A 139464-nucleotide genomic window follows, 5' to 3' on the forward strand; every position below is an offset into this window, starting at 1 on the left:
TTGCCTGCCCTCCCTTTGGGTAGGTTCAGCTTATCCATGGATAAGTATGCAAGCTTGCCTTTCTCAAAGGCGGGTCCAGGTGTCTTTTCTTATTTGCCTGGATTGTTTGAGCAGCGTGATTGTGTATTATCACATCATGTGCTGCCATGAGGTTTTCCTTTGCCTTTTGGGCGAAGTCCTTTACTCCCAGGTAGTCCAAGGGTGGTGCTGTTAGGCACATCTTTGGCATGTGGCCACAGATTAATTCAAACAGGGAAAATCCTGTCGATGTGTTCGAGCTCGCATTGATCGTGAATTCTGCCATTGATAGCTTCACTGCCCAGTCACGTTGATCTGGTCTGACCATTGCGCATAGTATCTGTACTACTTTTTGTATCATTCTTTCCACTTGGCTGTCGCCTTGCAGGTGGAATGCAGTTGTGAATTTCAACTGCACACTGAGTATTCAGTGTAGTTCACACCAAAATTTTGACGTGAATTTCGAGTCTTGATCTGATATGATTGAATGTGGTAGACCATGAAGTCTTACAACTTCACGAAGGAATACGAACACTAGTTCTAATGCATTCATTTTTGTTTTTATTGGAATTAGGTGGATGTTGGACGTCAACCTGCAGATGATTACCCAGAGGTAATCATATCCCAAGCTTGTTGGGAATGGACTTGCAAAGTCCATGGCTATTGACGACCATGGTGTTTCCAGGGTCAGGAGTGGTTGAAGCAGTCCGGGATTTCTCCTGGTGCTTTTCTTTGTTGTTTGACAAGTTCTGCAAGACCTGCAGAACTTGTGGGTGTCCTTCCTCATCAAGTTCCACCAGAAGTATCGATGGAGGGTTTCCATTGTTTTCTTGGATCCTAAGTGTCCAAGTGTTTCATGGATGTTTTCGAGGATTATTCCTCGAATGGACTTCCTTTTGTAATTCCCTTTCGGGACTACTATTTGTGTCGTTCCTCCTTCTCCAAGTCGGGTTATCAGCCCATCTTTTATGGAGAAGTTTTTGAAATTCCCCAGGTTCTCTAGGATTTCCTGGTGGATCTGGCTTTGCGAGTATCCAGATTTCATTGCCTCAATGAGGTCTTTTCCTTTGAATTGTTTTTGAAGGTTCTCTTCTGGAATTATGATTTCTTCCAGGTTTTGGGTGCTCCCCCCTAGAGTTTCCTCTAGGTTATCGCTCCCCCCTAGAGCTTCCTCTAGGGTATTTCTCATGCATATTGCTGCGAGTCTCTTTTTCTCTGAGTTTTTACTCAGGGCACTGCTTAGCAGCAGTTCCTCGTATTCCTCGATTCTGTCGGGGATAGTATCTTCTGCATTTTTGTCCAGATGGATGTCTGCCGACACATAGTCATCGAAATGCAGATCCTTGTCAGTTGACAAGTCATGGTACCATGAAAGTGCATCTGCCACTTTGTTCTTGTGGCCTTCCACGTATTTTATTTCGCAATTGAAGCTTGTGAAGAAGGCTTGCCATCTCAGGTGTCTTCCTGAGTTGTGGTTTTTCGCTTTGAAATATTCCAAAGCTTTGTGGTCCGTGATTACTGTGAATTCACGGCCTCCCATGAGGTTGTCTTGCCTTCTTTGCAGTGGTCCTGTGTAGCCACTGACATTTGGCATGAATATTGATAGATATTCCACCACTCCCAGGAATCTTAGGACTCCTGTGTGTTGGCTCTTGCCAGTTGCGGATTTTTTCCATTTTATCTGCTTGAGCGTGGATGCCTTGTTCGTCCATGCAGCTTCCTAGAACGTCTAGGATTGGAGCAAATGGCCAGAATTTTTTCCACCTTATGTAAAAACTTCACCCCCTTGAGGCGAGTGAACAACCACAATAATGTTTTATTGTGGTTCTCCACTGAGCTTGTGCTGGTGAATATGTTGTTGAACCAGATGTGTAGGCATCTGCCTACTTCTCCTTGTAGTTCCCAGGTCAGCACGTGCTGGAAAGTACAGGGAGTGTTGCAGTCTCCTTGCTGCATCATGTTCGAGTTGTACGTCCTGTAGGGCATAGAGAATGTCATCCTATGGATGTCATCTGGATCCATGCATATTTGTTTGTACGCATCCAACATATCGATCTTGGATCGGTATGTTGCTCTGGTGACTGATTCTTGGATCAGTTGCATGTCTGGTGTCATATCCATACAATTCCGACCTCCGCTCCGGGCTCCCGGAACTCCGAACCTGACTTCCGGAGTCTTACTTCCCTTCCGTCACCTCCTCCTTGCCGACTCCCAAGAGGTTATCCCACCTCCGGCTCTGACACCACCTTCGGTCCGACTCGGGAACATTCCGGGTCCGACCCCAACCTCGACACCTTCCAGACAAGTACGCAAAACCTATGCTCCTGACTCCGGACCTCCACTCCGGAATCCCATTCACGTCTCCATCTCCGGAACCTCCGGTCTTAGCTCCGACCTCGGACTTTGACCCCACCTCCACTTATACCCATTGTATTGGTTAGCTCATTCCATTTAATTATGTTTGCCAATATTCCGGAGTTTAACTTCCGAGTTCGGACTTTCCGGACTTACCTCGGACCTTGCAACTATTGCATTGTCCTATTCAATTCCGCTATTCTCCCTCATTCCTATTTGGGCTGCTGCTTCCTTTCTATTCAGTCAGCTAGCCATTCCCCACTCCCAACCTCCTTCCTTCCTCCTTGGGCCTTGGCCCTTCATTCCTCCTTTGAGAAACACCATTGAGTCAAACCCTTGACCCTCGGTGTTGTTCCTCTTCCCATCTCCCTTTGTCTCCTTTCGTCCTACCCTTGTTCCTTTTGATTCCGGACCCCTCCTTATATACAATGTACCTAGTAACTTGTAACCTCAGTCCGAAATCGACCTGAATTCCCCCCAAGAGACTTTCCCTCTGCTAGATCCAAAATTAGGGACCCCCAGGACAACCAGCAATGGCACAGCGCTCCGCCTGAGTCGCTGAGGCTGAGGTCCTTCCACGCTAAGTCTCCGATTCCACTCCGGAGTCGTCCGAATCCCCTGATTCTAACATCTGGCATTTGTGTGACGTCGATGATCATGTTTGAGTTATGATTCCTTGCATCTATTACTGTGCGCAAAGATCCATCTGCTTTGCGGATACACAGTAGCAGGCATGCTTGCTCACTGTTTGCAGGATACCACCATCCTGCTTTTACATAGCAATCTATTTTGGTCGCTAGTGCTTCCTGCAGTGCTGCAGGACATCTCAGGGTGTTTTCCCCAAATTTCTTGTTCGGATCCTTCAACAGGATTCGATGGGGAGGCATTTCTAATGGCACTGGCACCATTATGGTTTCAAATTTCTCTCTCCACCACTCCCTGAGTATTTCGAACTCGGGGTTGTTCATGGAGAGACCTTCCAGATGTGGTACATTGTAACGGGTCTATCACCTAGACTCGAGACAGAGAGAAGGGGGAGGGTGGTAGTGTGTGCAGGTGTGGTTCGTGGAGCCAGGTTTTGGTCCTGGGGCGCTACTGAGTCTGCAAAAACCTCAAACAAACACTCACCTACGTCTCTCTTGGATGTCAAGGCTGAGTGTCAGAGACCAGGTTGAGATGAGGGAATGTCTCCATGGCAGAGGGCTTCAGCCTCAGCGACTTATGCCAGGAGCGCTGTGCCAAGTAACATGTCCGTGCCCTAACTTACTAAACTGGCAACCAGAACTGAAGGGGGTAAACTCTAGTCGATTTTATTACTGAGGTGTAAACTATGTACAAGTTGAGTATATATATAGTTACAACAAGGGCAGGTCCGCAAATGGTGGAGCCAAGCAGAGCAGAGCTAACGGGTTTAGACATTAGCCAATTGAATATTACCGACGAGTCGGGTTACAGGGTTAATGGAAAGGTAGGCGATAACCCAGAAATGGAAAGGAGGGATAGGCCCAAAGGTGGGCTTTGCAGGGCAAGCGAGTGTATTGCCCAGCGGAGGCAGGGGTGCACTAGCGGATGTTGGAGCTGTCCAGAAGTCTTTGGGGCTCTGTACTTAGGGAGGTGTAGGTAATAAATTGAAAGGAGGGGGTGGTGACCATCAAGGGGTACCGAGGGGATTGCAGAATATGGGAGCTCCAAGGTTAGTGGAGAAGGAGCGGAGGTAGACTGGAGGGATCAGAGGGATCGGGAGTCGATGGCCGGGGATGGATATGACACTGAGTATTATGATGTGAGGGGTCTTAGACGTGAGCAACTAGCTCAGAGGGGGCGTTAGAGTTGTGGATGGCGTCTTTGCCCCTTGGATGCAACTTCTGCTTGTCCCTTCATGGGTCTATTCAATACTAACTTGTTATGTACAAGCTGTTATTTAGTTTATATATGTTTGAAATGGAATGAATGGCATGGGGGAATGTAAACGGGCCGTTAGGCAACCGTAAATGATGAATATCCAATTGGGAACAAAGAAACAATAAAAGAAATATGAATGAATGGGGAAAATGTGACAACGGGTCCGAAATGGGAATTGTGAAAATTCACTCCGCAACAGTTCGCCACAGCGCCCGCCTATCCTCCCGTCAGCAACCTCCTCGTCTCCAGCTTCCCAACGAGCCCCTATTCGTTCCATTTGGTGCAGTACTTCTTGAGATGTGGCCATTGACAGGTGCTGTCAAGACCACATGAGAGTATACTCCGTGCTGAACCATCCGGGTATGGGATTGCCATTCTGGAAAATGCTCTGGGGGTGAAGAAGGGTGGTAGAGCATCACTATCGGGTGGAAAAACGGCTGGGTTGTGAGTGTGGGTATGGAGGTCTGGAGAGGGGGTGAAATTGGCGGCATGGTTGGGCATGGGAATTTTGCTTGGGGTTGTCGGGAATGATGGGGAAAATATGGAAAAATATGGAGTGAGTGTATGGAGTGTTGGATAGTGATAGAATGAGTATCGGGAGCGTCAGCGGATATGTACTGCGTGTTGGTGACCAAATTCCGCAGAATCCGACTTTTTGCGGTACACGGAGTTGTCCCCACAACATATAGGCCTTGCTCTTGATCGTGGTCCCTCACGATATCCTCAACATCCTTAATGTATAAATAAAACGAGTCATGCTGGATAGGGCAAAGGAATGTGCATGTCGCATCGGCAACGGATAAATAGATGAGGGTACGCGGACGCCCCTTCTTTGGAATGGACTCCTTCTTACGGCTAACCTTCGCCTCTAGTGTCGTGTTTGAGATTGGCAGGGAGCGCTGGGGACAATTCTGAATTTATGGTATCATTGACAAACCATTCAACAGCGTTGGAGAAAGCTCTGATGCATTTACTTCCATTCACAACGGGTTCAAGGTCCGAGGATTCAGCTTGTGATGCAAGTTTAAGGTCCAATGAATCTATCGATACTGCGTTGGCCGCTAACCCCATGAACCGCTTCACTGCTTCTTCAGCGCCGTGCATCCACTTGAATTCGTTGCGAAACATCATTCCGAGAAATCCTTGCACTTTGGACGGGTTTCTAAGCTTGACGGGTTTGGCAGTAACACCGTGGAATACATGCATGCCATTAATGGAGATTATAGCGCCCAGCATGGCCAGTTGTGGTCTGGCGAGTACCATTCTAGTACCAGAGACTTCCATTACAATGCCTAGTTCTCGGTATGCTAACGGTTCATGTGGATTTTTCGCATATTCCCACTCAAATCGACGAATCGGGGGGATTTCTTGCGAGAACTGATTGATATAATGGGATCCATTGAGTACACAGTCATCGATGGAGACATCGGCCATGTGTCTGGCGTCAAAGGTGGCCAAATCTCTTGAGGGAACGACTAAAGCGTAGTTATCTTGATCAAATACACTGTAAATTGAGGGTTCGGCTAAGGAATTGAGCACTCGGGGCATGGACATAATCTCCTTGTCCTGAACTTGTGGAATTTGTGGCGGCTCTACTTGCCAAGGGGTATGGAGTGCGAGCTGGTAGGCGACGGGCGACTTCTGTGGTTCCACATCGACTTCCTTTCTGTCAGCGGTGATGTCTGCGAAGGGTTCCCAGATGGCCATTTGATTGGAAGGGGAAGTGGGCGTTGCAGTCCGCTTATCGGGTGGTTTCTTCCTGTGAGGGAGCTCTGGCTTGTGCGATTTCGATGTCTCAGGCATGTTACTGTGGTCGATGAACATGTTGGCAGGTAGGGATCTGATCGGAGCAAGCTCTTCCCTTGAGATCGACTTGAGGGCGCATGGCCGATGCAGTGTACTGGGACTAGCGCTGCAAGGAACAGCTTGATTATTGATCTCTGGCTCTGGTTGCAGGATGGAAGATCGACGATGAGCACATTGGTCAGAAACACTATTGTCATAACTGTTGCAGCTAAGCCCTCGGGATCGGCATGGATAATGTCCGTGGCTCCTACTAGGGCGTTCGCAGTTTTCTGGCGGGCGTATGACTTCAGTGACTTCGGCGTGGACAACGGGCTTCTCTTGTGCAGTCAAGAAGTTGGCAAGAAAACAGATTTCAAGTCCAGTGAAAGACTTTGGCGCTATGCGAGCTATCATCGCGGCTTCCGTTGATTCAGGCTTGACAGCGGCGCATCCAGTCTCTGAGTTCTGAACAATCACAGGCGACGACTCCACAGCAACGGGCTCATAATGCATGTGCGGGAAATCTTGAGCTGTAGCCATTCCCTTAGCGGTACCGGCGTGCTCGACAAATCCCGTGGAATTCGGACCAGATAAAGCCAAAGAACCTCCAGCAGCTCCTGAATCCTCAGTATGGGCTGCTTTCTGATCTTCTAGCACATAGTCAAGGCCGTCAGGCCTTGGCTCTTTAAGCTTTTGCTCCGGCAGTCCAGAATCGCACATGGAGAATGGAGGGAATTCCATTGCAGTGGGCGTATAACAAGCGGCTGTGGTGTTGCGTATGAAGGTCTCCGACGTTTCCTTAGCTGGGACTGAAACATAGCTGAGGCTGTCAGGCCTTAGCTCTTTAAGCTTAGTGTCTGGTGCGGTGAATGTTGACATAACATGACTTAGAAATTCTGACGGCAAGGAAGCCTGAAGGTCCGTTCCAGGCTCAACGACGTTTATGTCGCATCTAATAGCAGGGGTGTTGTAATGTAGGGATTCCTGATAAGGCAATCCGCTTGCTTCAGCGGTTATACTCGCGAGACCAGAGGTAAGCTAGAAAACTTTCTGATGATTCTGCTCAACGCACGTCTGTGCGTATTTATAGATACACGAAATGTATTACAATGATATTATAGGTAAAATAAGTAACTGCGCAAGCGCGCGTATGCAAGCACAGACTAAGCGGGAATATTCTAGCGATTTCCCACAATAATCCAGAATGCCCCGGAAGGTTCCGGTGACTCGTGGCTTCAACACTCCCCCTCGAGTCATGTATCCTGTACAATAACGGATGCAAACTTAGTGAATAGGGCTTCGGGAAGTGGCTTTGTAAAAATGTCAGCCAAGTTGTTGGATGAGCGGACATGATGAATTCTGAGATCGCCGTGTTCGATTAATTCCCGAATAAAGTGATGCCGTATGTCAATATGTTTGCTCTGGCCGTGAAATTGGGGGTCACGAGTTAATGCAATAGCCCCACGGTTATCGTTGTTGAGATTGAATGGGCGCTCCGCATCGAATCCGAGTTCCCGGATGAGCATTTGGTGCCATAGTATATGGCATGATGCGTGACTTAAGGAAGCATACTTGGCTTCCATGGTTGATAGGGCAATAGTCCCTTGCTTCTTAGCGCTCCAGGTGACAGCTCCCCCTGACATGATGAATAGGTTACCAGAAATAGATTTCCGGTCCTTTTGTTCTGCCCAATCCGCGTCTGCATCCCCAATTGCCGTTAATCCGGAATCCGATTTTGAATAGGTAATTCCGTGATTGATTGCCCCCTTTAGATATCAATTTGACTCCAGAAATATGTTCCGGACCACAAGAATTATTGAATTGTGCAAAGTGATGAACGGCAAAGGCAATATCTGGGCGCGTGCATAATGCAGCCCACATAAGCGATCCGATCATTGTTGAATAGGGGTAATCTGGGCGCGGGCCTGAGAACTTTTCATAGGCCTGTTTCGGGTGCATTGGGGTAGGCGCTGGATTGGAATCAATCATTCTGGGACGTTCAATTATGTCACGAATGTATTGTTCTTGCGAGATCGTGATTGAATTGTTGCTCCGGTCTCGGGAAATTTTAATCCAAACAAAGTGATTTAATTCTCCAAGATCATGGGTGTCGAATTTTGACTTGAGTTCATTTTTAACGAATTCAATATGATCTGCAGGGGCAAATATGGCGGAGTCATCGACGTGGAAGGTGATAATTGATATTTTCCCGTTTTGGTGATGCACGTAAATGCAGGTGTCAGTGAATAAGTGCATGTAACTTAATTCGGTTAATGCCTTATGTAGTCGTCGGTTCCACACCCGCCCTGCCTGTTTAAGGCCATACAGAGTCTTGTTTAGGTGAAGGACCCTGTTCGTGCCATCCTCGTACTTCGGGATTTGCTTCATGTATATTTCCTCCTCCAATTCTCCATTCAGATACGCCCCAACAACATCCATTTGATGTATTTCGAGGTCCAATTGAATTGTGATAGCCAATAAAACCCTGAATGACTCTAGTTGCATCACTGGCGAGAAGGTTTCATCAAAATCCATTCCTGGAATTTGAGAAAATCCCTGCATGACAAGCCGGGCCTTGTATTTGATTATTTCCCCTTCTGTATTTCTTTTTGTGGTTAAGACCCATTGGCAACCGATAATTCTACGATCTGCTGGCAGAGGGACCAATTCAAAGGTGTTCAACTTTTGAAGTTGGGCCACTTCGGCATCCATTGCTGAGCACCAATCCTCAGCATCATAGCGCTGTAATGCTTCACGGATATCCGGGCTATTGGATTCTGTTGCAGCCATTGCATGCGCAAGGGAATCTTGATTTTCGGTTCTGACTGGTCCATGATCTGTCCTAATTTGGACTAATGGGGATTGAATTCGTTTCAATTGGCTTCTCGTTCGGATTCCCATGTATTCATTTCGGCTAAGCGATGAATTGGCTTCCGTTGCTTCCACAGATCCCGCTTCTTTTGAATTGCCAGGCACCTGTTCTGCTTCTTTCTCCTGGTTTTCCACGTCCGTCTGCGGATCATTTGACTGAGGCTCCCCCTCAGGTGGACTGGAAATGGGAATGGGAATTTCGACATTGGGGTGGGGGTTATGGGGATGGGGAAAAATAACATTCCTTGATTTTGCAATTACTCCACTTTCTGGCTTGTAGTAGTAAATTGCGCATGTATTATCGGTTAATCCAATAAACCTATACTTGTTGGAACACGGGTCCAGTTTCCCCTTTTGGTCTTGGTCCAGCACCCAAACATCCGACCCAAATATGTGAATTGAATTAATGTTTGGCCTCGCATTGAAAAACATCTCATAGGGAGTTTTTCCATCGAGTGCGCGCATGGGAGAGCAATTTTTTAAATAGCATGCATAAGCAATTGAATATGTCCACAATGTTTTTGGTAATTTAGAATCAAACAACATTGCACGAGCATGATCCAATAATGTGCAGTTTAACCGCTCTGCAATGCCATTTTGGGAAGAGGAATGTGGAGCAGTGGTTTGATGGAGTGTTCCCTGGTTGCGTAAATGGGTAATGAATCTGTTGTTCAGGAATTCCGTGCTGCTGTCGAATCGAATGCATTTGATTTTGCGACTGTATTGAGTCCATAATCGGGATTCGAATTGTTTGTATGCCTCGAATGCATCGGATTTCTCCTTAAGGAAATCAACTACTGAGAAACGTGTTGCGGCATCTGTGAATGAAATAAAATAATTGACTCCCCCTTTTCCCATGACTTGCACTGGTCCCCAGAGGTCGGTAACTGTTACGGATACGGAGTCTCCAACGACCATATCCGTCACATGGTCAAAGACTTCTCCTCTCTATCGTTCCTCCCCTCTTTCTCCCTTCTGTCCTCTATCCCAATACCCTATCCTCCTTACCTGTTCTACCCCTTTCCCCCCCCTCGTGCAAAGCTTTCCCCAATTGGGGTTTTGGTGCTGGCCGAGGTTATTTGTGTTTCGCAGGATTTCCCGCGACCTTACCATTTGTAGATAGTCACGCGTCTTGTACGGAAACCGCCGAAGGCGGTTCCCGCTAACTAACAACTGCTCTACAACTGTCTCGTGTACCGTCTTCTGTAACAACTCTCTCTGTGACTCAACTGAACCCATGTGATTGTACAACTCTCAATATGTCTTATATGTCTGGTTATATCGAGTCCTCTAATGGCCCTCGCCGTGAGAACTCGAGGTCGCGAGTCGAAGACTCTCGACCTGAATTTCGTCCTTTGGAATATGTACCCTATGGGTCCTCTTCACTACGCTCTCCCCCCAGTACTCGACACACGATGTCCCATCATGATCATGGAGATCGTGAACACTCTGAGGCCCACTTACCCGTGATGCCGGCATGTTCGCTACGCGAACGCCAAGTAGCTGCCCATCCACCATCTGTTTCTTCCTTCGCCAGTCATCATGTTTCCCCGCCAACAGTACGTTCCCTTTGGGAACGCCAAGTCACTGAAGGCCCTAATAGTCAGTCCTCATTGCACGCCTATGATATCAACCTGCTACCAGTACGTTCGCACTGCGAACGCCAAGTACCCGATGGCAACTACACGAAGTTCTCACCCATCTCACAAGTCGCGACCTCGCACACGGTACGCTCCATTGAGGAGCGCCAAGTACCCGTGGCTGACCCGTCTGTCCTGGTATCTCCGACTACCTATCATCAATCCCTTAATAGCTCACTACATCACCAATCGCGATCGATGGGAATTCGATCGTCCGCTCCCAGGCAAGACTGGGATCACTCATCGATTACATATCCCGTTATGGTACAGACTAGACATGACCCTCATCATCCCACTATAAGAACGGATCGAGGAATGGGGAATTTCCCCCATCCCCGTAACAGTAACGATAAGTTCCCTGATTTCCTGGTACTTTGTATTGGATTCCCGGGGCACCGGTTGCGCTGTGGATTTGCCTTGAATGCATGCTTCACATTCAAAGTTTAATGGGGATGGGATTATTTTCATTCCATCAACATTTCCCTGTTCCATCATTGTTTTGAGGGACTGGGGCGTGATGTGCCCCATTGCCCTGTGCCACTCCTCCCATGTTCTTCCTTCCTTATCCCCTCCTGTAGTTCCTGCCATCGCAATCGGCTTCTTTAGAATAGACATATTCATTTTATACAATGAATTGCCATTTGCTTGTCCTGTGCATAATTCTGAACCGTCTGGTGTGAACAATTTGATTTGGTCAGACTTAATTTGGATTGTTCCGCCTGTGTGGTCAAAACATCGCAAGGATAATAGGTTACCATCATTTGATGGGATATGGTAACAGTCCCTAAGCGTGGCTGTATGGGATCCTGAGTCCGATTGCAAGGTAACGAGAACGGTTCCGTGGCCTTGGATTGGAGTTCTAATTCCTCCAACTCCATTTAAGAATTGGCCTGAAATGGGATGGTATTCATTGAATGAATCGCGATCCCGAACTATATGGTGATTCGCACCGGAATCACCAATCCAAGAATTCCCGAAGTGCGTATTCGCTCCAGCAAAGGCAAATGATTGCGTATCATTTCCATTGTTGGACACGATATTTGCATTTTTCTCTCCACCCTTCCTCTTTTCATCTGCAATCCTTTTTCGGCACTCCTGTATCCAATGTCCCTTCTTGTGACAGTACCAGCACTCCGAGTTAGATTTATCCAGCTTTGTTTTAGGATTTCTTGTGTTGGAATTGGTTGAATTGAAGGCTGTAGGCATGGTAGAATTGTTTTGTGATTTGCGCCAATTGGATTCCCCCCTGATTCTGGAGATAATCGAATTAACTGCTGCCATTCTCTTTTTATCATCCATTTCCGCCAGATCTGTGAAATCAATTGAGGTGATAAAGTTGTCCCAAGATGATGGAAGTGATGTAATAAGAGCCATAGCAAATTCCGATTCTGGGAGCGTGTCCCCGGCAACTTGGGGATCCTGATATATTTGGCACAGTTTTAAATGGTGGGTATTTAGATCATCTTCTGACATCTGCATGCTATAGAATTGCCGCCAAAGATAAATGCGTGCAATACTCCCGGAATCTTCATATTCGTTCCGGAGTATTTCCCAGGCTTCTTTTGCATTGCAGACTGACTCAATATATGTTTGAACATATTGATCGCATTGGATTCGCATATTCATGATAGCCTGCTTATTGGATTTCTTGATTTTCTCCTCGTCAGTTTGATTGGCAGCAACAAGGTCATCAAGCGATTTTTCTATGTGAGGTAATAAGTCCATATCCTCCAGAATATCCTCGATGTTGCTCTTCCAAGAACGGTAATTATCCTTGCCGGTTAGGGCCAGGATTTTATATCCGCCGAGAGAAATTCCTTCTTCTTTAGTTGAGGCCATAATGAATATTTGAGAAGTTAGATATCTTTATTGAGAAGTCAAGCAAAGATCCGAGTATATAGAGTTAACTAGGTATGACCCTTAGGCTGGGCTCATAACCATAAAGGAGAATGGGGAGGACTTAGTCAAAGTCCGAAATGACAAATGGGGAAACACCGAAAGGTACCGAGAGGTACCGAAAGGTCCCGAACGATATCTTTAACGGGGAACCGAGGTGTCGGGCCAAGGAGGGTGGAGTTGGAGGCCGGAAAAGGAATGGGGAAGACAAATGGACAAAGGGGGTTAGCCGACTGAATGAAAGGAAAAAGGTAGTCATGCTAAGAATAGAAGGTGACTAATAAGTGATAACGTGAGGGAGATCACCGAGGGATGCAGGTAGCCCCGAAAGCGGAGTTGCGTATCTGAAGGATGTTAGGTGACTCAAATAAATGAAATGGGTGGGGGAGAGGTTGAAGGGCATGTCATGGGATGTCGGAGGTCCATCGGGATATCGGAGCAAATCCGGGGTCTCCGAATGTTCCGACTCGGGACCGAGCTTCCGGGATGGAAGTGGCCAAGGTTCGGTGGGCCGCAACCAGACCGGAGCTGAGACAGTCAGGAGGGAAGGTGACTTGGGGAGTGGGGAGACATGGTGTAGGGGATGGTGAAGTTGTTAGGAAGGTGTGGTGTGGTGGGAGTGCACAGGGTTGGGATTCCGGGATATGACAGTTACCCTTCTTCTCAACTCATTCCATGTGAAGCCCAGGGCAAGTCCCCTCAGCAACCTTGAGGAACTAGTGGCTGGAGAAGACTCTCCAGTGCCACTCCCAGACCTCCTGTCAGAGATGGGCTGGGTTCTGTCAGAGTCGGGGTTGGAGGTGATGCAGAGGTCTGTTGGAGCGTGCACATGCGGATATGCAGGCAGAAATATGCAGTGCATTGAAAGAGGGCTCATGGCTCTTGATGCTGACTAAGCTTGTGGGGCCAAACTCTCCAAAATCCTACTTTCTTGACTAAACTTCACTATGCTCGATCCTTAACTCCGCGGTGGGTTCTCCAGGATTTCCGCAAGGTCCAGGCTCACCGTCCACTACTCACTCGTTGTGAGCTAGACAGCTGCCCTTATTCCTACTGTTGGAATTCCACTCACTCACACCCACTCTAGCACGTCCTAGCACCTTAGAGAAAATTGGGGGAGGGGAGAACTTCTATTCCAGAATCTGGTATGTACAGGATACAAGGAACAATTATTTTTAAAATAATTGATGGGAAACATTAGTACCATATGGCACCTGCATACCTTATTAGGCGAAATAATTGAAAAGGGTAACGGCAGCAATAAAAGAATATCAATCAATAACTGAAATGATGGTGAAATATAAAAATAAAAGAAAATAAGCGATTTCTCAGCGGATTTATGGAATTAAGGGCCGAAATTGGGGATGAAGCCGGAGATAACTCTCACGCAGTCAATAAGCATTTTTACCAATTTATTAGACGCCGTGGGAATGAGTGAGGCTGGAATTCTGGGTTGCTGCTTGAGATTCCCACGCCTGCACATGCCCGTGCCTAACTTGCCAACATAGAACTCCGTCAATTCTCCACCGATTGGGACGTTTTTGATACCGTCAGAATCGTACGAATTAGCACTATTTTTAGGTATCAAATCCGTACCAAGTCATCGCGTGAATAGAAGTGGTTTTCTAATCATGGAAGCAGGTATCCAAGCTGGCTCTGCACGTGGGCGATTATCCCACCTACAGCGTCCGGAAGCACTGTTCAGGGTTAGCAGAGTGGGATCACGGCCTCAGCAACTCAAGTGGAGCGCTGTGCCCTGAACTTGACGTCTGGGGGAGATCCCTTATTTATGACTCACAATTACAGTGGACTTCAAACAAGACTTGCAGGCGGAGCGGGCCCATAGGAGGAGCACGGACTCCGTGAGCATGGACTCAGAAGGGGGGAACAGAAGGAGGGACTCAGACCAGACAGGGGGGGGTACTCTAGTTGATTTCAGACTGAGGTCCCCGAAAGTATTTACAAGGTATAAGTAGGTAAAAGAAATCATAAGATGGACCGGTTGGTCCGGTGCAGAAATGAGCAGGGACTTGTCAAACTAAACCAAGGACAAGAACCCAGGAAATGGGAGGCAAGGAATGAATAAAGTCAAAGTGGATCAAGTACCAATATTGACAGATTAAATGAATGAATTGGAAGGTGCAATAACACACGGATCAAATGCCAATATTGGCAATGAAATGGGTGAACAAAATAGGCACTCGGCAAGGAATGAATGATATGATGCCAAGTGGCAAAAGGCCAAAGGGAAAGCAGGGCCGGCACACGGCACTGACACAAGTCCGCGAAATGGGGCATGGGAATCAGCGCGGTGCTGATCAGTCCGCAGACAGAGGGTGGTCCGTCAGTGCTGTCACAAACAAGGACAGCATGATGGCCAGCAAAGGTATGGAGTGTTGACCTGACCACAGGGTGTGGAGGGCAACCAGGAGCGGCAGAGGTGCAGGGGTGCAGAGGTGGGCAGAGGTCCGGATGTGGGGAAGGTCTGGATGCAGTGCATGGCTGTGACCACATAGCAGAGGATGGGTGTGGTTCAGATGGAGACGAGGCAAGGGGAACTAGAGGGACTGGTGTCAGGGCACATACCCTGACTTAGCCTGGACCTGGACCCGCGTCCGGACCCGCTCCACTTCCCGCGCACTTCCTGCGCCGCATGCTCCGTGCGCCACATGATCCGACCCCGGATCCCACCTCATGTGACTTCCGGGTATCCCCGGAAGTTTTCACCATATTGGGCCACTGTGGGAAAGTGAGAAGTTAACCTTCGTCTCACTTTCTTACCCACAGTAGGCAAGTGTATCTTACTTGCCCTTTATCTTATACACTTTCTTACCCACAGTAGCTATGCCCTGAGATGGGCTGTGTTTACAGGCCAGACTGTGGACTGTAGAGAGGGGTCATGGGGACCCGGGGTCCATCCCCTGACAACTGGATGCCAGGAGCACCAAGGGCTTGGGAACTGGAGGTAAGGTCGGAATGCCAGCAGGGTCCAGGGTCTGATTGTTGGCCAAGTCTCACACAATAGGGCAGTGGGGCCAGACATCGGATTGAGGGCTGGTTAGATTGGGTTTCAGGTCAGCAGATTCGCCTATCGGCATTGATTCGCCACTGACGGAGCCCTGGGATTTGTCAGTTGTGACACCTCCTCACTATGTCCCCTTGGACAAGGGATGGACCCTGACACTTATCAGCTTCACAACCAGCCAAAGGCAGTTCAACTAGTTGGTATAAAAATGCAGGTATTTTACAAGAGTGATGGACTCATCAGGTGCTGCGCCCAGCAGCTGCCAAACTAGCAAGAAAGTGAGCTTCTGTGTTGCAGCAACCAAAATCTAACATCAAAGTATCACGAAATGCATCCTCATCAAAACTAGTGGTCTGCGATAGGCAAATGATGACCGCAATTTTGAATGGTTCTGGGTATGCAGTCAAACCCACACATGAGGGCATCCCCAATGAGTCGGTTACCTGCACCGACTTTGCTGGTGATTTATCACTCATCTCCCTTTGATCTATTGCAACAGTGTTCAGGTCAGTACAGGCAATCTCCAGAGCAGCAACAGGCACTAGTGCCTACAGCTCACCAGTCATCAGCAAAAAATTGTTATGCTCCTGAGTGCTCTGGAGTATCGAGAGCACTGGGAGAATCAGGAGGAGATTGGCCGGTCCAGGAACAGCCCATTTCCTCCGGAGTTGGCTAGGTACTCCAGGGCACTCCCAGGAGGGCCTGGAGCATTGCTTTGTGCACAAACATATCCAGTAAATACAATTTAAATGCTTCAAAGTGTATAGGGGTGAGAAGCTTCTGGGAGCTCCTGGAGCATTTGAAAATGAAAAGGAAAAAAAAAGAGGGAAGATCCCCCATGAATACCTCCTACCACAAGACTAACACAACAAGACACTGCTTAACATTTAGATCAAACACTATACTATATATCAAGGACACTGAGACTCACCAATACACAATCAAAATTTATGGCCTGATATATGATTAATCTGGCAACTTAATCACTTTCAGGCTGGCAGAATATGGGGGAGGGGGAAATGGGGGAAAATGAGGGGGGGAAATGAGGGGGAAATGAGGGGGAAATGAGGGGGAGAATGAGGGGAGAATGAGGGGGAGAATGAGGGGGGGAATGAGGGGGGAATGAGGGGGGGATATAGAGGGAAATGAGGAAAATTTGAAAAATAGGGACTTCTAAAAAGTTGAAAAAAATAATTAGGGAAAAAATCAAAAAAATTCAGGAACTGTAGTGCCTTTGAAGTGCTTTCAGGATATATAATTATTTGCAAAATCGAGGAAGAAATGATGGAGAAAAATGGAAAATACTTTCGGAGACCCAAGAAATAATGAGAAATTGATGGGAAAGTCTGAAAATTGAATAGGGAAGCCTTGTAGCATTGTTATTTTCTGCTGTTCTAATTTTTCCTGATTGTTCTTGGTCTCACTCCCAGCTGCTACTGGATATGGATACTCCTGGAAGCTCCTGGGAGGGTCCAGGAGCAGCTAATGGAAAATACTTTTGGAGACCCAAGAACTGAATTGATGGGAAAGTCTGAAAATTGAATAGGAAAGTGAGGGGAAGCCTTGTAGCATTGTTATTTTCTGCTGTTCTGATTTTTCCCGATTCTTTTTGGTCTCATTCCCAGCTGCTCCTCAATACTCCAGGAAGCTCCTGAAAGCTCCTGGGAGGGTCCAGGAGCAGCTGGGAGTGAGACCAAGAACAGCAGAAAATAACAATGCTTACAAGGCTTCCCCTCACTTTCCTATTCAATTTTCAGACTTTCCCATCAATTCAGTTCTCATTATTTCTCGGGTCTCCGAAAGTATTTTCCATTTTTCTCCATCATTTCTTCCTCAATTTTGCAAATAATTATATGTCCTGAAAGCACTTTAAAGGCACTATAGTTCCTGAATTTTTTTTTGATTTTTCCCTAAATTTTTTTTTTCAACTTTTTAGAGACCAAAATTTTCCTCCCACTGCTCCTGGCACATTACATACTCCTCACCACTCCCAGCTGCTCCTGAACCCCCTCCCAGGAGAACACTATTGGCTCCAGGAGTGCCCAATCTGCTGTTTTGTCTCCCACATGCTCCAGCCACTCTTGATGCTCTGGAGCATAATGGACTTTTGCTGATGGTGTTCTCAGCAATCCATGCTTTGATCATCCGACACATCTCAATCACAAAGATATGTCCAGGAACATGAAAATTGTTTTTAATTCTGGCTGTCCAAGGATTGGTTCCCAATCTAGCGTGACATCAACTTTGTGAATATCGGCTTATGAAATACTTAACTTGCCTTGGTGGGTGTAGGGTTCAATAAAGGCAGAGACAAATGATTTACTGACCTCCCGATTCCACGGTGAGACTCCTATATTGCTATAGCTACCCAGGATAAAAGCATCGAAGATTCTTTGGGTGTTCGGGCACCATTCTTCCAAGGCTTGGTCTGGACCACCGAAAAAATAAGTTGCCTGGAACTATAAGATCACCATTCACTAACCATTGAATATCATGTATGATAACTGGAAGGCGTTGGGAGTCAACTTAAAATTTAGAGCATGGGTCGCCTCAAACTCAACGGCGGAACGAGCCGAGGTTGATCTGAGCTCTTGAGCGCAACAATGACAATGCAGAGCAATCATGAAACCGAAATTCGGCAATATCTGTACAGTGCCCTGGAGAAGTACATGAATGAACACATTCTAATTGGCCATGTCACTGAGGTGGGAGTGCTCCGAGGCGTGGCAACGCGTCTAATGAGTTCCCACTTCCTCTAGCTTCTCTCTCAATGCCTTCCACTTGCGTCTTCGGGCTTCCGGAGATACCCATGACTAGACTATTTCATGTTTGCAACGTGGTGGAGATCCAGCCACCTGCTGTCGAGCAATGGACTATGGATTCTGATGATCAACGGTATCTGCGCGACCATCTAAAGTGGAGGGCCTCTTTTCAGAGTTCAAAACGGAGTCCATGTGTATAATAATAAAGTGTGATCCAGGTGCGGTGTTATCAATGGCATCTTATCCAGAATGTGAAACTGATGATAGAAGGCCCCTATCTCCTCCTTTGGTATCGAGGCAGATGGTGCGGAACATGAGGAAGGCTTGCTCCTTGAAGCCTCTCGGAGTGGCTGCCATACTGGACAATGACACTTTGATGAAGAGTTGCTAGTTACCATTTTTTCTGGATCCAAGGATTCGTCGTTCAACTCGAACACTTCATGGTCAGGAGTCGGGAAGTTGATCACGACCCAGAAGAAACTCGGTACACAGAGCCGTTTCAGACCCCATTGCCAAACATCACCCGAACTGGGATACCTGGAGGCTCGATTCCGCTTGCTGTCCGAGATTCCCTTTTCCACCCAGACTCACCTCCCACCATGGCACCTCGCCCAATCACCCCTCCTCTGTTTCTGCGGGACAGTGATCCTCTTCGAAAGCGATGTCGAGTACCTCATTCATCTCCACCGTCAGCCTCAGTCCGGGCGCTGGGTTTATCAGAAAGACCCCGAAACTTGGAATCACCTGCGCGCCAATCGCACGCCGTTTCTGCATTTTCGGAACCGAGTGGGAAGCCCGTTCCCCGCACCAAGTTAAAAGACCCTGAGACCAATCTCACAAGAGAGAACATGGCAGCTGTGGATGGGTGGAGTAACTCTTATTTTGTTTGGTGGGTATCTCATCCTGTTTCATTAGTTGCGTATGTTCCCGCCGCTGCTGACTTCGTCACCTCAGATCAACCTGTACCTTCTCTAATTGCTGACCAGAGCGCAGATGACCCCGGGAGTGATAATATCGATGGAATATTATGGGAACAATCGCCCGAGCCAGAAAGGCACTCTTTTTAACAATCATTGTTGAGTCCCGCATGGTCCGTCAAATTGCACACGGAACGATGTCTCCTTTAGTTCAATCAGATGAACTTTGCAAGAGATTGCGGCTTGAAGATACTATTGTTCCGTTTGGGAAAAATCTCAAGATATACACCAGAAGCGCAAGTAACTTCGTTGATCAGTGAGGCACTAACTCAGAAGAACGAGATATCGGTGGAACAACCTGTGAGCGATAATGACGAGGGCTTCTTCAACATATGCTATCATCCCCTCCCTCAGCTTACGAGTTTCAAGGATTTACTTGCTCTGCCTTCCATCAAAGGGCTACCTAAATCGCACGGGGTTGACAATTCAAAATCAAAAAATGTCTTCCGACTTGCCAAGGTTCAAGCACTACATATTGACCACACTCATCCCCGTTGGAACAATACAATCGTAGGTTATGCATGTCCCTCCCCAAACGGCGGTCCGGCCAAACCGAGGCACCTGCTACATCACACCCGTTAGCACCGTTGTAGGTGATGTGCGCGTCGATTAATGTCCTTAACGCCAGTATGATCGACTTCAACCCTGATCGCGGCTCTATGTCCACACATCCCGGTAAGCGCCCAAAATCTATCGATCCCACCCAGCTTTAACATCGAGTGTAAACGTCGTACTCCATTCCACAGCTCAGGGTTGCAACACACAATCCTTTCCAGCCCTGTTGGCCATCTCTGCGCTCCCCGAAAACTCCATTTCCGGTAAGTGTTCTCCCTGTTTGCTCTCAGCGTTGCAGCTAACAAAAACTTTCTAGATACCATTGAGGGCTCTTCTCTTCATCTTTAACGATGACTAGAGGTGCTTCGCACATCGCTAGTAAATCACAGTTACCGTGAAGATATCCGACTGATGAGGGCCAGCAACACTGCTGGCACTCATGGTCATTTTGGGCTACTGGCCTACCCCCTGCAGCGCCAACCTCCCGTTCTGATCCCGTGTAGTACACTCAACATTCCTACCCCCCCCCCCAATCAGCTCTTCTACCCAAACGGTGTATTACATCACGCGCGGATACCCAAACCCCTAGTACAGCATTACTCGTGCATGGGCCTGTAAGTTCCACTGCTTGTGGTTGGGTATAGCAGCAAACATTTTGCGCATCGTCTTTTAACATCAAACGGCACTAACAATCCCACTTGGTGGACATTGTCACGACCCCTACCCCAGACTCGTACCCAGTCGGAGGAGCTCCGTGGATGCGCAAAATAATAGCTTTTTTACACAATGTAAATAAACGTTCTCACACTGGTACTCGACTGCTTCCGATGCTAATCACGTTCTGTACTCAATACAAAAGATCACATGGTACGGAGTTAAACAAATATCCGATCACCTACTCCGAAACTTAGCCCGCGACACTTTGCTCCTCTGACTGGGGCAAAATGTAGGTGGCGATGCATCGGAAACACCCGACTCTCATGCTAAGCCTGAATGAGTTGTACATAGAGGTTGCGCAATGTAATTGTTAGTGTTGACACATGCAGTCATTATACCCAACCCAACCCATAGAGACTTGGAAGCACCTTGAGGGTTGTGAAATCGACAACCTGGGCATGTGCGGAAATTAACACTTCATATAATACTTCTATAGCACCCTGTGGTTGGTGCTTTGTAGTGAAGTGGTACGAGCGTGAGCTGAGGCTATGCAGCCTTTTTTGGCTGCAGGTGTTCGATTCTCACTCAGTGAACCTTTTTTTCTCCTTCTTTACTCCTTAGTGTAAATGGGAGGTTGTTACAATTATTCCTGAGACCATAAAAAAAGGTTCATTGAGTGGGAATCGAACACCCGCAGCCAAAAAAGGCTGCATAGCCTCAGCTCACGCTCGTACCGCTTCACTACAAAGCACCAACCACAGGGTGCTATAGAAGTATTATATGAAGTGTTAATTTCCGCACATGCCCAGGTTGTCGATTTCACAACCCTCAAGGTGCTTCCAAGTCTCTATGGGTTGGGTTGGGTATAATGACCGCATGTGTCAACACTAACAATTACATTGTGCAACCTCTATGTACAACTCATTCAGGCTTAGCATGAGAGTTGGGTGTTTCCGATGCATCGCCACCTACATTTTGCCCCAGTCGGAGGAGCGAAGTGTTGCAGGCTAAGTCTCGGAGTAGGTGATCGGATATTTGTTTAACTCTGTACCATGTGATCTTTTGTATTGAGTACAGAACATGACTAGCATTGGAAGCAGTCGAGTACCAGTGTGAGAACGTTTATTTACATTGTGTAAAAAAGCTATTATTTTGCGTGTCCATGGAGCTCCTCCGACTGGGTACGAGTCTGCCCCTACCCCGGATTGTGTACTGTCAATTCGATCCTTATTAGTCTCGTACTCAGGTTCGGCTTTCTGGACATCACTCATGCACCAAGCGGTGCTTACATGACGTGCAAAACGGTGTGATCAGACATGAACCTCAACCTTGTCCTTCTGTGTGAGGGCTGCTGCTGAACGTGAATGAGAGGAGGCTGAGGAGGCCAAAAGGGCCACCAAAGTGTTGAAAAGGAGGAAGAAGGAAGAGGCAGCGGTGAGGAAGGTGAGTAGTAATGGCAGTCTGTCATCCATTTGGCGGGAAAACGCTGGCTGATTTTATTATTATTTTTGATTAGTATAATCTGCTGCAATGTTGACACCGTCGACAAGTGATTGGCCCCCTGCATGCAGGCGGTGCCTTACTTGCAAACTCGAGTGCCGACCAGGTGGGGAAGGATCAGGCAAGTCGTCGTGTGTGGCATGTCATGCCACCAAGGTACACTGCGACTGAGTACTACAACATGCCGAGGTCGCATTGACCTATCGTCCTGAGAAGCGTGTGAGGGTGGAGGAAGAGGTGGAGGAGGATACGCTGCAGAAGGTGAGTGTCTGCGGTTTTGATGAGGGATGCCATGGGGTGGCTTGCTGAGATCAGCGAGCAGCTCCGAGTGCATAACACCCTGCTGAGCAGCACTTTGGCCGGCAGGTTGATGAAGGGGTCCAGTGATTCGGCCATTGTCGAGGCAGTTATAGGGGGGGTTTGGGGAAGGATCTGGAGGATGAGTTGGAGAATTGGATTGTGGGTTGGGGGTCTCAGTGTAGCTCATGCTTCACCCAGCACTACCAACCCCTCATCCATTCAATCTTAACTACCCTCTTGTGTGTGAGCAAATGCGACAAGAATAGCGTGGCCTTGATTTGAAGCGAGCCGGTAAATACAGAGATAAGCAAACAGGAGGCAATGGGCCAGGTGGAGGGTAACAATGAAGACGAGTGAGAATAACAACGGGGATTCAGACAGGAGGGAAGAAGTCAAGTTATAAAACAAAGGAATCAGCCAAAAGGAAGGGCCACCGTAAACACCCGGGATCCAACTTGCAAAGGAAAACCGAGGCTATACTGCCTTAACCAATGCAAAACCGGACATTCAACGGCAACCTAACCAGAACTGAAAAGAGAATTAGTTAAATAATAAACGACGAAGTCATAGAAAAAATCTAGCATGCGCGGATGCAAGAAAGTGTGTTTTATAGCATGCAGCGGATGCAAGAATGTAGTGGCTGAGAAGCCTAAGCGTACTGCGGATGCAAAAGAGAAGGCACGGAGGCTGAAGCGTACCGCGGACGCGCATCAAGAAGAAAAAGATAAATTGACGTACCGATCATGCAGCAGAAATAAGAACCAGACGTGCAAAATCAAGAAAAAGTAAACTGAACATCACGGATGATCAGCCTAGAGGCATCAGGCATTGAGCAATGTGTACAGAAGATGAGGTGTAGCCAAGGGCACGGTGGATACCCAAGAAAACGACTGAGGCACTGAGGCCGGTGCACACAAGTCCTATTTAATCTCGTTCCTCCATTAAATTTAAAGTTGTACATTGTTCTTCTCTTTCTTTTTTTTTGATTACCAAATGACATCCCCCCCCATCTGTACCGTGCATCCTGAGTGAATTTGAGAATAAGGTGCAAAGGTGGAAGGTGTCCCTAACTGGCTCTAAGGGAGCAATATGGTGGAAAGTAAACAAGGGTTGTATCCAATGGAGCCTCAAGCATATGACCTTGGAAGTGATCATGAATGCTGAGATGAACAAACAGTGTCCAGAAGATCCACAAGAGGTGGGGAAATGAGCCTTGAGAGTCGTAATAGGAAGAGTGGAATCATGGGGAATTCAGGGGTGTCAAGTGAGGTTGGTGGATAACCAGTGGTTCCAGGAATTCCGGAGTGATGATACTAGGAGGGGTCCAAATGTTCCCATTCATCAAAATACTCTGAGTGTGTGAACTTTTGCTGGGGATCTGCAAGAGTCCCAGTCACATACTGATTCAAAGCAAATTTAATCTAAAATTGCACACATAGAGTCAGAAACCCGTGAAGTATCACCAACCAAAACTTACCATTGTCAGTGCATATGCGAATGTTGCAAGGCTAAGACATTGCGATTCTTCAACTCGGTATGGGCCACTGGAAAACTGTGAGGTCTCAGTGGGGTTGCTCAGCACATGAGGCTGTAAGTGATACAATGATGTGTATTTTACAGTGTGTGTAAGTGGTTAACAGATGTTCCCGCTTACCCATGTGACTTTATGTACATCATGATTACATATGGCTTGGGGTTCGGGGCTATTGCCCTGACATTCTCCCCCTTTGTGTTGCATGTGTGACGCATACATGGTTAAAGAGGAAGAAAAAAAAGGAAAGAAAAGAGGAAATTACATTGAATTTGAAATTATCCCTGAGTGTTTTGTTATCACCACTTTAAAGTGGGTGATTTGTACATGTCAGCGAGAGAAATTGAAGGAGTGAATGAGTGTGAGGCTGTCACTTTGAAGTGAATGGCAATACATGGGTATCGTGAAAGGGAAAAGTAATAAAAGAAGAAGAAAGTTTCGAAAATAGATTTCAACCCAAAGATTATACATCTTTGGTATTCCTCACTTGTTCTGTGAGGATTCATGTGTAAATGGTGTTTACACATGAGCGGTGGTGGATGTGGGTTAGATGGAGTAGAAGTTTCTGCAATTGTTACTTGCAGTTCCTTGCATACAATATTGTGTGCAGGGCCTCAAGTTGGGGGAAGGTGTTTTCATGGGCACCTCAGTGGCATATTACCATGTGTCAGGGCCCAGCCTCGGACTCGGAGGCTCCCTGACCTCAACCCCCATCTAACCTGTCCTCACACTATGTAGGGCATGAGATGTATAGTAAAAAGGAAAGATAATATATACACTTGCCTATGCAGGGTGTGAGATGAGAAGAAGGGTAAAGGTCTCATCTCCCCGCATGGTTGCTATATAAAGGAATGGGTCACATGCCCACAACTATACAGCTCCTAGAGTTGTGCAGTGTGACCCGGAGGGAACATCCAGGTGGCAGTGCCCAGTAAGCGTGGGAACATTCTGGGCGAGTTGCTCACCCAGAACTGTGGCTGTGACCCGTGGGAACATTCTGGGCGAGCTGCTCGCTCAGAAAGTTCCCACGCTATCCCGTGCGCGCGCATGTACACAATGCACAAAGGCAACAACAAGGCAACAGTCAAAGAATAAAAGGGGGTAAAGTAGGTGGGGAGTCCGGGGCACCCTAAGGCAGGGTGCTGAACCCTGACACCATGTCACTTTCCCTTTTTTCGAGGGTAGAGTTATTGCCCTGGAGGAGGGTTTTCCACTGGTTTGTTCATCTGGACATCTGATTGCTGCATCAGATGCGATGATGTAGCCTGGGCTATGGTGTCGAGCTGTGGACTCAATGAGGTGGGTGCTTCCTGGGTGGGAGCAGGTTGTTGTGTTCCTGAGTCACTTGGCTCAGGTGTAGAATACAGTAAGTTTACCGTTCTTCCCATGGGGAAGGATGGTCGCTGGCTTGTTTGTCCAGCACGGAGACTTGCGTCTCTCTCTCAGTACTTGGAAGCTTTCACTTCCTGCCCTGCAGCTTTTGTGGCACGTTCCTCAGGAGTCCTGAGTGGTTTGAACTGGGACTTCACATAAGCAGCTTTGCCTAGACTTTCCCAGGAGATTTGTCCCCTGTTCTCTGGGGAATTGTAATCCTCCACAAGTTTTGCAATACTCGGGAGTTCCAAGAAATATTTCTTGGTTTCCTTCACTTTTTTGCAAAGGATTTTGTGTACCTTGCCGCTTTTAAAGGTGGCTTCAGCCTGTTCCTACCATTGTACAAATGCTTTTCCACTCATGCTTGTCCACCAAGCATATGTGGCATCATGCGCCACTTCTGACCCCACTGTTCTCCTCATGGGGAAGTTGGGGTCGATTGTTATGTCAATGGGAGCTTTGACTTTGCCAAACTTGTTGAGTTCGGTGGTCTCTGTCAGAGACCAGGTTGAGACGAGGGAAAGTCTCCATGGCGGAGGGCTTCGGCCTCAGCGACTTATGCCAGGAGCGCTGTGCCAAGTAACACGTCCGTGCCCTAACTTACTAACTGGCAACCAGAACTGAAGGGGGGTAAACTCTAGTCGATTTTATTACTGAAGTGTAACCTATGTACAAGTTGGATATATATATAGTTACAGCAAAGACGGGTCCGCAAATGGCAGAGCCAAGCAGAGCAGAACTAACGGGGTTAAACATTAGCCGACTGAATATTACCGACGAGTCAGGTTACAGGGTTAACGGAAAGGCAGGCGATAACCCAGAAATGGAAAGGAGGGATAGGCCCGAAGGTGGGCTCTGCAGGGCAGGCGAGTGTATTGCCCAGTGGAGGCGGGAGTGCGCTAGTGGATGTCAGAGCTGTCCGGAAGTCTTCGGGGCTCCATACTTAGGGAGGCATAGGTAATAAATTGAAAGGAGGGGGTGGTGACCATTGAGGGGTACCGAGGGGATTGTGGAATACGGGAGCTCTGAGGTTAGTGAAGAAGGAGCGGAGGTAGACCGGAGGGATCGGAGGGACCGGGAGTCGTTGGCTGGAATACAGTGTCTGTGAGAATAAAAGCAAGTGGATATCCTCACTTGCTTAAATCCTCCTATGCACCTGCCTTTTCTATTCAATCCTACTATGACAATAGTGCAAGTGGACATCTTCACTTGCTAGCCATGAGAAAAAAAGCAAGTGGACATTGTCACTTGCTAGCCATGAGAAAAAAAGCAAGTGAACATCTTCACTTGCTGCCATGAGAAAAAAAGCAAGTGGACATTGTCACTTGCTGCCATGAGAAAAAAGCAAGTGGACATCTCCACTTGCCTGCCATTGTAACTGGGCAAAAGAGCTGCCCAGGCAAGAGAGTAGGGACCTGGGGGTAGTGTCTGAGTCGGGTTGGAAGATGGGAAAGGATGGGTGGCAACAGTGCCGATACTGTGCCGTGGTCTGGGTGCTAGAAAATAATCAATAAAATCTCACTAATCATGTACTCACTCCTGGTCCTTCTTGGACAGTCGTCAGGAGGCTCTTTAACGTATGGAGGGATCGCTCAACACCACATTCTTTGTAGCACAGAAGAGGGGTCCAACCATGTAAATACAAGATAAACTGGGCATATTTATAGAAAAAAAGGGAAATCAGAACAAAAAATAAGAGAAATAGGCGATAGATGGTGGCAATGGGAACAGGAAGAATGTTAGCAGCTTGGATAAAGAACAATAAGGCAAAAGAAGTGGACACAAGGTGACAATGAAATTAATAAATGAACCCATGACATCAATATCAACCATTAATCTCGCTTCTCCACCGCGTATCTGTCGTCCTAACTCCCGTCCTGTTATTCCATCCTCTTCTCCTGATCCGTCGCTGTCCATCGAGCTCAAAATCATGTGAATTGGTAGAGATTTGGGGGAGATATGGGGAAAATGGTTGATAACCATGGATTTTGGGGAAGTGGCAATATGAGTCTTGAGAAAAAAGCATGGAAAAAATTGGAAAAAAAAAGTTAAAATGTGTTGTGGGTGTTGGGATTGTGTTGTATGCTTGAGGGTGCTCGTTGGAGCCTCGAAAAATGTGTTTCTGGCCTTGTTTGTGTGGTACTTGCTGTGCCCTCCTACACTGTGAGAAAAAAAGCAAGTGGACATCCTCACTTGCTAGCGGTGAGAAAAAAATCCTACTATGCCATTCAATCCTACTATGATGGTAGTCGAGCCACTTGACTTTCAGAACCAATTCAGTCCTTTCCATTCAATCCTACTATGCCGTGGGAATTTTAAAATCAATTCAGATCATAGTAGACCTACTATGATGGTAGTAGATCCCTTGCACTCTTGACATTGCAATGCTAAATACATGTACCCATTTGCACCAATTCAGCGGCACTGTTGCCTTGGATGATATTCAACCATAAGACTATCATATAAGTTGTTACAGTGCAATGTACACCTAAACTAACTAATATATTGTCATTGTGGCCTTGATGATTGCTTAAGTAATCTCACAGTGCCAAGGGAATAATTTGCATTCCTAATTGCTTCACCCTGGAACTATGCTTCCAGAGTCGGGTTTGGAATCAAGAAGACCATTTGACTCATTTCAGGTGCCATCAGACATTCAGATATTGCATGAAGTGAGTTGTTTTTTTTTCTCTGCTGTGCAGCTGTGTTGACAGAAAATTGTGAAAGGAGCTCACTGAAAAGGATTCAACAGTTGAAGGCCCAAGTAGTTAACATTTCAAGGACAAAAGGCATTCCCAGCAAAACACCAAAGCGCCAGTCATGAAGTCCAAAAACAAAAGGGGAACTGGATGCCTGTGCTTTGACACACCTCTATTCCCTTACTGTTAACCCATTCCTCACAGCACACCTATTGTTGATGACCATGAGTGCTGACTCTTGTTGGGATGTTGAAAGATGGTGGGACAATGCTTTCATGCAAGAAGGCCATTTACACCAGTTTCTTGGATGGTGGAGAATGCCAGAAACTATCAAGACCAACATTGATGAGCTGGCAATCCACCAATCAGTGTGTAGTTTTCCTTGGATGGAGGAACTAACAGACTTGATGAAGATCCACCAAGCAGCTGGAGGAATGCAATGGGCCATCAGATTCCAGATGAGTAGCCCCAAAAAAATTGCATTGGTTTTCCTGTTCTGGCGCCCCGATGCCAACTGTAAACTGCACTCCTGCAAGGGGGCAGTGGAGTGCCTGATGGACATAGAAGATATCCCATCAACCCTCTCCTCCATATGTGAGAGGATGAACCAAGGCACTGGATGTTCCCGTCTCTTTACATCCTTTGTGTAAGTCAGTTTATGTGACTTCATCTCACCAAGGGCTAACAATTACTCAATTACAGAGTCTTGCTGTGATCCTCTTTGCTGGAAAAGTTGCAGAGGTGGATGATGAAAAAAATGTTATCAGGTCATGTTGGGATGTCAGTGCAGCAAACTGTACTGAAAAACTCTACAACATCAGGGAAGTTACTCCTGGACTTATTGCTCTTGCTGCCATTTTGGTGAGTATTTTATCTGATAATTTCCTATTGTTGCTAATGCACAACACTGTCAAAGGCCTGGAGACTTTTGCTACCTCCTGAAGATCGGCATCAAGATGAAGACTGATTTCACTTCTGGAGGAAATGTATTTTCACAGCCACAGATGCAGAGAAAAATACCCAGAGGGGATACCAAGGCCCTTCCATGGGACAATGTCTCAACTGAATGAATGGCTATTTGGGCAGGCTGCCAGACCACGCAGGAATGCGTTGGAACATACACCAGTGTCGCAAGTGGACCTAGGCACTGAATCTGACCTTTCAGCAGAACAGGAGTTCTTCAAGGAATTCAAGGTGGTTGTAACGACTAAGTTAAATGTTGATGTGAGTCTATTATACTGTGCCCCTTAGTCACTATGACAAGACAGACTGAATCATCAACAGGGTGGAACTCTAAGTCCAGAAATGGTTCCCCATGTGCAACATCAAGTCAAGGAGCAATTTTCCAATGACAGCCATGCCACAGTGGCCACCAAGATCACAGCTACATTCCCAGCTGCAGAACCACCTATAGGCCCTGCTGCAACCGCTGCAGTGCTAACCCAGTGACAAACATGGAAAGTGTGCTGCCAAGTGGTGTGTTGTTGGTTCCACAGGCCCCACAGAAGAGACAGTGCAGAGCACAGAAGAGCCAGGCCAAGGGGCCTGTTCTCAAGAGCTGATGTGTCAGTGGCCTCATGGAAGAAGCTGATATTCCCACTCCTGAGATTCCCTCAGCTTCACCTGCTCAGGGAAACGAGTCCAAAAATGGCAGAGTGGAAGGACATGCCAATTGAAGCCATAGTATTTATTAATTGTAGCTAAGCACTTCAGTAGTCAAAAGATATCAAGCTGACAGAGCACCCTTGCAATTATCCCAACATACCACTGCAGCGAGCCCATTGACGCCGAGGTTGCTGATCTGGAACCAATTCATTTCTGCACTTATATAATTGACAGAACAGGCATTGCCATTGCCATTCTTAGGATCAAGTGAGGCAGTGCATGAGGGAAGAGGATCAATGTCATATCCGTGCATACCCGACCCCGACCCCGACCCGACTTCCGGACCTCCACCCTCTTCACCTCCAGAGTCATAACCTACCGCTGCCGTTCCGATACTCACCTTCGGTCTTGGCAACACACCTCCCCTTACCTCTCCGACCCTATCTCCGTCCGCTCCGATACTCATCTCGGACCGAACACCGCCCCACTCGCCACCCTCCTACTACTCTGCTCCCCCTTCACAACACCTCCACCCTCCCGTCATCCCCCGTCCGCTCCGATACTCACCTTTGGACCTGACTACTCTCCTTTCCGCCACTCCTTCTTCCCTTACCTGTCCCCTCTCTCCTCCCTCCGTTACTCCTCCGCCACCCTTCCGCCAAGTTATGACCGTCCACCGCTGTTCCGTACTTCGCGACCGTCCACCGCTGTTCCGTACTTCGCACTCGGACACCGCTCGTACCTTACTCCGAGCTTCCGTCATAGTCCCTACCTCGGACTTTGACTCCACCTCGGTCTTAGTCCATTGCATTGGTGACCTCATACTACGTGAACACCATTGCCAATATCCCTCGGACTTTCAACCCCGCCTCCGTAACCTCCGAACCTCCGCAACCCCCGAGCTTCGCGGATCGCCTTCGGCACTCTCGCCGCTTGTAATGTATTCCTCGCGTTTTCCCCTCATCCCTATTTGGACTACTGCTTCTTCCTATTCTAGCCAGTTAGTCATCATCCCCACTTCCCCTCATCCTCCTGCCCCTCTGGGCCTCGCCCTCCCTACCTTTTGGACGTATCACAGGTCCTGCCTTATGACCTTCGGTACCGCTCCGCTCCCTCTACCCTTTGTTCCCGTTCGGACGTCTTCGTTCCGATTTGGTCACCCTTTGTTCTCCTTGTGCTTTTGCCCCTTCCATTATATATATCGGCGCTTGTACATACTCGTCTTGGTTTCAGTCCGAAATCGACCTGAAATGCCCCCTAGAGACTTCCTGCTCACCTACTGTAAAATTAAGGACCAAATGGACAAACAGCAATGGCACAGCGCTCCGCTTGAGTCGCTGAGGCCAAGGTCCCTCCACGCTAAGTCTCCGATTCCACTCCGGAGTCGTCCGTTTCCGCCCATTCTAACAATCAACAGCATCTCTGGAATGCTATAAAGAGATCAAGAGAGCCAATTTCCCATCAGGAACCCACAGAACTAGTTCAAGTAAGATATTGCTGAAAGGATTTAACAACTTTGGGTGTCCCCAGGATCATTCAGAATCTACAGTCACTGTGGAGAACATGGATGCCGGCACATCTGAACCATCCATGCCTGCACTTGGGCCACATCACAGTATGTGCCCTGTCTCTTTGATGTCCTTATTCATTTTTTTCCCCTTCAGATACTTCTCCTGCTGATCCTGACCTCAAGATTTTTGTTCGACCCCATCCTAAAACTCAAATGCCTGTTTTATTCTCATCTGCTCCAACACCCGTTACATCTGACATTGAACCATACCGTCCATTCTCCACCAAAGAAGACTTTGAGTTTGCAGACATCTGTGTTAGGAACAATGTAAAGAATGAGGTAATCGACTCCCTCCTTCAGCAACATGCAAGGATCCCAACATCACCAATAACGCTGAAAAACCATCAAGAATTATTCCAAATTCTAGACCGAGCACCAAATGCCCCAATGTGTCAGAGATCTGGATTATTGTCGGAGTGAGGAATATTGTCAGAGTCGGGCAGACTGTCAGAAGACAGACTGAAGACGGAATGGGTTTCTGTCTGAGTCGGGGTCGGAGATTGTGGCAGAGGTCTGTTGGAGCACGTGTGCGGATATGCGGGCGGAAATATGCGGCGCGTCCAGAAGTGCTGTTCAAGGTTAGCAGAGTGGGATCGTGGCCTCAGCGACTCAGGTGGAGCGCTGTGCCCTGAGCTTGACGTTTGGGGGAGATCCCATATTTACAGACTGACACTTACAGCGGACTTCAAACAAGACTTGCGGGCGGAGCGGACCTATAGGAGGAGCGTGGACTCCACGAGCACGGACTCAGAGGGGGGAAGCCCCCTGTGCAGAAGGAGAGACTCAGACCAGACAGGGGGGTACTCTAGTTGATTTCAGACTGAGGTCCCCAAAAGTATTTACAAGGTAAATAAATAGGCAAGAGGGAATATAGAAAAGCCGGTCAGTCCGGCGCGGTCCGGCGTGGAGATAAGCGGGGATTGTCAAACTAAATAAGGACAAGAGCCCGGGAACTGAAAACGAGGAACAGATCAATAAACAATAAGTGGCAAGGGTTATTGATGAATAACTGAATGAGATCAATAACCTAGTGCCAATAAGGAGGGGATCAAATGCCGATATTGGCAGGGAAGCAAACAATAAATGGCACTCGGCAAGGAATGAATGATAAGCTGCCAAGTGACAAATGGCCAGAGGAAAAGCGGAGGTCAGCGCGCGGCGCCGATACAAGTCCGCAAATAAGCGGGGTCGGTGCGGTGCCGACACAAGTCCGCAAACAGAGGTTGATCTGCCAGCACTGTCACACAAGGACAGCATGAAGGCCAACAGAGGTACAGAGGGGAGTGGGAGTGTTGACCTGACCAGAGGTGTCAAGGGCAACCAGAGGTGGCCAGAAGGTGCAGAGATGGGCAGAGGGTGTGGAGTGGGCAGAGGGTGCGGAATGCACGGAAGCGGGGCATGGCTGTGACCACATAGCGGGAAGCGATGAGTGTGGTTCGGATGGAGACAAGGCAGGCATGACTGAATGCCGGGAGCGCCAAGGGCTCAGGAACTGGAGGTAAGGTCGGAATACCGGCAGGGTCTAGGTTCTGATTATTGGTCAAGTCTCACGCAGTAAGGCAGGGGGCCAGACATGGGGTTGGGGGCTGGTTAGGATGGGTTTCGGGTCGGCGGATTCGCCTATTGGCATTGATTCGCCGCTGACAGAGCCTCGGGATTTGTCGGTCATGACACAATGGTGGTAAGTGCAATGCTAGTACAATTATTGGTAGTTGTAGCTAATGCCTCATCAAGTTTGGGATGGTCACCATCGAACATCAACTGCAAACCCTCTACAGAAAAGTCAAAGTGTTCCACAAATCAATCCTTGACTGGGTTGTGGAGTTGCTGCAAGACCGCTTCATATGTCCACTGGTTCATTGGCACCCAGAGCAGCATTACTTCAGGCGTCCAGATGGCTTGTGGGTATGGCACTTTGGGGAGCCATGGACAGGAGATGACTTTTGGGCTGCCTGGTGTCAGGGACAGCTCCGAAAGCGGTGAGGTCCCGGGGTGCGGGACTTGGGGGGACGGATAGCGGCTATGCGTAGCGGCGATCCCGTCGCGGGGTGAGCGTCCCCGACCACTTAGTCTGAAGTGGAAATGTGAGTTATCATTAAAAGGGAAGGCTACACTACTTGCCTGAAGTGGAAATGTGAGAAGAAGGCTACTTCTCCGGTTCCCACTCCAGGTGTTATTATATACAAGCGGGAATGGTCACGTGGGGTGCGCCATGTCACCCTTGCACACAGCCATGGCTCTCCGGGTGCTTCTGCGGAAGATCCCAAGAGGGCCCACTGTGGGTGCAAGGCGGGTGCAGCGGCGGTGGCAGTGGTATAGGGATGTAAGATACAGGAGGGGAGATGGGCGTGTGCGCCGGTGATACATTGAGCAGGGGGAAAGGTGGTCCATGTAAGAGAAAGAGGGAAAGAAAGAAAGGAGGAAAGGGGAACAGGAGAAAGGAAGAGGGAAAGGAAGGAGAGGCGGTGCGGAGCGGGGATTGGGCGGGGCATGTCGGGGCATGCCCTGACACCTGGGTATTTTTTTCCCCTAGTTTATTCTAGCCAGCTAACCTGTTCTGATAGGATGCTATCCTTGAAAGTACAAATGGAATCAACAACTGTCCACTTGGCATATATATCTATGCAGACAAATCAAAACTCTCCTCCTTTGGCTCTGTCAATGGTTACCCAGTTATTGCATGACTAGCAAATCTCCCTCGATCTACAAGAAACACTCGAGGAGTTGGTGGTGGATGCTTGGTTGGGTGGCTGCCAGATGTATGCACACTTAAACCATTTTTCCTCTAATTTTTCTCTAATCAAAGCTCAATAATTCTAATGAGATTCATGAAAATGGTGTGGAAAGCTGTGACAGACATTGGGCTGAGTTCCAGGCACAGATTTATCAACAGGTCATGGCTGAAATACTCCAATCACTGTGTCGACCAGGTGCATATGGGAAAAATGTAGTGTGTGCAGATGGGATAACGAGACGGATTTTCCCCTTTGTCTTTGGACTAATTGCAGACAACCAAGAAATGTGAGTTATACTATCTTGTTAATAGTCCTGCCAGTTTAGCTATTACAGATGGAGTATGTTAGCAATGCAGGGCAGTCAATCGATGATGCCATGTCCTGTCTGTCTTATACCCAGGGATAGGTTAGACCGGCTTGATCTGGTCTTTGAGAGATGCTCGAAGGTTCAAACACGCAACATTATTAATTCAGCTGCAACTATGGCAAGTAGGGGGGGTGCAGAGGAACTTCTGAAGTCACAGGGACTCAGATCACATGAGGTAAGGTCTGTACTCTCAGAATCATAATTGTTGGCTCAACTCATGGGCCAAAGAGTGCTTTTTCAGCTCTACCCAACTGTGACCCCCATTGGTCTGTTACATTCGATGTTTTGCATACATGGCTTGAGGGCATCTGGGGGGACCATATGTTTGCAATGATCAGAGGTGTTGTCCCTCTCCTTGGAAGGGACATTGTTGGGCAGTTTGAAATGATGCAAGTTTAAATTACCCCCAAATTCATTCCATCTCTCAATCTTCTCTATTAGGTTATCCTCACTTCCGTGATGGAAGGGCCTCAATTCATTCCCCTCAGGCATCCTTAGCCAGAGTTTCAATGATGGAACTGCAAAGGACCATATTCTCCCAGTAAGGAATTAGTTTCTATATTGCATTTATGTAGTATTTGCTCATCAGAATCATAGGTCATCTTGCATGCAATGCATGCGTTGAATCCTGATCTACTCAACCTAATATGTTGTGTACGAAACATGGCGGTAATAAATATCTTATTCCAATGTGAGATTCTAGACAACGATAGGATTGCACTTGGACAAGCAACACTCCAAGAGCTTCAGCAATTGACTGAGGTGTGATTCACTCCATTGCACTAATTACTGATCCTAAATTTTCCAAAAAGAGAGAACTTCTGCCCATGGCACTTATTGTTCAATCTGAGGATCTCCAAGAGAAGATGGGAAGCAAATGGGCAGTCGATGGACAGAAATCCTGGTCATTCCCCAAATGCAGCATAGTTTCTTGTCATTCAAAGCCAAAGGAGTGCCTGCAAATTCAAGCACCAAACCAAACAAAAGGGAGCACAAATTTTTTCACAATAATTTTCAGGTGGGCAACTTCAAGAATACTGCTGAGCAAGTTCGTACATTCCATTTAAACTGTGCTGGCAATAACATTTGAAATAGGTTACCACCCAAACACAGCGAGTCCAAATCCTGGACCTTATCCATCAAGACATCATGCCACTAGCGCTGGTGACTCATCCACACCCGATGTACTCAGCAGCTCCACAGACAAACCACACACCCCCAATACCAATCAGCACAGAGTTTCAAAGGACACTAAGTGCTTGATCTCATTCATTGAACAATCCCACCTGGGTGAACCTAGCTATCTTGGTTTGACTCTGAAGTTCCGAAATTTCCTTCTGTCAAAAACCTGGATTGTAGGGGAAAATGCGTGAGTCCGAATGCAGGCAGGGCTCAACTAGAGGGGGATCCGAGAGCTCCAGTAGTGGACCGAAGCTTCTCCAGGAAGCCCGGTTCTGCTGGATGGTACAAGAGGCTCTAAGGAGGATGTGGCCTCAGCGACTCGGAGGGAGCGCTGTGCCTCTGTTATGTCTCAGTTAGTCCTTGTATTTCTTATGTCTGAGGTATCTTGTAGAAAGGGAATGGGATTCACTCAGAGGGACTTTGGGTAGCATTTTTAGTCGAGATTAGAACTGAGGAACTACAGGTTCTAATCTATGGGTATTTATAAGGGGGAATGGAAAGGACTTAGTCAAAGTCCGAATGATAATAGAAAAACACCGAAAGGTGCCGAATGATATCTTTAACAGGGAACCGAGGTGTCAGATCAAGGAGGGTGGAGTAAGAGGCCGGAAAATGAATAGGAACGAGAAATGGGTAAGGGGGGTTAGCTGACTGAATGGTAAGAAGAAGATAGTTGTGCTAAGAATGGAAGGTGACTAATAAGTGATGACGTTGTAACAGGTCTATCACCACTAGACTCGAGACAGAAGAGAGGGGGAGGGTTGGAGTGGTCGCTTGCACAGGTTTGTTTGACTGGGAGTGGATTCCGCTACTCCTCACTGTCTAGCTAACTATACAGCTGGTCATGGTATCATGGAAGAGTCCGAAAATGACAAATATGCAGGAGAGAACATTGGCTAAGGGTGGTAGAATCGCGGGATTTGGCTTGTTTATGGTACACCAGCAAATCCCCGTTACAACGTGAGTGAGGTCACCGAAGGATGCGGGTAGCTCCGAAAGCGGAGTTGCATATCCAAAGGATGTTGGGTGACTCCAATAAATGAAATGGGTGGAGAAATGGTTTAAGGGTATGTCACAGGATGTCGGAGGTCCGTCTGGATATTGGAGCAAATCTGGAGTCTCCGAATGTTCTGACTCGGGACCAAGCTTCCAGGATGGGAGTGGCCAAGGTTCGGTGTGCCGCAACCAGACCGGAGCTGAGACAGTCAGGAGGGAAGGTGACTTGGGGAGTGAGGAGGCATGGTGTAGGGGATGGTGAAGTTGTTAGGAAGGTGTGGTGTAGTGGGAGTGTGCGGGGTCGGGATTCCGGGATATGACACCTTCATACCAATTATGGACTACATAACATTGATGGATCTGAGGTGAATTGGGTATGTTGACTCATTGCAGTGCACATCAGATGAGCATCATTATCCTGGCTTCTCATTGTCTCACTTGAGGGGATTCTACGGCACTACTACAAGATCAATATCAATCTTTCGATGATGGAAGTTGGGGTGAAGAATTTGTATGGACAAACAAGATCTTCCATGGGTATCATAGAGATGATGCCATAATGATGCAGGATGTATCTGGGGGTATGACCTTTGCTCGAGTCCATGCACTACTTGAAATAGCTGTGGGACCCTCTCAGCATCTCATCGCGTTGGTGTCGGACTGTCAGGGACAGCTCCGAAAGCGGCAAGGTCCCAGCGCAAGGGACTCGATGGGACAGATGTCGGCTATGTGTAGCGGCGGTCCCATTGCGGGGTGAGCGTCCCCAACCACTTAGTCTGAAGTGGGAAGTTGTGATTATCATTAAAAGGGAAAAGCTATGGTACTTACCTGAAGTGGGAAGTTGAGAAGAAGGCTGCTTCTTCTGTTCCCACCCCAGGCACTATTATATACATGCGGCCAGGGTCACGTGGAGGAAGCCACATCATCTCCGCACACAGCCGCACCTCCCTGGGTGTCTCCGCGGGAGATCCTGGAGGTGGCCGCTCAGTAGGCGGGAGTGTGCGTGGCGTGTGTGGTGATCAGGGGGGTGGGGTCAGGTATGTAGTAGTACATGGAGAAAGGGAAATCGACTGTAGAATAGAAATAGAAATAGAGATAGAGAGCAGGGGGAAAATGGGGGAGGGGAGATGGGGAGTGATAACAGGGTAGTGCGGTACGGCGCGGGGTGTGGCGCGGGGTCAGGTGGGTGTGCCCTGACACGTCCACATGGCTTCACTCTCTGAGTATACAGCACAAGACCAAGCTACTGGATTCACACTGTTCTGACTTGATAACACCCAAAATTCGCATTTTGTGCCAGTGATGGACTTCACTCAGTGGGCATTTTTGGCCCCTACATCTGACCCACAGTGGGCTTTTCACTATTTACTTAATGATGTCATTGATACAGACATGTTTTTCCACTTGAACAGCTGGTATCCGCCAGCATGTAGTATTTTGGGTCCCTCTGACAACTAATTTGCCTGAGTCAGAACACCATAATGTACAATATCCACATCTCCAGCCCCTGGCATTGGCCCATGGTGTGATTGACCATCTTGGTATGGAAATTCGACATTACAATGTGTCTAGGTATTTATGATTCAAATCTTGCATCAAGTGTTGGAATGGACCAATAAAGCATTGAAACACATTGAGAGCCTCTTAACACATTAAAACAAAATTCCAGGTTTTCCAACACTGACATTGCAAGAGGGCTAGCAGCTCTCTATGCTGACTAAGCTCATGGGGTCAAACTCTCCAAAACTCCTACTTTCTCTCTAGACTTTGCTTAACTCTCAATCCTTAACTCCGTCATGGGTTCTCCAGGATTTCTGCAAGGTCTGGGCTCAACTAATCTACTACCCACTCATTGTGGGCTAGACAGTTGCCCTTATTCCTACTGTTGGATTCCTAGCACTCACTCCAACTCTGGCATGTCCTAGCACCTTAGAGAAAATTGGGGGAGGGGAGAACTTCTTTTCAAAATCCGGTATGTACAGGATTATACCTAATAATTATTTTTAAGAAGAATAGATGGGGAATATTGGTGCCATACCGCATCTGCATACCTTATTAGGCAAAATAATAAAAAAGGGTAACAGTAACAATGAAAGAATATCAATCAATAACTAAAATGATGGTGAAATATAAAAATATAAGAAAATAAGCGATTTCTCAACAGATTTACGGAATTAAGAGCCAAAATTGGAAATGAAGCAGGAGATAACTCTCACACAGCCGATAAGCATTTTTACCAATTTATTAGATGCCGTGGGAACGAGTGAGGCAGGAATTCTGGGTTGCTGCTTGAGATTCCCACGCCCACACATGCCTGTGCCTAACTTGCCCAACATAGAACTCCATCAATCCTCCACTGATTGGGACATTCTTGATATTGTTGGAATCATAGGAATTAGCCCTATTTTTGGATACCAAATCTGTACTGAGTTGTTGCATGAATGGAAGTAGATTTCTGAATGTTGGAAGCGGGTATCTGAGCAGGCTCTGTGTGTGGGCGATTATCCTGCCTACAACATGGCACCTTCACATGACCCATTCCCACTTGTATATAAACTGAGCCGAAGCAGAACCGAAGAAGTAACCTTCCTCTCATTCCTGCTTCAGCCTAAGAAGTCTTCCCACTACTCCGCTGCCACCCAGGCTGCTACCCCCACCTCTCCTGCACTGTCCCTGACACAGGCTTGCTGATGGGGGTGGATGGGGAAGTGGTGTCCATGGAGGTTTTCAGATTGGTTTCATGGTCAAATCTTACCCCATTGGCCTCATTCTTGCTTTAATTGATGCTGTCATATCCGTGCATACCCGATCCTGACCCGACTCCCAGACCTCCTCCTTCACCACCTCTGGAGTCCTACCCTACCACTGTCTGTTCCGATATTCACCTTCGGTCCTGACACCACACCCCCTCTCACTCCTCATGCCACCTCCACTCCTCCGTTCCTTCTCCTGTCCTATCTCCATCCGCTCCGATACTCACCTCGGACCGAACACCACTCCTCTCGACACCCTCCTCCTACTCCTCCTCCCACTCCTCCGCTTCCTCCTCACAACACCTCCACCCTTCCGTCATTCTCCTACCCTTTGCCCGTCCACTCTGATACTCACCTTTCCTCTCCTCCACACCTTTCCTCTTTCCTCTTTCCTCTCTCTTCCCTCTGGCCCTCTTCCGCTGACCTCCTGCCAAGTTATGACCTTCCACCACTGTCCCATACCTTGTACTTGGACACCGCTCGTACCTTCGCTCCAAGTCTCCATCATAGTTCCTACCTTGGACTTTGACTCCACCTCAGCTTTAGTCCATTGCATTGGTGACCTCATACTATGTAAACACCATTGCCAATATTCCTCGGACTTTCAACCCCGCCTCCATAACCTCTGTAAGCTCCGCAACCTCCGAGCTCCATGGATCATCTTTGGCACTTTCACCGTTTGTAATGTATCTTTCATGTTTTCCCCTCATCCCTATTTGGACTGCTGCTTCTTCCCATTCTAGCCAGTTAGTCATCATCCCCACTTCCCCTCATCCTCCTTGTCATATCCATCCCCGGCCATCGACTTCCGGTCCCTCCAATCCCTCCCGTCTACCTCCGCTCCTTCCTCACTAAACCTCAGAGCTCCCGTATTCCGCAATCCTCTCGGTACCCCTCGATGGTCACCACCCCCTCCTTTCAATTTATTCCCTAAGTACGGAGCCCCGAAGACTTCCGGACAGCTCCGACGTCCGCTAGCGCACTCCCACCTCCGTTGGGCAATACACTCGCCTGCCCTGCAGAGCCCACCTTCGGGCCTATCCCTCCTTTCCGTTTCTGGGTTATCGCCTGCCTTTCCGCTAACCCCAAATGTTTAACCCCGTTAACTCCGCTCCGTTCGGCTCCACCATTTGCGGACCCGTCTTCGCTGTAACCATATATATATCCAACTTGTACCTAGGTTACACTCCAGTAATAAAATGGACTAGAGTTACCCCCCTTCAGTTCTGATTGCCAGTCAGTAAGTTAGGGCACGGACGTGTCACTAGGCACAGCGCTCTTGGCATAAGTCGCTGAGGCCAAAGCCCTCCGCCACGGAGACTCTCCCTCGTCTCGAATCTGGTCTCTGACACTCCTGCCCCTCTGGGCTTCGCCCTCCTTACCTCCTTTCGGATGTACCACAGGTTCTGCCCTATGACCTTCAGTACCGCTCCACTTCTGTCATCCCTTTGTTCCCATTGGAACCCCCTTTGTTTCCCTGTGCTTTCGCCCTCTCCATTATATATATCGGTGCTTGTACATACTCGTTTTAAGCCTTAGTCTAAAATTGACCTGAAATGCCCCCTAGAGACTTCCTGCTCGCCTACTAAATTAAGGACCGCTTCTAACAGATGCTAAGCTTGAAGTATTTTTCTTAATTTTCTATCTTGGCATTTGTTTATGTAGTCATGAAAATTCATAAAATTTGTTAAAATTCATTAAAATTCAAACTCTGCTATCCTTTCATTTCTACTTGTCATACAAGGGTTTTGTAATTTTCTGGCATATTACCATGATGTGGTTTCATAGAGTGACCATTATTTCTCCTACAATGGTGGGAATGGAAGTGAAGTGGATGAGTGGGATGGGCTTGGATGGCCTATAGCAATGTCTGTGGTAGTGGTGTGGTAATCCAGGGTCAGGATTCCCAGATGTGACACTAATTGTCATATCCATCTATGGCCATCGTCCTCCACTACCTCGATCCTTCCAGATTACCTCCACCCCTTTGTCACTAACCTTGGAGCCTCCATATTCTGCAATCACCTCCGACTCCCTCCATGGTCACCACCCTGTCAATTCAATATATTACCTACACCTCCCTAAGTATGGAACCCCAAAGGCCTACAGACAGCTCCAACGTCCACTAGTGCACTCCCACCCCCACTGGGCAATTCACTTGCTTGCCCTGCAAGCCTACCTTTGGGCCTATCCCTCCTTTCCATTTCTGGGTTATAGCCTGCCCCTCTGCTAACCCCATAACCTCACTTGTCAGTAATATTCAGTCAGCTAACATTTAACTCCATTAGCTCCACTCTGCTCCACTCCACCTCCACTCCACTCCACCCCGCCATTCATGGGCCTGCCCTCACTGTAATATATACATAACTTGTAGATAGGTTACACCCTAGTGATAAAATCTACTAGAGTTATTCCCCCTTTTTAGTTCTCACTGCCAGTAAGTAAATTAGGGCACAGATGTGTAACTTGGCACAGCACTCCTGGTCTGAGTCGCTGAGGCTCTGCCATGGAGACATATCCTTTGTCTAGCATCCAGTCTCTAACACTAATCTCCCTTACAGTATTGCTTGCAAAGGGAAACTGATTTATTTGACAGTGGAAACAGAATTATGAGACAAGGAGAAAAGAACAGGAGTTATCAAACAAAGAGAAAGTCGACCATCTGAAGAAGTGGAACAATCCTTACAGTTTGCGTCTACATTTTGCAGCAGGCAACTGTGTTTCCTGGTCCATGCTACCATCAACAGAGTGCTTCCTCTTCAACCTCTGCATTGCTGCCCTGCTGCTTCCTGTCTTCCCCTTCCTCTGGTCATTAGATATTGGCTGGCTGCCAGAAGCTGTGGAAGTAGAAATGGGTGTTAAGGATGAGGGGCAATGTGTAGCCTGGAATGAAGAATGGGCTTTGCCATATATGGGCTCCAGATCTTGAGGGCGAGTCTCACAATCTTGATAGAAGACACCTTTGTCAGAGAACATTGCAAATACCATCCTACCATCACCTTCCCAACCCCCAGCATCATGTTCAAAGGCAGCCCCTCTGATAAAGAAGAGGTCACTGGGATGAGAGGGAAAGGAATAACCCAGCTCAGGAAAATGAAGCTCTCCACCCTCATATTTGCCAAACACAGCAATGGCATCAAAGCAAGACCAACAAGATTCTTGATCCTTACATCAGCAAAAAATTGTTAGGCTCCTGAGTGCTCCAGAGTATCGAGAGCACTGGGAGAATCAGGAGGAGATTGGCCGGTCCAGGAACAGCCCATTTCCTCCGGAGTTGGCTAGGTACTCCAGGGCACTCCCAGGAGGACCTGGAGCATTGCTTTGTGCACAAACATATCCAGTAAATACAATTTAAATGCTTCAAAGTGTATAGGGGTGAGAAGCTTCTGGGAGCTCCTGGAGCATTTGAAAATGAAAAGGAAAAGAAAAAAGAGGGAAGATCCCCCATGAATACCTCCTACCACAAGACTAACACAACAAGACACTGCTTAACAAGATCAAACACTATACTATATATCAAGGACACTGAGACTCACCAATACACAATCAAAATTTATGGCCTGATATATGATTAATCTGGCAACTTAATCACTTTCGGGCTGGCAGAATATGGGGGAGGCGGAAATGGGGGAGAATGAGGGGGGGAGAATGAGGGGGAAATGAGGGGGAAATGAGGGGAGAATGAGGGGGAGAATGAGGGGGGGAATGAGGGGGGGAATGAGGAGGGGAATGAGGGGGGGATATAGAGGGAAATGAGGAAAATTTGAAAATAGGGACTTCTAAAAAGTTGAAAAAAATAATTAGGGAAAAAATTTAAAAAAAAATCAGGAACTGTAGTGCCTTTGAAGTGCTTTCAGGATATATAATTATTTGCAAAATCGAGGAAGAAATGATGGAGAAAAATGGAAAATACTTTTGGAGACCCGAGAAATAATGAGAACTGAATTGATGGGAAAGTCTGAAAATTGAATAGGGAAGTGAGGGGAAGCCTTGTAGCATTGTTATTTTCTGCTGTTCTAATTTTTCCTGATTCTTCTTGGTCTCACTCCCAGCTGCTACTGGATACTCCTGGATACTCCTGGAAGCTCCTGGGAGGGTCCAGGAGCAGCTAATGGAAAATACTTTTGGAGACCCAAGAACTGAATTGATGGGAAAGTCTGAAAATTGAATAGGAAAGTGAGGGGAAGCCTTGTAGCATTGTTATTTTCTGCTGTTCTGATTTTTCCCGATTCTTCTTGGTCTCATTCCCAGCTGCTCCTCAATACTCCAGGAAGCTCCTGAAAGCTCCTGGGAGGGTCCAGGAGCAGCTGGGAGTGAGACCAAGAACAATCAGGAAAAATCAGAACAGCAGAAAATAACAATGCTTACAAGGCTTCCCCTCACTTTCCTATTCAATTTTCAGACTTTCCCATCAATTCAGTTCTCATTATTTCTCGGGTCTCCAAAAGTATTTTCCAGTTTTCTCCATCATTTCTTCCTCAATTTTGCAAATAATTATATGTCCTGAAAGCACTTTAAAGGCACTATAGTTCCTGAATTTTTTTTGATTTTTCCCTAAATTTTTTTTTTCAACTTTTTAGAGACCAAAATTTTCCTCCCACTGCTCCTGGCACATTACATACTCCTCACCACTCCCAGCTGCTCCTGAACCCCCTCCCAGGAGAACACTATTGGCTCCAGGAGTGCCCAATCTGCTGTTTTGTCTCCCACATGCTCCAGCCACTCTTGATGCTCTGGAGCATAACAGACTTTTGCTGATGTATGGTACTGTGTGTCAGAGTTAAAATGCACAGCATGGCTGAAAAAATGGCTTTTGACACGGCTGAGGTACCCATCAGGGTCTCTGAAGTCCCTAACAGATTGCCAAATCTTCCTGCTTTGCTTGCAAAGATTTGGTGCTATTCTCTCCGAATAAAGATTGAGAATATGATAAAGGGGTTCACATTTGTCATGAAACTCCCTGACGGTTTTCAGAAATTTCTTTGAGTCCCTGCTCACAACTGGATGCAGATCCTACATACATTCATCAGCTATATGAGTGTGACACATGAGAAAGACTAACCTTCCTACCAAGGCCTTGCCAGTAAGCAAAGTGGGCTTGGCCACTTTTGAACAGTTTAGAAACATCTTCCTTGAAATTGGTGCGGTATTTTGAAGTGGGAAAGCCATATTGATGACTGAATTTAGCCCCCGCATCCGTAATTTTGTCCTGGATAAAGCAAGATGGAGGTAAAATTTAATATTGATCAACTTCAAACATACATGAATGAATTCAAATACTCCTGGGAGACGAATTGCCAGGAGTACTCCATTCCTGTCCTCTATAGCAGCTCCATGACGATTGTCCAGCAATATTTTCTCAATTGGGGGGGTGGGGAATTCAATATCCCTCATGTTGGTCTGTGTCCCTTGTTTGTTGGTAGCCTTATCGTTATGACTTGCCACATCTCTGTAGTCTATGTCAATGCGAACTGGAAATACTGTTGAGTCATTAGCAAAAAATGCAATAGAATGATGCTACCTGTATTTTTGAGTGCAGCAAATATGGCTGCCTCAACTTCCCTCTCAGCAAGGGTTATTGCTTCCCCCACCCAGGGATCTTTAACACCCCTTACCCTCTCTTGGTGGTCATTCAATGCAGTTTTCCTAAGATTTAGTTGAGTGAAGTCATCTGATATGCACGTTCCCGAGAGGCTTACATGTCTTTCACTCTAAAGGGTGGTGACACAATTCCGGTCTTTTGATAGTAGTTTCTCATCTTACGTGACCTCCCACGAGGTTGCTTGGGTGGGGGTGGTGGAATGGATTCCATTGAAGTGTGTGTGTATGGTGTGTAGAGTGTTGTGTGGCTGGTGTGTCTGCTTGCGCTTGCGTGTTCACAACAAATCCGGTCAGGTGATCTTATAGCGGAGTTGGACGAAAAACTGCTGTTGCAAGTACCAACTCAGACATACTAATATAACTGACAAGCACCACCTGAAGCAGCAATACCTGCCACTCAACCCACTCACAAGCCAACAGTGGCCATGAGAAGTCAATCAACTAAGATCCGCTATCTGTAGCAGGAATGTGCAGGAATTTCGCTCACTTGTTTAACCTTGCCTTTAAACAAAGGACAACAACGTGTAAGGTCCATTGTACCGCATAGAGACAAAGATATGGGTTTTATACAATTTGAAAAAAAAAGTGGGGAGCACGGAAGGGGGGGAAAGGTAAAAACGAGTGAAAGGGGATGGTCGATATACAAGACAACAAAAGGCATGCATGGTGATGGAGGCTGCGAGTTCACAATGAGAAGCTAGAGTGACTGACAACCAAAAACCCAAGGCCTACAACATCAAAAAAAGTCATTAGCCACAAAAATCGAGAGACATGACGAAAAACAAAACTTACCTGAAGCGCAAAGTCCATCCTCCAGTGTCTAGATTTGAAGACGGTGGGGAATAAGTACGAGAATATTAGGCAGAGGAGATGAACATACCAAGTCAGGGATTCATGAGTCAAGACATCCAGCATCGTCGACAACCAACCGATAAATTACATTACTGTGCCAAGAACGGGTCAAGACAAAGTCGAGGGAACAAACCGATTTTCTTTATCCCCGAAAGGGCTTCCATGAAGCGTAAAGCTCCAAACAGAAATGCATCCAAAGCAAGCAGTCACCCATGAAGAATTAGCTAATGGCACTAAGCCGGATATATCTGTAACACGGCATACCCAGGTGGTATAAACAGCGGAAGGATTCAGGGAGGTATGACAATGTGGGGACAGCGCAAGGATGTTAGTATGTGAACGTCGGCATGAGAGGCATGGCAAGATGCGGGTTGCGATAGGAATGCTGAAGTGGGAAAGTGGGGGTATCGACCTCTCTCTAGCTAGTAGTAAGCAAACGAGTAAGAGACAATACGTAACGCAGATCCAACAGCTAAAGGGTCGGCACTGTGGCGACGTGCGCAGCCACAGGTACAGTTGGAGCAGTGGACAGTATACTCTGTTGCCGAGCCTGCAGGATGTCATTGATCTGGAAAGCTGCGTATTGGATCCGTCATTAGCATCACATTTCTTACTCTCAGCTCGTGAAAACGCACCCACCTGTCAGTGGAAAAACGGTCTCGAGAAGGCGCATCTGTGAGATAATGATATCAATCTTGTGGTCCAATGCCGAAGCCTCTGATGCAGTCAGGACCCGAGACCGCTGCTCAATTAGGACATCGCAGGTGTGTTTCCAGCAATGCTAAATGAAGAATGAGCTTCGATCATTTCATCTTACGAAGTATGAACGTGGATCGTACCCCTATCAGCATGTCGAACTCCCCAAAGTCCGCCTCAGAGTTAGTTAACTCGCTCACAACTGAGACAACGGCCTCAGCAGCCTTCAAACGTTTATCGTAGCTGAGAGGCTCTTCAAGTGCCGCGGTATTATGTAATCGAATCATCGCCATCAACGCAAGCGTGTGGACGAATTGCGTGTTAACCGGATCATCGGCTGAGGTAGGTGGCACCTAGCCAACAGATGCACTCGAGGAGGACGATGCTGATGGGTTGATGTCAAACACCTCAAGCGAGGTGGAGGTGGAGGCGGAGTTGTATTGAAGAGGGAAGGATGAGGAGGCTGCTGACGGGGGTCGAGTGGAAACAACGTTATTGGATCGGGAGACACAGTCCTTGTGCCAAAACTAGGAATAGAGAGAGGATCAGAGCCAAACACGAAACCTTGCGGTTGTGGGAAGTCAACAGCAGGATCGCCGAACAGATGATTATTGTAAGAGTCGCGAGACGAATGGGGGGAAGATTGTAAGACAAGACTGTCGGTATGATTTGGAGTCATTCCAGAATCGGTTGAGGATATGGATCGAGCGTGGATGCGTTCGCGCCCAGGAGTTGACGAAGCGCCCAAACCCCCTGTACGAAAAAGTACAAGGCAAAGGGACAAACGTTCGCAGCGAATTGACTGGAAAACACGCGTTTGGAGCCAACGACATAGAAAGAGTCAAGGAAGACAGTGATGATGGAGGCGGAAGCCGACAGAAAGGGACTTTGAGGTTTGAGGCTGCGGTTTCGGTGAACTTGAGGCGGTCCAAATCGGTGTGGGGGTAGCGTTCCCTGACGAGATCGACGACGTAGTGGGCAGGAGTGCAAAACGTGACGTGGTTGGACATTCCCCTGGGCATGCCGGAATCCAAGATCGCGACCATCTTGCCTTTGGCGCCGAAGACGCATGCGCCAGTCGCGATGGTCAGAAAAGTTGCCGTGCTTTCTGGTAAAGTTGAGGACAGTGACATCCCACGAATCGTGCTCGAACTCGTCACACGTGTAAGCTTCCAACTCGGAGAAGCGACCAAAGTAAGATCGGTCGTCTGCCCATTCTTGGCCACGATGAAGCACGGGTTACCTTGCTCGTCCCAGAAGTAGGGGTTCGCCAGGCCTGCGGCGTCGACGTAACCCAAATTCTGAAGAGATGATCTTTTGGGTACTCGAAGGATGGTGGGTTGGTGGCATTGGGGTAGAAGAACGAGACAATCTCATCGCGGGTGGACTTTCCGGCTAACGATTCATGTCTGCATTGGACGAAAAAAGGAAGAGAGATACAAGCAGAACGCACCGAGCTAGACATAGTTGCCTTTGAAGTTCTTCAGGAACTTGTCCTCCTTAAGCGCGATGTCGAGATCGTTAGCAATTTTGGGTGCCCAATCGAGCCACCCGACGATTCGCTGGTAGACGTCACTCCATGTAGAGTCGATGAGCTTGAGAAAGTCGTCCAGGATACTAACGTCCACCTTCGCCCTCTTCAAATCCTCCTCTTTCCTCTCCAAGTCCAACTTGTCTTCCGCTGCCTCCTCGTCGTCAGATGCCGGTTTGGCCAACAGTGCCGCAAGCTGCTTGGCGAAGAGTTTGGCGCCACCGAGCTTCGTAGCAATCAGCGCGTGCGCCTCGTTGACCACCTGCTCGAAACGACGACGACTGCAGTTACGCATGTACTGACGAGGTGCACCGGGGCAGCGCTACACATCGACCTAACAATGGCTGCCGTTGCGCGTCTCATGGACAAACTCATGTCAGGACTCGGATACGGATCTAGTTACGTTGTTCAAGGTGGTGACATCGGCAGTTTTATGATGGCCGTCAGATATCATGGATGCAAAGGTACGCCAAGCTCAAAAAAAAACTTACCTTTGTTCACCAAGTTCCATTATTATTCCTCTCATTCAAACCCCGAGGATCACTATCACCCGACGATACCCTCATGTACGCCACGGTGTACAGATGGGACAGCCGCACTGCCACGTCATCACGAGGCCGCGGGGTATTAAGATAGACTTATCTTTATCATCATCATTACACCTTAACTTCAACCACCCCTCACGGAGGCGGAGCAAAAAGGATTACAACGGGCAAACAAGTCTTGTCAAGCGGGACCACTTATGCCACAATACAATCGACCAACCTGAGTACGATGGGAGCCGTGATGAGCTGCTCTCCAGGAGCGAGCTTGGCGTGGTAAGTCGAAGTTTGCCCAACTCATTTTCACGTCATGCCATAGCAAATGTAGTACCCTTATGCTTCCCTCCCCCTCCCCGCCACCATACAGGACAGGCAAGAAACTTTAGAACAAAACATGCACTTGACATGATTCTAACGACCCTTACACTGTACTGGTTCACTCAGACCTACGCAAGAAGCATTCACGCTTACCGGGAGGTACGAGCCTTTTCTTTTCTTTTTACCTTTTCCAACCTGCTATCTATCGACGAAGCTAAAAAAAGAAAATGATTCAATATAGTTATTTCCCGGTGGCGCATCGACGCCAACGCTCCCGACCGACGATCCGTCGCTTTACATCCATAAACCCTTCGGTTACAGTTATTTCCCACATGGTACGTAGGTTACGACTACTACATATCATTAATGCAGCCGCTAACAAATGAACCTGAAAATTGATCGACCATACAACTATGTAACTTTTTTCCGCGCTTTCTTTCTTTCTTTTTCTTTTCTTCTTTTTGTTCCCTCGTTTTTATAGAAGTAATTCCCGTTCCAGCATGTTGGGTCGCAACCACAGGAAAACTCAGTTTCGTTCGTTATCACGAAACGGTACGAAGAAATTCTCCTTTCGTTCTTTTCCCTTCCCCCCCCCTTCAACTGTACTGACATCAACGGGACAATCCATTTCTCTCTCACCATTTGATAGGGTGGCCACTTCGCGGCGCAACTCTCGCCAGCAGAATTCGCCAATGACCTCATTGAGTTTTTTGGACCCATGAAAAACACCCTCGCTACCGTTCCTCCATCTCCTGCCGCGTCCAACGCCAGTTTCGATAGAGATACGCATTTAATGACTGAACTTACAAAAAATGGAAGCGCAAGGTTGCTTGCTCCCTCGATTCGATTCGACTGTTCGAAATTTCCGGATAAATTCCCTTCTTTTTTTTTTTCCACACACATCATTTCTTTGGGGCATCGATGAACCTTGAGTCTCTTCTGTCTTCTGTTGTTCCGCTTTACAATCAACAATGAATCTAATAAGTTTCATCATTTCGACCATCCTATATATAACACAATCATCCTGTACATCGAGATATTCTCACAGGGTCTCCTCGGGAGATGGGACCCTGGAATAATCTGAATAAGCTCTTCCGATCCTTTGCTGCACTTCGGGAGCTACTGCCGCCGTCAGCATTGTCGCCGTTAGCATTGGGCCCCGCGCCTGGCTTCCTCCTTACATCCGCAAAGGACGCGGAGAAAAAGGCTCAGGATCTCAACTAAAATGAAAGTTAAAAACCCACTCACAGTGTCCCGCTGAGCGACAATACTAGACGGCGGCAGATTCTCTCCCTCCTGTGCCCAACCCCAAATGCACAACGGCGAATTTATATCCCACTTGTCCACGCTGTCAGAGGAACTAGGACTACACTCCGCAACCGAGCCTCCGTTACCAGCATCTTCATGTAGTCGAAGCGAGCTTTCAACTTCTCAAGAGATTTTTGCGTTTCTTCTTTCGCAAGCTTGAGGTGTTTCTGCCGATTCTTCGCAACGCGCTGGACATCCTTGGCATATCTCTTATCCCACAATGCCTGACCGGAGAGGTAACGCTTCGCGCCGGTCTCGTTCACTTTCCCGATCTTTTCGAAGGGATGTATGCAGCCAGCAACTTGGGAGGAGGGTTCCAGCTCTCGAAGCTCACCCTTCGTCGAGACCCGCTCCCGAATCATGTGGTCTTTGAATGGTGACACGTTGGGATCCTGTTATGAAGAAAACGCTCAACATTATGCGAACCAAAAAAGAAAATTAGTAGACTTGCATCTGTTTTGTAAACATTGGCATGGCCAGCATAACCAGGTCCAGACTTGGACTGGCGCGGCGCGAATATTGGCCCCACCTCCTCCCATTCTTCCGATTTTTCCGATGTTGGAGATGCGACTACCGGCCACCGTAGGGAGCTCCTAGATTTCATAGAAATGCGATGAAAGAGACTTTGAGAAGTTGGCGTGGTCAACACTGTACTCGTAGTCACGCCCCCGGAGGCAACGCAGCTGTTCGTAAGCGCCTTGTTGCCCTGCCGGTCCTTGCCCTCGTGGGAGTATACGCCGAGGGAGCCTTGCGCATCCTTGATTCAAGCCCTGGATGATGAAAGCGCGTGATGCCGAGTTTATTGAAACTAGCAATGGCAAGCAAGTTGGGGGTGCATGGATGATAGGAGAAGCCCAAGGGGGAGTAGAAAGAGAATCTAAGGCTGTTGCAGAATGTCAGAATGGCGATAAAGGTGTGAAAGCGGAAGAATACAGCAAGCGCACCAAAAATCACCCAATCGACCAAAAATTGCCAAAATCGACACCAGGGGCTCGCATGAAGCAGCCCCTCACCAAGAACTTCACTCCTCATTGATCAAATGGCTCAAATGCCAGCGCATTGTCCATTAACTCAGAATCGGCAATTTCCGGCCATGGGTTCTTAAAGCCGAAGGGCATCAAAAACCCTCTTTCCTTTGCCCAAGTATGACCCACGAACTTATTGGAATATCAATGTGCATGCGTACTGATATTTTCTTTATTGACGCGATATCAATTGAGGATATCGTATATACCTTTTTGTCTTGATGCACTCTTCATTGCCGGTTATAGCAGGCAGTCGCTATAAGCGATATTAGCGCTAGGTGTATAAAACACACTGTGCGCGGAAATTTTTCACACCCCCTCAGTTCTCTTGTTCGAGACTGAGGTGATATCCTTTTTCTTTTACTTTATTCCTTGTATGCGAGTTCTGACTGTATTTACAGACTGCGCGTATAGGTAAAGGAACAATAAACTTAGTTCTCTTGTTCGAGACTGAGACCGCGCGTATAGCTTCTTTACTTTAGAACTATGAGGGATGAAGTGGTAGGGTGGCCACCCAGCCTGCATCTCAATAATGGATGTCATTGTATATGACTGCCTGATTTGCCCATCATGATGGCAGGCACGCCGGCTGTCTGTCCCTCTGTGAGCGGCTACAAGGTATCCGGGTCAGAAAGGTGCCATGATGGGGATAGCTGGAGAGCAGTTTGAGGAGTTTCACAACTGACTAGCCTTTTTCTGGTCTGTCTTTCATGAAACCTTCTAGGCTTATGAATGAAGCTGCGACAAGGAGGAAAATTGTAAGTATCACAACACAGTAAGGCATGATTTCACTATGATCCTTTCCTCTCTCAGCTTGGTACTCAGAAACTGGATTCATGAAGCAGGCTTGACCATGTAAGGAGGAATTAAGAACTGTAAAGGTAAGTCTGTATGATCACTGTGGAGCTGCTTCTGCTTACATACTAGCTAGCTTCATAAAGTCCTCAGCCCCTATGCCACGGAGATGATTGGCAAGATGGCTCCAACCATGATGAAGGTAATGTGTGTCTCCCCTGATGGAGTGAGGGCTAACAGAGTGTTTCAGTGTTAACTTTATTCCATGTTCCTTTGCCCTGTGTTCTTCGTGATCTTCTCTTCTTCTCCTTTTTTTTGTGTTTTTGTTTTTGTTTCTTTTTTTGTTTATTTTATTTTATTTTTTTTTTTAATTTTTTTTAATTTTTTTTTTTTGTTTTTTTTTTTTTTTTTTTTTTTTTTTTTTGTTTTCAGTTTTTTGTTTTTGTTTTTGTTTTTGTTTTTTTTTGTTTTGTTTTTTTTTTGTTTTTTTTTTTTTTTTTCATTTTTTGTTTTTTGTTTTTCGAGATGAAGGCCCCTTGGACATCCCAGATGGATCATGTTGGATTTGGATTTGGATTTGAATCCCAAGGGTAAGGCTGGATGGAAGAGGTGTTTGAAGGGATCTGGAGGAAGGTTGGATTCTGTCTGGAGGGATTTAGCCAGCATGTATTGGTGTGAACAGTGTGGAGCCACTCAAACATGTCTAGCACCTTATGAAACACATTATGAAATTGTTCATGCCATATCTATATTGGAAACATAAAAATGGCATTGAAAATATCTAAAATCAGGATACAGTGGTTTGAAAAGTTTCAGGCCAATTGGCCCAGCTGTTGTGAGGCAGCCGTGCCCTTGTTAAGAGAATGGGGAGGAATTCTCCCTTCTTGACCTATTCTTAAAGTGGCATAATCCATGGGAGTGCTGGGAGGCATGTGAATGCCAAAACAGTCCCCACAGGGTGCAGCCAGGTTTCCCAGCTAGTGGCGAGCAGAAGCGGGAACCTGAGATCAGCTGATGGTAAGTTGCTATCCCATGATTAGTCTCATGAAATGGAGACATTAAACAACAATAAAATACCTTCACTTTGACAATGATTAGAATAGTATTTTACCATTAAGACTATGGCCCTTCACTGAGTTCCCATTACCATGCTAACGAGGATAAAAGACCTATTTTTTCGTAGTTTTCTACCATCTTAATGATGGTAAATGACAGTCACTTTATGATGGTTGTATTTGGTATTTTACCTCACAGGTCTGGTAATTTACGATGATTGTGGATGGTAAAATACATAATGGTTCATGGTTATTTGGGGCTATGAACATGGTAACAACAGTGAAAACGACATTGCATCTACCAGATTAGGGATGAGCGCAGAAGAAACTAAAAATAGTGGGCATACTCCGGGGCCAGACAACACCCTGCTGAGCGGATGCTCGGGCTCTCTCTTCATGGATGGTGGGTTGAGGTGACACAGTGGCTGGAGAGCAGGCAGATAAGAGGGTATCGCTTGGGGGTGTGATATGGGAGGTGCCTATCGCACAACTTTCCACTTGCAATGCTAAACTGGACAGGTGTTGAAGCATGTATATAGACGTGAAAAACAAACCAAGGCCTAACTACACGTGTCATAGCAGCCAGGCATGGATCCAATGCATATGGTGAGTGTATGGTGAGAGAGAAGAGGAAGTTCGGTAGGTCCGGGAATTTCCGTTCAGTTCGACTTTGACTTGAGATCATTTCTGACGAGTAAAGATGGCAATGAAATGCCACATAAGGTTGCATCCAATACTGGCTTATCTTTGTGAGGTGTTGTGAAAATGGCCTTCAAGGGTGGGATTGAGGCATGTACTGCCCACGGTACCGAGGGTGACGTATTAACGCCCCGTGCTCCGACTCCCCAATCAGACTTCCTGGTGGTCTTATCTTCTTTGTATGCCCTGATAAGCGCATGCTGATAGAATACATCTTGGGACTCAGTTTGTAGTGACAATGAGGTGAAAATATGATGATTTTATGCACCTGCACAAGTTACCGTGGTACATGTTGTAAAATACTTGCCATGAAAAGTCGGTTCCTTGACTTGCAATTTCGATTTGGTAAAATACTAGACTCCAAAAACCATCGAAATGATGGTAAATGGTCAATTACCAGAGTAATTGTGGTCATTTATGGAGAAATATTTCCCACAGTATGGACACAGCCCACGTTGCTTGCAAGAAAAGAAATACAACGGCCAAGGGCGAGCCGGTACAATAAGATGACAACGAGATAACAGTACCAGTCACAAAGGTGGAGTTGGGGAAGGTGGAGGGTAGGCAGAAGAGAGAGCAGTGCAAGTGAGGTTGGAACAAGAGCTGAGAGCAAGCAATCACGATAAAGAGAACAAGAGAGAAGATATGCTTACAGAGAACAGTAAGAAGGAAGTGGAAAAGCAATAACTATGCAATAACCAGAGGGGGTACTGGCAAGCGAGCGTGAGTTACAAGCCCTGCTGCGCTGGGGAAACATACCAGTAACTCCGAGCACAAGCGTGAAGGCAAGCGAGCAGGTGGGGGAAAGGAGCAAACCTCCCCCTTCCTCAGCAACTTAACCTCAGCCATGCTAGAGGCAAGTTAGGACCTGGGCAGTTGGTCACCCATCACGATCCATCAGCACTGCGGCAGTGCAGAATGAGACAGACTGCTCCAGGTCGCACGTGCCTATGGGGACCGGCAACATCACATTAACTTTGTAGTACCACGTGATCTAATCTGCACGCAGAAAGTGGCAAAAAATCTTTCCCCCCACCCATCATCTCAACAACACTTTTGACCATCAGAAAACATGTAGATAGTCTCTAATTTTCAATACCTCTTAGGTTCTGGCAGTTGGCATTCCTGATCTCATATCCTCTATCAGTGTTGTTATCTGCGACTGGACCATCCTCTTCAGGACCGATCAGCGTATCGATTGCACGTTTGATGGCTGCAACTAGGGCCACCTCTTTCTCTGCTTTCCTGGTGGTTCGGATCTTCAGGGGGATTCGTTTATCGAGCCGCCTACGAGCATCTAGTTGCTCATCCAATATCTTGCCAGTTACCTTCTTTCCCACAACACGCCCCATTTTTCCCACTCCAGATCATCCCATAGAACCACTGCACCTAGAATATCTTCCTTGCGCCTGGCTTTCTCCACCCTTTCAGCCTCCTTCCTCTGGTTCAGTGTGATTTTTTCCTGTTGTTTTGCCACAATAACCGCCCTTCGGGCCTTGGAAGGGAGTGTGCCACTCTCCCTTGCCTTTTGCATTATCGCAGCCTGCACCTCATTTGATAGCTTGGCATCTGCAAATGCTTCAGTGTTGTTCCGTCACACCATTTGGATGTCATTGAAAGTTTCCTCCGACATGTTCTCTGAACTGCGCTCCATGCCTTGCTTTCATTAGCATCCTTGCACTCTGCTTTCCATTATTGGAAGTCTTGTTAAAGCCCCAGGGATTTGACATTATTCTGTAGCATATGTAACATATCATTAATCCCTTTATGCCCTGTCAAAGCGAAATTATAATGCGGGAACTTCCGATGAATTGAAACAAGAACGTGCCAATGATGAGGACAAAACTCAAAATTTCAACACAAAAACCCTCTTCTGGCAGTATGAAAATCATCTTTAAATGATGCTGTCATGAGTGCATTCCAGGCAGTTTTTCGATTTTTGGCCCAGAATATGCCAAAACGTGGATTTTTACAGCCATATCTCCATATCCAGCAAGAAAGAAAAAAAACTGGCTGGAATGCGCTCTTCCTTAACATCACACAATGATTTTTTCTATATATCACTAAACCCAAAAGTTACAGTAGAGGGTGTTACATCCCCTAACATTTTACCCTTGCTTCGGGACTATGAATCTTTGCACGTGACTGTATCATGGCAACCCGCCGACCCCCACTATTGGAAATAGTGGAATTAAGCACGGGATTTGATTACATAAGTGGAATGTGGAACCAACTAGGGAAGCCACATGACCTACTTGGCCGATCTGTTTTGTCTTGCCTTGCTGGCAGCCATCCACATCTGAATGGGTAGCAATCAACTGATTGAGGGGCTTGGCGGACTCCGTCTGAATGGTCGCCTCCCTCCCAGTGATGAAGACGATGTATTCAAGCGTTTCCACCAACAACATCCTAACGCAGATACAACGAAGGCTCGTGTCTTGTTGGATCTCGGCTGTCTTATCAGAGAGTATTATCCCGACTACGATGAGCCGGACGTCGATGAGTTGAAACTACTTGCAGAGGACTACCAAATCCGCTCCTTGGCCCGAATTGAGAGCACTTGTATGCTGCCTTGTGATCCTCGTGTTGTCAAATACTTAGCATTTCGCGCAGATGGCCCACGCCAGTCTCCTCCAGCCGGATCTCGGAGTGACGACTGTGCCAACCATGAAGCTGCGGCACCGGTTGAGAATTGGGGTGCGTCATCAACGCTTAAATGGTTCTTAGCTAACTTTCACTTGACAACTCGCAAACAACACTAGAGCTCGGTTCGTATCCCTTTGCACAGTGTCGCAACTGCTGGTGACTTTGCCTCTAGCATCGGTTCAGTCCTTTGTGCAACCTTTTGTTGGCGAGGACCACAATGCCTTGTTGAAGACCATGGATGAGTACGTCTTAGTGAAGGATGTGTACAACTTTTCAATGTCAGTTGTGCAATCCTCCGGGTGTGGCAAGTCTCGATTGGTGGACAAGGCTGCCAAGGAGAGGTTCGCATTTTCCTTGAACCTTAGAGAGACGTTGTCTGGGCATTTGGGGAGTAAGTAATTGCCATCTTTTGCTTTGAGACATCTACATTGATTAATCCAACAAAGCTTACCCACCTTCTGATGAAGAGGTCCGAGATTATCTCCTTCCCAAAGGGGTCGACACAAGTGATGACCTAGTGCGCCGGTACCTTGCGTTTTTGATAGCCATGTTTGATGTCGCAGAGCGTATTGCGCGTCCGTGGGGATTGTCCACGCACTCCGAAATCGCTAGCAAATGGCACAATTACCTTACTAAAGGCCGCTCGATGCAGGACACGGGGGAGAATCGAAGGAACTTCTATAAGGATGTGATCAAAGAGGCAAAGGTATTTGTTCCAAGTACAGCATTATGGTGTTGAATTTACTCTATGATCAGGAATTCCCATTGCCCGGCCTCGGGGAACCCGTGGCTCCAGGTGCTGCATCCGCCACCTGGACACAGGTTGTGGAAGAGCGTCTCGTTACTTCTTATGGGCGCCTCGTTAAGGTGCTCCATCCCGACCCTAAATGTCCTCCATCTGGTTGCGCATTTTTCATTTATATCGATGAGGCCCACACCCTCACGGATCATCCACCAAGGCGGAACAATGGCCGCGATCGTAGCGCCTACCACTCACTAGGTACTGCATTGACATATCTGAAAACTATCCCTGTCTTTGCCTTGTTCCTGTCGACGAATTCGAAATTGAAGTCATTGGCCCCTACAATGGCCTCTCATCCTTCAGCCCGGGTGTTTGGCGCCCAGACAATATTGTTCCCACCATACACAGAACTCCCATTTGATATATTCACAGGGGCATCGAAAGGATCGAAGGGGTTGTGCGACAGGCTTGATGCAAAGGATTCTTCGATCACACTAAAAGAGATGTGCTCCACAGAAATGTTGGCTCGCTTCGGTAGACCGCTGTTAGTATGGGCATCCTGCTTTCATGGTTCAGGCTCATCTCAAACATTACTCTATCTAGGTGGTTCTCCCTGTATGATAACAGGAGGACTAAATCCGAAAACATCTTTGACTTTGCAATGAGAAAACTCGACCCAAAGAGGGCCACAGTTGCTCTCGCTACAGGCACCCACTGTGAGCACAGCGACAAGGATGGTCATGCCATGATTGCGGCTCTTGACATCAGGATCCAACTATCTTATGACCTTACACGTGAAGTTGCACGTTCGATGGTTTCAACCTTAGTTGAGTCGTACATGCGGGTAGTCTATGCGGTGCCGAAGCATCGTGATTGTATGTACTCTGGATATCCGTCTGAGCCCGTTCTTGCCGAAGCTGCGTCACGATTGCTCAATCAAAAGCGTCATGATGGCCTTAACAACAACCTCCCACCGATTGCATTTGAGGGACCGGAAATACTGTCAAATGCGCTGGGGGGTAATCTGCTTGCTCGTGGAGAACGTGGGGAAGTTATTGGTCGTCTGCTCATGACTATTGCACATGATACCATAATCATGCACCGTAACCCATCATATGGACATACACCCGACTTCCATTCAGCTATCAGGGTGCTCGACTTCCTGAAGTGCCTGTTTGCTGACAGGTTTCACAACATCATACTCAATGCTCTACCGGTGGCCGGGCGAAGCGGTGCACGTACACTTAAGGCCGCATACAAGGATGCCTACATCAACTTCTCGCATTTTGTTCAGATTGACCGTGAAAACGATCATCATATTGACATACAGTATGTGTGCAAATTGATGCTGCGTGGGGCAGCTGTGAACTGTGCAGGTACACAGCGGGCTGTGGATCTCATCATTCCGGTCTTCTTTGGGGATCCTGTAAAGGATGCCATCTGCTGTGACAGGACTTCCGTACTTCAAGTTCAAATCAAGAACCGCGAGTCAATAAAAAATGGCCACATTGACCCCAAGATCTCGAATCCTCCTCCTGGAACACCCATCATATCGCTCTTTCTTGAGTTAGGGTCTGACATGCCGAGCAACGAGCAGAACGTCAGTGTGCAATCGGGCCAGCGGAAGCCACACAACCAATCACGGGAAGATGATCATTACTTCATCCTGGCGAAAGGCTGCACTGCTAAAACATATTCCGTGATACCCCCGGAGTACAATGCCAGGTATGCTTCCTTGTTACAAGCCACAACATTGGCAGCCGAAATTCCGAGAGAAGGCAATGCTGCATTGGCACGGCGCCAAAAGGCTTTGTTCAAACCCACCTGGAAGGAATCATGGGATTGGTGAATGCCAGGTTTCTCTTGTGTCTGGTTTACATTGTTTAAGTGATTGAGAACATTCATCATATGTAGTGGAGTTGTTGTATGTGACTCTTAAGTGGGCTAACTTCCTTGTTGTATACTGTTTGAGTGCTCGATGTATTCAAGAATGTTACATGATGGGATTGGGCCACAACTGAGCTAGTGAGGGCCCTGATCAATAGGGGTATTCACAGTACCACAAGTCAGCCATAAGTCCGTCAAAAGACTCAGTCACAAGTCAGTCACAACACTCGCCATCTTTTGGCAAGTCAACCAAAAGAGCGACTTTCGCTCCGAGGCTGCACAAGTGCCAAAAGCACAAAACTCCCTCTTCAAAACATTTTCCACAACTCGGCCCTAAGCTGATAACCCCGTGCTGAGTCATCCACATCCCATGTAATTCGTCCACAACTCAATTACCTCTGTGCTGCTGTCTCCCAGTACTGTCAAGTCCGAACCAATCTCACCCATTGAGTGCATGCTTCTGAATAAACACCCACACCCAAACAGGTGATACAGAGTGCCACACTATTGTTACATAATCATTCAAGTCATCGTGACCTCGGACTTCTCACGTGAAGTTGTTTTGAAAGTCTTTCTGCAGGCAACTGTGTGTAAGTGCATTGTTAGAGATGAGGTGCGGATTCAGACAACTCCGGAGTGGAATCGGAGACTTAGCATGGAAGGACCTTGGCCTCAGCAACTCAAGCGGAGCACTGTTGTGAGGTCTTTGGGTAGCTCAGCACACAAGGCCGTAAGTGATACAAGTTTGTGTATTTTACGGTGGTGTGTAAGCAGTTACCCGGAGGTTCCTGCTTGCCCACGTGACTATATGTATCTAATTTACATGTGGCTCGGGGTTCGGGGCTATTGCCCTGACATTCTCCCCCCTTGCGTTGCATTTGCGATGCATACAAGGTTGATAGTGAATAAAACAGAGTTTTAATAATTGATTTACATTGAGTTTGGAATTATCAATGAGTGTTTTGTTGTCACCACTTTAAAGTGGGCAATTTTGTACATGTTGGTGAAGAAAAGAGAGGGGGTTTAAGGAATGAATGAGTGTGGGCCGTTACTTTGAAGTGAACGGCGATACATTGGTATCGCAGGGAGAGAAAAAAAAAATGGTGGAGTTTGTCGAAAATGAATTTCGACCCAAAGGTTGTATGTCTTTGGTGTTCCTCACTTGTTCTGTGAGGGTTTGTGTGTAAGTGGTGTTTACACATGAGCAGCGGTGGATGTGGGTCTTTTGACGGAGTGGAGATTTCTGCAATTGTTACTTGCGGTTCCTCGCATACAGTATTGTGTGCGGGGCCTCGAGTGGGCCTCGAGTTGGGGGAAGGTGTTTTCATGGGTGCCTCGATGGTGTATTACCGTGTCACTTTCCCCTCTCTCAAGGGTGGAGTCATTGCCCTGGAGGAGGGTTTTCCTCTGGGTTGTTCATCTGGACATCCGATTGCTGCGTCGGATGCGATGACATAGCCTGGGCTACATTGTCGGGCTGTGGGCTCGATGAAGTGGGCGCTCCCTGGGTGGGAGCGGGTTGTTGTGTTCCTGAGCTGCTTGGCTCAGGTGTAGAGTACGGTAGGTCCACTGTTCTTCCTGTGGGGAAGGGTGGTCGTTGGGCTGGTTGTCCAGCACGGAGACTTGCATCTCTTTCCCGGTATTTGGAAGCTTTCGCTTCCCGTTCCGCAGTTCTTGCAGCATGTTCCTCAGGAGTCATGAGTGGTTTGAACTGGGATTTTAAGTAGGCAGCTTTGCCTAGACTTTCCCAGGAGATTTTCCCCTTATTCTCTGGGGAATTATATTCCTCTGCGAGTCTTGCGATACTCGGGAGTCCCAAGAAGTATTTCTCGGTTTCCTTCGCTTTTTTGCAAAGGATTCTGTGTACCTTGCCGCTTTTGAAGGCGGCTTCAGCCTGTTCGTACCAGTGTACGAATTCTTTCCCACTCACGCTTGTCCACCAAGCGTATGCGGCGTCATGCGCCGCTTCTGACCCCGCTATTCTCCTCATGGGGAAGTTGGGGTCGATTGTTATGTCGACTGGAGCTTCGACTTTGCTGAACCCGTTGAGTTCGGTGGTCTCGTATAGCATGTGGACACTTCCCTGCAGGGTAGCTTGCCCATAGGGTGCTGAGGTACTCAGCGGCCCGCCGCCTCTGGCAGTGGTCCCCGTTTTAGGGTCTGCCATCGGTTGCCTACCGCTCTCCCTCTTCCCCTCGACATGGGTTTGCCCCTCTGAGGGCGGGCCCTTATGCAACCCAGACAGGGTTGCCTGCCCACGGGGTGGCGGGATAGTCAGTGCCCCACCCCTTGATGCGCTAGTCCCCATGTGGGGTTGTGCTTCATGAGGCCCGGAACCGTATCCCCTCCCCCTGACCTGGGAGGCCCCCATCATGATGGGTTTGGCAGCGAGGTCTGCCAGTGCACGTGCCTCTCTGAGCTCGCGTTTCAGTAATTCGATCTCCCTTTTTTGGAGATCGACTTCTCTCTCTGTGTCTTTCCGAGAGTCAAAGATGCCCTCAGCATCTCTTCGTGCTCTGTTGTATTCACGCCTCCAGTGGGTGCAATGGTCACAGGCGTCTTCTGATGCCCTCCAGTTATCAGACCATGCCCATTTGGATGGTCTGGACGAGGAGCCGCTGTCGCTCCCTCGTCTCCCTCCTACAAGGGACTTCATCTCTTTCAGCTCCTCACAGAGCTGACCTGTCTGAGCAGCTACCACTGACGCGATGGCTGATTCCCAGCCTGCATTTGGCTGGGGTGTTGTTGGACCTGGGCCGAATTGGCTAATCCAGGGGTTGATCTGGCCAGGGAAGTTCCCTGGGGAGTATTGCCTGGGGCTGCAGCAGCAAATGCTGCCCCTGGAATGGCGCTTGTTGCGCCATCGGTGCAGTTTGCACTGTGTATGGTTGGAAGCCTCTTTGGGGAGGCTGGGGGTATGCGGTGCCTGTTAGCAACACGGATGGTTGTTGGTTCGCAGCACTCATTTGTGCTGCGTGCGTTGTGTAATCCATGGCACTTATTTGTGCCTGGTGTTGTTGTTGTTCCGGGGAGCCTTGCTCCCTGGGTTGTTGTATTTTGATATCCGGTGGTTTGTTTGGATCGAACTGAGGGTTGCCTCCCCCAGAGAACGACATTTCGTCATTATGTTACTCGTGGTGGTGGGAGGGGTTTTCGTTCTTGCATGCGTGGGATTCGCCGCAGTTGTGTGTTCTTTTGCACGTGAGCCTGTGGTTCACATGGTCTAGGTGAGTTACTTGCCTAGCCCATGTGATCTCTAGTACATGGTGTGGCTGTCCGGGTGAGTTACTCGCCCAGAACTTTCCCACGCTCTTGGCTGTGGGCCATCGTCCCTCGGCTTTACTTCCTCTGCCTCTGTTTTTGGGGGCATAGTGATGCCGAGAGTTCCCTGTCTTCTTTGATAGGGAGTTCTTCTGGTTCCCTTACATTTTGTAAGGTGAGGTACTCGTCCAGGTGGATGAGGTCATTGCAATTTCCTAGGGGTTCCCATGTGGTGTCCCCTAGTTCCCATTTGACCTTAAACCAGAGTTCATTGTGAACCCACGCGTGGTTTAGGATTTCGCAAACTACTGCTTCGTGATCGGGGTCTTCCCCAAAATCGTAGAATATGTTTACTTCCCTATTTGGGAAGATTTCCTGGTCATTCGGCTCATGAGGTACGAGCCGGGATACATGGAATCTTGGGTGGATTCCACATTGTTCAAGTTGTGGTGGCAACTTGAGGACGTAGTTTGACGTCTCTGGAAATGTTTCCAGAATTTCGTAAGGCCCTATGTATAAGGGCTTTAGTTTTCCTGCCCTGCCTTTGGGTAGGTTCAGCTTATCCGTGGATAAGTATGCAAACTCGCCTTTTCTCAAAGGTGGGTCCGGGTGTCTTTTCTTATTCGCCTGGATTGTTTGAGCAGTGTGATTATGTATTATTGTGTCGTGTGCTGCCATGAGGTTTTCCTTCACTTTTTGAGCGAAGTCATTTACTCCTGGGTAGTCCGAGAGTGGTGCTGTTAGCCACATCTTTGGCATATGGCCGTAGATTAATTTGAACAGGGCAAATCCTGTCGATGTGTTCGAGCTCGCGTTGATCATGAATTCCGCCATCGACAGTTTCGCTGCCCAGTCGCATTGGTCTGGTCTAACCATCGCGCGTAGTATTTGTACTACTTTTTGTATCATTCTTTCCGCTTGGCCGTCGCCTTGTGGGTGGAATGCAGTTGTGAATTTCAACTGCACACCGAGTATTTGGTGTAGTTCGTGCCAAAATTTTGACATGAATTTTGAGTCTCGATCTGATATGATCGAGTGTGGTAGACCGTGGAGTCTTACAACTTCACAAAGAAATACAAATGCTAGTTCTAGTGCATTTGTTGTTGTCTTTATTGGAATTAGGTGGATGTTGGACGTCAACCTACAAATGATTACCCAGAGGTAATCATATCCCAAGCTTGTTGGGAATGGACCTGTGAAGTCCATGGCTATTGACGACCATGGTGTCTCCGGGGTCCGGAGTGGGTGAAGCATTCCGGGATTTCTCCTGGTGCTTTTCTTTGTCGTTTGACAAGTTCCGCAAGACCTACAGAACTTGTGGGTATCCTTTCTCATCGACTTCCACCAGAAGTGTCGACGGAGGGTTTCCACTGTTTTCTTGGATCCTAGGTGTCCAAGTGTTTCCTGGATGTTCTTGAGGATTATTCCCCAAATGGACTTTCTTTCGTAGTTCCCTTTCGGGACTACTATTTGGGTCGTTCCTCCTTCTCCAAGTCGGGTTATCAGCCCATCTTTTACGGAGAAGTTTTTGAAATTCCCCGGGTTCCCTAGGATTTCCCGGTGGATCTGGCTTTTCAAGTATCCAGATTTTATTGCCTCAATGAGGTCTTTTTCTTTGAATTGTTTTCGAAGGTTCTCTTCTGGAATTATGATTTCTTCCAGATTTTGGGTGCTCCCCCCTAGAGTTTCCTCTCGGTTATCGCTCCCCCCTAGAGCTTCCTCTAGGGTATTTCTCTCACATATCGCTGCGAGTCTCTTTCTCTCTGAGTTTTTACTCAGGGTACTGCTTAGTAGCAGTTCTTCATATTCCTCGATTCTGTCGGGGATGATGTCTTCTGCATTTTTGTCCAGGTGGATGTCTGCCGACACATAGTTGTCGAAATGCAGATCCTCATCCGTTGACGAGTCGTAGTATCGTGAGAGTGCATCTGCCACTTTGTTTTTGTGGCCTTCCACGTATTTTATTTCGCAATTGAAGCTTGCAAAAAAGGCTTGCCATCTCAGGTGTCTCCCTCAGTTGTGGTTTTTCGCTTTGAAATATTCCAAAGCTTTGTGGTCCGTGATTACTGTGAATTCACGGCCTCCCATGAGGTCGTCTTGCCATCTCATGAGTGCTTCGAGGACACCCAGTGCCTCGAGCTCATAGGCGAAGTACCTACGTTGTGTGTTGGTGAACTTTTTGGACATGAATGCGGCCGGGCGGCAAGTCTGCCACCTTTTGCCTTGTCCAATTAATGCACCCATGCCCACTGGGCATGCGTCTGTTATGACCCAGACGTGGAGTTTGGTCCTCTCTTCTTCTGAGAGGCTTTCTGGTGGGTTCCACTGGATGGGCTTCAGGATCGGAGCCCTGCATGCTAGATGTTTGATTTTGTTGAAGCATTTCTGGTGGAGTGGTGTCCACCTGAATGTCTGCTTGTTTGAGCAGATTGTTTGCAGCGGTCCTGTGTAACCGCTGACGTTTGGCATGAATATCGATAGATATTCTACCATTCCCAGGAATCTTAGGACTCCTGTGTGGTCTACTGGCTCTCGCCAGTTGTGGATTTTTTCCATTTTATCCGCTTGAGCATGGATGCCCTGTTCGTCCACACGGCTTCCTAGAACGTCTAGGATTGGGGCAAATGGCTGGAATTTTTTCCAGCTTATGTAGAATTTCGCCCCTTTTAGGCAAGTGAACAACCACAATAGTGCTTTATTGTGGTTTTCCACCGAGCTTGTGCTGGTGAATATATCGTCGAACCAGATGTGTAGGCATCTGCCTACTTCTCCTCGTAGTTCCCAGGTCAGTGCGTGCTGGAAGGTGCAGGGAGCGTTGCAGTCTCCTTGCTGCATCGTGTTTGAGTTGTATGTTCTGTGGGGCATAGAGAATGTCGTCCTATGGACATCATCTGGATCCACGCGTATTTGTTTGTACGCATCTGACATATCGATCTTGGATCGGTATGTTGCTCTGGCGACTGATTCTTGGATCAGTTGCATGTCTGGCATTGGTGTGACGTCGAGGATCGTGTTTGAGTTACGGTTCCTTGCATCTATTACTGTGCGCAAAGATCCATCTGCTTTGCAGATGCACAGTAGCGGGCATGCTCACTCGCTGTTCGCGGGATACCACCATCCTGCTTTTACATAGCGATCTATTTTGGTCGCTAGTGCTTCCTGCAGTGCTGTGGGACATCTCGGGGTGTTTTCCCGAAATTTCTTGTTTGGATCCTTCAACGGGATTCGATGGTTCACCTCCCTCAAGGGAGGCATTTCTAATGGCGATGGCACCATTATGGTTTCAAATTTTTCTCTCCACCACTCCCTGAGTATTTTGAACTCGGGGTTGTTCATGGAGAGACCTTCCAGGTGTGGTACGTCTGGAAGTTCTAGTCCTTCTGGCCTTCAGGGTATTTTCTTTTGATTACCCTGAGGTGTGTTTCAATCCCGCCTCCCTGTCAGGGGGGCTTCTTTTTTGGTTGTTCTTGGGCTCTTGCTCGAGTTTTCCATCCATGTGATCTCGTCACACGGTCTTCACTTATTCCAAGGGTGTCTATGTTGCCCTTGTTCACCGTTCTCACTTTGTGGGACCGGAAGTCTAAGCTTACCTGGTTTTTGTTTAACCAGGGGGCGCCGAAGATGGCGTCGTATCTGTCGATGTTGATTACATCGAAGTAGTGTTTTTCTACGTGGCTGTTGATCTCAACGTCCACGTTGGTTCCGAACAGGATCTGTGATCTTGTTCCTTTCGTCCTCATTTGAAGGACGACTGGGTTCTCCAATTGGAGAATTGGGATGTGGACCACGCGGACAAAGTCCGGCGATAAAGCGTCCGTTTCAGCTCCACTATTGAATAGCACATAGGCTTTTATGCCTGCTATTTTTATGTGAGCCATTAGCGTTCTCTTTGTTGAGAGCGGTCTGTTTGCGGGGTATTTTCCCGCATCTTTTGAGATGTGGAATTTTGCATCAAACAAGGGGGACTGGGTTTCGATGGACTTTTGGTCCTTCTTCCCTTTGTCCTTGTTTTCCTTGGGTACTTTGGTGTATTTCCCCAAGGCATCTTTTCTTGGTGCTTCTACCAAGGCTTCAGCAACTTTTTCGTCTGCCGTGTTTTCTAACTGGCGTGCTACAGCCAGTTTGATTTTGTAATTTATGTCGTCGTGATCGACGAGTGACATTGGGCCCATCCTTATGGTCCCAACGTTGACTTCCTCACCCTCTGAGTCGGGTGAGTATTGAGGTCCTTCGTATGGGTCCTCTACTTCGAAGCTTGATGCTTCGGAGTTACCAGAGTTGTTCTCTGGTTCCTCATCTGATGAGCCTTTCGACTCTTCATCCGTTGAGGTCGCGATCTCCATGGCAGCTATGCGCCTTGGTTTTTCATCGCTTGTTACATTGTGTCTTGGGCAATCTTTCGTTTGCCCTATTTTGCCGCATTTGCCGCAAATTGGAACTGACTTTTGGTCAGTTTTCCTCGAGTTCTTCGAGGATGTGTCCTCTTTCCATCTGGGTTTCAGCTCTTCAGCCTTCTTTCCTGATGGGAGGGCTCTGCCGTGGCTCGTGGTTGCCATGGTGGTTGTTCGGGTATAGTAACCTGATTTGTAGGCTGAAGACATTTTTAGCCCGTCGATTATCTCGTCTACATGAGGTATTGTTTTTAACATCTCCTCGTTTGAGGAGAAGTCTGCTCTGATTCTATCATGAGCAATCATTTCCCACTTCCATTCAAGGGAATGTAGTTTAGGAACCTGGCATTGAAGGACGCCTGGTCTGGCGGTGTCACCATCTGGGACGCTGCTTTGGACAGTTCTAGGTAGAACTGTTTTAGGCCTTTTTCCGCTTCGTATTTCACGTTGCGGTACTTCTTTGTCGCGTTCAGCACGGCAGAGGCTTTAATGAAAGTTCTCATCAATATGTTGAGAACTTCGAGGAACATGCCCTCATCTCCTCTGAGGAGAGTTTCGTCTTGGAGTCTTATTCCGAGGTTGAACGCGGGCCCCCCCAATCCACAAATCAAGCAGTCCAGGTGGACTTTGTCGAATTGGGGACCTTTGCATCCTCGCAAGGCAAGGAATCCCAGTAGTTCTGTGAACCACTGCCAGAACGATTCCATGTCGTTCTCCCCTGACCATTTCTTGTCAGGGAATGCCGGCCCATTTTTTAGGGCTTCAGGCTTCACTCCTTCTGGGTAAGGAGTGAGTATTCTCACTTTGGCCATTCTTATGGCCTTTTCGTACCATTTCTCCAGGTACTCTTCTTGCTCCCCTGCCTTTGCGGGTCGCTATCCAATGGAGATATCTCCTTTGGGGGGGTTTTTGCTGGGGGAAATCTTCCTTGCAGCGTTTCTTTGGTTTCAGGCAAATTCGCCTGAAGTTGTATTTGTATTCTCTCATTGTTTTGAGAGGGTGTGATTGAGTTACCTCTCTGTTCGAGAGGTCCATCATAAGTGGATGTTTGGCTGAACCTTTGGTACATGCCAATTCTCCTCCTAATCTCTGAACAATGCCTTCTTTCGGCATTGTCTTCTCCTATCCTTGGGAGAAGGATCTCCTTAGCGTCTCTGTCGAGTCACTGATGATATTCCAGTGTGCTTTCACTGGTGGTTCTTTTCGTGAATTTTTCACGAGTTCTATTTATGTCCTGGACCGTGGTCCAGGGGTGTTTATTTGTTTCCTCACTCTTTTGTGAGAAATTTATTTCCTTCAGCAAGTTTGTCTGTTCGCTGATTTTTTCAGTCAATGCATTGATTGCATTGGCCATTCTTTCTAGAGTTATCTCTAGATGAGCCATACTATTATGGTTCATTTCCTTGATCTTTTTTTGGATCGAGTTTATCACGTTTATTATGTGCGATTCCTGGTTTTCCAGGAGGAAGTTTGGTTGGGCAAGCAGAGACTCTCCCCAGTTGACATTTCTGCTTCTGGGGGTTCCAGAATGGGTTCTTGGAGTGAACACTCCACGCTCGCTTTGTTTAGGTGAGGCCATTGCGGAGGGTGCTTCCCTTTCATAGAGGGGTCTGTTCGCTGGTTTTTCCTTACTTTTACGTAAGGCTTCCTCAGCGAACTCCCTCATTTCAGTTTGCCTCCTCTTCATTATCTCGGAGACTTCCTCTGAGGTTGGCGACCTTGCCTTGTCTGGCATGGTGTGTGGGAGTGTAAACAGCAGAAGTTCTTTTGGAGCTTCCGCACTCTGGGAGATCCTGCTCTCAGGGCGTATCTTCGCGCCTTCTTGGGCTTTCAGCCTGAGAAGAAGTTGGTCTTCACTTTCCGTCCTCCATTCAGACGGAACCTGGAACAAGTCCAGTAGTTTTTCGGATAGCTGATGCAGGGGCTCTTCCCTTTGTTTCCCTTTGTCTGCCTTTGGGGCTTGACTTGGGGACATGAGGTGGGACTCCAGGGGATAGTTGGGCCCTGGAGTTTCCTGTGACTCTATCCGATCAGCTTTTTGGGCTGATTGTTTGGCGCATACGCGTTTTTCGTGCAAGTCAATCACCTCGTGAGGAGGTGAGGGATCTTCCCCAGCTTGGGTTAGATCGGTATGTCGTGGAGTTCTGGGGGTATTTGGCCCCGCACTTACTCCACGTAAGTTTCTAAAACCTTCAGGGACCAGCCCTGAGGTGGTTGCTAATGCCGGATCATGTTGATCCTTGTCATTGTCTGACAACGGTTTTTGGTTTGAATCTCCCATGATGGGAGATTGCAGTTTCTTAATGAACCGCTCGTTTCTTTTTAGTGTCGCTGCAGATGCGACTTTGCCCTTGCGGGCGTGTTTAGGCGCCATAGGCGCTTCCGAGTCAGATGTTAAGATTATGTAGTTGTGGGTTGTGTTGTAAAACACACCTCATGCACTTAAAAAAGTGTGAGGTCTTTGGGTAGCTCAGCACACAAAGCCGTAAGTGATACAAGTATGTGTATTTTATGGTGGTGGTGTAAGCAGTTACCTGGAGGTTCCCGCTTACCCACGTGACTATATGTATCTAATTTACATATGACTCGGGGTTCGGGGCTATTGCCCTGACATCTGCCCCCCACCAGGCTCCCAGCCCCGGACGCTACACCTGGGCTCCCTCAACCCCGGACAAGTCCCTGACAGTATTGCAAGACAAACACGACCACCAGCTCTCCAGACACTTCAGTCAAAATTGGACCCTGGAGCCAGTCCGTCATGATTATACCTGGCCAGGTATCCATAACTTTGTCAAGAACTACGTGTCCTCTTGTACTTCTTGTGCCCATTCAAAAGTTCCTCATCACAAGCCTTACAGCTTGCTCAAACAACTCCCTATCCCCAAACATCCTTGGAACTCCATCTCCATGGATTTCATTGAACAACTTCCCTCCTCTTCTGGATTCACCTCCATCTTGGTTGTCGTGGATTGCCTGTCCAAACAGTGCATCTTCATCCCTACCCATGACACCATCACCTCTCCAGAACTGGCCAAGTTATTCCTTCTCCACGTGTTTTCCAAACACGGAGTTCCTTCCCACATCACCTCCGACAGGGGTCTGGAGTTCATTTCTCATTTTTTCCGTTCACTTGGTAAAGCCCTTGACATCTGCCTCCACTTCACCTCTGGTTATCACCCAGAAGGAGATGGACAGACCAAATGGATGAACCAGACGCTTGAGCAGTACCTGCACATCTATAGTAACTACCAGCAGGATAATTGGTCCGAACTCCTACCTCTCGCATACAACAACGCTCCGAATGCCACCACAGGCGTCTTTCTTTGCCAATAAGGAACATCACCATTCACCTGGAGTGAGACCTGACATCAGTATGTGCCCAAGAGAACTCAGTAGATCTCTGTCAGGGCACACCTGCCCGACCCGCCTCCACCCAGGCCCACCTCACCTGGTACCCCTTCTCTCACCCTGCACCCTTCCCTCATATCCCTTCCCCCTCTATCCCTCCTCCACTTCTATTTCTATTTCTATTTCACATGGATGACCTTTCCTTTATATCCATGTATTATTGACCTGCCCGCAACGCACACATGACATGCCTAGCCCTGGATGACCCCGGACGGCTCTAGGGCGCAACCTAGTGTGTGCGCATGCAGCATACGCCCTCAGGATCCCCCATGGGGACACCCGGGTGACTGCAGCTGTATGTGGGGTGACATGGCTGACCTCATGTGACCCAAGCCACATGTATATAAACACACCTGGGGTGGGAACTGAAGAAGTAACCTTCTTCTCAACATTCCCACTTCAGGTAAGTAGCATAGTTCCCCTTTTAATAACAACTCAACATTCCCACTTCAGTCTAAGTGGCCAGGGATCGCTGTCCTGCATCAGGCCTGCCAGTATGCATGCCCAATCTACCCCCTGTGAGGTCCTTAGCACCGGACACTATGCCCGGACCACCTTGACCCCAGACATGTCCCTGACAATCTCGACTCCCTCCATCACTTCCTTTGCGAGGAAATGCACCATGCTCAGATCCATTACCAGGGCCTGGCAGACTCCCATCGGAGTCCTGCCACTGGAACAAGATATTGATGATGACCTCGATACCAGCACCCCTGAACATATTCCCACCTCTCCTAGCCCCCATCCACCCTCCCCAGCCTCAGCTTTGCCAACCACCTATTCCAGTGGCCGTCCAATGCACCGTGCTCCCAAATGTCCTACTGGCATTCATATGTGTTGTACCATGAAAGTTACCACAAGTGAAATTGACAATGGCACTAATGTTGTTAGGTGTAATGGGATGGGCTGTGAGACGGTTTGGGTATATGCCTTTTACTGTACTGTTGTTGTTTTCTGACAGACAAATTAGTTCCATAGGTCATGTCAGGGTCTAGGGTCCTACATTCCCCCAAACTGGACATGCAGTGCCCATCAAGAATCCCACAACAGCAAACGAGCAAGGAAACAAGGCTAACTATTGGCATAGTGGAGGTTTTTAATTTATTTTCAATGATAATATACATTTGCAAATACATTTGAATTGAAAATTTTGATTTGTGCAAAATAGGTTTAGTCCCTCTGACCAGAGACTAGAGTGCTTGCGCTTCACACTTTGCTGAACTCTGCACTGCCCACTCATTTTCGTCAAGCCATGATTGTTGTAAGAGTTACATACAGTCATTCACCCCCCAATGGTGCGGATTTCACTAATCCAGGCCTCAGTGTAATGAAGTTCCATGAAAAAAATTGATAAATTTGAATAACATGAAGAACGTAAATATGAATCAGTGGCTGGCAATATTTTGAGTGGAGTCCTGTCATGAAGTGAGTACGGGAGTGAGTATGAAATGGGCACTTTCACCCCTCAGTGGCATCCTGTGACAGAGTGTGACAGTGCGTTCACACACTCATGTTGGACCCCTGCTGACCCCATCAGCCACTTGTTCAGCACACCCTGGCACCTCCGGCATTGCAGGGGGCTTGTTCTGCTGGAGCTGTGGATAATTCTGAGCCATCCAACCCCTCATTCGGATTTCTGATGGCTTTGCCGGCACTCTTTGTTTGAGCGCAACTAAGCGCGCTTTTTCCTCTCACCATTTCGCCACCTCTGCTTTCTGTGTCTCATTGAACTTTCTCCATCCCTCCTTGGCCTCCTCCTTCAGCTTCTCCAGCTCGGCCTCATCCAGCCTCTGTTGAGTGTGCTCAGCTTGATCCCTCAGAAAACCTTCATGTGTCACAACGCGGCCGAACGTTCCCTTGATACGTCCACCTTCCTCTTTCTCTTTTGACTTTTCCAATTCCTCCCGCGCTAGAAGTTGTGTCTGTGATTTAGACACATACATTCCTCCCAATGCCACCTGGGCATTTGCTGCATCCACCACACTAACGGCTCTTTCTACCAGTGTCTTTGCCTTCCAAAACTGGTGTCGCATTTCATCGATCTCCTTCATCAATTCAGGGTGAGTCTTGTGCTCTGAGTTGTAATCATGTATCAGATCCCAATTGATAGGAGGAAGATTGCTGAGGTGCCCATATGCGCGTTCGGGTAGTTTAAAGGTTGAACAAAGAGGTGAGGAAGATACAATAGAATTTGAGGATGAGGAGAATGACATGATATGTTCCAGGTCATCAACAGCGCGCTTCTTTGCCCGAGAGTAGGAAGGAGGGAAGGTAGGAGTTTGACAACAAGCGTTGACTGTTGCAGCATCTGAGCCAGAAGGTTGCGGTGGCGTGCAGACATGTGTTGTCTGAGACACAGCAAACAATAAGGGATTAATGATCGGTCCATCACACTCATTATTATCCACTTCACTGTATGTTCCATCATGACCCCCTAGGTACATCTGAACATCCTGTGAGTCATCCATCGGTGAGGGGGTATCATTGCGCTGGTACACACGGGCCATCAGCTGACCATGAAAGTGCATAATGCGCTTAACAGGTGAGGTCACAGGGAGGGGAAGGTCTCCCTGGGTGGAATGTTCAATGCTTGGAGCAAGTTGTTCAGGGTGGATGACGGATGGATTAACAGGGTAGACACCAGTCACTCGGAAACTGGTGATAATGTGAGTTGAGTTCATGGCCTCCATCCATGCACGGCCAAAGACCAATAAGAATGATGACTTGTTCAGTTTTTTGGGGTAATTCTGCAAGTTGAATGCATCCCGTTGTTTAGAGAAGCTCCGCTTCAAGAGGGAGAATATGACGACATCGAGTCCTTGAAGGACATGAGTTGTGTGTGCAGGATAACATATAACGACAATATTGTGGTTGCGTGCATAGGTTATAAAGTCAAGGCTGTAGTACGAGTTATGTCCATCCACTATGAGAAGACAGGGGTGGCCAGCGGCTTTTCCCTGTGTAGCAGCATTAAGAGTTTGAAGCCAATCAAGGCCAATCTCATTGTCTGTCCACCCTTTCTCTGAGACAGTGACCCTAGAAAGTGGAAGTATAAGCATGTGCAGTGATATTATGGATAAGAAACTCACACGGCCTCCAAAGGATTGTCCTTCAACCACTTGGAGTTCACATTCTGCCCTTTAAAGATGATGACTGGAGGCACTGAAGTGCCATCTGCACAGACAGTTACAATCATGCTCACATTCTCGCAGTTCCCATCACGTTGAATGTGTGCTATTTTTGTCATCTTGCATGCAATGACTTTGGCCTTTTGTCCTGTCCCAAATGGGAAGCCGCTTTCATCCATTGCGTAGATATCCTCACGTCTAAATTTGAAATGGTCATACTGAGCTTGTAACAGCTGGAACCAGTGTCGCACAGCTGCAGGATTTACAGCACCACCCCAAATACTTTCAAGGTTGGTACTCCACTTGGCATCAAGTCGGTTTTTGTTGTGTACTAGAAAGCCGTCAACCCAATTTTTACCGAGCCCAGTAAGGTTTGGGTGGCATATCTGGGCAACTTCCAAGGCATATTCCTTCACACGATCACGGGTAGCAGGGAATCCACGGTCAGACATAAGGAGAAGGAATTCCACCAGGGTGTCACTCTCAATCTGATTCAGCCACGACCGGTTTATTGAGGCCTCGAGCCGACTTTTCCCACCACTCAGCCTCCGCATGAATGTAGAATAGGAAACATCACAATTAGAAGCATGTTCCCTGGTGCTGGGAGCTTTTTTGTGATTTTGTGTTGCATCCAGGACCTGAGATCTATATGAAATGACGGTGTTCCACATGTGCAGCTCTGCTGCCTCAGCTGCAAGCTGCCTACGGCGCTCCAAAGAGTTGGCATGCCGGACCATTTGTCAAAAGAAGCAAGCAAAGCAATATTGGGGTCGGGGGATGTGGGAATGGTGATTTAATTTACAGATTGTTCGGGTAACGGATGAAAACATGCTTCCGACTTAGGTTCCGTGTCTCATCAAAACAAACAAATACTGGCACGTGTAACACTGGCCTTTTGCTCACTAGCTGTCTGGCTAGCTATTGGTAAGATGAAGAGAGCAATGAAACTGGAGTGGTTAAGTTGCAAGCATGGCGACTCCTCACACCCAAGTTCCCTATGTTTCCTCGATTTTTTCCTTTACTTCTTGCCCGCTTGACATCAAACTCGGTACATAAGTAGTCCTAGCAACGACTTATATACATGCCAAATCTCATCACAAAGGGTGGGGGGGCTCGGAAGTTATGTGGTGATTTATCATTGGGGAGTGTGTCTCATTGAGGGGTGAATGACTGTAATCAAATTCATAACTTTTCCTCACAACACAAGAAATACAATTGAGAAACTCAAAGGAAGTGGAGGCCCTTCAGAGTCGATCTCTGAAGACAAAGACAATAAAAGTGATTAGGGGTCTATGGTTAAACGATTCACAGACAATACAAATAAAAATTAAAGCATAAGGATAGAGGCAGTCAGGCGTCTGTTGCTGGTGCAATCTTGTGAGGTCTTAGGGTGGCTCAGCACACAAGGCCGTAAGTGATACAAGATAGTGTATTTTACGGTGGTGTGTAAGCAGTTACCCGGAGGTTCCCGCTTTAAGAGGGGGCCTAGGGTTCCAGGGTTTGAAAAATCCCTAGGGCAGGATCCCTAGCCCTAACCTGGGTCATCCTGCCCTAGGGTCAAAAAATTCCTAGGGACCGGGTTCAGCTTGCCCTAGCGCTAGGGCATCAAGCAGTAGGGCACTCTAGCAAGTTTTACTTTGGCTTGCACATTTTTGTACCCCCTGGAGGAACAGAGTATGCATCACCGGTTGGGTCACAAAAATATTGTGACACAAGTTGTCACAGATGCACTTCTGTTCCCCTTGGAGGAACAGAGTATGCATCACCGCTTGTGTCACAATATTGTAACAAAATATTGTGACAGAGGCATTCTGTTCCCCCTAGAGGAACAGAGTATGCATCACCGGTTTGGTCACAAAAATTGTGACACAAGTTGTCACTGCATTTCTGTTCCCCTTGGAGGAACAGAGTATGCATCACCGCTTGTGTCACAAAAATTGTGACAAAAAGTCGTCACAGATGCACTTCTGTTCCCCCTAGAGGAACAGAGTGTGCACCACCGCTTGTGTCACAATATTGTAACAAAATGTTGTCACAGAGGCATTCTGTTCCCCCTAGAGGAACAGAGTATGCATCGCCGGTTGAGTCACAAAAATTGTGACACAAGTTGTCACTGCATTTTCTGTTCCCCCTGGAGGAACAGAGTATGCATCACCGTTTGTGTCACAATATTGTAACAAAATGTTGTCACAGAGGCATTCTGTTCCCCCTAGAGGAACAGAGTGTGCATCACCGCTTGTGTCACAATATTGTAACAAAATATTGTCACAGAGGCATTCTGTTCCCCCTAGAGGAACAGAGTATGCATCACCGTTTGTGTCACAATCTTGTGACAAAACTTTGTGACAGATGCACTTCTGTTCCTCTTGGAGGTGCTGACACTCTTTCTATTGCAATAGGCTTTCCTCAAGCTGACGAAAGCACACAGATCCCTTTAGAGGAACAGAAATGTGGTGACAACTTGTGTCACAATGTTTGTGACTGAACCGGTGATGCATACTCTGTTCCTCCAAGGGGAACAGAAATGTACCACTATGCTTTCGTCAGCTTGAGGAAAGCCTATTGCAATAGAAGGAGTGTCGGCACCTCCAGGAGGAACAGAAATACAGTGACAACTTGAGTCACAATTTTTGTGACACAACAAGCGGTGATGCACACTCTGTTCCTCCAGGGGGAACAGAAAATGCAGTGACAACTTGTGTCACAATTTTTGTGACTCAACCGGTGATGCATACTTTGTTCCTCTAGGGGGAACAGAACGCCTCTGTGACAACATTTTGTTACAATATTGTGACACAAGTGGTGATTTCTGTTTCCCCCTGGAGAAACAGAGTATGCAATCACTGCTTGTGTCACAACAATTGTGACAAAAAGCCATCACAGATACATTTCTGTTCCCCCTGTGCATCACCGCTTTTGTCACAGTTGTGACACAAACTTTGTCACAATAACTGTTGGCGCCACCTGAACATAAAAATGAGAACTTGTAGGTTAACTTCACCACATGGTCTCCACCCTCCTCCCTTGTACTGAACCAGGATGATGCTGAGGCCATCTTGCTTTCTGGCCCAGGTAATAGCCTATTACCCATTTCCATTCCCTTTTTGGGAGTGATGGGGGATAATCACAACCACAATCATAATTTATGATTGTAATTATTTATCCAAAAAAAATGTCCAGGTCATACTAGTGTTTGCAAAGAGTGATGACCTGCTACAAAATGTAGTTATTTCACATATCAGTGTTTGTGGACATTGGGATGTCCATTGTAGTTTGTGCCAAACATTGTAATTCCATGCACGAAAAATTCTACGACCAGGGTGCATATTTCATCTTGATGGAAACCAGTTGTGGTTCAAATTGATGTTGTAATTCTATGTGCAAAGAATTCTACGACAAGGGCAGATCAACTTGCTGGCCAATCCGCTAGGTTGCAATGGACTGATGGACCTATATTGGTATTGATTGTGTTCTCTTCATGCAAAAAGGCATAGTGGGAGAGAGGGCATCTTCATTCACAATATTACGATATGCTATTGTACAAATGTGATGAAGTATAGGATGTTGTGGTCAATAACCGAGCTTTTTCAAGCCGCCTGTGTTGGCAACAAGTTCATCGCTGTCCCCTTTGGGACCTTTGTGTGACTTTGACCTTGCTGAACGACCTGTTCGCTGAGCATTGACTGTTTCTGATGTTGCTGCCTTCAGACGAGAACTTTGATGCGGTGGATTTGAATCGGTTTGGGGCTCGGTGATTCGGCCCCGTTTCACTGCCAGCTGGGATGAAGGCGAGTTTGATGTTGATGTGGGTTGGCAAGACCGTTTGCTAGACATAGCTTGCTTGCCAGATGGGGGGGTTTGGGGTGGTTCTGGTTCATCTGCTGCACCATCATGTGGTGATTCATCCCCTCCTGGCGCATCTTCCATCTCGGTGTCCTATTGACGTTTGCTCTTCTTCCGGCATTTTGGTGCATAGGATTTATCAGATGATGCATCGGAGGAGGTGGTGCTATCATAAGACTTATTATCCTCCTCCCCAGCGGACTAAGGTGTGGATCAGGCTGGCAAAGAATGACTTAATGACGAATGATGATTGCCATGCTTACATCAAAGATATAGGCAAAGTCTCTGTGGCCCTTCAAGAAGGCTGGGGGGGGCCTTGCCTTGTCTGCTTGGGTCTAAATAATAATAATATATGGAAAATAAATGCTTGCGTAAAAATATTGAGCATTCCAACGTACTGCTGAGCCCTTGTAAAAGCAAGGCCTGAGCGACCGGCCAGATGAAGGGATCCATTGTCCAGATGAAAGATCCTCATCGTAGATGGTCACCTTCTGCCGATCCCCAAATTTCTGTTCATCACTAAGGACGGAATTCACCGCATGGACGATGCTGAATCGATGAAGGGCCTAGAGAATATGTTGAGTAAGGGAGGGATATAATAATAATCAATCAATTAACTTACACTTTCGAAGTCATTCCATGCCTCAATGAGGTCATCGTCAATGTCATTTGTAATATTGTTGCGGTAGTGAATCCATGGCAAGTTCTGGAATGCTTTGTGCATGGAAAGGATACTGGCCTGGTGTTGTTTTCTTGCCAGCTTGTAGTGGGAGAGGGGAGTGTCACTTTCATCTGGTTCATCCTCAGATTCTTCTGGGAGACCCTGAAGGTTTCGAACAAATGCAGAAGGGTTTTCCAGGTATTTTGACCCCTGACTCCTCGCAGCCTTCGCGTGACCGGTGACAAAGTCAAACCTTTGAGGATCAATCCCAAAGTTGCTGATCCTGTCAGCGAGGGTGGTGTAAAGCAATGCCGTTATCCCTTTTGTCTGGATCAAAGGTTTACGGCACCGAGCATCGTGGATCATGTAGAGCAACATTGCGATCTTCCACTTGGAGGATAAACGATTCACATTGCTCCCTGTGCCCTCGCTGATAGAGATGAGAGGGTACACAGACATGGCATGATGGACATTTTGCTTTGAACTCCGAGATTCCCGGCATAAGGAAATCTCAGTTGCCGAGTTCCAGGTGTGAAAAACATTGTGGCAAAGTTTAAAGTTATCACATTCAAGTTCCCAAGTGAGTGCAAGGGGACCTGATGCAAAGATTCCATTGTTGTGATTGGAGGGACGAGGAGGATAGGGTGGGTTCGCTTCCAAGGCCTTGGCTTTCCCTTTCCCTTTGGCTTCAGCATAAATGCCAACCTTTTCGAAGAAGCCCCTTGGCAGCTTTGTAGTCTCACGTTGTGGAATATGGATGAATTTTGGATCGGTCTCCATTTCAATCATCCAGTTGGCAAAATGTGGCACAAGGTCAGACATGACATCGAAAGTGAACTGAAAAATATTTGATGATGAGTGGGTGGGATGATGGAAGGAGAAAATGTGACTTACAAAAAGTTCAACATTCCAATGACGTTTGAGGTGCTTGTCTTGGGAGAATGAGTCAAAGAGCAGGTATGAGCGATCAGCGGGATAGTCCTTGGGCCATTCAAGAAGGTAAGTTGAAATGGGGTCGACCCATGCATGAATCTGAAATGGGCATAATTAAAATCATCAAATCATCAACATCAAACACATGCGCAAGAAGCTCATGTTGTTTCTCAGTGCGCACACGAGAATACGACAGATGGGACATCATATCGTTTCCATGTGCGCGCATGAGAATACGACAGTTGGGAGGAACGTTGCATGCCCAAATAATGATTACAAGTTTGTCTTGTCATTTCCATGTGCGCGCACAGAAATACGACACCAGAGGGTGGAATGGGGGTTCAGGGAACAAGAGGATTCACATACCTCACGAAAGCAATCACTGTACTCTTCACTCAAGTCCTCAAATTTTGAGATGAGTCCAGTGGTCATGAGGATGGGATGGATGTCATGGAGATGTCCAGAGAAAAGGAGGTCAAATCGTTTGAGGGCAGAGATCTTGACGTGAGGCACCAACAGTGCCTCAACACGAGAGATGACATGCTGAATCGCTTCACGAATTTTGGCCACATATGTCATGTAGCGCTCCTTCTGTATCAGGGTAAAGACCTGAAAGACATCGTCGGGATATACCTTTTCCCGCTTCTTCTTCCCTTTACCAAGTGTGACAAGCCCAGCTTCGAGTTCCACCTTTTCAACCAATGTCCAAAACTCCATCGTGTAGAAGTGTTCAAGGTCAGGCAGTGCTTCTTGCTGATCGATGAACATCGCTTTGAATTCTGCTATGAGTTCATCAGCCCTTGCCATGAGCCCGTCCCGGCTGGTAGCAGTCTTCGCTCGGCCAAGTTTCACTATCAAAGTGAAAAACTCCTCATATGGGAATTCAATTCGGATGGCGAAAAGATAAGGCCCAGAAGTTCATTCTGGGCCTGGATATATGTCCACAGGTACTGCACGGACATTGATCAGTGTGAGATAGAGGTGAAGTAATATACTCACGGAAGATGTTGCCTTGATTGTGTTGAGTGACAGGTGGTTGATGTTGAAACCACTCCAGTCGTGGTAATACTTGCCCATCCTGGTCATCTCCATCATTCCACGGGTTGTTCGGGGATCCCTTGAGATCCTGTTAACCTTTGCCTTGTTTGCGTGGATCTGTAACATGAGTTCAGTAGGTTTTCGGTGATGTGACATTCCGATGTCACTGGGCAAGGGGGTTGCACGCCATAAGCGTGGACGCCACCCTTCTTTCATCTCTAACCCCAAAAGTTGTTGATAAATCGGTGCCAACTGATCCTCCTCCATTGTTGCAACCTCGACGGTGTCCTTGTTCTGGGAGAGTAAATCGATGAGCAAGGTACCCTTGCCATCTCCCTCGATAACATCTATTTTCAAGGAAGTAAGGTGTCAGTGTTGGCCTTGACGGAAATGTGGATGGAGAACGTTGGCTCACCTAAATTCCAGATGTTGCAAGGCCATGTCTTCAACTTTTCCAACTTTTCCAGTTCGGAATCATAGGCAGCCTTGTCCTCATCTGATTGTTTCCCTTCCTCCTGTGCCTCGATTATTTCACGAAGGCGCTCTAATTCAGCTTTTGCCATGCCATATGCATAGCGCAATCCTTGAATTCTAGACAAATAAGAGACCATATGTCACTCATGATGATACTAAATAATTATTATTAAAATTGCGGTACTGACCTGTGTTGTCCATTGATCACATGGACTTGGCCTGCATTGGCAGCCTTCTCACCAAGGTCATTGAACTTGATGTGTGGGAGTGATTCGTAATTAGAATGGGTGATCTGGCGAGGCCAAATTTCGTTTGCAACCCATGAAGGGCGAATGACAAGGTTGAGAGCCATCTCAGTCATGAGACAGCGAGGACCTGAGTGTTGATACACATCCAGGCCTATCCGCTTTGCAGATGGGGTGTGAATAGGCCGAGCGTTCCTACCCCCAAGGCGTAGACAGGGGGTTTCAGGATCATAGACATCAAGTTCACCTATTCCGATCAGAGCACGATCTCGAATTTCCACACATGCCACAATCTTGGCATCTGTTGTGAGTGAAAACCACTCATCAGAGATGGTGAGGTTGAACTGCAACCCCCTGAGATTGTCAATGGTTGGTTTTGCAGACGAAGTAGATGCCATGGCTCCGTTGATCGCAAGATCAGTTGAGGGTGAAGCAGCAAAAGGCAGTGCCAATTATTATCTCACAAGAGACCGCAATTGGGAATACCTGAGCCAATCAGATTAAGAATATTCATTAGTCAGATGGGTCATATGATACTAATTTGTATTTATTTGTGTGTCGGATTGACACCATTACTATACCTTTTGCATGCACGTAAAAATGATGAATGGCCCACAGACAACTAAGAGATTGGTTGGTCCATAATATTGTTATTATGATTTGATGGTGATGTTGTACTTTTTTGCACACTCAGAATGACGATAAGGGCAAAGTGACATAATCATTGGGAATAACATCTTAGTGACCAATCGTTATTGCGATGTCCACTTGATCCAACTTGTGGATCATTCCCGGGTTGCAAACTGTGGAATAATAATGTCGTACTTTTTTGCGCGAATGAAAAAACGATAAACAGCTTGGTGGGATCACAATGATTCACTCTAGTTTGTTGTGATGTATTATGTTATCCTGTTACCCACTAGAGTGCTTGCACTTTGCCAGACCCTGCACTGCCCGCTTGTTCTGTTATCATCAAATAACTACGTTGTTATGTTGCAAGGGTCAATGGAATTCAATCATCTTTCTTGTAACAACACAATACAGGGAAAAATTGGATGGCATGGCAGCGAGTGAAGGTCATACATGGTGGCCTTCAGATATGATGGTACTACATTGACACCTTGAAATGTAAGAAAAATTAAAGAGATGACAAATTTTCAGCATTGAAAAAAGCGTAATATTGCCACAGGTGTATGACTCTGTGCAGAGTAACCAACTACCAGCATGTCCAAGGGTGACACAATCAACCAGCGGAAAGCAGTGTGCCAATTGTCCCCTATTTGAAATACAGAATCCATTCAATGTCCCCAGCCTGGTTTTTCTGCATCCTGCTTCATCCCGCTTGAACCCACGTTGTCCATCATATTAATCCAACATAAATTATGGCTGGGCTTGATGATGTCTGCGAATCCGTCCCAGTGGAAGCAACCATTCCTGCTTTTGACCTAGATAATCCACAGGCTGAGGAGGCATATGGATCAGTCAATCAGGGCCTGATCGCAGGTGCAATGATAGGGATGAATACCACCTCTAGGATCCCCGAACGAGACCGATACCATCAACGGCCTGAACAATTGCTGAACCTCAGCCAGCTGCAAGGACTCTACAACCGCAAGGATGGTGGAAGGGCCTTCCGCCTTCTCAGGACAAAGTACAGGCTCAATGTCAATCACAGTTTTTATGAAGACAGTGTCACCCAACACTTTGCCTACTGCACTGCAGGGCACCACATCGACTTCTCCCTCAAAGTCCCGGATCGCATCGGTTTTGATGTGATCCTTCCTCCCCCTTCCATTAATGTGAATACCACCTGGTGCTTCCACCTCAACTTGTTGGGATCTTCCCGTCCATTTCTCAACCACAGGGGTGACCTTGGCTTTGACCCCACAGGCAGGATGCTCTTCATCGGTACACAGGATCATGACAACATCTTTCTTGCCATGGCACCTCGCTCATTCCTAGATAATGATAACGATCCAATTGCACTGGGTACCCAATCCGAGTGCACCCAGATGACTCCCGCACATGTCCGTATGGCCACTTGCATAATTCTCTGGGCAATGGGCCATATCCCCAACAGGAGCTACTCCACACATGACAACTACTACATAGATTTGTCCGGGAGGCTTGACCAATACAAGGCCATCACAGATTGGGTGTAAGTCAAGCAAGCCTCAGAGCATTCAATGTCTCTTTGCTCATATGTCGATGCATTTTCACTAGCTCACAGCAATCATCAAAAGCGATGTTAAATCTCTCCAGTGTCCAGTCTATGCATGACACGATGGTTCAACGATATGAATCACACTTCTTCGAGAATGCACCTGAGACATGGCATCACGATCCTTGGTTCAAGGAATCCATACCATTGATTGTCTCGATGAAATATGGTCAAGACCTACTGCTTGACACAAGTGATGTCAACTTGGAGCAAACCATCACTACCTTTGGCCAAAACTATTCTTTCGAGCACATATCACGTTGGAGCTTTGCCATTGCCACCCACTTGCAGTAAGTCATCAAATGTATGATGGCTCACAAGTGTGTGCATTGATTTTGTTTTGGGGCTTAGTGCCATTGCTGTTCCTAAGACAGTCAACGTGGACCCTGCAACTATCCTAGAAGAGCATGACGAGGTTTATGATGAAAATAATGAACCAATCACTGATCTCACCAATCTGCCATACCAGGACATAGATGGAAATGACGTTAACATCTATGACTCAGAGAAAAATAGGATTGAACATAGAGTCCAATTTTTCAGTGCAACAGCTGCACCAGGGGGCCCTCTCTTCCAGTTGCACAATGCCCCAACGATGTTCGACCACTTCCATTATGGTGACCGGACTGGAAATGTGTCCATCTCTGTCTACCCACAAGCATTCATGACACACTTTGGGCATGTGCAAGCAAACACCATCCTCCCTGAATTCCACAGGGCTGCACAGGGAATCAACAGCGAATTGCTTTCTCAAACAAGGCAAAGACAAAGCCACGACCCCATTGGAGAAGACAGTGATGATGACAATAACGATAGTGACTATGCACCCTCAAACCGAGAATCTGATGATGACCAACTGCTTGGTGGTGACGAACTTGACACCCAGGAGGTTGAGGACCTCCTTCATCAGCATGCTGTGGAGCCCCTAAAGGGTGTGTTTTTCCAGGGATACAATGAGTTGCAACATCGGATTGCACGGAGGTCAGGAGCAGCTGAAACCATGCATGGAGCCATAACTGCTGCTCTTGCTGGACAATATGCCCAACCGACAGAACGCACAAAGGCTGAAGAGATGTCCTCCTATGTGGAGCGGGGGATGCCATTTGACCGAATGAAGCACAAACTCACATCCAATGATCCTGACTTGCGACCACCAACTGATCTCCGACTGGAGAATTATTGGACCATCAACTTTTCTGGAATTGCACAGGAGAAACGGACTGGAAGGTCAGAATGATATATTGGAAGTTTTGTACTTTGTATTGATGGTTGATCTCCAGAGCTGTTTTCGAGAAGATTCTCACCCCCCTTGTGGACACATGGGTTGATCCAGAATTGGTAGACAAACTCAGGCACAATTTGGTCATCTTCAAACCTGAGGTATGTGTTGGTCATGATCATCTTTGACGTGTCTAATATGGTGGGAATGGGGATGATTTAGGTCCTTCAGCGGACATATCTTTGGACCACATACCCTCTCTTCTGGGCCATAGATCACATCTACCAATCTGAAGTCCGATGCAAGAGAGAGGGATGTCCAGCAAACTTGCTGCTGCGAGAGCTGCTTTCAGCACTGGAACGAGCTGGTAGCTTTGGGTTCTGTGGTGCAGGAAGGGTGCTGTCCACATATGTGATGGACCCTCTTTTGCTTTCTGTCGGAATCAAGGAAACTGGATTCCCATGTCTGAGTGACATGGTGGGGATCCACCTTGAACGAATGGAAAAGATTGATGTCAATGCATCCAGATGGCCGAAAGATGCTGCTGGAGTCCCACGCTTCGCATCAAAGCGTGTTGTTCTGTACAACTACTCTCAGGCCACATATGATGTGAGTGTTTATTTGTTTAATCCTTGGGATAGTCGTTCTTCTGTGTGTGCATGGGAGTACGACCTTTCTCTTAAGTCTCTGGAGGAAATTAATGTCGTAGTTCTGTGCTCACATGGGAGTACAACCTTTCTCTTAAGTCTCTGTAGGGAAATTATTGTCGTAGTTCTGTGCTCGCATGGAAGTACAACTGCTTTTCTAAAAATTCACCACAGAGAAGTTGTTGTCATTCCATGCGCGAATGGAACTACGATAATAACCCACTTTTTCAATCATGCATGAATTTCCATTGCCGAGTACTGACCCACCCCTTCACTTTCACTCACAGCATATGAAAGCCACCTGCTTCATTGAGCATATCCGCCTTGGTCTTCACACCACCGAACATCTCCCCACCTCCCTCCCAAGGGAGGAGAAAATCCTTCAGTCACTGGCCAGTTATGTGGTTGAAACACTTGAGACAGATGCCCTCTATGAAATTGAGAAGGGAATCAAGAAATCCCTGAATGCAAGCTATGCAACTGCAGACCGAGATGACCGACGTTGCCTCAATATCCAAGCTGATGCACTCAAGGAACTCTTGTCCAGGGCACACCCCTTTGACAATTCTAAAGTGGCCACAGAGTGCCAGATCCTCACACTTGCCACCTCCTCTCAAGCCATACACTCAATTTTGAAGAACCTGCCCCACATTGATGTCTATGAATGGGTCCGTGGCTTGTATGCAATGGTCACACTGCCTGACCTTGTTCAAAAATCATCATCAACAAGGAAGGGCCTTGGAGCACCCTTCTTTCGACAAGGGTCTGCTGCGGAAGTCTGCACTCAAGTCTTCCAGGCATTGTGAGACCTTTGCCCACACACATCATCCTCACAAGGGCAACAGGAGTTCTGCATTGAGGCTGTTGTCTTTCAGATGGATTCAAGATGGATGTATCGATATCCACATTCCACCATGTTTCCCACAGGGAGGTCGAGTCAATGGGCACAGTATGATTCATGGGTGGACTTGATATACCCCAGCAGGAATGCAAGACGACCTGATCTGGGAACCATGTCTGATCCAGATCGCCTTGCAGCCTCCATTTCCAGCACCCAGATTACAGAGGGAAACCCACAGGCATCATGGCACTGGATTGATGCAAGGCTTGGTGACCTTACATGGGTCACTGAGAGCTTTGATATGTCAGATGCAAGATTCCACATCAGCCTCATTGCTGTGTTCATCCTCACTGCATGGGCTCCCTTCCATCAGGTCAAACACAATGAAGAGAAGATTCCAGTGGAACGGGCAAAGGGTGCAAACATGGTTGAATATGCCAACAGCCTTGTATGGGACCGTGAATATGGGAAGACTCAATCAGGGTGGAAAGCAAAGCCACCACTCTTCCACCTCTGGTTGATATACATTTGCGGTATTTTGGTGGAGGACAGTCCTTGGTGGCGGAGACACGAACAGAAGGCCCAAACTCAGTCCATCAAACTGGCCTCCCGTACTGCTGAGCAAGGAAAAAATGCGGAGATGATGACCACATTCAACACCAAGCTCCGTGAGTGCTTCCTGAAGCTATCTGTATCGCAATTATGATGATAATATTATTATTATTATAGAGAGGAAAGGGGTCACCATTGCTGTCCTTGCCCGACTCCACCTGGTAGAGGCCTGCAAACCTAATGCATTCAAGCCTGGAAGTCGCTATCAGATAGACTGGAGGCGCCATCCAAAGGAGGTATTGGAGTCTAGGCTTGCGACCATTTCCAAGCACCTAGCCCAACCTCCACACATGTGCCCTGTGTTCTGTGCAGTGCGATATTTCTTGGGTGATGAGTGCCGTTCCCTTCACATTGTGGAGTCTTTCCAAGTACCACCCATGAAGGAGCGAGTGCCCTCCACTTCTTTGGCACACAAAGCTTCAGAGGCATCCCTCCGTGCTGATTCTGAGTCATCAGAAGATGAAGCAGAGAATCCTGGGCTGAGTGCTCGTCCTAGGAAACGTTGCCGGGTTCTGTAGGAAATAATATCATCTTTTCATGCGCGCTTGGGAATACAACATCCCTTAAATATACCAACACCATGATATAACATTGTATATTGACCCATCATCAAATCTTGCAGAAAATTATTTATTATCATGTTGTCTTTTCACACATGCTTGGGAATACAACATCCCCTCAAATATACCAACACCGGTATATAACAATGTATATTGACCCATCATCAAATCTTGCAGAAAATTATCATGTCGTCTTTTCATGCACGCTTGGGAATACAACCATACCAACACCGTTATATAACAACTGTATATTGACCCATCATCAAATTTGGCAGAAAATTATCATGTCGTCTTTTCATGCGCACTCAATAATACAACAACCCTCAAGTATATCAACACCTTTACATATAACTCATCGTACATTGACCCATGATCAAATCTTGCACGCAATTATTATCATGTTGTCTTTTGATGTGTGATTGAGATACCATGTCACTCAAATGATTGCAAATCAAACATATGGTGAAATCCAATGATACATGTTGTTTGGTTTGGCTTCTGTCATTTCAATAGTTCAAAGTTGTGTACGATAGGGGGGATTGTGAGAGGGCCCCGAGGGTCCCCCCCAACCCAAACCAGTGGGTGTTTTTAACCTATAATAGTGGGTGGTTGGTTGCAGTCAGACCTGGGCTGACAGTGTCAGCACTTTGCTGTGTAAGACCTCCAATCAACATCAGCACCTCCAAAGTCTGACCCCCAAGGTCAAGCATCCAATGAGCATCCCAGTCCAAAAAGCATCCTATAACCCAACCAACTCCCCCTCTCTTCTGTCTCCAGTCTAGTGGTGATAGACCCATTACAGCGCTCCTAGAGATGCCTTGGTATAACACCCAAAAGAATTGCATGACAAATGATTGACCCTTGCTAATGCCTCCACTGTTAAGTAGTGAGGGGGGGCTGGAATGGAAGCCCCTTCTGCTGGCAGCCTCGGTTCCTCCGTTGCCAGCTCCCCTGACAAATTGGGGACAACAAGAATGTACCAGGTGCAGCGCTCCATTCCGAGTCACTGAAGCCGAGTCCCTTCAACACCCCATCACCCTCAGAGCTCCGCCCCACCTCCAGTCTGTCTCCAACCCACCATCGGATGACCTGGAACACCAAGCTCCACCCGACAGCATGGCCTGGATAGTGATCAGACCTATCCAAGGAACGTCCTATCCTGACACAAGGCACTAGTGGTTGCCAGCAGGTCCCATTGGAGTAGTGATTTTTATTTCCTCTTTTTCAATGGACGTTAGATACAGGTTAGATATAAGGAGGTAAACACCTTCATCTCATTCTTGATGAGCATCTCAGTACTCAACTCCTATAGATTCCGCTCCCTCTGTTTTCCTTAAGATACCTTGTTGATCTTGCTCTTCATCATCAGCGTTGACGGGAGTTACAAAGTAACGAGTCTTCATTTTCTCCCAACAGGAGGACTGACACCATTCAACACTTGCATGGCATTATCGCGGAGCTCAGGCTGTGATACCTGACTTTTGCGAGTGTTTGATGAGAAGCTGTCCAGACAACTAACATGTGAAATATTGGAGGTTGAAGATGAAAGATTGAAGAGCGTGAATGAGGAGACATTGGAAAGTGACCTTGCAAGCAAAGTAACATCACATGGCCACACGAGTTCCCATCAAATGGGACAATCCCGGCAACGATGGGCATTGAATATTATTACATATAAATAGAGCTAGTTCAGGTACCGATTAGCCACGAGTCCCATTATTCCAGCAAATATCTTTCCCTTGGACTTCGGAATGACATGGCGGTGTGGAGGGATTAGCAGACAGACATCCCTGAATGACTCCAAATCCGAGGGTTCTTTGTACTCTTCCGGAGTGGCTTTGCTATCCTTGGCCAGCAAAACTTCCGGGACGTCTTCAGATAAATCCTCCTTGAATGGATCATGATCAAACAGGACTGATTTCTTAGCCATTTGGCGATTGAACCGTGTTTGGCGATTGAACCGCTGAACCCAGTAATCGTGTAACTCTGCAGCAAAATCTGTGTACCGTTGGTGAAGGGGAGCCCTCACAAGAAGGGTTGCGGTTTCTATTGCAGTCTTCGAAGCAAGACAGTTACCTGGGTCCTTGAACCATGATGACAAAGGATGAGGACTGATGGTGAGAATTTTGCCATCATCTCCTCTATCCATGCAGATGCAAATGTAAATGAGACACCAGGCAAAAGACTCCGAATCGTGTCGGTACAGACGTGGAACCGAGCCCTTGAGTGCTTCTACACTGAGGAGATCCAGGGCCATGAACGGCATAGTTCCAGTGTTGTCCTTCCCACTCGGTCCCTTCTGTTTGTCCAATAGACCAAGGTCGAAGTCGATAAGAACTCCGCGGTTCGTACCTGGCTTGTACATCAGGTTCCCTGTGCTGATATCTCCATGGCAAAGGTTCCCTTCCCACAATCCCCAATGACCTGCCGCGATTGAATGCCGAGGGACAGCACAAAAAAATGGAAACACAACATACAGAAGAAACAGTCCAAATATGCGATTAGCACGTCTTCCTCATCTAGATGCTTGAGCTCCCCCAAACGGTCGAGAATGATGAGGCGAAGCAGTCGCGCCCCAGTCGTGTCTAGCTTCAGAAACTCCCGGATGAACCTCGTCGAACATGTTACATACGGAGGGTCTATGTTGCCATGCATCGTGGGGATGTGATCCTCCACTAGGCTGTTGGTTTTACCAATTTGCATCGCCCGCTCGATGATCTTCACCTCACTAGCCCGCGATTCCTCTGGCCAGGAAGCCTTGGTGACCAAGTTGTTGGCTTCTCGAATATCCACAGAAGTATTCGGATTCGAACCGTCAGCCTTCCTGGCCCCAGCTACAACGGTCGAACGGCCCGTCAGATTAACCCCACCATAGATAAGATCATCATCAGGAAAGATATGAATCGTAGCATCCTGGATGAAGGTGGCTTTGAAAAAGACTGAATCCTTGGGCCCTCGTTCGGGGTAGATACTCGACCCCTCGAACGCAGTGAAAAAACCCCAGCGGGCCAGATCGAACCTTTGCATAATGAGTAGGACCAGAAGGAAGTGAGGCAGGTCATTGGTGATGTCGAAGCCCCCCGTTCGAATAACACTCTGCCTATCCGACCATGTAATGTATATTTTGCTCCCTGAAACATTATAGCCTGAGTTACACTTGACGGGATTTACGGGGCTGAATCTCGCCTTGTAAAATGAAGTTGATAGCGTGAGTGATGTCAAGGGAGCAGGAGAGCCTCTCTGCAGCGTAGATCCCATTCTGAATGTGGACTGGATGCTTCTGCGGAACCGCCGGACGTTCGGAACTTCCTGCAGCATCCCCCCCAGTCTTGGATCGTTTGGTCGTATTGTGGTCATTGAGCGCTTCTGTCTTGCGCTTCATGCGAGAGTACGCCCATTCTGAGATATGTTCCGACGTGACTGGGCCCTTCCTCGCGGCCACCCTATCCGATCCCCTGGAGCCATCTGCCCAGGAAAATAAGTAACAGATCGCTTTTGAGAGGCGCGCACTCGCATTTGAGCTCAGGTTGCACATGTCGGATAAACCCAGTAGATGAGACGTCATTATCGAACGAGGAACACAACTCTGATTCCTTGAGGTCTTTAAAGTTGTTGTTGAATGACCTCATCGGGCTAACTTGCTTCGGTAATCTGTCAAATTTCACTTCTACCGTTGATCGGACTTTTTTCCATGCCAGCTCCAGGTTTTTGGAGCCTGCGGTACACATCTGCGTCCCGTAAGTGCAGGAGTACGTATCGGAAGCATTGCAGGCTAGGTTTCTAAAGGATTCCCATTGAAGTAGGACGATATCTGGTCTAGTCCGGCAATCCCGGTTAAGATCGAGGGACTTCACCGTGTGGTTGTGGTTACAAACGAAGACGATCTGTTTGTCGGCAGAGTACTGAGGCAACCCTTGGATATCGACTTTCGAAAGTTGATCTAGGGCATAGTTAGAGGCGATTACAAATGGATCGTACATTTCTGCCTCTGTCCCGGCTTTGAGGCTTACAGTGAGTTAGTCCCGCGCCTAGGGAGTCATGGCCGTACTTACAACTTAGAGAGCTCAGTCCTCAGGGTGGTCCCTTCCTGATTTGCTACTTCCTTCACCTTCTCAAAGGCAGATAACAGCACCCGCTCATCACGAACGGGGATAGATTTGCCCTTTCCCGACAGGCAGAACGCGAGCAAAAAGTCGATCATGTCAACCGCCTTGCATTTCTGGGCACTCTCCAAGTCGACACGGATGGGCTCTTCCATTTCTTCCGCCCTGACGTCGTGTTATCACCAGAGAGGCAAAACGAAAGAGGGATGTCACACCGATAGGATTTCAAAGTTCCAGTCAGCAAACGAGATTGACTGACCGAGCTCGAGCTGGGCCTTGATCCACCACGAATGGGAGTTTTCTGAATCCCTTTGGCGGTATTGGTGGTGCTCCCCTCATTCTGTTCTTCTTGAGGTACACTCATTGAGTGGAGGATCTCGCTCGGTATTGTCGAAAACCAGACTCGTACCCAGTCGTTTTCGCTCCGTGGACGCGCGCAGCGCACTGCAATGTGGAAATGTAACTAAGTAACTTTTGTATTCAATGTAAAGTCACGTTCTGCTTTCAATACAAAGAGTCACATGCTACGGGGATAAACTCAAGTCCGATCACCTACTCCGAAAATTTGCGCGCGACACTTCGCTCTAACGACTGGTACACATTGGCAGTGGCAGTACACTTAGGCATTTGCCGAATTTGCCGCCCGATCCCTCTTGAGCCCACTTAGCCTCGATCTCCATGACTAGCGCCCTAAACAGCACTGAAAAGGTCTTGAGCGACCGCGACGTCGTTAAACTAGGGAGAGAAAAACAACTAAGAACAACAAATACAACTCGGAAAACAAAAATATGAATGACTAAAGGGAACCACTAGAAAACCGGACGTGACGCTGGCAAAGACCCCTTGACCTCGACAGGGCAACCAAAATACGCCCCAGTACACTGTCAGGTCCCCATCCGGAAGGGGCTAGGAGTTGGGTACACCCGGTCGGAACGCTAACCACTATGCAGTTCCCCGGTGCCCGGGTAATCCCGCAAGGATTAGGTTGGCGGTGCCACGAAGTACAAATACACCAGTACCTCTCGTCCCACAGAAAAATCATACTAGCGGTAGAACGCCACAACGGTGTGTCTCCCCGCAAACTCCTACTAAATAAAGCCGTAACATACACAAAACTTCTCTCAACAGTGGTTCCCCAAGTCACAAACATGCAAAGTAAACGTAACAACCTTAACGACCATCAACGCTCGCTGTCTCCCCTCAGCTCCATTGGGGCGGATGACACCATGATAGATGACCTTATGGGGACGCACCAACAAAGCACTCCTAACAACATCGAAAAGGACTTAACCACACTCGCGTCTCCCACCACCACACTCCCATCTATCACCTCCATTCTGGAGGTGGCCAAACGCCACAGATCCCCAGACTCGGCCAACATCCAAGGTCCTGAACTCGCGCCCCCTCCCCCGAGAGCGAAGGGAGGACAAATAACACCACAAACCGCGCGACAGTCCCTACCTCCACGAGCCCTGCAACTCCCCCCCCCAAACCCGCCACGTATCACCCGCCCCCCAGCCGTAGCAGATGCCCCTGACCCAGTAACTGCAGCTGCTCAGCGCCCACATGACGGCAACGAAATCTTCAACTACACCGACCTTGATGGCGAACTCGCTGACTTCCGCGCCCACGGTGCACGGCCGGCAAGAATCCTTGCAAACCTCAGTGAAGACCGCCATGAACAGTGGAAGACCATTCCAAGAACTGTCTTAACATACCCGCTTGACGCCAAACACAGCACAGAGGGCGACAAAAAATTTAGGAATAACCTGGCCACTTTCCTCAAAAGGGCCTTTCCCCAATCAAGCCTGAATATAATCATCCGTCCCCCAACCGCCCGATCACACGACCAGACAGGAACCCCTTGGGGCTTCCTTGTTGAGGGCCTCCACCCCTCACACATCAACACCCTTATCGCTGGCCACCTATGGATGAGCCGTGCGGTATGTTTCATAGCAATCGACTTCGCCAACTACCGGCCCACTAACTATGTTATATCCCTGCGTGGCTTGGGAGCCAACTTAAACGAAACTGGTGACATAGAAAACGCGATCACTCAGAGAATCCTTGACCAAAGATCCACATTCAGAACCTTCCTAGAAAGAGCGAACCTACATGTTGATGACATAAACCGCATAGCTACCAGCTGCACTGTTATCCCCCGTGGGTATGCTGCATCCAACCATGGGAACCGCCTCAACCCGTCTGAACGAAGAAACCCAACCTCTGATGCCAATGTAACGCTTTGGGAAATCCACCTTCCCCCCCCATTCTTCGAAGTTCCCGACCCCACCCCCGGTGTCCTGAACACCAGCTATGACCAATGGGTCCGACTATTCAGAGAAACCACATTCTCCACCCCTACAAGTAACAACGGGTCCGCCAGCAGCTCCCACATATACTGCCATACTTGCAAAGGGTTGGACCACACATTTGCTGTTTGCCCAATCTATGAGCACTATATCTGGCGTGAACTCAACCCGAGCCCAGAAAATCCCCCTACACCAAACTCTGTTGATCTGTCCCGGCCCCACCTGGCAAATTGGGGACGCGGCAGAAACCCAGGACGCTATCGAGGACGTGGCTGGCACTACACCTAAAATGACCACTAAAAAGTAAAGCTATGTAAGCTACCCAATCCCTTCTAGCTTCATGTAAAATACACTGCCTGAAACATTTAACTCATGAGTGAACTGAAATAAAAACTAAACACAGGCAAGCAGCCTTGGCTAAGGATGCCCAAATTTACTGGACCGCAAGGTGACAGGAAAGCACACCAGCCCACCCCAACCCCCTCTTCTCTCCCTGCCCCCTCCATGGCTGGCAACCAGGAGGGGGTGTACAAACAAATGCCAGCGAAAAAGTTAACACAAACAACCAACACAGGACCCCCAATCAGGCCCTGAAATGAACTCAACCGGTAAATGGCCTCCTCCCTCTGCCTCTAGAGGACTGCCGGCTTCAACCGTTTTCCAAATGTCCAAGGACAGAGGCAGAGGAACTGAAAATGGCCCCAACCCACTGTCCCCTCTGCCTAAGAGGAGGCAACCCCTCCCCCCAAAATGGCCCCCCCAGCCTAAAAATAGGCGCCCTCAACATCAAGGGCGCAAATAGCTCCTCCACCAAATACAAATGGACTACCCTCCTACAAAAAATGAAACAAGAAAGATTTGGCATCATGTGTCTCTCCGAAACCCACACCGACCAAATACAACAAGAATACTTAGACAGTACCTATGACCCAGAGTGGACAATCACCCACTCCTTTAACCCAGATCACACCCGCGCAGGTGGTGTTGCTATCATAATTAATAAAAACATAAACATTATACCCGGCCGCACCCTCCTCATAGAAATAGACTGGCCACCCAACTCCCCTATCAAAATCCTAACCCCCACCACGAGAACTCCCAGTTCTGGAGGACACTCCAACAGAACCTTCACAGCACCTCCATCGACATTATGCTTGGGGACTTCAACATGGTAGAAGAAGCAATCAACAGACTTCCGCCACACCCAGACCCGGAAACAACAGTAGCATCCTTCCACAACTTCACATCCCCAAACAACCTAACAGACAGCTGGAGGGACTCACACCCAGCCCCCGAAAAAAACTTCACCTTCGGCCACTCCACAGGGACATCCCTCTCCAGAATTGACCAAATATACGCATCTGACACTATCAGAGAAAAAGCCTACACATGGGAAATATCCAGCCCGGGCCTATCCACTGCCGACCACCAACTCATCTCAGTGGAACTCAGAGACAACTGCGCTACCACAATCGGGAAAGGAAGATGTGTTAGAACGGGGCTGATACAGACGACTCCGGAGTGGAATCGGAGACTTAGCATGGAGGGACCTTGGCCTCAGCGACTCAAGTGGAGCGCTGTGCCATTGCTGTTTGTCCATTTGGTCCTTAATTTCACAGTAGGTGAGCAGGAAGTCTCTAGGGGGCATTTCAGGTCGATTTTGGACTGAACCAAAATGAGTATGTACAAGCGCCGATATATATAATGGAGGGGGCAAGAGCACAAGGAAACAAAGGGAAGCCGAATTGGAACGAAGACGTCTGAACGGGAACAAAGGGTAGAAGAAGCGGAGCGGTACTGAAGGTCATAAGGCAGGACCTGTGATACATCCAAAAGGAGGTAGGGAGGGTGAGGCCCAGAGGGGCAGGAGGATGAGGAGAAGTGGGGATGATGACTAACTGGCTAGAATGGGAAGAAGCAGTAGTCCAAATAGGGATGAGGGGTAAACGCGAGAGATACATTACAAGCGGCGAAAGTGCTGAAGGCGATCCACAAAGCTCAGGGGTTGCGGAGTTTACGGAGCTTATGGAGGTGGGGTTGAAAGTCCGAGGGATATTGGCAATGGTGTTTACGTAGTATGAGGTCACCAATGCAATGGACTAAGACCGAGGTGGAGTCAAAGTCCGAGGTAGGGACTATGACGGAGGCTCAGAGCAAAGGTACAAGCGGTGTCCGAGTACGAAGTACGGGACAGCGGTGGAAGGTCGTAACTTGGTGGAAGGGTGGTGGAGGAGTAACAGAGGAAGGAGAGAGGGGAAAGGTAAGGAAGAAGGAGTGGCGGAAAGGAGAGTTGTCAGGTCCAAAGGTGAGTATCGGAGTGGATGGGGGAAGCGTAGGAGGGTGACGGGAGGGTGGAGGTGTTGTGAAGGGGGAGTGGAGTAGGAGGAGGAGGAGTAGTAGGAGGGTGGCGAGAGGGGCAGTGTTCGGTCCGAGGTGAGTATTGGAGCGGATGGAGATAAGGTCGGAGAGGTAAGGAGGAGTAGAGGTGGCATGGGGGGGTGGAAGGAGGTGTGTTGCCAGGACCGAAGGTGAGTATCGGAACGGCAGTGGTAGGTTATGACTCCGGAGGTGAAGAGGGTGGAGGTTGGGAAGTTGGGTTGGGGTCGGGTATGCACGGATATGACAAGATGGGCCATTCCCCTTTACCTGACCAAAGACCAAAACTTCCTACATGAAGTCGAAACTATCAGCAATGAGGCCCTAGACGAAATAGCCAGGAACAACAACACCCAGAACACCTTCCAAGACTTCATATCAGCTGTGATGCACCTAGCCAGAAAAATCACAAAAATAAAAGCAGGTAAACTCAACTCGGAAGTAAGGCGCCTCACACACAGACGTGACAAGGCAATGTCAAGGCTGACCTCCTCCAACGAGACCCTAACAGAAATGACACAACTCCAGATACAAAACCTAACCAAAAGAATAAATGAAATCGAAAAACTGAAACAAACTAAATCAAGAGCTAATGCAGGGGCAAACAAAAGACTCCTAAGCGAAACAACCAACAAGTACTGGTGCAAATGGGGGAAGGAAAACAAACCACGCGACACAATATCCGAACTGAGAATCCCGGACTCCAACCCACCAGCATACACATCCAAATCGGAAGAAATGACAAATATCGCTGCCAACCACTACAACAATGTGCAAAACAGAGACTTAACCACCCACCAGGAAGCAAGGGAAACCCACATTACGAACACCCTCAACCTCATCCGGAACCACATCCCCCCGGAAATACACTCAGACCTGGCCACCCCGCTAAGTCTTGCAGATATAGACAAAGCACTAAAACAATCCCCTAACGAAAAAGCTCCTGGCTTGAACGGAATACCCACCGAGCTATACAAAAACCTGAACTCCAGGTGGGAAAAGTGGAAAAATGATAACCAAGGCCTTCACGTAGTAAAACTCCTAACTCTCCTAGCCAACGACATCGAAAAAAATGGCACCTCATGCCCACAATTCTTGGAAGGATGGCTATGCCCACTCTACAAAAAAAAAGATAAAAGAGAAATCGAAAACTACAAGCCCATAACTGTACTAAACGCTGAATATAAGATCATCACGACAGCCCTCATGAATAAGCTATCCCCGATAGCTCCCCTCCTTATCCACAAATGCCAAGCAGCCTTCATGAAAGGCCAAAGCATTTTTGACCAAATTGACCTCATAAATCGCATGATGGACCTGTGTGAACTAACCGGACAGGACAGCGCAATCATTGCCCTCGACCAAGAAAAGGCGAATGACCGCATCCGCCATGATTACCTCTGGAGGGTCATGGAAACCATGGGAATCCCACCAGAACTAATATCAACAATCAGAAACCTCTATTCCGAAGCCAAGACTAAAGTAATCCTAAATGGCGAAATCAGTAAAGACTTCCCAATAACCAGAGGGGTACACCAAGGTGACCCACTATCATGCCTCCTGTTCAACATCGCCATAGAACCCTTATCAATTGCCCTGAGAGAATCTCCGTCCCTCAAAGGACTAGAAGTCAAAACACCCACAATCTCACAAAGAGTCATAATATCCCTCTTTGCCGATGACATGGCTATCTTCCTCTCCAAAGATGATGACCTGAATGACCTACTCACGACATTAGATCGCTGGTGCATTGCCTCTGGGGCAAAGTTCAACCAAGAAAAGACAGTTGTCCTCCCTGTCGGCTCACCAGACTTCCGCAAATGGGCCCACAGCGAGAGATCCATTAACCCCTCCTCCAGCGACAAGCTAGATGAATCAATAACCATACTAAAGGATGGACAAACTATGAGATACCTAGGGGCCCAATGCAGGAACAAGCCCAACCATAAAGACCCCTGGCCCACGATCACAGCCAACATCGAGAAATCACTCACCCAATGGAACAAAACCCACCCATCCATCGAAGGTAGACGCCTAATTATCCAGATGACCATCAGAGGTATGACCCAATTTCACACCCGGGCCCAAGGAATGCCAAAAGACGTGGAAAGAAACCTGAACAGAAGAATACGTGAATTCATATGGAACTCAGACAGCCCCCCCCCCAATCAGCATGAACCAGCTGAATAGTCCAAGAGATCAAGGCGGTAAAAATGTCCTAAACTTACAAGACAGGAACAAGGCGATCCACCTCATCAAACTCCAAAAAATCCTCGACAGATCACCCAACAGACCCCCGGCCCCAGACGCTGCTGAAGCAATCCTGATGGCTACTCTCCCGAAAAACCAACAGCCCCAAAACCCAGCATACCCCATCATCACAGAGGTCCTCATCCAGAAACCCTTCCTTAACGCCCGGACCCACCGAAGAAACATCCCAGCCGAACTCCACAACTCTCTAAACATCGGTGCAAAATACAACCTTAGATTAGAAAACCCGACAATCGACCTAGACACCAAACTCAACTTACCAGCCTGGGCCCATCCGGGCCTGAGAGACAACACCCAAATCAGCGACCGCTCAAAACCGGCATGCTGCCTGAGGGCAACTCATGGATGCAAACGGGTGGGCGATCTAATCATCCAAACAGACCACCAAGAAAACCCATGCCACGACCCAACCAAAAAAACCAAATGTCCCTGCACACCGTGCCAGTCCTACAAAGCTAACGGCTGTAAGAACCCTGACGCTTGTTACCAAATGGCGACAAAAATATCCACGAACCTTGACCTCCACTACAACCCCTACAGCGACTCACACCTCCTCTCCCAACCGGACCGCAATCCCAGAGAAACGGCCAGACAACACATAGCCGGGGACCCAATGGCCATTAAAATCTTCCACCTGGCCCCCAGTTCCTGCACGCCACTTGACCACCACTATAGGGTATTCGGCAGACCCCCCCCAGAACTCCCAATCACCCCCACCCCCCATCTCCTACAACCTAATGACGAGATAGCATATGCAGATGGATCCTGCTCCCTAAACGGGAACACAAATGCCACAGCCGGCTTCGGAGTGTGGTACGGCCCAAACAACCCCCGAAATACCAGCAAAAGAATTAACCCCCATCTCCCACAATCTAATAATACAGCCAAAATGCTGGCCATACACTATGCCGTGATATCCGTACCCCCGTCATCCAACCTCCACATCAAGGCCGACTCACAATGGTGCATCAGCACCCTCTGTGACAACCTCGAATCCTTAGAAGACTCAGACTACGCCTATGCCAAGAATCAATACATCACCAAACTAACAGTAAGCGCATTAAGATCCAGACTCACCCCTACCACATTCGAATGGCTAAAAGGCCATGCTGGGATCTGTGGAAACGAAGAAGCGGACAACCTTGCTGCAATAGGAGCACAACTGGCTCCTGACCCCCTCCCCCACATACCGAGCGGTGCCCGCCTAATTTCCCTAAAACAGTCCACAGCAACAAGACTAATATGCAGAACCAGATTAGCGAAAAACCCGGTATGGAAAATAGCAACGCTTAACAACATCACCAAAATCCAAACGACCCTGGCGAGTATGAACAATGACTCCCCCACACAAAACAAGATCTGGGAGAACCTAGGGAAAAACCATAAAGATGTCTCCCCCGAAATCCGCAACTTTGTATGGAAACTAACCCATAGCTGCCTCAAGATCGGCAACTACTGGAATAAAATCCTAGGCTTCGAACACCGTGGTGAATGCAATGGGTGCCAACAAACAGAATCAATGACACACATACTCTTTGAATGTCCCCTCAATCACGGCACCTGGGTTTGGTCCACAGCCAAGGCGATATGCGATCACCAGAAAATAGAATGGCCTAACGACCTAAACACCTCACACATAATGGCTGCCCCACTAACCAAGATAATGAACACCAACGGTAAAGTAAGGATGGGCGAAACCAGACTGTACCGAATTGTAGTCCTAGAATGTGCATGGCAAGTCTGGAAGACCAGATGCTGCAGAGTTATAGATGCCGATCACCCGCAAATCTCACTAAGAGAAGTAAGAAATGCCCTGAAAGCCGGCCTCAACGACAAGCTCCAGCAAGACATTGCCCTCACAAACCGTAAGAAGTACAGCCGGAAAGCCCTGCCGGCCAAAACAGTCCTGCTTACCTGGAGTGGGAACCTTCACAACAAAGACATACTACCGGACAACTGGCTCAACAGCATCGGGGTTTTAGTGGGTATACCGGACCCCCCCGGGTCTGGGAGTCCCACACAGCGCCGACACCTGGCCAGTGCGTAACGCATTTCCCCGCGGTGGCAGTCCAACACTCCCACAAACCTATCTACTCCACGGGACCTACCTCCCTATACAAACCCCAAATACATGAAAATGTATCGCGAAAGCTACTGGGGTTCCACCAAAAAAAAAAGAAAAGGTCTTGAGTTTCATGAGTAGGGAGGGAATCTCACTCTCTACTTTGCTTATCACAATTTGTGCCTCAACACACTACAGCGACTACCGATGGAACCTTGAGAATGATCTAGGACAACATCCCGATCTCAAGGAATGGATTCTAGATATTGTACAGTCAATGTATGAGAAAGAAATGCAAGACCTTTCAGATAAGGCTGCTGGGCTTCATATGAGCATCTCTAGGATGCGAGCAGAACAGCTTGAGGCCAGCCGGATCAGCGTGCTGAAGGTTACTTTCCAACAGAAGGCACCGATCTTATGGAAAGCCATACATCAGCTACTAAACACCGATGGAAAACAGCGCAGACGGAGAAAATATGGAATTACCAGGGATGCCATGGTGACAACTGAAGTAGGGGGAGAACTTGAGGAGCAATTTGGGGACAATGACCACAAGCACCGCAATACCACGGTAAGAAATAGTCATTTATTCGATGTGGTGAGTACTATAGCAATTTCCCTAAGGTCAAGGACTTACCCTTAACAGAAGACCACCGTCATCCTTTCCATCTTGATCCACAGCTCCAATGACAAATGTAATGCGTTACAGACCAAGCATGCATTTTACCTTGCAGCATCCAACACATCCAGGTCCATCCGACAGTGGGCTGCACACATTGGGATTGCTGTTTCGCCCACTTCCATCGAGAACTTACACGAGTCACTTATCAACAACCAGAAACAAACCAATAAGACCCTTGGGGCAACAAGGGTGGTCAATATTGCATACGACAACTGTGACTTCAAGTTCGGTGTGGGGCAGCCAACTGATCTCAATGAGAAGATGTTTGAAAGTATCACTACCGGACTGTTCCTCAACATGCACAATGGCGTACTACCCATAGATCTTGAGTATGCAAAATACTTGTGGGAGCGGAGCCCTAACAATGAACTAGGAATTAATCCATTCCAAGGTACAACATATGAGGATATTTTCCCCAAAATGGCTGCAGGCCAGCGACTGAAGGAACATTGTCAATGGCATATCGTGTCGACATTCATTGAGGAATACCTGCCTGAACTACGATCAGGACTTGGGGAACCACCATATGAGTTCCAGCTTCACCCCGAAAAAAATCATACACAACTGCTGAAGGGAGGAGGAAGAAAATATATGTTTTTCCACTTCCTGTAGTGGCAGTAGAAACCAAGTCCTTTTTAGGCTTCCGAAGCAAAAAATGCACAATTTCAGCCTGGAAGCGGCATGCTCGCTTCTTCCATTCCTGCTCACTCTTAGCTATGATGAAATCAACTGGGGGTGGCCAGACTGAGTGTGTGTGCCTCTCTGAGGAAGGCATGAGGAGATCTGAGAGTGCGAGCTTGGAAGGCAATGTAAGTGGGCTCAAGAGGGATCGGGCGGCAAATTCGGCAAATGCCTAAGTGTACTGCCACTGCCAATGTGTACCAGTCGTTAGAGTGAAGTGTCGCACACAAATTTTCGGAGTAGGTGATCAGACTTGAGTTTATCCCCATAGCATGTGACTCTTTGTATTGAAAGCAGAACGTGACTTTACATTGAATACAAAAGTTACTTAGTTACATTTCCACATTGCAGTGTGCTGCACGCATCCACAGAGCAAAAACGACTGGGTACGAGTCTGGTCGAAAACAACAAATCCAGCCAACTCCGTACATACACCTATTCTGTACAACCACATAATGGCTAAGAGACATTTAAGAGATGTTCTGAACACAGCCGGAGTCAGGATCGATGGAGTCTTTGTTCACTCATTAAGCTAAGGAGAAAATACCCTGAATATCGCTTCAAATGGGACATGTCAGCGAACGATCATCGCAATGTTGCATTAATTGTTGCAATGCCTCAGTCCAAATACACCATTCCAGGGTTGAATAGTCAGGTCGAAACTTATCTACATGTAAGGGTGCATTATTAATAGGACACGAAAAGAGCGGGTCCATTGAACAAGAGAAGGGTGGGTCCTCATAACTACAAAGGAGGGCCTGGATGTAAATTGCATGCATCATTTTTCAACCAACACGGACCTGGATGATCTTAAGAGGGGGCCTAGGGTTCCAGGGTTTGAAAAATCCCTAGGGCAGGATCCCTAGCCCTAACCTGGGTCATCCTGCCCTAGGGTCAAAAAATTCCTAGGGACCAGGTTCAGCTTGCCCTAGCGCTAGGGCATCAAGCAGTAGGGCACCCTAGCAAGTTTTACTTTGGCTTGCACATTTTTGTACCCCCTGGAGGAACAGAGTATGCATCACCGGTTGGGTCACAAAAATATTGTGACACAAGTTGTCACAGATGCACTTCTGTTCCCCTTGGAGGAACAGAGTATGCATCACCGCTTGTGTGACAAAAATTGTCGTCACAGATGCACTTCTGTTCCCCCTAGAGGAACAGAGTGTGCACCACCGCTTGTGTCACAATATTGTAACAAAATGTTGTCACAGACACACTTCTGTTCCCCCTGGAGGAACAGAGTGTGCATCACCACTTGTGTCACAATATTGTAACAAAATGTCATCACAGAGGCATTCTGTTCCCCCTGGAGGAACAGAGTGTGCATCACCACTTGTGTCACAATATTGTAACAAAATGTAGTCGCAGAGGCATTCTGTTCCCCCTAGAGGAACAGAGTATGCATCACCGGTTGAGTCACAAAAATTGTGACACAAGTTGTCACTGCATTTTCTGTTCCCCCTGGAGGAACAGAGTGTGCATCACTGCTTGTTGTGTCACAAAAATTGTGACTCAAGTTGTCACTGTATTTCTGTTCCTCCTGGAGGTGCCAACACTCCTTCTATTGCAATAGGCTTTCCTCAAGCTGACGAAAGCATAGTGGTACATTTCTGTTCCCCTTGGAGGAACAGAGTATGCATCACCGTTTGTGTCACAATCTTGTGACAAAACTTTGTGACAGATGCACTTCTGTTCCTCTTGGAGGTGCTGACACTCTTTCTATTGCAATAGGCTTTCCTCAAGCTGACGAAAGCACACAGATCCCTTTAGAGGAACAGAAATGTGGTGACAACTTGTGTCACAATATTTGTGACCAAACCAGTGATGCATACTCTGTTCCTCCAGGGGGAACAGAAAATGCAGTGACAACTTGTGTCACAATTTTTGTGACCCAACCGGTAATGCATACTCTGTTCCTCTAGGGGGAACAGAATGCCTCTGTGACAACATTTTGTTACAATATTGTGACACAAGTGGTGATTTCTGTTTCCCCCTGGAGAAATAGAGTATGCAATCACTGCTTGTGTCACAACAATTGTGACAAAAAGCCATCACAGATACATTTCTGTTCCCCCTGTGCATCACCACTTTTGTCACAGTTGTGACACAAACTTTGTCACAATAACTGTTGGCGCCACCTGAACATAAAAATGAGAACTTGTAGGTTAACTTCACCACATGGTCTCCACCCTCCTCCGTTGTACTGAACCAGGATGATGCTGAGGCCAACTCACAATTGGTGATGTTGAGTCTAGCAGCGCTTGTGATCTATGTGTGTTTCCTTTCTCGGAACAGTTGCTGCCAAAAGAGTCTCTTCACCATGGCAATATTAGTGAAATTTCGATGCTGAAATTATGTCATCTTCTTTCTCAATTCTCATTACATCTTCGCCAGATCCTTTCCACATGTCTACTTTCTCCATTCTGCACTACACCCCCACCGTTGTCTGCTCCCACTCTCCTTTTGTCCTCCTTCCCAATCCTCTTACATGTGATAGTGTTATTATGTATGTGCTAAATGGTGTCAACGCTCCCCTTGATGGTGTTCCGATGTCTGCCACAAGTATTCCATCGTTTGTCCTTGAGGTGATACCATTTCCTTCTTGCTATGTTTGCATATAACTCATTGTACTTTCATGTTATAGTTGATGTGTAATAGGTAAAAAAAAAACAATAATATTAGTTCTCCATATGGAGACTGAGTTTACGCATAATAGCTCCTATTTTAATATCCTCTGCTTGGAATCGGATTCCCTGTCTTTTTGCAGTGCCTATGCAAAGCCGGTTGTTCCATTGCATTTGCACTGCATGATGCGATGTCACTGGCACTGCTCCAGCCATGGTTCTTCCCCCATGTCCATTCCTAGCTGGTCTCCTTTTCCTACTAACAGTTTCCATAGCATCCTGATATGTCGGTCTTTGCACTTCCCATGTCAACAGTACTGTCCATTCCTTGTCATGGACTTGCATTTGCTGCGTGAGATACAGATCTGCCACCAAGTTTTGCATTCTTTCCATAGCATTTGGTCCTTCGGTTCCTTCAAATGTTGTAATGGGTCGATCACCTTGACTTTGAGACAGAGAAGAGGGGGAGGGTTGTAGTGATGCGCAGGTACAGGTTGGGAGGTCGGGTTTTGGTCCAGGGGTGCTACTAGGTCTGTAAAAACCTCAAACTAACACTTCATGGGTCTATTCAGTACTAACTTGTTATGTACAAGGTTTCTCTATTTTATATGGGCTGGAAATAAAATGAATGCAATGGGGAAATGCAAACGGGCCGATAGGCAACTGTAAATAAAGAATGTCCAATCAGGGACAGAGAAACAATAAAAGATATAGAATGAATGGGGGAATTGTGACAACGGATCCGAAATGGAAATTGTAAGGGTTAACTCCGCAACACTTCGCTACAGCGCCCGCCTATCCTCCCGTCAGCAACCTCCCCATCTCCAGCTTTCCAACGAACCCTCATTTGTCCCGATTGGTGCAGTAGTTCCTGAGATATGGCCATTGACAGGTGCTGTCAACACCATGTGAGGCTCTACACCGTGCTGAACCAATGGGGTTTCCATTCTGGGAAATGCTCCATGAGTGAAGGGGGGAAGGTAGAGCATCACCATCGGGCAGAAAAATGGCTATGTTTGATGTGTAGTTGTGGAGGTCTGGGGAGGGGGTGAAATTGGCTGTGTGGTTGGGTGTGGGAAATTGACCTGGGACTGTCGGGAATGATGGGAAAAATATGGAAAAATAGGGAATGGGTGTATGGAGTGTTAGATAGTGAGGGAATGAGCAATTGAAGCATAGGTGGGTATGTAGTGTGCGTTGTTGGGTAGAATCCACAGAATCCGACTTTTTGCGGTGCATGGACTTGTCCCCACACAAACTTGGTTCCTTGGGTTGATTGTAACCCAAAGACTGGGGGGGCCATTTGATCGTTTGACTCCAGATTTTGCTCCGAATTGAGGCCCTGTGGTTGGTAGATACCAAAGGGAACAAGGGAACGAATGGTCTCTGCAAAAACACCCATCATGATACTGTAAGCACCATCCGATGTGTTCAATAAATGTGGGGGGGTGATCCTGTTCTCCTTTGGGTATTCTACACCTGTAAGGGAATAGGCGAGGGAATGCCCTTGAAGAAAAAGCCTTGTTTAAAAAGGGAAATGAGATACTAGAGTAAGGGATGATGAATACAGAACTATGAACATACCTCGACATTGTCGCGAATGCAGTTGTTGCATCGTTTTCTTGTGTTAGAAAAAGAAAATCATAGGGCCTAGCGATCAAGGCAGGAATTTTTGAATCTCACCACTCTTTCCTCAGTTCACACACTACGGCACTGAGGTGAGTCTGACTATCCTCTCACTGTGTCCATCATCTTGTACTGATTCATGTATACCAGCGATATACTCGCTAGGTAATTACTCTCCTCTAGTTCATGTGCTACTGGACTGGGCAATATACTCCCCAGTCTTCCATTTCATCTTGCCCAGAAGATCTGTCCCTTTTAAATCCAGTGCATGCAGGTGAAAGCGACGAGATGCCACCAAGTAAGTCAGCTGGCCACTTGCAAGTTGAGATGAGTCCCTCCGACTGGCTCTTTATTCCAACAAGTTGATACCCTTCGGCTTGAGAACAGTCCAATACATCATTTGCAAAATACGTTAAGTTCTCAGACTGTCATCTGGCGCACAATCACTGGGCCAGCACATGATCATATAAGACGAAAAGATGGACTAGTGATGTTGTCGCTGGTGTATGAAAGTTAGATACATGTTTTATGAAGAATGAACAAGATCTAACCAACACACCTCAGTCCCGTTGTACGTGAACTGAGGAAAGGTTGGGTTGCCCTAAAATTAAGATTTTATAGTCAGGCGCTATGAATGTGCACTGACTTTGGGACGGGTGTCACCAAGAAAGGTAATTGGCGAAAATCTAAGATGCCACACGACTCAACATCACCAAATGTGAGTTGGTCGTAGCGTATGCCATTATACCAAGAATTCTAACAGATCATGATTCCTGTGGTCCATGATCTTGGATTAATCCCTGCTCTCTACTACCCCTTGCCCAGGAGTTTCCTTTCCTGGCACAAAGACCCAGCGGCTGCCTTTCCTTTACCATTATTTTCAGGATCGCTCCAACCAAACGTTTTCGCTTGGAAGCTGCAGCAATGCCCAAAATGTCGGACTCAGCTAGGCAGGGCCCCCAAGTTGTAATGTTTTCAACCATCCAGTGAGTGCGCTTGGTGGAGTCCATCAACCATTTCGCCTGGGCATCCACATTAGAACCCGGGTGAGGAACACGAAACTTGTTGAAATGATGATTGGAGTCATCAAAGTGGAGGCACACTTCGAACCGCAACTGCACCCTAAGTATATTCGTCAAGCTGAAGAGTTGCAGACACCTTCACACTATACACATCTACGTTAAGTCCAAATTCACATGTGTTCACATCCATTAGGACCGTCAATGGCCTCTTGACCTTCATCAAGGCGCCAGCCATGTATGCCACCACGTCCTCTCTTGGGCATCATGTTTGAGGGGCATTGGGTGTAGACTGATAGCGCATGTTTGGTCCATTCCAGGTTAATGGCAAACAATTCTGCACAGATGCCATTGACTGTGGCAAAAGATATGTTGGATCTCAGTTCAGCGGCAGTGCCACCTCCAGGGTCATAAAGAAACTAATTTGCAGGATGGCCAGTTGGAAGACTGGGCATAATTGATATGCTCGACCCATGCATAAGGAATAAGGGCCTAATAAATCTGCGTTCAAATTTTTTTCACGTGTCTAATCGTGTCCCACTTGCGTGGCCTGGAGATGGCCCCATGTCCTGTGCTGTTGCAGCACCGAGGGACGAAAACCTATCCGGGTCCTAACTTAATCCTGGATCCTGGGCAGGATTCAAGTTGCTCCAACGGATGGGACCTTGCACTACCCCATCCTCTGGACCTGTCCTTGCACCCGCACTTTGGTTTGGCCAACTGGTAAGTTGGCCCATGGCATGATGGGACCTGTAACTTATGCATGCTGACTAGGCAGCACCAGTCTCTGCAAAATTACACTGCATCTTCAACCAATTCATCGCGTGCGATCTTGTGGGTCTTTCCCTGTTGCGAACCACTCACTTCTTCACTAAGGCACTTGACTTTGTTTGTTCTTTAGCTCTCATTCTTAGTTCTGCCTTACCCTTTCATGCATCCCACCCCTCCCCATCGCCGCCTGCTGTACCATTGACTGCCCTTGTATCTTGTTTCGACTGTTTTTCTTTTGTTTGCATTCAGCGCTTAGTGATAAGTGTTTGCGCTGGGATTGGTTCAACATTGTTTGTAGCTTGTAACTACAGGCTGCCATGTCTGTCTTGTGCAATCGCATTCGCTGCTGGCCCACTGCGGGCCGGGTCCACTACACCGCTGATCCAGACTGATTAGGTCAGAATAGGTCACCAGCAGTTGAGCGAGTGGGAACCGTCACCAGCATCTGTGGGGAAGTCGATGCGAGAAAGGAAAGGTGGTAAAGGAGTCAGCACTAGCCATTTCAACAACACCAACCCAAATGCTTACTTTCTAGCAGGAGAGCACTGCAATATTGTGCTCCTGCACAGCATGGCTATGCGAAGGACCAACAGTTGTTCGAGAGCCATCAGAGGCAATGGGATGATTAGGAGTGAATGGAGAAGCGGGAAGGTTCCCACCTTGTCATCGTTGATGCTTGGAGAGGTGATCTTGCTGACAACATGAATCTGCAGCGCTCGAGCACAGTGTTTTCGTGAATGGACCACTTCAGTGGTTAGATCCAGAAGCTATCTAAGTTCCAGGTTACCAGCCAGGGACTCCTGCAACATGATTGGTGTGACCTCCGACTCCGATTTTAATCAAATACACTGCAGGCCAGTACAGATCCGAGTTGATTTCTGTGGGAAAGACCAAGTCGAGATCGCTTCATTTCCATGAACAATGAATGGCTTTTCAGAGTGGATTGGCAAGCACCGCACGTGAAGCCAAAGATACAAAAACCACTGCATGGAACCTGCATCCAAAGAACCCCCCCAATCCTGATCTCATTTGCGGCATCATCTCCCTAAATGGTGAACATGTATAGCCCCACAAATAGATGAACGTCACTCATCCCTGCTCATGCTCCAAAGGAGGTCTCCACTATTGCCTTACATTTCTCCCCTTTCGAGGTCAAAATTCCTTGCGCTCGCAGGTTGACATTAACTGGGATCTTCATTGCATCTGGCTGGCGAAGAACGGTTGATGCTTGCAGACTGGCTGCCAGGTGGGCATTGTTGGTAGGCGAAGGAGAGCGGATCGCTTCCTCAGCAAGCAGATTAGTCAGTGGAATGGGTAACTGGAAGGCGAGGAAGATTGGACCACCATCACATGTGTGATCACGAAAAAGAACATGAGACTGGGACGGTTAGGACCAAAGAGGACCGCATCAGAATCTTGTGACACAAAACTTTGTCACACTGGCTTCGCAATCTCCTGAAGGCCGGCATTTCTCACTACCGGCAGGCTCATGTGGCATTTGACACCATGCAGAATCATCGTGGTAAGGCAAATATCATCACCTCTCCACAACCGCTGGGCCAATTGCCCTGAAACTTGACATTCCTAGGTAACTTTTTTCCCTCTATTATGAGTCCATCGCTCTCGACGATGAGCAGCTATGATTTTAGAATTTGGGTGACGTTGTAAACTTTTTTTTTTTTAATTCTAACACACTCTGTGGAAATTGTATAGTTATTTCCCCAATAGTCCATCGGTCAGTTGGCAGTGTTATTCCATGCCTACAACCTTCCCCCCCAGCCTCTCTTTGTGTGCGGTAGGAAACGAGGCAGTTCTGGAGGACTAGCTTCCCTGATGACCTCCCTGGTGGCTTCTCTGGCTGCGTCCCTGGTGACCACTAACCCAGTTACACGTGGCCGAGGACGAGGACGAGATGAGACTGAGGAAGTTGGTACAATGAATGTACCCTGAGTTGTAGATGGCACTTGAGTGGTGCGATTGGGTGTAGATATCGCTGGGCCTTGCACAGCGTGACCAAGAGTGGATGCAACATGGCTTGGGGCAGTGGCTGAGGCAGAAGGACCCACACTCCTTGAGCCAATGCCCAACCCTCTGGATCCTAAAAAAAGGAAAATCACGTTAGACAACATGCAGTGATCATTTGCCCTTGCACTGACCACTGCTGTATTTGCCTCCCAGTCGCAACTCGTCCAAATCTGAACCCTCTGAACCACCCATGTCACCAGTTGGCTCCATCCGGCCTGATTGGTTCTCTACACTCTAAATCAGCATGCCAGTCGTGAGGGGTGATGCAGAGGCGCAGTCTTACCACTCCAACTTTGGCTCCCCATGTTATCTGCCTGTGAGGTGCCTGTTGGATATGAATCCATCAATGCGTATCTCTCCCAAGGTCAAATTAAATTACGTACTGTCCTTGTCATCTGCATCGCTGGGGGGAATTCTGGCTTTTGCTGGATGCAACTTGTAGCTGCTAGCATCAGAGCTGGCCGGTGTGCTCGCTTTATCTGCCCGCAACCTCTTGCCCTTGGTGTTGGTTGCATCAGAGGATCCCTTTCCCCTCTTGGAGGTTGAAGCCACCGACTCTTCTGTGCCCTCTTCCACACTATCCATGGCTGCTTGGGCGCTTCCAGTTATAATTATTGCCTCCAGTTCTGTATGTATGTCTCAGAATCTGATGGACGATCAAAAAAGGACTTTACCTTCTCTGTCCGCCTGGTTAGTGAAAAGCTGAAGCTGGAGTGCCTTATGCTTGGATGTATTCAGCATGAACGCATCAGCAGAGTTCACCGTGCACATAGGGTAGGAATGGACGGGTGATTTCTGGGGTTGCCTGTGGACTCTAGCAATGATCTGATCTGTATCTTGCTGGCTCCATTGGGAATTCTAGTGGTAGGTGAATGTCAAGCAAAAGGATGACATGTTGATGCGCTGAGAGGGACTCACCATAAGAATCAATCGATCAGCAGCGCTCAGATTCACACCAGCCTTCAGAACGTTGGTAAAGATCAGGACCCTAATGTGCAGCCCATTCACGACCTCGCCATGCTTCCACTTGTCAATGATAGGCAACCGGACCGATGCATCCTTGTCCCCATCCAGAACGAGGGCACCGATGTTGAGTTTGACATGGATGGCGGAGGCAAAGGCTGGGGCATTGGATTTGAACTCCATAAACACAGCGATCTTCCGATTCTGGGTAGGCTTCACAGTTGCACCAGGAGAAAGTGCAGGAATCTGGATCTCCCCAGCCTCGTTCATGGTGCAGGGGGGGATGTCATCACGAAGGCAGTCGTGCTTGATGATCTGCAGTGCAGTTTCCCACTTGGCACAGTGCTCCAACCCACCGTTCTGTTCGTAGTCTTCCAGGGACCCAAAAATTGGTGCTGACATGCCGCGAGAACAGGACACACAGTGATCTGTCCCCTTCCTACCCCTGATGAGAAATCTCTGATTTGTGTCGTCAGCCAGTAGTACACTCCACTGGAACAACTAACATCACTTACGTCATATTCTTTTGGTCCCATGGTGCCACTGAAGGTGGCAGGGTGAATACCTGTATCGAGTGCTGAAAGAGAATACTGACTTGTCCACTGCTGCCTTCGTTATGCCTGACAGCGCATTCTCATGTGCTGAACCCAACTTCACCCACACCTGGATCTGGATGAGAGGTGGCAATGCAACAAGAAGAGTCCCATCGTGACGCTTGGACTCCAGACAACAATGCAGAATCACCCCTTTGAAGTGTTTCTTGAAGTCTATGATGGACTCATGGATTAGGGCATGGTAACCAATGGCAGCGTCATCGGAGTTGATGGTGCTGAAATCTCCCGTTTCCATCACCTTCTCCAAGTCTGCCTTGCACCTCTTGCTTAAAGCTCTTTGCATAGATGCAACGCTCCTCTGAGTGTCCCACTGTTTGGAGGTGATGGCAAGGTCCATGAAGGTGGGGATACCGAGTAAAAGTCCAAGGTTCAACAAATCCTGTACTTGGTTAGACACAATGTCACTCTGAGGAATGGGACGTGATTACCTGGGGCTCTGTGATGAGCGGTGTGCCAGACATCCCGATGACAAATTGTGAGCGTTCACGCATGGGTATCAACTCTGCCAGATTTTTGCGAAACACATGCACCTCATCTGCGATGAAGGTGCAGGGCCTGAGACAGAATATGCTCCCATCTGTGGACTGATTTGGATTGCGGCGGCGTGGACATTCCCATACCGGTTGGCTCTTCATTCCAGGATGGGAAGGGGATGAGGGCTTGTTGAAAAAATGCAAAAATTCTTTCTTGCACAGCTGGCAGCATAGGATGGTGAGTATCTGAAATTCAGACGTGTCAAGATCTTACTGAATCAGAAACCACAACAATCCGTTGTTCCAGTGGCAACTGTGAGGCGTTCCAGGGGCCATTGGCTGACTTGGATGAGTACAGAAACACATCCACAGTTTGAGGTGCAAACCAGGTTCGAATCTCCCACATCCAGTTCTCCATCAGGGACACCGAAGAGATTACCACATGTGGACCACAGTGTACGTTGGAATCCTTTGACCCAACTGGGAAGGGGCGCTCAGCTATGGTGAAAATGTATCAGGGTATGTTCCCCTTGAGGTATTGGAGTGGTCGCCGCTCACCATAGATCGATCTATCAGGGAGATTCATGTTGTGATGTTTCTGTGCTGCGATTCGCGACATAACCATGGAAATGAATCCGAGTGCTTGCCTGGAAGAAAACTTCTTAGTCATAGTCCCAAGATGACCAAATCAACACCACTGCTTATGCAGTCTTCCCAATGCCCATAGTGTCAGCAATGAGGATGCCCGTTTTTGGGGAGGGTCGGGGCCGGAAAAGCATGGAGTATATGCTGTGGAGCCCATCTAATTGCTGCTCCTGAAGATGGAGAGGCTGGATGTTTCCACTCTGGCGATAGTCCTTCCAGGTTTCACGATCCCAGGGAGAGTAGATTTGCGAAACATCGTATTCCGTGTTCAGGAAACCAAGCTGCTGAGATTGTATGTGGCCAAGATTGAGGCCAAGCTTTTCCTTGAGCTGCTCCAATGAAAAGCCTCTTGCAGCTTCGATGCCCAGGTCTTCGATGCCCCATGATTGTTGACCACCAGAGGGAAGGCAATTGGTCAGTTGCACCTCTCTGAGGTCTTCGGGTCCCAAGCTGTACACATCCTGATCCCACAGCTCGACAAGGTAGCGCTCGAGATCCATACGTTGCTCGTCATTGGCAAGATTCTGCAGGACATACAAGGTGGTTGCAGTAACTGCAACCACCACTACAAATCGTCGGTGAGTATGAGACGAAACATTACTAAGGGTCACACACTCTTGTTCCCCACAAGCTTGTTCTCTGCACCCTCGACATGCATGTGATGCAGAAGCCATTCCATGTAGGTCTCCATCTCCGTGATTTCCTTTCTCCGATGTTTGTCGATGAATAGTCTGGCCTTCTCCCGCCATGTCAAGTATGAACGAATGAAACTACGAATCTTCGGCATATTGAGTTTGTCTGGCGTATTACCATCCAGGCATGCTCGAATTTCTGTGTTTGTTGTGTCACTGTGACGATGTAGAAATGAGGTCCTCCAACATACCATCATACTTGCGAAGAATTTCCACATGCAATTCTCCAGCTTCCTTTTGAGTGCGGGACGTCTGGACCTGGAGATTGTGCCAGACGATACTAACCATTTTGTCGATTACATCCATCACATCCATGGAGATCATCATTTCGCCATCGTTCCTGTCGATTGTAGAAATTTCAGGGCCGAAAACTTCGTTTGCAATGTCCTGGTGCAGGTTGCCAAGGCTGACAGGTTTCGATGGGAACTTGACCTGACCCTCCCGCGTCATTATTTGGTGAGGGTGGCAGGCATTCCGATGTAGGAGCTGAACGATGAGGTTATAACCATCTAGCCGTTTCCAGATTTTCTTCCAAGCATCCTTCCAGAGTTTCTTCGCAGGTGCCAGTTCTGGGTGCGTTCGAGATGTGAAGAGGATTCCGACTTGATCAGCAGACTTGTTGCCTGCAACCTCAAAGAGCCGCTGCACAGATTGCATCTCAGAGTGAGTCCAGCCAATGTATTCCGGGATGAGCGCAGCACTGTCAGGGAAGAGTCCCAACTGGAGCTGAGTGGCCTGCCTCCAGATTGCACCAATGAAAGGGAGACGAAGATGTTGGTCCACATCAAAGTTCGCCCCAAGTCCCCAAAATATGGGTATTATGCCTACAATTGGAAGCCGAGGCATCGTAGGACTACCTTGGTGGATTAGGTAGTTCGTTTTTGGTAGTTTACGTGTAGGGGGGAGTTTGGACATAGACATATCAAAATCCTTACGGCATTTTTCATCACAGCATGAGGACACTGCCGCGGACTGCCGGCATCTGGATGAAAACCCTGAGATCTGATTTTGGCCAGATGCCATGGTCATTGTTAGCAAGGTCTTCTTTAGCAACGTCGTCACACTCAGGAATGATTCATATCCACTGAAATTACGTGTCATGTTGCCGCACATGTCATGACAGGATGGAGGTGGTTCCAGAGGAACCAATATGACAATATATGACAATAAAACTCGGACAACTCCCACAATACAGCTGAGGTCGTAACTAAACAGCGGTCTGTTCCTCTGGTGTGGTATTCCTCATTCCTCATGATTGCACTATTCATTCCTCAACGTGAGGAAAGCCTATTGCAACACTGTACAGCCACACATACACAGACAGTGGCTGTTGCTCATGTCGAGGAACAAACAGTGACATGAGCGATGGCAATGCCACACTTGGAGGAACAGACCTTGTGCTGGCAGTACCGTGTCGATAGGAAAATAAGGCAATGCTTGGGGCAACTCCGCAACCGTGTGAACACTGACATGTGATTCCACAGAGTCAATACATATCACATTTGAGTTGTGTGGCTGTACAGATGTATAATAGGGTATCCTCACGTTGAGGAACCAGCATGCGGGGCAGATTGGCTTACATCATGACACATATATAAGGATGGGTTGTCAACTCTCCCTTCAATCCCCTCCAACAGCCCCGCTCTCACGGATCAACAAAGAATGCCCCCACGTGATCATGCAAACGAACTCCTGGATTTTCAGTTCTATACACTCCAAGAGTTCACTCGGGAATGTCGGTCTCTTTTGAAGCCACGTGAAGGGGACAATGAGGATGATTCAGATGCAAGAGTGGTTGAGTTTGCAACATCTGGCAGACACCCGGACCTTGCCATACAAGCCTATGTTGATGTTCTGGCATATGTGCCCCCCGATAACACAGAGTTCACACTGACAAGGGATTTTGACTCCCTCATATACATCTCACGGACACTCGGGCACATCAGAAGAGCACTGAGCGTCTATCCCATCCCTCAATTCAAACACACTATCAGGCGGCCCCTCCATCTCCAGTATTCTTTCCATCCAGGTACAACAGTAAGCAGTTGCCTCTAGAACACATTTACCTAGACTAAAACTACGCTTCCCAGGCAAAATTACACAAGATCCCCAACGTCGGCTTGGCATCCATTGGCGAACGCATCACCATTAGCCTCTTCCTCCCTGGTCTAAGCTCCGAGGAACATGATGGCCCCCAACTTACACAGGAACAGATGGCCACGCTATATCAGCAAGTCATCAAACCGGCAGCGCTCACGGTACAGCCAACGACAAAGAGTTCATGGCCCCCATCTTACCGCACCGAAATGTTTCGATGCTCACATTCTGGTGGAGGGCTTTCGTTTGGATCCGTACTGGTCGCTTCCGATGATGCTGCACTCTTTGGTGATGAAATCATGCGTCTCCTTGGCACATATCCCTGGGGACGGCGCGCCTTCTTTCTCACTGATGTGCGTGGTCACAAGGATGCATGTCGCCACGCTGCCAAAGCGCCTTCAGAGCCAGCGGAGGAATTCGAGGTGCGGTCGGAAGTGGAATTGCGCAAAATGGCTGATGGTCTAGATTTGGATGAGATGATGGCGACAAATGACAGGTTCAATGCCTGCTATGTCGACGTTGGATTGGAAGTGTCTACAACAGACAATTCAGTCTTCTGGCGTACGGATGCCCATCACCTAATCCTACAAGAGATGTTCCCCACCTGGAATGAGGCCATTTTGCGTGCACATACTAGACCCTTGCACAAGAATTACAAGCGTGACCTCGTAGCCCAGCTCACTGAGATTTCTGGCTTCCGATATGAGGTATGTTGGCCAAATATTTCCCTGGTCCCACTGACAGAGACATCTTCAGGCGCCTGTCAGGCAAAACCAAAATGGGGCTCAGTACCTCAACGTCTATCACACAGACAAGGCACTGACCTACAGACTCTCTCGCAAGGGAGTCACCAACTCTGCAGAGGCAGATGCCGTCGTCCTCACAGGGCGAGATTCTTGGTTCCAGGGGATGTACAATACGTACTTCGAGGCATATGAGGAACGCTACACTGGTGCTGCCCGATATGAAGCACGAGTGCAGATCACCAAGGCACATGTGGTGCTGACGTCGATCTCCTCTAACATACTGTTCCGTGCAGCGTTAGTCATTCCTCCCAAAGTGATATGGTGAGTGTTATTGCTCTTGCAGACCAGTGGAGGTGAATTGGCCACCATTTCTAGGGAATTCAAGCGCGTCCGTTTATTAGCACTGTGGACTGTCATCCGATGGCAACAGAACAGTTCAGGCAACAACGCGACCAGGGAAGAAGCCCTTGCCTTACGGGCAACAATACTTTGGATGATGAACTCGCTTAACAGTCGTCCACGTGAAGGTCAAGCATTCAGACAACTTGGAGACTATGCCCTCCCACACACTTTGGATGCTGAAGAAAACGTCTTCACTGGGAAGCCAATCATCCTCCCACCAAACTTCAATAGACCTCGTACAGACATGCACTATTGGGACACAGAACAGCAGTCACAACGACGGCAGCCACAGCGACGACAGCCTCAACGACGGCAGCAGCAGCGAGAAGATGACAATGACGACGAGGATGATGACAGTGACGAAGAAGATGAGGATGAGGATGAGGATGAGGATGAGGATGAGATGAGGATGAAGAGCAGGAGCAAGGTCGCCAAGGACTTGTGCATTTTTCCTACGTGCCATTTGGGGTGTTCATGACTCGGAGGCTGGTTCTCCACCCACACACAGACTGCCCCCGATTCGAAGTGTCACAATGGCGTTGGCTCCCACGTGAATGCTGGCCTGTACTGCTCAAGTATGACCTTTACACGCTGAAGCAAAAGGTCTCCAACCTGCAACTCATTCGCACCTCCCACCCAGACCATGTGGTACGCTCCAACAGGCCAACGATGTTGGTTGATGAGGCGCCTGAAGGAGCAGAGGAGGTCCCCTTCAATCTCAGTAGACTCCACAGAACAACATTGAGGATGGGCCACGATGACGGGGATGACCTCCCATTCCAACAACAGGTTTCCCAAGGCGGCCGAGATATTCAACAAATGCTCAAAGATATTTGGCGAACATTCCCAGTTGATGTCTTTATAAAATCCCCAGGGGTAAAAGGTGGGCGGGGTGCTCACATTCGCCTCAACGACTCAGAGCGGAGGTCAGCCACGATGGACATCTTCGAGGACTTCAATCTCGCACATGCCTTTATGCATTGCAAGGTGAAGCGCGTTGACCAGTATGACTGGGTTAAGAATTTGGGGCTCTTCTTCCTCCCAAAAGGAGTGCAAGCACCTCCTGGTGGCAAGTCCTGGACCCACCTGGCTTATTGGAACGAGTGGGGCAGTTTCAAGGAGAACCAGGACATCACTGAGAGAGACGTGCAACTGGTCCGAAAGCAGATCTTCAAGCGTTTTTCAAGGGCAGTCTGGCTTCCGATGGCAGCATCCGATCGCCTTTGGAATACCCGCAAGCGGATGGAAGGCGAGATGTTCCCAAGGGGTGCAGATCCCAACCTCACTGCTCCCATTGTACTTCTCAACCCAGAGTTCAGACTCAGCCAGATCCAATGGCTTCGTGGACCAAGAAGTGCCAGAGACAGAGAGCGTCAAGCGGTGGTGAAAGAGGAAGAGGAAAGTGAAGAGGATGGACGGATGCGTGAAGTGCAGAGTGTTGGGCGTGACTCTAAACTGGTTATTCTGACTGACACGGAAGAGGAGCTAGTCATTTTGAGTGACACAGACGACGAGCTAGTTGTTCTGTGAGGGGTGCCCTGTTGTGAAGGATAGAATCGGTACAATTCCATATAATAATTAATAGCAGGGGTTGTGTGACTCATGACAACAGGATATCGTGCATGGTGCTCTTCCGACTTGAACACGCAGTCACATCTATTAGTATGACTCTGAGAGTAACGCTGCCAATGTAAACCATCTCTCGAGAAACACTTCTTATAAAACCATTTTCTTTATGCTTTCGACATGTTGAGGAAATAAAGGAATAAGATGCGCATAAGCGCTACATGTGGAACGTATGCAACAGTGAAACATAGAGCACATGGTGAAAAGGTAACCGATATCAGCATGATGTACGTACCGGAGCGTCGTCATGGCTTGTTCATCCAACAGAAAGCGCTGAGGCCCGAGTATGCGCAAGGGCCGAGGCCAGCAAGAGCTTCAAGTTCCTGCTTCTGATGACTATTCTGAGCCCACACACGAGTCGGCGCCTCTGCAAAAGATGACCATGATGGTGTCAGAGGAGGGAGGTTGGATGGCGCGATGAGAAAGTTCTGAGGTCACATGGCATTCGACACCGTGTGGAGTGGGACCTTTCCTTTGTTTCGTGCTTCGCATCCTTGCCTGCATGCACAAGCAAAAGAATGAATCTTTCTTCATGGCGATGCTAGAATCTCCCCTTGAGTCTTGAGATTGTCGACCATGCGAATGTTATACACGTGTGCTGCCGCTGCCAGACTTTGAACCTTCGTGTTGTGAGACAGCAACGGTTGACTCGGTGCTTTAGCGCAAGGATCGACTTACATTATGTCGGTGAGACATCTGATCGATGTTAGGTTTATATCTTGTCGGTTCTTATCACTTCATGTTTATTTAGCATTTATCTTCTTTTTTCCGACCTGTTGGTCGCTTGACGTTTACCCCTGTTACATTCTAGTAATGGACGCTTAAAAGCTCGATGTTTACACTCGCGAGACTGAGGTCGATATACCTTTTACTATGCTCATGCTCATTCGTTGACTTATCTCATATCTTTACTAGTATCATTTAGCTGTCCCGTGTTAATTTGCTGCAAAAAACATGGTTTTGGAGTACATGGATAGTAGTAACATGTTACAATGTTACAAGGCTGGGATATGCTGCACAGCTTGCATCATATCTTGACGGAGGAGATCTGCTTTGGACACATAGTCCTTGCGAACATCAGGATCAAGGTCATGCAGTTCATAGGCACGATTGGCGATTCTGAGATCGTTGAACTGATCCAGGAGTAGAGAGCAGTCAAGAGGCTGCTTGGTTGCACAATAATGGCACAACCCTTTAGCCATTTCGCGTATCTGTGGCCTATATTTCCCGATGAACATCAAGGCCATGGTGCCCAGTGAGAATAGGTTGATAATGGAAGGTAAATGAAGAGGCTCTTCACCACTTGACAGCGCATGGGCAGCTTTCCACACCATAGCCATCAAACACACAGCGACCGTAGAGTCCTCGCTTGTCGATTGGTCCGAGGAGCTCCGATCCAGCCAGCTTGCGAAAAACGATCGCTTCATGCACCCAGCGGCAAGAAAATATGAACTCTGCATGACACACCAGGGGCTAACCTGGCCCTCTACGGCAAGTGTCGCGTAGGCATAAATCTGCCCTGGGGGAAAGATGCTAGATAGCTATGTTAAACGGATGTTCAAACGACAATAAAAGCCACTCACACCGTTTGACCGGGGGAAACGACAAAGGAAGAGAAGCGAAATGGGGCTTCATAGAGGTACTCGAAGCCAAGAGCCAAGGGCAAATCAACGTCATCGAAATTGAAGATGATGTGCTGGTCATCTCGTAAACGGGGGATGAAGAAGACGACATGCCCAGTGGCACAATAAAGGCTCATGCCAACACCGTTTGGAGCCTGAATGGGAGGATGGATGGAGCCGATGGCTGAGATCACCGGCCCTCGCCAATTTCGGACATGAACAGGGATGTCTCTTAGAGGGAAATCTGCCAGTGCTGCAACATGAGTATTCAAGAGCCTGTAAAGGTGTAAGCAAATATAATATAGATAAAAGAACAAACACAATACCTCTCTATTGGCTGATAGAAGCTGGCGGCATCTGGGGCATGGGTAATGATCAATGGCCTCGATGTCTCCCAATGATACATTTCACAGATAGCATCGCCTGCACGCATATCTAGTGCTATTCCAGTCGATGGGGGATCGTTGGAGTCTAGAACGAGGTTGATGGACAGGAAGTAGTGAAACGACATACACTCACCCATAAACTCAACCTCAGACTGAAAATTCAAGAGGCCAAAGAGCATCGGAATGTCGAACTCTATGGGGTCTGGCTGGCCCATTAGGATGATTGGAGTACCACCATCAAGATTGGCCTGGAACTCATGTGGTGACATGGTCAGCGCCTGCTTAGCCTCCATCATGACTGGCGTCCAACCCCATCAGCAAACTTGGTAGGGAGCTCTTGGAGCTCTCAGAGCTCTCAGAGCTCTGTGAGCAAATTGAGTCTTTTTGCTGTGCACCCTCTACACATTGGGTGGAGAAAATTAAATGTTTGAATGATTTTATTCTCCTAAGGATGCAGAAGTGCAAAGATAATATGTATATACATTTTTGGAAATGCATATTAAATGGCCAGCATCTTGAAACACTCTATGAGCTCTATGAGCTCACTGAGCTCATAGAGCTCATAGAGCTTTTTGTTTTTAAATCATGGATGGTCTTCATATCTCCATGAAATCTGCTTAGTTATTTTTGCACCAGTAGTGCAAAGATAATATGGATATATATGTGTGTAAAATGGCCATTGTCATTGCTCTGAAAGCTCTATGAGCTCTATGAACTCTATGAACTCAGTGGGCTCATAGAGCTCATATACCTTTTGTGTTTACTAAAATCAGCACCTTATTTGTTTATTGCTATTTACAAAATATGAGGAAAACTCTGAAATTCGAAAATTTGCACTTTATCTTTCATCTCATTTCTTGCTCAAAACTCAACCAATTTTGATGATTCTATGTGAATTGGAAAGCACCAAAGTGTGGCAATGTAACCATGCATGTTATGTAGGGTATAAATCAGTTTTAACAAAGTGTTCCAAATGAAGTAAATTGAAAATACCACCCAATAAAGCAAACAAAAAGCTGATGTATTCTTCAGATATCATCCAAGCCTTTGACACCAAATTTCCTATGGTCAAAAAGCCATGGTTATTTGGCTCACTGTCAGGGCCCAGCCCTTGTTCTGTTATGGGCCCAGGGGGATCCTCCTAGTCACTGGGGTATCTAGTCCCAGTCCGAGATCCTCAAACTCACTGAGGGGGCTAAACCTTCTCAACCTCCTCCACAAATGGGAGCCAGGAACTATACAGTTTTCAGCTCTTTGTTGACTTTCCATAAATGGCACCCCCCCCGTGGGAATGAGCTGCTCACCCAGAAAGTTCCCACAGTTGTGGCTGTGATGGTTTCTGGGTGAGTAACTTGCCCAGAACTTTCCCATGGGTCTGCATGCATGCGGGATTGTGGAATAGTGAGGGGCTGTGCCCTGACACTCACCAAAACATGGTGGGAGACTTTTCTAACACTGAAACATACATTGCTACATTGCCCCACTTTGGCACTTTCCAATGCACATTGAATTATCAAAAAAGTGAATTAATTTTTTTTTATAAATCTATCTTAATACCCCATGGCTTCGTGATGACGTGGCAGTGCAGCTGTCCCATCGGTACACCGTGACATACATGAGGGGACTTTCTATACATAGTGTGTGGGTAGTCTGGGTGGTATCATAGTGATCCTCGGGGTTGAGCAGGATGGGGTGCGCACAGTGAGATTGTGTGGGAAAGGTTTTGAGGTCACATGGCATTCAACACTGTGCAGAGTGGGACTTTTCTGATGACTCTCTTTTCTTTTATGGTCTATTTTCTTTTGTTTTCTGTTCATAATTTGGACTGTTTTCCTTTGGGAGATTGAAAGGGACTGCAATACAGAGCTAGGGATAAACACATGCACTACCATACTCTAAGGATCTATTTTAGTGAGATCAAGTGTGGCCTTCTGAAACCACTATCCCCCCTGTGATCCTAGGCCTAGGGACAATTTCCCTGTTACAATATATATTATCGTTGTAATACATTTCGTGTATAGATGAGTATGGACATGAGTTGCTCTAAGCATACCTCTGGTCTCGTGAGTGTAGCCGCTGAAGTAATGGATTGCCTTATAAAGAATCTTTACATTGCAAGACACACCCTACGCTCACACAAGCAGGATGTTACACAGTCTGGTTTCCAGGTGCCATTGTTTTTTCGGATGTCTCCGGCACCCGCTGTAGATAACAATGTGACAGAAATTTCTGTCACAGGCCTGTGACAATACAAATGGGCAATAGGAATAAATTGAGCGGCACCACTGTGTAAGGTAGTTATGCTACATCGACCAACATTTTTTCTGTTGGAATATCGACGTTCATCGACAACAGCCAAGCGAGGGTTGGGGAGTTATGAGATAACCTTTGATATCATCGTGGCTAACAACGGTTATACCCATTTTGTTTCAGAGTCATGATGCCATGCGCTCTCAAATTTTTTCTTACATCAAGCAATATTGGCACCAGTCAAGCGATATTGGCGCCAGTGGTATAAGTTACGCTGGACACGTAATTTTTCCCCTCCCTCAATTCTCCCTATCGAGACTGAGTTTACACAAAGTAACCACTAATTTTGATATTTTCTTTGGCTGTTGGGCAGCGTTGTTAAAAAAAGCCTTGCACACATGACAAAGTCCATACAGTTGGGGGGGCACGTGCCTGCCCGACGACCTATTTTGGCTACTGTACAACCTTATTCCCATCGAGGCAAGCGTGTCTACTTTTTCAGGGCCAACACCAGAGCTTATTCCTGCACTCATAGACCATTCAGACATCTTCCATGGCATCCACTTCTTTCACCTCCTCTTCATCCGACGACAGTCCCCTGGCTTATCCCTTCCAAAGACTTCTGGACAACGCAAAAGTGTATTGGAGAAGTCAGACCCTTGCCTCAAAACCAAGGGATGCAGTGGCTCTCTCCCTGTCCGTGGAACACATTTACCAAACTATGGGTCTCGAAAATGTGTTCGAGAAGAACATAGCCCAGGGTGTGGTTCGTTTTGTTTCGTTATGGGAGGAATATTTCCAGGCCACATACAGAAAAGAAGTAAGGATTCTTGGAAGTGGCTTTGTGCTCAATACATTTTTCCTTTCCCCACATGGGTCTGTCTTTGGGCAGGGGGATGATGCTTGCAATCTGACAAAATTCATGATAACTGGGGTCCTGCTTTTGGACTACCTCCTAGCCACTCATCAACCCAGCAGCAGTGATCGCTGCTGGGCTGTTGATCCCAGTTACGACAGTTCTTCAAAAAGTGGGAATTACCCTCTCCCCATTAAACTGGCTAGAAGTGCGAGTGGATTCAGGGGATGGGGGAAGAAAGGCCATGGGATAAGCACGGCCAAATGGAACACTGTTCTCACCAGCACTGCTCAAGAAGGGTCGGAGCCTAACTCCCCTCTAACATGGGAGGGGGAACTGAGAAGGGCTGCCCGGATTGATCAATCACAGCATAAACCGTTGGTTCGAATCGCAAGGGTCGCCACTATGATTAGATTTTTCGCTGGATTTGTAAGCCCACAATCATTCTATTGGCCAAGGGGGCTGAATTCCACTTCTCCATACTAGACCGATGAGCAGCACCGCGCTCAGACACTGATAGCCCAGTGTCAAGGGCAGCAACATCTCAACGACCCCCTCCTTATCTTGTTGGCTATATCACCAACACTGATCTTCTCTCCCAATCATAGTATCGACAAAACGGCCCCAAACAGTGTTATAGTGGTAAGTGGGCTGATTATGTGCTTATGCTAGTGTCTAATTGCATCCTTGCAGGCAAACGTGCCTGGCATTGTTTTCACTGGGAAGACAGATGTTGGGATGAAGCGGCTGGAGGAGGAGATTGTATCAGCCTTGGTGTATTTCAGCAAAACAAAGAGTCACCTCGATGTTTTGCGATAGGATTTCCACTGCCCAGGATATTGCAGCCAAAACCTCTGCACCAGAAGTACCCCAAAGGCCCAAACGTCAACAGCAAAGGCCAGGTACTTCTCAACAACAGTCAATGCCAAGCACTTCTGGACAACCCAACCTGGAACTCCTGGATGTACCTGGCCTTGTAAGGCTCACTCCGCTTCCTCACACCTCCCTGCCATACCTGACTCCCAGGAAGGGCCCACTGTCTGCTGGATCTCTTCCATCCGCACCACCCCAGTCCTTGGAACCATCACCAGCTATGGTGGAACCAGGACACCAGCCCCTCTCCCTACTTCCCCCTGCCTCTGGCTCTGGTCAAGAGTCTTTGGGACCATCGGCCACCACCATGGAACCAGAACACAAGTCCTTGTCCCCACCGCCTCTTGCCGTTGGAGGCCCCTTGGGACCACCACCCACTATGGTGGAACTAGGACACGAGTCCTCGTTCTCAATTCCCCCACAGGAGGACGCCCAATCATCCAGTGGGTTGTCCTCTTTGTCTGATGATGATAGGGGAAATCTGTCTAGGAAGAGGTCAAGAGGGACTTCCCCAGTGGATGTTGAGTCGGAGGATGACTCAGTCAAGCCCGGAAAAAGACCCAGGAAGGGCATTGCACCCAAGCAAGCAGTGCAGCCACAGGTAAAAATGGATATACTAAATTGGAACCGGCCACTTATTCAGCGTTCATTTTAGAAAAAGAAGGGAAGAAGGTCAAAGAAGGCCACTGCACCGAAAAGGACACCGCAGCCCCGGGTGAGAAACGATGTACTAAATTGCAAATAACCACTCATTCAATATTTGTTTCAGAACAAGAAGCGATCCGGATTCATACCCTCCAAGATAATGGAAGCTTCCTCAGAGTCAGCTCCCGATGAGCCTTCTGTTCCCAGGAGACAACAAGTTTCCAGTGGGCAGCAAGTTTCCGGTGCTATGGAGCTGGACGTTTCAGCGACCGCTATGGTAAGCCCCCTAATTTGTGCTTATATAACGATTCTGAATGATTCCCCAGTCAAAACTTGGGCCGAAAAGGTTCTTCAAGCTGAAGGCTTTTGCTGGTTTGGTAAGATGTCGTTATCATGGGCATTATATATTGGTAAACATGTCCAGTAGCCCAACCTAGGCACAATGACCATGATCACCGTGGCAAGAGGGGAGGATTACGTCAAGGACCTCCATCATTTTGTCAGGAGATCGTCTATGCCCAACCTCCAGACCTTGGAGAAGGGGGAGCTCCGGAGACTTAGAGACTCAGAGCCGGAGGAATTCCACAAGGTCCTCAGAGCCCCATTCCTTGTCAATGATACAGGGGAAGCAGTGGCATTTCGGCTTCCTGCAGTGCTCGAGGCAATTGAAGTTGATGCCTCCACCCATGTGGAAGTGCATGGTGAGTGGGATGTTGAATGGAACTACCAATAGGCTCATATGACACATATAGACATGGATGCTGAGGAGCCAGATCCAGAGGGGCGTATTCATGCGGCTACCATCTCAGTTGCATTTTCTGAAATGGAGAACCTGATGGGAGGGAAGATCCTCAATGTGTTGTCTTTGCCCAGCATGAGGAGCCCACCCTTGGGAAGTGTGAGCAGGTGCGTGCAAGAGGCTAGGTTTTTTGTATACTTGAGCTGACTCTAATTTTAGGGTTCTTGCAGATGACTACATCGCCATCAACTCTACATCATCCAGCCCCTGCATGAAGGGGAAATCTCTACTGGTGCCCTCCAGTGGTTGGTCCATCCTATCATCATGTGGGACCAGCCACCCTCCCCATATAGATGGTATGGGCTATGGCACAGTCCTGAGGGTGGTTTTGGGGGCCAAGTGGATTGTTTTGAGCAATGGGGATTCAGAGCTCTTCAACAGGCCAGATGCCCCTGAAGATTTGTTCCATTTGGCCTATGAGGGTGATCCATCAACGCAGTTAATATTGCTAACACCTGGGATTTCTCTGTGAGTCCCTTTGTTGTGCACGGGATAATTACAACCCTACTGATAGAATCTCTGGGATGTGTAGCGTCTTGCCACCGGGGACCCCACATGCAGTGCTTTCTGTAACTGACACGTCGTCATGCGGAAGCTCATTGGAAAGTGGTGATGGATCTTTCAAAGAATTGACTGATTACACACCACCCTCCGATGCAACCCCTGGTGTCCTAATGGTGGGGCGCCACTTTTATAATCTTGGCACCATGGACCTGACGCTTCGGGCCTTCTTGCACCAATGCAAAGGCCCAAGTGGTCCAACCAACAGGAGGGTGACTCAATTTTAGTCCATGGCCGCATGTTACTGCTGATGGATCAGCAGGTCAGGCTCATTGTTCCGCCAGCCTTCCCTCCAACAATTCCAGTATGGTCAGCACTATCGTTGATCTACCTTGTGTTGAAATACCGCACATTCCAGTTTTCAGCAAGTCCGGATAGAGGTGCATTCAACCACTTCCATGATGTTGCAGAAGAGTTCATAAGCTTGATGGGTTGGACAGTCAAGTATGCAGGCTTTGTGCGGACCATTAACAATATGCTTCAGCGCAGTAGAATACTTCCTGTAGAGTCCTGGAATTATGACGTGTAGATATATTTATGTGTATATTGGAGGAGCTTGTGCACTAGAACTGTTCGACGCCACTGTGAAGTCATATATGAGGAGTGTTTGCGCTTTTGCCGCGATTCCTTTGTTTTTACGGCTCCAAACCTATAACAGATCTGCATTCTATTCTTTAGCCCCTGGGGAGTGGGAAGTCTGTCTTAATGAAAGTCTCCCTCCTCAGCCACAGGTGGCCCCATGCCTTTCAGAACTCCGTTGTCTCCCTCCCGGGGCTCCTTGACTAGGATTCATGCACATCCTGAAAAGTCTCCGACAAGTTCGCCGAAACATTCTCATTCTCGCAGGCCTCGTCTTCCTCTTGATGTTGAACCCTCCACTCCTACCCCCATAAGCATAAGGTCCACAAGGTCAGATAACTCTAGCCCCGTTCTCATATTCCCATCTCGCAGCCCTGCAAGCATTGTTGTGAATCCACTCTATGAAGATGATGATTTCGCCAGTTCAAGAAGTGGCGCCATGACTCTATCGACTTGCTCTTTGTGTTGATTCTGAGCTGGTCATGTTTCTATTCATCTGGCTCGAAGAGACTGCAACACTGCCATTCCTGTCACTGACGATCTGAGGAATACCAACCAGATGTAAGTAAGGAGTGCATTGGCACAGCTGGCTTCTGAGTTGCCGCACAGGAAGAGATTCCCTCGAATCACCCTCAATGAACAGTTGAGGGGAAAGTCCCCATGGTTTGGTCGGTGCGTTCTAAGCATTACCAACATCCTGTTGCGAAAGGCCCAGCTGGCCTTGTATTCAAGAAACCTCGGCATGATCCCCCGTCCGGTTTCGCTGAAGATGTGGATTCTGGTGGAAAGTTCAACTTGCAGATGATTTCGAGCCGGAACCCACACGTTATTACATTGTCGATCGCGACATGCTTGCTGCAGGATGGCACAAGCATTTCGATGGGACCGTACCGTTCTACCCTCGCTCAATACCCCTACATGAAGTATGTGCGACGAAGCCGACAGTCTTGCCATTTAGACTATCACACGACGATGGTCCCAAGCTGGACTGCCGGTGAATCCAAATGCCTGTAACCTGGAGTGGTCGCATGCGACGACCGCATCCGACACAGGGAATTATGCTAGACACTTGCAAAGCCGTACTGCTCCTGTTCAGCTCGCAGCTTACGGTCTCTTCCCTTTCTTGTTGATTCATAACATATTCCACGATCCTTCCGCATGCATGGCCCCCATATTTTCACTGCTACGCTGTAAGTGGGACATCACACATCCAAATTCAGGGGGGGGGGGGGGGGGTTAGGTATCTCTCACTAAGGCTAAGTGTGTTAGAACGGGGCTGATACAGACGACTCCGGAGTGGAATCGGAGACTTAGCGTGGAGGGACCTTGGCCTCAGTGACTCAAGCGGAGCGCTGTGCCATTGCTGTTTGTCCATTTGGTCCTTAATTTCACAGTAGGTGAGCAGGAAGTCTCTAGGGGGCATTTCAGGTCGATTTCGGACTGAACCCAAACGAGTATGTACAAGTGCCGATATATATAATGGAAGGGGCAAAAGCACAAGGAAACAAACGGGAACCGAATTGGAGCGAAGATGTCCGAACGGGAACAAAGGGTAGAAGAAGCGGAGCGGTACCGAAGGTCATAAGGTAGGACCTGTGATACTTCCGAAAGGGGGTAGGGAGGGCAAGGCCCAGAGGGGCAGGAGGATGAGGAGAAGTGGGGGTGATGACTAACTGGCTAGAATGGGAAGAAGCAGTAGTCCAAATAGGGATGAGGGGTAAACGCGAGAAATACATTACAAGCGGCGAAAGTGCCGAAGGCGGTCCGCAAAGCTCGGGGGTTGCGGAGCTTACGGAGGTTATGGAGGCGGGGTTGAAAGTCCGAGGGATATTGGCAATGGTGTTTACGTAGTATGAGGTCACCAATGCAATGGACTAAGACCGAGGTGGAGTCAAAGTCCGAGGTAGGGACTATGACGGAGGCTCGGAGCGAAGGTACGAGCGGTGTCCGGGTAGGAAGTATGGGACAGCGGTGGAAGGTCGTAACTTGGCGGAAGGGTGGCGGAGGAGTAACAGAGGGAGGAGAGAGGGGAAAGGTACAGGAGAAGGAGTGGCGGAAAGGAGAGTAGTCAGGTCCGAAGGTGAGTATCGGAGTGGACGGGGGAAGCGTAGGAGGATGACGGGAGGGTGGAGGTGTTGTGAAGGGGGAGCGGAGTAGTAGGAGGGTGGCAAGAGGGGCGGTGTTTGGTCCGAGATGAGTATCGGAGCGGATGGAGATAGGGTCGGGGAGGTAAGGAGGAGGTGTGTTGCCAGGACCGAAGGTGAGTATCGGAACGGCAGCGGTAGGTTATGACTCCGGAGGTGAAGAGGGTGGAGGTCCGGAAGTCGGGTCGGGGTCGGGTATGCACGGATATGACAAAGTGTAAGAAAAGAGAGTCATCAGAAAACAAGGGAAAGGTCCTACTCCGCACGGTGTTGAATGCCATGTGACCTCAGAACTTTCCCACACTATCTCGAAGCGGTCTACCAGCCCTACGTCGCCTAGCCGCGAGGTGGGACCGTGGATCTCGAACTCCTGGATGATATTATCCACGGAGTCGTTACCTTGCTGCAGAGCGGCGAGCTTCTGCAGGGCGGTGGCTTCCCGGTTGGGGTCTTGGAACATGGTGTCAAGTTCTGCCATATGTCCCATCCTGCTCTATCCAACCCCCTCCTCTGGCACTCATCCAACCACCAAACCATCAACCTTCATCAGACCACTTATCCTTTCCATTCATCCGACTCTGGTGCCAAACTACACCCAAACTCGGAATCGCACTGTCACCCGCTGGAGAACCACCTAGGTGAGTTTGGTGATGATTCATAGTGCAACTAATTTGGTAGACATTGATGGGTGTTGTTCTTCTTTGGCTATACTGCAACTCTGACTGCAATGTGGCACATTATGAACTAGAGTGCTTGCGCTTCGCGCTTCGCCAGACTCTGCACCTAACTCCACAGAATATTTCTGACCATCTCGCTTACCTATGATTGAAATAGTATTCGACATAGCGTTGGATCGTCATCATACATCTCTCACACGATCACAAATTCCTCCTGCTGCGAGGCCTGAAACCATCGCGACGAGACAACCTTCCGAAGCCGCAGCTCCCTTGCAACACCGCGACGCCGACCGTACCACTCTTGAAGCTTCAACAAGAAACGCAAGGGCAACAAGCTGAGCAAGGAGAGGATGGAGGAATTAATGTCGAAGAGGGCGGAGTTTCTATCATACTTGGAAGAAAGCCGAGTTCTTGCTGCGCAGCATGGACCTTTCCAACAACCTTCGGGCCCCGACCATATTCCAGCATGAGCCAGTGGAGTTTGATGCAAAGGACTTTCAGCATGTCATCAATTCAGCTCAATCGCTAGGTGCTTGCTGTTTCGTAGGTATGGTGACAGGTGAAGCGTTGAACCACCTACGAATCGCCGAGACTTGATCTTGGACTCGTTCGATAGAGGAGGATTGGGCTTATCTGCATGCCGAGTTTGGAGGAGAGTGATGCATTATTGCAGGAGTTATCAACGAAGTAAACAATGACTCCGGGTGCCTATCGCATCGCCCCCCATGTCCACCCCCTTTGCCACCGTCTGACACACCGTTACTGTTGCTGCATTTGATGCCCCCCCACTGCTTATACCGTCGTTGCCATCGCCATCCCCCTCGCCCTGCTGCTGCCGAGCACGTTATGTCGGGCCTTTTGAGCAATGGAGGGAGATTGCAAGCTGATCAAGTGCTCAAAGCGTGGCTGCTCCTGGTGTTGCCGTTGACCTCTGTGTTCACTGAGTTCAGCTGTTGTGGTTACGTGCCAACCGACCCCACTCCAACATCACCATCTCCCGCTTGTTTGCCACTGCCACTCGTTGGCCATCCTGCTGCTGGAACTGCCCTGCCATTGGAACCGCCCTGTAATTGGACCCTTCCACCCGTCCTACACGATCCCTGAATTGTCCTCATGATGCACCACACCCACCTGCGCAGGGGTGGCTGCTTGTGATCCGATGTACCCAGCACTTGGGCTGCCTTGCCACGCTGAGGTGAACCCCCCCTTGCCCTGCTGCTCACCTGACCGTCATTGTCGCCACATCCATGACTGGTGGCTGCCACGCATGCTCTGCCATCAATACATGCTAGCTGACTTCGCTGACCAATGCAATGTGTCTGGTGCCTGATCATCCGTGCAATGATGTGTTGCTGATGTGGCATTGCCGTCGACGTTGTTGTTGGGATGCTTGAACTATTTCCATTGACATTCGACCTAGTACTGCGTGTGTGCTACCCTCTCTGCTCCTTGCCAACCATGTCCCATCCCTGTTGCCGCAACTGCCTGTGCGCTACTGAAGTTGTCCTGCTCTTTCCGCACACCCTGCCACGCACCACTACCGAATGGCGCTTTTCCCTAATAAGAGAACTTGTAGGGGTTGATCACAGGATTGTAACGAGCCCTATAACGCCGGGATTGGTGAAGAAGTCAGGGAGATCGTCGTCGAGAATGTGTATTTTTGATGATCAGAAGTAAACCTCGACGTGAGCGCTGTCTAGGAATCGCAGAGACACAATTTTGCGCTTGTCCGATAGAGGAAGATTAGGGCTATCTACGTACTGAGTGTAGAGGCGAACGGCTGACTACTTCAGGAGTTATGAGCGAAGCAAACAAAGGACCCCCCGTTGCGACATTCAGAACTGAACCACCCCCATAGATGGCGTCCGGAGTGCCTCCTGATGCGAGCATTCTCACCCACCATACCTTCCTGATAAGGCAACCGCTGCCTACCCCATCTGCGCGCTGTTGTTAAGCACTGCCCCCGATGCTGTGGATGCGCGCTGTTTGGGGGTTCAGTAAAAACCCGCAGATGAGACATTTCCGTGTTCTGTTCCTTGTGCTTAGTCACACTGGCTGTTTGCTTAGCAGTTGGGGTGCTTGAGGTTAGCGATAACTTCAGCATGCTGACCGCGCACTACTGCCACTGCCTGTATGGGGTTGACTGTGGCACCGATCCCCATGTTCTCCGTGTGCTATTGACAAACACTGCCATTGCTGACGTACCGGCACTCCATCTGCTCCATCACTTCGGAAGCTGAGCACTGAGGACCAACAAGCACTTTGAGCAAGGGAGGGAGATTATGAGCTGATCGAGTGCTCAAAGTGCGGCCATTGTTGCTGCCACCACTGTTCCCTGTTCCCCGTTCCCCACATTACTGCTGCCATTCCCAGTGTTGCTGCCCACCCCCCTCCGTGTGCTGTGTATCCACGCTGACGCCGCCTGCAACCATTTGACACATGCTGCTTGCACTGTTGCTGCACTGCGCTGCACTGCTATGCCCCATGTCTGTGAATTGTGTGCGACCAACGTATCATGCCTACATTGCTGTGAGTGCGTACAGTCTCTGTTGAAACTTTGCAAAACCCCACACATCCCCATCGTCATGCACACTGCACCGGCGCTGTCGGTCATCACCCTGCTCGTATCTGTGTCGTACTTGCTGTATGATCGCCCTGTGTTCGAAGAGGCCCATTGACGATAAGCACCGCTGTGCTGTTGTCATCTAGTCATCTAGACCTGTTTATGCACTGTAATAGCGCTGTCGTCCATCCATCTGTCTGTCTGTATGCTGTGCACTGTCACTGTGAGCCGTACTCGCTGTACGCTATAGGCATGGGCATGGGAAGTATTGTTGTGTTGCTCAAAGCGCTGCCTGTGCCATTCTCTGCAGTCCCCCCTGCCGTTGCCACTGTCCACTTTCCACTGTCCGCTGTCTGTGTGTCAGCACTGTCACTGCCGGTTGTTCCACCGTCTTTTGCCATTCCCCCCTCGCTGTCGAGTCACTGTACCCACGTTGCCTGTGCCTGTTGACACCACAGTGGAGAAAGTGAGATGTATGGATGTCGGGTTGAGGGGAGGGTTGATGTAGCAACCCGACGTTACTGAAGTAGGAAAGGCCAGAATGTCGTGTTGAGGGAAGAGTTGGTAGAAACCTGACGTTGCTGAAGGGAAAGTCGAAATGCGCTGCAGATGATGTGCTGACGTATTATGCCACCCCGCTTATGCCGATCGGAGTGTCCTGTAACCTGGCCGATGATTGGACTGTTCCGTGCGGGCTTGTGATCAAATGTTGGGGCTTGAGGATAAAGCTCTGTAACTACCCTGTGCCCTGCCATTGGGCTTGCGATTTTAGCTGCCGATGTCAACACCACCTTGCTAGTTGTGTTTGCTAGCTGCTTCTCGTGCGCTGCCAGTGTTAACATCACCCTGCCTTGCCAGTTGGGTGACTTGAGTGTAATCTCTGAAAATTACCCTGTAGGCTGCCGATGCTAGCTGCATTTGCTGGCTGTCTGTCTGTGTTTTGACACCGCTTGTTCTTCCGATCGAGACATGATGTCTTGTCTGCCGCTACCCATTTTTCTGCCAATCCCTGCTCATCACTGTCCATGCTATCACCATTCCCCCACTGAACACGCCTGCTACCACTTCCTGATCTATGCACCCATTGCCCTGCTGCTGCATGCGACTTTGATACGTCCTGGCAACAGAACTGGAGGAATGTATGGTCATCGGAATGAGGGAAGTGTTGAAGTGGCATGCCGATGCCCTTGTTGTTATGATTATTGTTCCCTTTTATGGGAAGTTTCATTGTCCTAATGCTTTAACCTTTGTTCATTTGCGCCACACAGAGATGCATATAAGTACGATGTGTAGAGCTGAGAGCATATCTAATGACATTGTGATATCACACTCAGGTCGGGCTGCAATGCCGCAATTATAACACGTCTTACCCTTGGGATGGCACTGTTGCGACATGGAATCCAGCGTCATCGACGTCGACTTCTATCTCGCCTCTCACAGCACCCACATTGCCCTCAGCATCGTTCGATCCGCTGTATCAGGCATCGTCTCCGTTTAACCTACCACCGTTCTTGGGTGCAGGGATGTCAACTTTCAACTAAGTGGGCAACTCCGATTCCAGCTTCCCTCGACCATACTGACGAACTTTCTGATGCCATGCAGAACTAGAAATGGCTGCTGCACAGCCTTGACCTTCCTTGTGACTAGGCTTTTTGAATCCGGTTGCAGCTTTTCGTTCGGGTTGAATGACTCAGACGCTACTTGGCCAAAATATCTCCACAACATAAATTAACTGCAGTATCAATGTATACTTTTAGATTTTTCTAAACAAAGGGTGTGGAGGAATGGATGGGAATAAAATGAGAGTGTTGGAAGGTATACGGACAGTGGAATAGATGGAGTGTTTGTCAAAAAAATGAGTGTGATGGTAGCAGTTGTGTTTAAGGATGGAGGATGGAAAATAAAAAGCAAGTGTCAGGCCCTCAATGCCGTCACGAAGAGGAGGGGACTATGGGATGGTGCAGGGTTACCAATTATGCTGGCTGGGTTGCAAGAGCCAACTAATGGTCCCCAGGTGTGTACAGCCATTCTTGGGCAGGCTAGAGAGCCTGGGATTGCTAGACAGCAGAAGAGCGGGCCCACCCTTCCACCATCCCAATCCATATTCCTGCACCCAAGAGAAAAAAGAGTGTGCACAGCCTCATATGGGTTTTATACCCAACTGGTGCTATCTGGAATTACGTGAGTGGCGACCAGAATCATGTCAAAAGGTCCCACTATAAGCCATGACATAGTCCTTTTATCTTGTCATATCGTAGGGTAAAACCACCTGTATATATATGAGGATCTTATACATCGTGGCTACTGTACATGCAAGAGGAATAAGCAGCGAAATGACATAACAATAACAAATGAGCGATCAAAGGGGCCAGTGGTATGGGAGGGCCGTGGCTTGGGTGGTAAGTATTCAGGATATGAGACCATACTTGGAATTTGGAGGAAAGAAGGGCCAGATCGTAGGGGTCCATTTGGCCTCAGCGGCAGCAATAGTGACGAATGCGACTTGTGCACTTATTCTCACATGCGAAACCACACAATCGTTTCCATCTGAGCTCAATTCTACACTGCATATAGACTATCTACATGCTGAGTACAAGAGGAAAGTGTCTAGCTAAAGAAGCAAGCATGCGGAAAGAGGAAAAATACGTCATATTCCCCCTCATAAATCCCAACAGATGGGTGTAGGGGCGTGTGATCGTTACTCTCCTGGTGGATCATAGGGTACAGGAGGAGCAGCTTGCATTTGGTGGTCCATGCAGGTTGTGCAAGATGCCTTCGTCATTTGAAATTTCTCAGCGTTTTACCTGAGTCGGACGCATTGTCAGTCCTCAATACCGTGACATACGAACCCTTTTCCCCAAATTTTCACACTGGAGACACCAGATGGCGCCTACGTTGCTAGACGGTAACGTTGTACTTGATGTTAAAGTCCCCCAAGCGCAGGGGCACGATGCCGCGACCATACCCGATCTCACAGCACCAGAGCACACCGAGCTCAAGCTAAGGCCAAGAGGCCTTAGTATCGAGTTGCCATCCGATGTCCATCCCGAGCCTGTGGGCGGTGCCTACCATGGCAACACCAACCCGAGCCGTTGTATATGACATGAGAGTGTAGGCACAAAAGGCATAACCTCCACGGCCTAGCAACCCCCAGCCAAGCCCGCACACGAGTCGCACGACGCCCCAGCCCAAGTTGCGCCAAGCTGATGATGGCACCGAGCACCAACCAGTAGAGACCCCAGCATGCAAAGGACATCAGTTACACACCCGCATTTGACTGAGTCTCATGCGAAGTCGATCGCGCATTGTATGGAATTCTACAGCGAGAGCGAAATCAGTAGCTGTGGGCATGGGTTAGCTATGGGAGTGGAAATGGGGCGTACTGCTGTGCCCGATCCTCCCATTCGACCTATGGTTCCCCAGTAGCGTGATATCGAGTTCTGGGTAGTTTGGCGCTGGAGCCGGTTGATGGTGGTAATGACAAGGAGAAGCGAGGGCACAATGAGGATTGAGGGTTGAGTGTTTGAGGGTCAGTGCCAATGTTGTTGAAGCGCACACGCTGAGATGCCATGGGAAAGCTCTGAGCAAGTTACTGTCTCAAGAATGGAGTCAACTCCTTCAAATGAATCCGTAGTTGTCGAGGAATCCAAGTTTCGCGCCTGCCATATACCTTCGACACGGTGTCGAATGTCACGTGATACTTCACCTCCCTTGAAGCATCATCTCTCTGACCATTGTCTGTATCCCTACTATGGTTTCCATGCGTCCCCATGTTCTTTGCTCGCATCCAATCTGAGATATCTTTTTGGCTTGTGGCCTCATCGTGGCTATTGTGCAGCGATTCTGCAGTAAATGATGTGGTTTTTGTCGCTGTCTTCTGTTGTTGAGCATGTTCGCTTGCATCATCGACTGAATCATCCGTCTCATTTGCCCACTGAAGTCGCCATATCAGGTACTCTTGGGGATTTTTCTTGGTGCTCCGGGCTCATTTCCGTTCTACAGTTCTCGTGTGGATGCATGATCCTTTGGCATTTCGATGATTTGCTCGACATCGTGTGACCATCCAGGCCCTCTTTAAGTCCTGCTGATACAGGACCTTGTTTTCCTCCTTTTTATATGCTCTCTGCTTTCTTGCACTAGCCATTACTGTGTCCCCACTGTGTCTTGCAAATTCTATGTCAACAATTTGGACAATGATGATTTAAGTACAAGTTATGTGGTGCAGAGTTCAACAAAGGGAGCACTCTAGTGGGAGTAAAGCAGAAATGGTGATTCAACCTGAACTTGTGCGCAACTGGCCACCTGGAACAGTGAGGTAATGAAATCCATCGATGTGGAAGTGGAGGAACGGAGATCAAGACTGGATTGAGCAGGCCGAGTCTAGATTGAATCAGGACAGAACTACCATGGAACCAATGGTCGGCCCTATGAGGTAGGCAATGTGAATTGGAAGCAACGAAGCGAGTCTTGATCCTGAGGTTGGACCGTATGTCAGAGTATCAGTTTTTTGAAATTCAGGTCAAGAGAGTTGTCAGGGACTGCAAGTCCACCGATCCACAATATGCCATGAAGCAGATGGCAAGAAAGAGACGATCATCATAGTCGTTGGAAGCACCGAGCTTATTGACCAAAAGCAGTAAGTGTTTGTCTTTGATCGGCAACTTCCGCACTCTTGGTTGACCGTCTGTTTGTTCAGTGCCACGCAGTGTATTAAGGGCGATGGGGTGTTCTCGAACGCTTCGGACAGATGGATAGAAAGATGAAAAAGACCCAAAAGGTAAGAAGATATCATTCGAGAAGAAATGAGTTTCCCAGAAGGTGCCGTTTGGTTTGCCATGAAGGAGATCCACATACTGATCGCGTCGGTTCGGGGCCAAAATGGTGGAGGTTCCAAAAGGTAAGGTACAGACGGATTTCTGATTGATAAGCCGATTTGGTTGACACATCAAAGCAGCTGGACAAGTAAATCGCCCACTGACATCCAAAGTCCTGGGACTGACTTGTATGTTCATTCTTGCGCCACCCCGAACTTGCCCTGTGGGGGTTTGAAAATCGAAATCCTGAGTCCTGGATGAAGGCACAGGGCTAGATTGAAAAGATGATGCGATAAGGCATTGGCGACAGTATTCTCGGAACCAGGAATATGAACCACTGGAACATTAAAACCAACATCCATCATCGTTTCACCGGCGTGTGAAATAAGCAAGACATAGTTAGGTTCCGCTTCAAGGGAATGAAAGATGTCGACCATATTCATCGAAAGGTCTGTCAGGCAACCGGCCCAATCGCCAACATGACTGCCAAAGCTTTATTAAAGAAGGTACCTCTGAATTTCACACCGGTGCTGGCAACCAGTGCCACCACGGCAACATGGAGACCAAAAAGCTAAGCCCACATTTGTAACAAACGTTAAATCCCTCTGATCCGAACTTGTCAGCAAGATGAATTGTGGGTTCTGCTGCAGGGTCCACCGTATGATTCGGACAACTCCACCACCGCTGGCCAAATATATTTCAATGACCATGTCCCAACAGTTCACAGAACTGTCTGGGGTTAGATCAATTGCATGGTCCCAGGGCTTCCAAGGGGGCAGCGTGTCAAAGGCTTCCTTCAAGAATACATCCCAGAAGTCCCTGTAGTGTTTGGGCACCAGCTCTTCTAGTGTCAGCAGTTTCGCCTCCGCATCTTGGGCTTCCTCTGCTAGGCATTGGGATGGCATGGTCGTCGCCCTTAGGTTGTGCCCCCACTCTGGCAGGATTATGGCAGCATAGATCCTGTCCCCAGGCTCCACTTCGGGGGTCTGCTCAGTGGTTGTTTGCGGCAACCGGCAGGAGGAGGGGAAACGGGACATGATGACCTTCTGCCATGCCCAGCCGACCTCTGGGTTATGGTGTAGCAGCCACAAGTGCCTGATGATAAGGGACTGCTGCCCTAGGTTTGCCACGGTGAAGTGGGCCTGCTCGGTGTGTTGGCCAAACGTCAACAGGGCTTCCAGCTCTTCAGTGATGGCCCCATTCTCATTTGGCATTCCATCTACATTGCGCACTGGGATGGGCTGGGGGAGTGGGGTTGTCTTGAGCCTGTGCTTCTGGATGAAGTCTGGGCTTACGAAGTTCCCAGTCACACCGGAGTCTAACAGCGCTGAAACGGCGACCGTGGTGAGGGACGGTAACGCAGTCACCTTTACTTTCATGTTGAGGGAGTGGGGGGACTGTTTGGTGAGCATGTAGATGGCAGGTGGGGAGATGGCCACCTCCAGTGGTGGGCCAGCAGTGTAGGCAGGATAATCGCCCACGCGCAGAGCCGGCTCGGATACCCGTTTCCACGATTAGAAAACCCTTTCCATTCATGCGACAACTCGATACGGATTTGGTATCTAAAAATAGTACTAATTCGTACAATTCTGACGATACCAAGAACGTCCTAATCGGTGGAGATTTGACGGAGTTCCGTGTGGGAGAAGTTAGGCACAGCAGGTCACGAGTATGTGCGGGCGTGGGAATCTCAAGCGGCAACCCAGAATTCCAGCCTCACTCGTTCCCACGGTGTCTAATAAATTGGTAAAAATGCTCATTGGCTGCGTGAGAGTTATCCCCGGCTACATTTTCAATTTAGGCTCATAATTCCGTAAATCCGTTGAGAAATCGCGTATTTTCTTATATTTTCATATTTCACCATCATTTCAGTTATTGATTGATATTCTTTTATTGTTACTATTACCCTTTTTTTATTATTTTGCCTAATAAGGTATGCAGGTGCCATATGGTACCAATATTTCCCATCAATTATTCTAAAAATAATTATTTCTTATAATCCTGTACATACCGGATTTTTAGAAAGAAGTTCTCCCCTCCCCCATTTTCTCTAAGGTGCTAGGACGCGCTAGAGAGGGTGTGAGTGTGTGGAATTCCAACAGTAGGAATAAGGGCAGTGATCTAGCTCACAACAAGTGAGTAGTGGACACTGAGCCCGGACCTTGCAGAATCCCAGAGAACCCACATGGAGTTAAGGATTGAGAATGTAGCGAGTTTAGTGGAGAAAGTAGAGTTTAGGGAGAGTTGTCCCCCACGAGCTGTGTCGGCATAGAGAGCCGCGAGCCCTCTTGCAGCGGCTTTCGTGCTTTTCTTGGCTGAGGATGCGGTTTTCCTCTGTTTCTTAGCAATTACCCAGTGGAATTTGGATGAAGGTGCAGACTCGCGCATATCTTGGTATTTACACTGGGTACTGTTGCTTGTAGGCAGCCGGGATGCATCCCTCACCGGTCACCTTCCCGAAAATCCTCTGGGGGGTCCACTTCCTCTCCCTCTTCGTCTCTTTCAGGTGTCCCCATCAGCTGGCTTCTCAGCCCTTCTGTGAGTGCTTGAAGGTCCTCCAGGTGCATGCAGCATATTTGGCGAACTTTTGGGAGGGGGCAGTCATGTGTGAAGTGCCCTGGGGCATTGCAGTTGTGGCATAGCCCTCATCGCTGGTCTGCCCTCGAATGATTGAGGTCCATTGGCTGAGGGAGCAGAGCCAGGGGGTGCAGGGCTGTGGCTGTGGGGGTCATGGGGGGTGGATCGCAGTGGGGGTCCAGGTGGTGGGTGTGCGAAGGGCTGGGGGGTTGGCAGTGGCAGTCTTGCAGGGGGAAGGGGCGGTCTAAATGGAGGGAGGTGGGGTTGCATCGCCTGGAAGCGCTGCCACTGGTTGTCGAGGAGGGTGGCTTCTCATTTCCATTCTGCCCAAGTCCTTGGCATGGGATGCAGGCGATAGATGCTCTCACAGAGCCGTGGATTGATCGCTTGTTCAAAGCAGTCTACCAGCCCCACGTCACCTAGCCATGAGGTGGGCCATGGATCTCGAACTCCTGGATAATCTTATCCATGGAGTCAGTACCTTGTCACAGGGCAGCAAGCTTCTGTCGGGCAGTGGCTTTGCGGTTTGGATCTTGGAACATGGCGTCGAGCTCCACCATGAAGTCGTCCATAGTGGTTGCAGGAGATCCCACCGTCAGCAGCATGATCATGCGCTGTGTCACCCATGCTCCTGCAGCTCCTCCTTTCATGTATGACAAGACGAAGAGGATCTGGGACAAAGTGTTGGGGAACTCTGCTGTGCGGTGAAGGAGTGGAGCTGGATCACCTTATGTAACCAGTTTCCTACGTCCAATAACGATATTAGAGTTTGTGCTGATTTGCATACTGACCGTGTTTTGGTTGCCAAATATATGATTGTTCACTGTCTAAACAACAATAAACACCCCCCAACGATCTCACCTGACGTATAGATCGTTTATGGATAAAATTTTATATTGACTTTACTATGATTTCTAGTCAATATTACACCTAGATATACCACTTTTCAGTAGGACGTGATTTTCCTGATAATTTGCTGAAGGAAAACTACTAATAAAATAATTCCGCAATAAATGTTACTCAATACAGGAGTGACCAAACTGCTCTTTCTATCGCTTAGAGTGCGTGCTAGTT

General features: G+C 48.1%; 24 protein-coding genes across 24 annotated transcripts; 13 read left to right on the forward strand and 11 right to left on the reverse strand.

Annotated features, from left to right (window-relative positions):
• Nucleotides 1-5719: 5719 nt before the first annotated feature.
• On the reverse strand, nt 5720-7003 carry EI90DRAFT_3173238 (uncharacterized protein; the record flags this gene model as incomplete). Its single annotated transcript, XM_039066329.1, has 2 exons — nt 5828-7003; nt 5720-5750 (listed from the first exon to the last, which is right to left on the reverse strand). The coding sequence occupies exons 1-2, from the start codon at nt 6937-6939 to the stop codon at nt 5720-5722; spliced, it is 1143 nt and encodes a 380-aa protein (XP_038909003.1). The 5' UTR covers nt 6940-7003.
• An 11691-nt stretch (nt 7004-18694) lies between these two features.
• EI90DRAFT_3134819 (uncharacterized protein) lies at nt 18695-19321 on the forward strand (the record flags this gene model as incomplete). The annotated part of the gene is made up of 1 exon (XM_039064690.1): nt 18695-19321. One exon carries the CDS (start codon nt 18695-18697, stop codon nt 19319-19321), a length of 627 nt encoding a protein of 208 aa, XP_038909004.1.
• Nucleotides 19322-20122: 801 nt separating this feature from the next.
• EI90DRAFT_297330 (uncharacterized protein) lies at nt 20123-20501 on the forward strand. The gene has a single exon (XM_039055769.1). It carries the CDS (start codon nt 20198-20200, stop codon nt 20402-20404), a length of 207 nt encoding a protein of 68 aa, XP_038909005.1. The 5' UTR covers nt 20123-20197; the 3' UTR covers nt 20405-20501.
• A 7570-nt stretch (nt 20502-28071) lies between these two features.
• Nucleotides 28072-29296, forward strand: EI90DRAFT_3021728 (uncharacterized protein; the record flags this gene model as incomplete). Its single annotated transcript, XM_039057696.1, has 4 exons — nt 28072-28441; nt 28527-28708; nt 28934-29071; nt 29132-29296. 4 exons carry the CDS (start codon nt 28072-28074, stop codon nt 29294-29296), a joined length of 855 nt encoding a protein of 284 aa, XP_038909006.1.
• A 1719-nt stretch (nt 29297-31015) lies between these two features.
• Nucleotides 31016-31442, forward strand: EI90DRAFT_3134822 (uncharacterized protein; the record flags this gene model as incomplete). Its single annotated transcript, XM_039064691.1, has 2 exons — nt 31016-31067; nt 31117-31442. 2 exons carry the CDS (start codon nt 31016-31018, stop codon nt 31440-31442), a joined length of 378 nt encoding a protein of 125 aa, XP_038909007.1.
• A 2153-nt stretch (nt 31443-33595) lies between these two features.
• EI90DRAFT_2945663 (uncharacterized protein) lies at nt 33596-34047 on the forward strand (the record flags this gene model as incomplete). Its single annotated transcript, XM_039055327.1, has 3 exons — nt 33596-33686; nt 33744-33781; nt 33847-34047. Coding segments are annotated over 3 exons (330 nt in total), but the record flags the coding sequence as incomplete, so codon positions are not given.
• A 9692-nt stretch (nt 34048-43739) lies between these two features.
• Nucleotides 43740-45083, reverse strand: EI90DRAFT_3293792 (uncharacterized protein; the record flags this gene model as incomplete). The annotated part of the gene is made up of 6 exons (XM_039067400.1): nt 43740-44068; nt 44118-44264; nt 44318-44526; nt 44577-44701; nt 44755-44913; nt 45067-45083. Coding segments are annotated over 6 exons (984 nt in total), but the record flags the coding sequence as incomplete, so codon positions are not given.
• A 39-nt stretch (nt 45084-45122) lies between these two features.
• Nucleotides 45123-45691, reverse strand: EI90DRAFT_297488 (uncharacterized protein). The gene is made up of 3 exons (XM_039055827.1): nt 45537-45691; nt 45449-45476; nt 45123-45384 (listed from the first exon to the last, which is right to left on the reverse strand). Exons 2-3 carry the CDS (start codon nt 45464-45466, stop codon nt 45160-45162), a joined length of 243 nt encoding a protein of 80 aa, XP_038909010.1. The 5' UTR covers nt 45467-45476; nt 45537-45691; the 3' UTR covers nt 45123-45159.
• A 289-nt stretch (nt 45692-45980) lies between these two features.
• On the reverse strand, nt 45981-48030 carry EI90DRAFT_3134825 (uncharacterized protein; the record flags this gene model as incomplete). Its single annotated transcript, XM_039064692.1, has 6 exons — nt 45981-46084; nt 46148-46289; nt 46348-46541; nt 46610-46957; nt 47016-47505; nt 47668-48030. 6 exons carry the CDS (start codon nt 48028-48030, stop codon nt 45981-45983), a joined length of 1641 nt encoding a protein of 546 aa, XP_038909011.1.
• Nucleotides 48031-48479: 449 nt separating this feature from the next.
• EI90DRAFT_297356 (uncharacterized protein) lies at nt 48480-49795 on the forward strand. The gene is made up of 5 exons (XM_039055785.1): nt 48480-48553; nt 48645-48754; nt 48837-48930; nt 49077-49147; nt 49245-49795. Exons 2-5 carry the CDS (start codon nt 48683-48685, stop codon nt 49518-49520), a joined length of 513 nt encoding a protein of 170 aa, XP_038909012.1. The 5' UTR covers nt 48480-48553; nt 48645-48682; the 3' UTR covers nt 49521-49795.
• On the reverse strand, nt 49584-51006 carry EI90DRAFT_3159010 (uncharacterized protein). Its single transcript, XM_039066211.1, has 4 exons — nt 50848-51006; nt 50355-50786; nt 49844-50295; nt 49584-49771 (listed from the first exon to the last, which is right to left on the reverse strand). Exons 2-3 carry the CDS (start codon nt 50505-50507, stop codon nt 49924-49926), a joined length of 525 nt encoding a protein of 174 aa, XP_038909013.1. The 5' UTR covers nt 50508-50786; nt 50848-51006; the 3' UTR covers nt 49584-49771; nt 49844-49923.
• Nucleotides 51007-55780: 4774 nt separating this feature from the next.
• On the forward strand, nt 55781-58714 carry EI90DRAFT_3021733 (uncharacterized protein; the record flags this gene model as incomplete). Its single annotated transcript, XM_039057697.1, has 6 exons — nt 55781-56039; nt 56079-56174; nt 56296-56514; nt 56570-56829; nt 56880-57409; nt 57469-58714. The coding sequence occupies 6 exons, from the start codon at nt 55781-55783 to the stop codon at nt 58712-58714; spliced, it is 2610 nt and encodes an 869-aa protein (XP_038909014.1).
• A 12789-nt stretch (nt 58715-71503) lies between these two features.
• Nucleotides 71504-71863, reverse strand: EI90DRAFT_3021734 (uncharacterized protein; the record flags this gene model as incomplete). The annotated part of the gene is made up of 1 exon (XM_039057698.1): nt 71504-71863. One exon carries the CDS (start codon nt 71861-71863, stop codon nt 71504-71506), a length of 360 nt encoding a protein of 119 aa, XP_038909015.1.
• A 4647-nt stretch (nt 71864-76510) lies between these two features.
• Nucleotides 76511-80532, reverse strand: EI90DRAFT_3021735 (uncharacterized protein; the record flags this gene model as incomplete). The annotated part of the gene is made up of 9 exons (XM_039057699.1): nt 76511-76876; nt 77047-77118; nt 77182-77349; nt 77406-78281; nt 78339-78476; nt 78744-79208; nt 79377-79762; nt 79831-80006; nt 80078-80532. 9 exons carry the CDS (start codon nt 80530-80532, stop codon nt 76511-76513), a joined length of 3102 nt encoding a protein of 1033 aa, XP_038909016.1.
• Nucleotides 80533-81516: 984 nt separating this feature from the next.
• Nucleotides 81517-85027, forward strand: EI90DRAFT_3134833 (uncharacterized protein; the record flags this gene model as incomplete). The annotated part of the gene is made up of 6 exons (XM_039064693.1): nt 81517-82292; nt 82358-82645; nt 82707-83582; nt 83636-83735; nt 83797-84183; nt 84509-85027. 6 exons carry the CDS (start codon nt 81517-81519, stop codon nt 85025-85027), a joined length of 2946 nt encoding a protein of 981 aa, XP_038909017.1.
• Nucleotides 85028-85135: 108 nt separating this feature from the next.
• EI90DRAFT_3134834 (uncharacterized protein) lies at nt 85136-86192 on the forward strand (the record flags this gene model as incomplete). The annotated part of the gene is made up of 2 exons (XM_039064694.1): nt 85136-85730; nt 85792-86192. 2 exons carry the CDS (start codon nt 85136-85138, stop codon nt 86190-86192), a joined length of 996 nt encoding a protein of 331 aa, XP_038909018.1.
• Nucleotides 86193-87633: 1441 nt separating this feature from the next.
• On the reverse strand, nt 87634-90725 carry EI90DRAFT_3293795 (uncharacterized protein; the record flags this gene model as incomplete). Its single annotated transcript, XM_039067401.1, has 7 exons — nt 90597-90725; nt 90287-90502; nt 89749-90239; nt 89421-89699; nt 88712-89365; nt 87932-88658; nt 87634-87748 (listed from the first exon to the last, which is right to left on the reverse strand). Exons 1-7 carry the CDS (start codon nt 90674-90676, stop codon nt 87634-87636), a joined length of 2562 nt encoding a protein of 853 aa, XP_038909019.1. The 5' UTR covers nt 90677-90725.
• Nucleotides 90726-100004: 9279 nt separating this feature from the next.
• On the forward strand, nt 100005-100406 carry EI90DRAFT_2825422 (uncharacterized protein; the record flags this gene model as incomplete). Its single annotated transcript, XM_039053585.1, has 1 exon — nt 100005-100406. A coding segment is annotated over one exon (402 nt), but the record flags the coding sequence as incomplete, so codon positions are not given.
• Nucleotides 100407-108505: 8099 nt separating this feature from the next.
• On the reverse strand, nt 108506-109275 carry EI90DRAFT_3087310 (uncharacterized protein). Its single transcript, XM_039062227.1, has 4 exons — nt 109170-109275; nt 109070-109111; nt 108918-109013; nt 108506-108859 (listed from the first exon to the last, which is right to left on the reverse strand). The coding sequence occupies exons 2-4, from the start codon at nt 109089-109091 to the stop codon at nt 108522-108524; spliced, it is 456 nt and encodes a 151-aa protein (XP_038909021.1). The 5' UTR covers nt 109092-109111; nt 109170-109275; the 3' UTR covers nt 108506-108521.
• A 2262-nt stretch (nt 109276-111537) lies between these two features.
• EI90DRAFT_3159013 (uncharacterized protein) lies at nt 111538-113019 on the reverse strand (the record flags this gene model as incomplete). The annotated part of the gene is made up of 3 exons (XM_039066212.1): nt 111538-112046; nt 112097-112312; nt 112365-113019. 3 exons carry the CDS (start codon nt 113017-113019, stop codon nt 111538-111540), a joined length of 1380 nt encoding a protein of 459 aa, XP_038909022.1.
• Nucleotides 113020-113835: 816 nt separating this feature from the next.
• EI90DRAFT_3134842 (uncharacterized protein) lies at nt 113836-116948 on the forward strand (the record flags this gene model as incomplete). Its single annotated transcript, XM_039064695.1, has 6 exons — nt 113836-114210; nt 114264-114977; nt 115027-115337; nt 115392-115845; nt 115927-115993; nt 116059-116948. 6 exons carry the CDS (start codon nt 113836-113838, stop codon nt 116946-116948), a joined length of 2811 nt encoding a protein of 936 aa, XP_038909023.1.
• A 4907-nt stretch (nt 116949-121855) lies between these two features.
• Nucleotides 121856-125565, forward strand: EI90DRAFT_3173269 (uncharacterized protein; the record flags this gene model as incomplete). Its single annotated transcript, XM_039066330.1, has 12 exons — nt 121856-122587; nt 122645-122800; nt 122852-122934; nt 122978-123632; nt 123687-123746; nt 123801-123953; nt 124003-124053; nt 124104-124377; nt 124429-124582; nt 124635-124943; nt 125008-125248; nt 125299-125565. The coding sequence occupies 12 exons, from the start codon at nt 121856-121858 to the stop codon at nt 125563-125565; spliced, it is 3135 nt and encodes a 1044-aa protein (XP_038909024.1).
• A 3830-nt stretch (nt 125566-129395) lies between these two features.
• EI90DRAFT_3021743 (uncharacterized protein) lies at nt 129396-132176 on the reverse strand (the record flags this gene model as incomplete). The annotated part of the gene is made up of 10 exons (XM_039057700.1): nt 129396-129525; nt 129568-129659; nt 129874-129993; nt 130198-130373; nt 130547-130610; nt 130642-130679; nt 130795-130955; nt 130978-131091; nt 131222-131410; nt 131845-132176. 10 exons carry the CDS (start codon nt 132174-132176, stop codon nt 129396-129398), a joined length of 1416 nt encoding a protein of 471 aa, XP_038909025.1.
• A 678-nt stretch (nt 132177-132854) lies between these two features.
• EI90DRAFT_3021744 (uncharacterized protein) lies at nt 132855-133282 on the forward strand (the record flags this gene model as incomplete). The annotated part of the gene is made up of 3 exons (XM_039057701.1): nt 132855-133013; nt 133038-133180; nt 133258-133282. The coding sequence occupies 3 exons, from the start codon at nt 132855-132857 to the stop codon at nt 133280-133282; spliced, it is 327 nt and encodes a 108-aa protein (XP_038909026.1).
• Nucleotides 133283-139464: the final 6182 nt, after the last annotated feature.

This window comes from Cantharellus anzutake (assembly GCF_015039405.1).
Source record: "Cantharellus anzutake strain C23 chromosome Unknown EI90scaffold_126, whole genome shotgun sequence".
Lineage (NCBI taxonomy): Eukaryota > Fungi > Basidiomycota > Agaricomycetes > Cantharellales > Hydnaceae > Cantharellus > Cantharellus anzutake.

What these genes read in the sequence shown, in the direction of transcription:
- EI90DRAFT_297330 (XM_039055769.1), top strand. Translation starts at nt 20,198, where the DNA reads ATGAGGGCCAGCAACACTGCTGGCACTCATGGTCATTTTGGGCTACTG.
- EI90DRAFT_297356 (XM_039055785.1), top strand. Translation starts at nt 48,683, where the DNA reads ATGATTCTAACGACCCTTACACTGTACTGGTTCACTCAGACCTACGCA. An exon ending in GCATTCACGCTTACCGGGAG is followed by an intron (nt 48,755 to 48,836) that starts GTACGAGCCTTT and finishes GATTCAATATAG; the next exon opens with TTATTTCCCGGTGGCGCATC. An exon ending in TTACAGTTATTTCCCACATG is followed by an intron (nt 48,931 to 49,076) that starts GTACGTAGGTTA and finishes TCGTTTTTATAG; the next exon opens with AAGTAATTCCCGTTCCAGCA.
- EI90DRAFT_3159010 (XM_039066211.1), bottom strand. Translation starts at nt 50,507, where the DNA reads ATGAAATCTAGGAGCTCCCTACGGTGGCCGGTAGTCGCATCTCCAACA. An exon ending in CCAATGTTTACAAAACAGAT is followed by an intron (nt 50,296 to 50,354) that starts GCAAGTCTACTA and finishes TCTTCATAACAG; the next exon opens with GATCCCAACGTGTCACCATT.
- EI90DRAFT_3087310 (XM_039062227.1), bottom strand. Translation starts at nt 109,091, where the DNA reads ATGGGGAGCCAAAGTTGGAGTG. An exon ending in GGGGAGCCAAAGTTGGAGTG is followed by an intron (nt 109,014 to 109,069) that starts GTAAGACTGCGC and finishes TTTAGAGTGTAG; the next exon opens with AGAACCAATCAGGCCGGATG. An exon ending in GGGAGGCAAATACAGCAGTG is followed by an intron (nt 108,860 to 108,917) that starts GTCAGTGCAAGG and finishes TCCTTTTTTTAG; the next exon opens with GATCCAGAGGGTTGGGCATT.